At 48.6% G+C, this 144,179-nt stretch overlaps 3 protein-coding genes, 1 long non-coding RNA gene and 3 pseudogenes across 4 annotated transcripts; 3 read left to right on the top strand and 4 right to left on the bottom strand.

Moving 5' to 3' along the window:
- Positions 1 to 47,413: 47,413 nt before the first annotated feature.
- On the top strand, positions 47,414 to 49,683 carry LOC123117234 (uncharacterized). The gene is made up of 2 exons (XR_006457314.1): positions 47,414 to 48,091; positions 49,317 to 49,683. It is a non-coding gene; the product is annotated as an uncharacterized lncRNA (long non-coding RNA).
- Positions 49,684 to 53,101: 3,418 nt separating this feature from the next.
- On the bottom strand, positions 53,102 to 63,730 carry LOC123113734 (uncharacterized; annotated as a pseudogene).
- On the bottom strand, positions 57,208 to 60,303 carry LOC123113732 (L-type lectin-domain containing receptor kinase SIT2-like; annotated as a pseudogene).
- On the top strand, positions 60,395 to 62,470 carry LOC123113733 (L-type lectin-domain containing receptor kinase SIT2). The gene has a single exon (XM_044535042.1). It carries the CDS (start codon positions 60,395 to 60,397, stop codon positions 62,405 to 62,407), a length of 2,013 nt encoding a protein of 670 aa, XP_044390977.1. The 3' UTR covers positions 62,408 to 62,470.
- An 810-nt stretch (positions 63,731 to 64,540) lies between the features above and the next one.
- LOC123115132 (uncharacterized) lies at positions 64,541 to 67,214 on the bottom strand (annotated as a pseudogene).
- Positions 67,215 to 74,640: 7,426 nt separating this feature from the next.
- LOC123113730 (uncharacterized) lies at positions 74,641 to 86,830 on the top strand. The gene is made up of 15 exons (XM_044535039.1): positions 74,641 to 75,014; positions 76,124 to 76,218; positions 76,315 to 76,428; positions 76,540 to 76,644; positions 76,730 to 76,801; positions 84,405 to 84,517; positions 84,602 to 84,733; positions 84,824 to 84,892; positions 85,006 to 85,093; positions 85,217 to 85,288; positions 85,369 to 85,469; positions 85,555 to 85,672; positions 85,758 to 85,817; positions 86,292 to 86,402; positions 86,480 to 86,830. Exons 1-15 carry the CDS (start codon positions 74,825 to 74,827, stop codon positions 86,588 to 86,590), a joined length of 1,551 nt encoding a protein of 516 aa, XP_044390974.1. The 5' UTR covers positions 74,641 to 74,824; the 3' UTR covers positions 86,591 to 86,830.
- A 386-nt stretch (positions 86,831 to 87,216) lies between these two features.
- On the bottom strand, positions 87,217 to 90,315 carry LOC123113731 (succinate dehydrogenase assembly factor 2, mitochondrial). Its single transcript, XM_044535040.1, has 4 exons — positions 89,994 to 90,315; positions 89,759 to 89,885; positions 87,749 to 87,817; positions 87,217 to 87,666 (listed from the first exon to the last, which is right to left on the bottom strand). Exons 1-4 carry the CDS (start codon positions 90,179 to 90,181, stop codon positions 87,517 to 87,519), a joined length of 534 nt encoding a protein of 177 aa, XP_044390975.1. The 5' UTR covers positions 90,182 to 90,315; the 3' UTR covers positions 87,217 to 87,516.
- Positions 90,316 to 144,179: the final 53,864 nt, after the last annotated feature.

The raw sequence follows: 144,179 nt of genomic DNA, 5'->3' as shown, positions 1-144,179 counted from the left end.
ATCAACACTCCGGTAAAACATAGGCCACTCGAAAATGAATCAACACTTCGCCCATGAGCATAAACTGGTGCTCATTGCATTTCAATGGTTCAATATTGAAAAAAACATTTCAACATATGTTATAACCTGAACATTTCATTTGATTAAGAAGCATAACTAAATACCGTAGTTCTACTCTATTCAATACCGAGGAGTGGAGAACGAGGATGTGGACTTTTAGCTCACCAACTCGGGTGCAGAGGAAGTAGAGGTAGCTCGAATGACGACCACTCCAAGGAGACACGACTCTACAAAGCCTGCATATTCCACCGTGTAAAATTTTAATTAGATCATCAAATCTCATATAGCATTCTTTGATTGCAAAGTGATAATGACATAAATTCAACTAGTTCAACTAAGCACTTACTAAAAATAAACTAGTTTTATTAACTTTCTTACTAAAAATAAACTAGTTCTATAGTAAAATTTTAATTAGGTCATCAAATCTCATATACCTAAATTTTCTTACTAAAAATAAATTAGTTCTATTAATTCAACTAGTTCAACTAAGAACTTACTATAAATAAAAGTAACTAATTTCCTTACTAATTCAAATAGTTCTATTAAGCACTTCCTAAATAACTATTTCTATTAAACACTTACTAAAAACACTAAAAAGAAAAAAATAGTAAAACTAGAGAAGAGGAGGGGGAGGAGGACGGTGGGAGGAGGGGGAGGAAGAGGGAGGGGGTGGGAGGAGGGATGAGAGAGGAGGAGGGGGAGGAGGGCTGCTGGTAGAGGGCTTGGCCGGAGGAGGAGGGGCGGCCGAAGGAGGAGGGAGGGGCGCAGTAGGGAGGAGAGAGGAGGAGGAGGGAGGAGGGATGGAGGGACTACCTTAGTGGAGGAGGAGGAAGAGCGTCGGCGGCGAAGGGCGATGACGGTGGTCGTGGAACACCGGCGGCGGCAGATGACAAGGGGTGCAGGGAAGAGTGAGAGTGGAGAGGGAGAGTGGGGGCGGCCGGTTTGGGAAGATATGTGGTGTTTAGAAGTAGAGCGTGTTACCATAAAGTGCTACTGCTAAACTCCATAGAAGTAGCACTTTTAACTGGAGACGCGCTACTGCTATGCCTATAGCAGTAGCGCCTTCTGAAAAACGCGCTACTGCTAAGCTAAGGCTAAGCATGTAAAAATCAAAAATGCATTGGTCATCAATGATATTTTTGTGTAGAATCTAAATCGTCAACAGGAATCTTCCCCGGTTTAAGAATCAGCGAAGATTCCTATTGCAGCCACAGATCCTACACATAGAGTTCAATGAAGACCAAGTGGTTGTGATGGTTTGAGAAGTAACATATTTAAGGTGGTAAACACCTTGTTCGCGGAGCGAGGGGGGACTAAACTAAGTTGCAATGAGTGGACTACTTAGCAGCAGCGAGTGTGGGCGAAAAGCGATGCTGCTAAGTTCAATAGCAGTAGTGCGTTTATAAAACTGGTGCTACTACTAAACCTAGTGTGGCGGCAACCTCGTGGCAATATTAGTAGTAGAGCTGTTTTTTCCTAACGCGCTACTGCTACATTGGTATCAGTAGCGCGGTGTGAGTCCGCGCTCTACTACTAAGTAGCAGTAGCGCCTTATTTTAAGTCGTGCTGCTGGTAAGATTGCGTGTATAAGGTTTTCCCTAGTAGTGTTACTAGGGACATGGTATTTTTTTATGTATCCCCACATGTATTAGATCAATACAATTCTAGCATTAATAATAAACCTTTATCATGAATAAGGAAATAAAATAATAAAAACTTTATTATTGCCTCTAGGGCATATTTCCATTAGCCTCCCACTTGCACTAGAGTCAGTAATCTAGATTACATTGTAATGAATCTAACACCCATGGAGTCTTGGTGATGATCATGTTTTGCCCTTGGGAGAGGTTTAGTCAATGGGCCTGCTACATTCAGATATGTATGTATTTTGCAAATTTGTATGTCTCTATCCTTGACCTTTTCACCAATGGAGTTGATGTGTCTCTTGATGTGTTTAGTTCTCTTGTGAAACCTAGATTCCTTTGCTAAGGCAATTGCTCAAGTGCTGTCACAAAATATTTTCATTGGACCTGATGCAATGGGTATTACACGTAGATTGGATATGAACTCCTTAATCCAGACTCCTTCATGCGTTGCTTCAAAAGCAGCTATGTACTCTGATTCACACGCAGATCCCGTCACGACGCTCTGCTTGGAACTGCACCAACTGACAGCTCCACCATTCAATATAAATACGTATCTGGTTTGTGACTCCGGATCAGTATCGAAGCTAGCATTGATGTAACCATTTACGAGGAGATCTTCGTCACCTCCATAAACGAGAAACATATCCTTGGTCCTTTTTAGGTACTTTAGGATGCTCTTGACCATTATCCAGTGATCCACTCCTGGATTACTTTCGTACCTCCCTGCCAAACTTATGGCAAGGCACACATCAGTTCTGGTACACAGCATAGCATACATGATAGAACCTATGGTTGAGGCATAGCGAATGACTTTCATTTTCTCTGTATCTTCGGACGTGGTCGGGCTTTGAGTCCGACTCAATTGCACACCTTGCAACACAGGTAAGATTCATCTGGATTATTGCCTCTAGGGCATATTTCCTTCAGTCTCCCACTTGCACTAGAACCAATTATCTAGATTACACAGTAATGATTCTAACACCCATGGAGTCTTGGTGCTGATCATGTTTTGCTCGTGGAAGAGGCTTAGTCAATGGGTCTACAACATTCAGATCCATATGTATCTTCCAAATCTCTATGTATCCCTCCTTGACTTGATCGCGGATGGACTGAAGTGTCTCTTATTGTGTTTGCTTCTCTTGTGAAATCTGGATTCCTTCGCTAAGGCAATTGCTCCAGTGTTGTCACAAAAGAGTTTCATTGGACCCGATGCACTAGGTATTACACCTAGATCGGATATGAACTCCTTCATCTAGACTCCTTCATGTGCTGCTTTTGAAGCAGCTATGTACTCTGCTTCACACGTAGATCCCTCCATGACGCTCTGCATGGAACTGCACCAACTGACAGCTCCACCATTCAATATAAATACGTATCCGGCTTGTGACTTAGAGTCATCCAGATCAGTATCGAAGCTAGCATCGACGTAACAATTTACGACGAGCTCTTCGTCACCTCCATAAAAGAGAAACATATCCTCGGCCTTTTTAGGTACTTTAGGATGCTCTTGACCGTTGTCCAATGATCCACTCTTGGATTACTTTCATACCTCCCTGCCAAACTTATGGCAGGGCACACATCATGTCTAGTACACAACATAGCATACATGATAGAACCTATGGTTGAGGCATAGGGAATGTCTTTCATTTTCTCTGTATCTTTGAACGTGGTCGGGCTTTGAGTCTGACTCAATTTCACACTTTGCAACACAGGTAAGATCCCTTTCTTAGACTAGTCCATTTTGAACTTCTTCATAACTTTGTCAAGGTATGTGCTTTGTGAAAGTCCTATTAAACGTCTCAACCTATCCCTATAGATCTTGATGCCCAATATATAAGCAGCTTCACCGAGGTCTTTCATTGAAAAATTCTTATTCAAGTATCCTTTTATGCTATCCGGAAATTCTATATCGTTTCCAATCAACAATATGTCATCCACATATAATATCAGAAATGCTACAGAGCTCCCACTCGCTTTCTTGTAAATACATGCTTGACCATAAGTCTTTATAAAACCATATGCTTTGATCACATCATCAAAGCGTATATTCCAACTTCGAGATGCTTGCACCAGTCCATAGATGGATCGCTGGAGCTTGCACACTTTGTTAACACCTTTAGGATCGACAAAACCTTCTGGTTGCATCATATACAACTATTCTTTAAGATATCCATTAAGGAATGCAGTTTTGACGTCCATTTGCCAGATTTCATAATCGTATAATGCGGCAATTGCTAACATGATTTGGACAGACTTAAGCATCACAACGGGTGAGAAAGTCTCATCCTCCCTTTAAACTTGTCAAAAACCTTTAGCGACAAGTCAAGCTTTGTAGACAGTGACATTACCATTAGCGTTCGGCTTTTTCTTCATGTGTTGCTTCAAAAGCAGCTATGTACTCTGCTTCACACGTAGATCCCGCCATGATGCTCTGCCTGGAACTGCACCAACTGACAGCTCCACCATTCCATATAAATATGTATCCGGTTTGTGACTTAGAGTCATCCAGATCAGTATCGAAGCTAGCATCGATGTAACCATTTACGACGAGCTCTTCGTGACCTCCATAAATGAGAAACATATCATTGGTCCTTTTTAGGTACTTTAGGATGCTCTTGACCGTTATCCAGTGATCCACTTTTGGATTACTTTCGTACCTCTCTGGCAAACTTATGGCAAGGCACACATCAGGTCTGGTATACAGCATATCATACATGATAGAACCTATGGTTGAGGCATAAGGAATGGCTTTCATTTTCTCTATCTTCGGACGTGGTCAGGCTTTGAGTCTGACTCAATTTCACACCTTGCAACACAGGTAAGATCCCTTTGTTAGACTGGTCCATTTTGAACTTCTTCATAACTTTGTCAAGGTATGTGCTTTGTGAAAGTCCTATTAAACGTCTCGATATATCCCTATAGATCTTGATGCCCAATTTATAAGCAGCTTTACCGAGGTCTTTCATTGAAAAATTCGTATTCAAGTATCCTTTTATGCTATCCAGAAATTCTATATCGTTTCCAATCAACAATATGTCATCCACATATAATATCATAAATGCTACAGAGCTCCCACTCAGTTTCTTGTAAATACAGGCTTCAACATAAGTCTGTATAAAACCATATTCTTTGATCACATCATCAAAGCGTATATTCCAACCCTGAGATGCATAAACAAGTCCATAGATGGATCGCTGGAGCTTGCACACTTTGTTAGCACCTTTAGGATTGACAAAACCTTCTGGTTGCATCATATACAACTCTTCTTTAAGAAATCCATTAAGGAATGCGGTTTTAACCTGCATTTGCCATATTTCACAATATTATAATGCGGCAATTGCTAACATGATTTGGACAGACTTAAGCATCACTACGGGTGAGAAAGTCTCATCGCAACCCTTTGTACTTGTCAAAAACCTTTTACGACAAGTCGAGCTTTATAGACAGTTACATTACCATCAGCATTTGTCTTCTTCTTGAAGATCCATTTATTCTCAATGGCTTGCTGATCATCAGGAAAGTGCACCAAAGCCACACTTTGTTCTCATACATGGATCCTATCTCAGATTTCATGGCCTCAAGCCATTTATCGGAATCTGGGCTCATCATAGCTTCTTCATAGTTCGTAGATTCGCTGTGGTCTAATAACATGACTTCCAGGACAGGATTACTGTACCACTTTGGTACATAATGTGCTCTAGTCAACCTACGAGGTCCAATAGTAACTTGATCCGAAGTTTCATGATCATCATCATTAGCTTCCTCTCTAGTTGGTGTAGGCATCATAGCAATGGTTTTCTCTAATGTGCTACTTTCTAATTCGAGAGAAGGAACAATTACCTCATCAAGTTCTACTTTCCTCCCGCTCACTTATTTCGAGAGAAACTCCTTCTCTGGAAAGGACCCATTCTTGGCAACAAAGATCTTGCCTTCGGATCTGTGGTAGAAGATGTACCCAATAGTTTTCTTAGGTTATCTTATGAAGACGCACTTCTCCAATTTGGGTTCGAGCTTATCAAGTTGAAGCCTTTTGACGTAAGTGTCACATCCCCAAACTTCAAGAAACGACAGCTTAGGTTTTTTGCCAAACCATAGTTCATACCGTGTCATCTCAACGGATTTAGATGGTTCCCTATTTAACGTGAATGCAGCTGTCTCTAATGCATAACCCCAAAATGATAAAGGCAAATTGGTAAGAGACATCATAGATCGCACTATATCTAATAAAGTACGGTTACTACGTTTGGACACACCATTACGCTGTGGTGTTCCAGGTGGTGTGAGTTGTGAAAAAATTCCACATTGTCTTAAATGAAGGCTAAACTCGTGACTGAAATATTCACCTCCATGATCAGATCATAGAAATTTTATTTTCTTATTACGATGATTCACTACTTCCCTCTGAAATTCTTTGAAATTTTCAAATGTTTCAGATTTGTGTTTCATTAAGTAGATATACCCATATCTACTCAAACGCTCATCGAACTGCATACATCGGTATGTATTATTTCCAATATTTGATTAGCTCGCCTATTGTTCCGAAGAACGGAGTTTTAGTCATCTTGCCCATGAGGTATGGTTTGCAAGTATCAAATGATTCATAATAAAGTGATTCCAAAAGTCCATCCGCATGGAGTTTCTTCATGCGCTCTACACCAATATGACCTAAACTGCAGTGCCACTAGCATGTTGCACTCTCATTATCAACTTTGCATCTTTTGGCATCAATATTATGAATATGTGTATCACTACAATCGAGATTCAACAAGAACAGACCATTCATCAAAGGTGCATGACCATAAAAGATATTATTCATATAAATAGAACAACCATTATTCTCGGACTTAAATGAATAACCGTCTCACAATAAACAAGATCCAGATATAATGTTCATGCTCAACGCTGGCACCAAATAACAAATATTGAGGTCTAAAACTAATCCTAAAGGTAGATGTAGAGGTAGCGTGCCGACGGCGATCACATCGACCATGGAACCATTCCCTACGCGCGTCCTCACCTCGTCCTTATCCAATCTTCGTTTATTCCGCAGCTCCTGTTTTGAGTTACAAATATGAGCAACGGAACCAGTATCAAATACCCAGGCGCTACTACGAGCATTAGTAAGGTACACCTCAATAACATGTATATCAAATATATCTTTGTTCAGTTTGCCATCCTTCTTATCCACCAAGTATTTGGGGCAATTCCACTTCCAGTGACCATTCCATTTGCAGTTGAAGCACACAGTTTCAGGCTTGGGTCTAGCTTTAGGCTTCTTCACGGGAGCGGCAACTTGCTTGCCATTATTCTTGCAGTTCCCTTTCTTTCCCTTACCCTTTTTCTTGAAACTAGTGGTCTTGTTAACCATCAACACTTGATGATCCTTCTTGATTTCTACCTCCGCGGCCTTAAGCATTACGAAGAGTTTGGGAATCACTTTCTTCATCCCTTGCATATTATAGTTCATCACGAAGCCTTTATAGCTTGGTGGCAGTGACTGAAGAACTCTGTCAATAACACTCTCAACCGGAAGATCAATTCCCATCTGAGTCAAGTGGTTATGATACACAGACATTTTGAGTATGTGTTCACTGACAGAATTGTTCTTGTAAGGGCATATTTATCCCTAAGTGGTTTTGGTGATTGATGATAGTACTTTTGCGGACTAATCGTGTGCATTGAGCATTTCAGATATTTCATATCTAGGCACAAGATGATTCAGTAACCCTCAGAGCTTATCGAAGATGACTGTTCTCTATGGTTCTTTTTGGTGGTTTTGAGTCGTAGAAAGCCATACTATTAAGAGGGGGTCCGCTTCAGAAAGGTTAGGGTGGAATCAACACATACACATCTGTTCCTTTGCACCAGCTTTCCTTCGCATTGATGGAGCACCATTCGTTTATATTTTTCTCTGCAAAATGAAGGCTTCCAAATGCTAAAGTGTCTGTGGCGTGCGGTAGTACTGCTCAAGGGAGTTGTAGTATCGCAGGGTTTGCGGTAGTACTGCTCAAGGGTGCGGTAGTACCGCAGGGCACATCGGTAGTACCACTCCTGGTGAGCGGTAGTATCGCTGCCTCCAGCCCTGACGCTGACGCATGTGGAAGTAGGCGCAGATGTAATTTTTTACATACGCTCCTACGCGGTAGTACCGCTCCCTGTGAGCGGTAGTATCGTGCCTGATTTTTGCACAGCTCCGAACTCAGCGGAAGTTGTTGCGGAAGTAATTTATTTATTCCATGCATTTCCAGCCCCAAATGAGCCCTGCCTTACGATAGTACCGTAGGGGTGCGCGGTAGTACCGCTCCGGCGGTTCTACCGCTCGTTGCCCTATGAAACAGGCACTCGTCTGGTCACTACCGTGCAAGCGGTAGTACCGCACTACAGCGGTAGTATCATAACCCTTTGCGGTAGTACAGCGCTTGCGTGCGGTAGTACCGCACCACGCGGGCTGAATGAGGGGATAACAGTTGGATCTTTTCGCCCACTCTATAAAGGGGGTCTTCTTCCCCAAGAAGACCACATCTTCCCTCCCAAGCTCCATTGTTGCTCAAACCTCCATTTTTGCCTGATCTCTCTCCCTAGCCAATCAAACTTGTTGATTTTCTAGGGATTGGTTGAGAAGGCCCCGATCTACACTTCCACCAAAAGAAATTTGATTCCCCCCAATAATCCCTTGCGGATCTTGTTACTCTTGGGTGTTTGAGCACCCTAGATGGTGGAGGTCACCTCGAAGCCATATTACATTGTGGTGAAGCTTCGTGGTGTCATTGGGAGCCTCCAATTAAGTTGTGGAGATAGCTCCAACCTTGTTTGTAAAGGTTCGGCCACCGCCTTCAAGGGCACCAATAGTGGAATCACGGCATCTCGCATTGTATGAGGGCGTGAGGAGAATACGGTGGCCCTAGTGGCTTCTTGGGGAGCATTGTGCCTCCACACTACTCCAACGGAGATGTACTTCCTCTCAAAGGGAAGGAACTTCGGTAACACATCCTCGTCTCATCCAGCTCCACTCTTGGTTACCTCTTACCTTTACTTGTCCAAGCTTTCATTGTGTTGTATCCCGTGCTTGCTAGTGTGCTTGTTATTGTTGCATCATATAGGTTGCTCACCTAGTTGCACATCTAGACAACCTACTTTGATGCTAAGTTTACTTTGGTCAAGAAAAGCTAAAATTTGTTAGTTGCCTATTCACACCCCCTCTAGTCAAACATATCGATCCTTTCAGTTCTCCTCCATCTTGCAGCTATAGAACTTATTAGAGACTTCATATCTCTCAACCCAGGCATTAGCTTGAAATATCAACTTCAGCTCTTGGAACATCTCATATGCTCAGTGGTGTTCAAAATGTCTTTGAAGTCCCGGTTCTAAGTCGTAAAGGATGGCACACTGAACTATTGAGTAGTCAACAGATTGAGTCTACCAGACATTAAAACTAAACGATCATTATACTAAGGTAACGGATGGGTCTTGTCCATCACATCATTCTCCTAATGATGTGATCCCGTTATCAAATGACAACTCATGTCCATGGTTAGGAAACCTTAACCATCTTTGACCAGTGAGCTAGTCTAGTAGAGGCTCACTAGGGACATGTTGTTTGTTTATGTATTCACACATGTATCAAGGTTTCCTATCAATACAATTCTAGCATGAATAATAAACCTTTATCATGAATAAGGACATATAAAATAACAACTTTATTATTGCCTCTAGGGCATATTTCCTTCACTATGGAGGATCTGAAAGTGCTAGTTATCGACTAGAGGGGGGGTGAATAGGCGATTTTATGAAAGTCTTCAAAACACGGGGGCTTTGAAGACAGACAGTAGCAATGAACCTATTGATATGCAGCGGAAGGTAGACTACACTAGGGAAGCCATAGTCAAGTAAGCACTAAAGTGAAAGCACGAAGACTATCAGCAGCTAGGTAGTAAGGATCAGGATGGAAGATAGTATGAAGCCAAACAACAATAGTGTTCACACAGTGAAGACAATTAGATCATGCAGGGAGGCAATGACTTGACGAAGACAAACTATAAGTAAAGAGAGGTAAAGGATAGAACCAGTTGCTTGGAGAGGACAAGGATTTGTTGGACTAGTTCCAGTTGTTGTGAAAACTGTACGTCTGGTTAGGGAGGCTAAGATTCAACTCAGAAGACTGCGTCTTCACCTTATTCCCCTTGAGCTAAGGACACTTAGTCCTTGCCCAATCACTCTGATAAGTCTTCAAGGTAGACTTCCAAACCTTCACAGACTTTGTTCACCGGCAATCCACAATGACTCTTGGATGCTCAGAACGCGACGCCTAACCGGCTGGAGGATTCACAATCCTCAAGTGTAACAAGTCTTCAGATCACGCAGACAAAAATACTTCAGTGATGCCTAACACTCTTTGGCTCTGGGTGTTTTGGGCTTTGTCCGCGCAAGGATTTCTCTCTCAAATGCTTTGGAGGTGGGTTGCTCTCAAACACGGTGGGCTATTTATAGCCAGGAGGCAACCCGACCTGATTTGTCCAAAATGACCCTGGGTCACTAATGAACTGACACGTGTCCAATGGTCAGATTTCAAATACACGCGGCAGCTTGACTTGGGCTACAAGTAAAGTTGACTCATCCAGCTCTGGATAAGATTTGCTCTCATTGTCGTTGCTCAAAGACATAGGATTTGGTTGAGAATCACATCAATCACTCTGACTTTTTTCACGTGGACCCCACTTAACAGTACGGTGGTTCCTATGACTCAACAAATAAGAAAATGAAACTACGAAACAACTATCTCTTCACACTCCATAGTCTTCATGCGATGTCTTCTCATGTCATAGTCTTCAATGTGAATATCTTCACAAACCACCATTGTCTTCAATGTCTTCACACATTTTTATGGGTCATATCTGGTAGGTAAACCGAATCAATATGGGACTACTACCTGTGTTATCCTTCAATTCTCACAAACACATTAGTCCCTCAACCAAGTTTGTCGTCAATACTCCAAAACCAACTAGGGGTGGCACTAGATGCACTTACAATCTCCCCCTTTTTGGTGATTGATGACAAACTGGTTGAAGTTTTCAACGGGGATAAAAGTAGGTGAAAGTTTAAGGATTGAGGCATTGTCTTCATAAGTAGCAAAAGGCTCCCCCTAAAGATGTGCATATAAGTAGTTTGCTTTTGAATGCAAATGCACATGGCAGGTTTTACTTTGTGGAGATCCTCTTCAACTTATGAAGACAATTCATCATGCATATAAAGATATAACAAAGATAATGATATGCATAATGAAAAATGGACGTCTGCAGAATGACTTCATGCAGAATTTATCATCGCATCACAAAGTAGCAGATGACCATCGAGTTTAAGTGTTACAACTCAAAGAACCAAATGTATCAAAAGACGAGAGATGTAAATACTTGGCAAAAATAATGCAACCACCCATAAGGACCCGCTTGAAGACTATCAACTCATATGCTTCTCCCCCTTTTATCAGTAATGACCAAAAAGGTTTGAAGACATAGAGCATATACTCGTTCCCACAAGGAGCAAATGATGGAGCAGGGTCGATGTTGGAGTTTGGTGGTGCAGAAGGGCCTGATGTAGTGTCAAGATGGAGTGCGGCCATGGTCGGTGAAGTGGCGTCGTCTTCTTCATCAACGACGTTCGCAACAACAGTTGCAGCCGAAGATGAATACTTAGAATCTTCAATAGAGGGAGTGTGGCGCCAGCTTGCATTTTGTGGAGGCCTGGAATAAAACTTGAAGCCCTCAGTGAAGCCATCTTTGCGAAGATCGTCTTCAGGACATAGCAGTGTGAGGCTCTTCCAGGACCGCCGACAGGCTTCATGGGCAACAAATGAGTTCTTGGTGGCCAGGTTCCGAATGCGATCGAGATCCACCAAGAGACTCTGCATCTGATGCTTTAGCCAGTCGTGGTGCTTATCCTGCTTTTGATGTAAGGCCACAAGCAGCTCTCGGTCATTGATTACATGAGAACGCTTCCGAGGACTTTGGGCAATTGTACTAGAAGTGGCTTAGGTGTTGGCACGATGGGGCATACGCATATTGCCAGCCAGAGGATAAGCAGGAGTTGCAGCATTGGGGACATGAATTCCTTCTATTGGTTGCATGAAGCTTTGGTGATCAACATTATGAAGATATAGAGGCTTCTTGGCAGGCTCGGGGTAGATGGCTTCAATGGACAGATCAACCTCATGCAGAAAGACAAGATAGTTGTGTGCTAAGGGATGATAGTTCACAGAAGAATGGTGTTTGATCAGGCGGACCACCCATGGAGCATAAAACTTCAGGCTAAACAGATCAATCCCAGATGCAACAAGTTGTCTGATGAAGAAACCCTGGGAATTGAATCTGATGCCATTGACAATATAAAATACCAAAGTCTTCAAGGTTCCTTCAAGTTTGGCTTCGGAAGAATGTCCCTTGATTGGCCATAGAGTACGCCTCTGTATATGATAGACTATGCGTGCCAAGTACTCGAGGTCCTTGACGAAGAATTCCTTGGGATATTCATCATCTTGAGGCAATGGCTTCATAGTACTGAGCATCTGACTCATATTGGGTTCAGGCCTCTGAAAAATACTCTACAGTTCATTTCTGTGAAGCTGACAGCCAGGCTCATACAATTCACCTGGAGTAAGCAGGGAGGTAAGGTCGATGATGTCTTGAGCTTTGGTTTCATGGTGCACATCTCCTGTCATCCACTCAAGGATCCATGTCTTCGGATCTCTGTTGTAGCCATGAATGTGAAGAGTGGCATAGAACTGAAGTAGAAGCTCTTCATTCCAGTGCTCTTGTCAGTAACAAATTGCAGAAGACCAGCATCCCAAAAGCAGTCCAGCGCTTCTTCAAGACAGGTCATCCCAGCAACAGCTTCACAATCAAGACACATGTGAGGAAAGATTCGCTCTTGATTGTACAGGATACCGGAGTAGTAGCTGCGTTGTTGATGGCTCCAAAATCAATCGGAAGAGATCTTTGGCTTCGAGTATGGATTCTTGTCACTGCCAAAGAAGGTATTGTGTGCTCTGAAGCTGTTCACGCTGAAAGATCCTGGTGATGTAGCAGCACCTGGAAGCCTTGGCAGCCTCGGCTTTGGCTTCTGAACTTGTGGTCGCTGCTCCACATGATAGTCATATTGTGGTCCAGGAGCTGTGGGAGGAACCAAAATGGGCCATCTCACTGTGACAAGCTGGCAGCGATCGTAGGCCTGTTCAATTTTGTGAGGCCTGGGAAGTGGAACAGTGGCTTCGGCATTCACAATGGACCACATTAGCTTCAGGCTCCACATTGTCTTCGGTCATGACAACGTCATTAGCGACAGTAGCATTGTTTGTGGCAGCCTCAGTGTTTTCAACCTCCGTTCGTTGCAGAACAGGAGGGTCTGGCACAATCACATTCTCCTCGAGAATGACTTGGTCTATGGCAGGGGTGTGGCAACTCTTTCTTCTTCTCTTTCTCGATGATTTTCATCGGCTGATGCAGCCGGAATGTCTTTAGCAGCTTTAGCTTCAGACTTAAAGACATTCGCAGTAGGGGTGGCTTCAGGAAACACTTGACGTGCTACTGAGCTTTGTTGCACTTCCCCTTCCGGAATGCTCGACATGGTGACCTATGGCCTGGGGCCTTTGCGAAGCCTGTGATATGCGGGCGACGCCTTTGGTGATGGAGTGGTCTTCACCATGTAGTTGTCGTCGTCAAGTATCGGAGTGGTGACATAAGGTGGTGGAGTTCTGGGTGTCTCATTATCAATGGGGGTTTCTTGTTGTGAGTGCTCGGCCCATGAGTCATCTTGAGAGATTGGCGTCAATGGACGACCAATGCTGATTAGTTCACTGCTCATTGGAGAAGGCGGTGATACCGACTGGGGCTCGAGCTGAGGAAGGACTTCATCATCTTCACCATTGTCTACATGACCAATGTCTTCAGCTGTGATGGGGTCAACAGCTGGAACTTCTTCATCTTCATGAGCTTCTGTGGAAGAAGGCTTGTGAATTACAATACGTCGTTCTTGGTTGTTGGTGGCTGGAAGAGTGACAGAGATGGTTCAACAATGAGGGGCTGAGAGGCTGCAGCACGCTCTTTCTTTGAAGATTTTGTCTTCAACTTCTTCATTCATGGGGCCTCATCAGAATCATCCTTGTGCTTGCGCTTCTTGGCTTCGGCTTCAGCTGCCCTTGTCTTCTTCAGCTCTGAAGCTGTTGAGGTGACCTTAGGCTTCGAGCCTGTCATGCTGGCATGGAAGACAATCCGATGTGTGTCCTGCCTTGGTGCTTTAGTTTGTGTCACAACAGACTTCTTTTGTTTGGCAACCATCCAAGGATCGATGCCAAGGCGCCCAAGAGCTTTGCGCTTCTCAGCTTCATTGTGTGCTTGAACACATTTCTCGTGCAAAGTACTTCATGCTCCCTCATTTCGCTTCTTGTGAAACTCTTCCTTGAGGTCATGCAACATCTTCTTGAAGATTTGAACATCTGCCACGCTGAGCTTGGCCATGTTCTTCTTGAAGTGAGCCTTCTCATAATCAATTTTGTTCTTGAGCTCAACAATCTTCTGAGACAAGGCCAACTCATTAGCAATGGCTCCGTGGAATGTGACGCTGATGTCCACCGGAAGCTGAAGATCATCAATGCTAATTCTCTGGTCGTCGAACCACTCATCAATGAAGTTGTTAAGAATGTTAACATCAAAGAGGGGAAGATCGTTGAAGATTTCCGCCTCTTGCTTGCTCTTGATAAGCATCTTAAGGGCATCATCACCAAGATCTTCATCGCTGGACCGATCAATTGTGTCATCCTCATTCGCAGAACGACAGCAGGAGTCAGTTCATGCCTAGAAATCTTCTTGGGCTTCTTGGCTTTCATTGCCTTTTCAGCCTTCTTGGAGACACGAGACAAATCTTCAGACTGCAAACTGGATTTAGGAGGTGCAGTGGCCAAGGGCTTCACGGTCGAAGCTTCTGGTGCGGCAGAGGGCTTTGAAGCCTTTGTATTTTTATTCTTCTACGGCTTTGGTGGTGCTGGCGCTTCTTCAGAGTCAGCGTCATCAGCGGATTGATCCATAGTGGCCCGCTGAGCAGCAATGTGAGAGAGGAGGCCATCAAAGTTGTTGAAGGGGCCGATGAAATTTGGATTAGCATCGCGTGTGCCATCCGGCCTAGGATAAGATGGACCAGGGTTGAAGTTGATTCCAAGATTTTTCTTGTTCTTCACAGCTCACTCTTTTGCAAACTGATAGTTGCACTTGAAGAGATTGTTTTGGCGAGACCATAACATAGATGATGGGTCAGCATTCTCTGGCTTCGGTCCTTGGACCATGCATGGGTAGAAGCCTTGAGCAATGGCTTCAGACTTGGACTTGGGTTGCAGATTCTTGTATGGAATATCTCCCCATGGGCGCTTGATGGCGTTCTTTTCAGCATACTCTGCAGTGACGAATCTATACTTGAAACATTCTTCTGCCCATATCTTCGAATCCGTTGGATTTGGGTCTTGTGCTGGCCATAGCTTTCCTCAGGATCTGACTTGTACAGTTCATACAGATCAGGAGGTAAATCCTTAGCAGTATTTCCACGGTGCTGCCTGTCACCTTTTCTTGCAGATTTCTCAGTGGTCATTATATTCAGACTAAATGGCTTCAGAATTGTGGATGGCTTCTTTTTGCTAGTCAGATAAGAGCTGGCTTTAGGGGAGTGAATATGACGCTGTAAGAACTCTGCAAATGAATGCGGACTATGAGAACCAAGGAATTCTCCCACGGACATGTACCTGTGACAACATTAGACGTGTGAGGGATGGGGAAGAGGTCATATGCATTCTTAGAAGATTTTGAAGATAAATCAGTTTGAAGACATTGACCTCATAGTGCGAAGACATTCACTTATTTGAAGAGAGTTGGTTCCAGATTTGTACGAATCCATGAATAAGTACAAGTGAGGAATCTAACTAGTTATGAAGCATAAGTGAATATACTTGGCATGATATGAGATGCAGATGAAGACAGATCCAGATTTGGAAGTGAATAAACCACTTTTGGTTGAAGTGGATGGATTTGACGGATCAAAAAGGTAGTAAAATGTAAGTTTAATTTACCACTGACAAACTGCTAGACGAGGTATAGAGACATGCCGAGCAGTTCAATCTCCCACGCCCTAACTTGGTGGCGGAAGACACCTACGGCGGTGGTGGAGAGGACGAGGTCTGCGGCCGGTGTGAGGACAGCGTCGAAGAAGTTGCGGCAGCTAAGCGCTTCGTCTCCGGTGTCGACGCAAACTAGCGGAGGCGCTAGGGTTTGTGCAAGGTGGCAAGGTGGAAGAAGAGATAATGACTGCGGGGTGTGAGTATTTATAAGGAAAGGGACAGCATTGGTAATTACATAGGTGCCCCTGGCGTTTCACATCTGAAGGACACATGCCATGCATGCAACTTATTGGAAGTTGTTCCATGTTCCCACGCACGCCTGGTTCTTGGGTGGTCATTCCGGCTTCTCCGGTATTCAGGCAATAAGGATACAACATTAAAAATAGATTTAAATGTTTGTCTCTTTGTCTTCTGCTGACAAGGACTCAGAGAAGACAATCGACATGTTTCAATAGAATGCATATGATTCGGACAGATAGAATTTGAGGAAGAAGCAAAGGAGAGGTTAGGGTCCGATCACATTCACTTAGATCAATAAAGATTCAAGTATGAAGACATAGCTATAAGTGAATGTTGTAGAGGACAGAACACAAATATATACAGAACACAAATATATATATATATATAGTACAGAACACAAATATATATACATAACACAAGACAATGCTATATGTGAATACAGAACACAAATGTATATACCAACTCAACATTGCGAAGATAAACCTTGAAGTCAAATCAATGTTGAAGACAAACCAAATGCGAAGACTATGCAACCATGACGCCAAAAGAAACACTTCGATAAGAATTTGGTGGTGGTGTTACCCACCATATAGGAACTGTTAGACCCAGACAAGGCGCACAATTATCGTGGTGCTCCGAAGTCAAATTCCACGTTAATGTATTCACACTTAGAGTGTATGTCTTCATTGATTGAAGATATGCGTTACTTTGTGTGTTTCACATCTAAGTCATCAACATGCATAAGCATTAGGATGTGTGTCCAATTATAGGACTTTGAGGAATCTAAGATATTTAGCTCACACCGCAACTTGCAAAATCTTTTCTCATCTAAGGGCTTTGTGAAGATATCTGCCAATTGCTCTTCAGTGTTGACGTGAATGATATCAATATCTTCCTTCATGACATGATCTCTGAGAAAGTGATGATGGATCTGAATGTGCTTTATCTTCAAGTGTTGAACTGGGTTGTTGGTAATCTTGATGGCGCTTTCATTGTCGCAGTAGAGTGGCACATGCTTTAGATGGATACCATAGTTCTTGAGAGTTTGCTTCATCCATAGAAGCTAAGCGCAGCAAGATCAAACAGCAATGTATTCAGATTCAGCAGTGGAGAGAGATACACAGTTTTGCTTCTTTGAAGACCAACAGACAAGAGATCGTCCAAGAAAGTGACATGTGCCTGATGTGGTCTTGCGATCAACCTTGTCACCAGCATAATCAGCACCTGAGAATCCAACTAGATCAAACTCTGAGCCCTTTGGATACCATAATCCTAGTGTTGGGGTGTAACCCAAATATCGAAGAATTCGCTTCACAGCTAGGTGATGCGATTCCTTTGGTGCCGCTTGGAATCGGGCACACATGCAAACGCTAAGCATTATATCTGGCCTAGATGCACATAAATATAGTATAGAACCAATCATGGAGTGGTATACCTTTTGATCGAACTCTTTACCATTGTCGTCGGGGCCCAGATGACTTTTGGTTGGCATTGGCATCGTGTATCCTTTGCAGTCTTGCATTCCAAACTTCCTTAGGCAATCTTTGAGGTATTTTTCTTGTGATATGAAGATGTCGTTGCTCTGCTAACGGGTTTGAAGACCGAGGGAAAATTTCAGCTCACCCATCATGGACATCTGATATTGCTCTTGCATCATGTGCCCAAACTCATCACTGTATCTCTTGTCAGTGCAGCCGAAGATAATGTCATCCACATAGATTTGGCACACAAACAGTTCACCATTATATGTCTTCGTGAAGAGTGTAGGATCTAGAGAACCAGGTTTGAAGCCTCTACTCTTCAGGAAGTCTTTGAGTGTGTCATACCAAGCGCGAGGAGCTTCTTTGAGGCCATATAGTGCCTTGTTGAGCTTGTATACCATATCAGGATGTTTTGGATCTTCAAAGCCAGGTGGTTGTGCAACATACACTTCTTCTTCAATCTAGCCATTGAGAAAGGCACTCTTCACATCCATTTGGTATAGAAGAATGTTGTGATGGTTGGCATAGGCTAGTAGTATGCGAATGGCTTCAAGCCTAGCCATGGGAGCGAATGTTTCATCGAAGTCAATCCCTTCTACTTGAGTGTAACCTTGAGCAACTAGACGAGCCTTGTTTCTGACAACTTCACCATGCTCATCTTGTTTGTTGCGATAGATCCATTTGGTGCCTATGATATTGTGCTTATAAGGATCAGGACGCTTGACCAATTCCCATACATTGTTCAGCTTGAACTGTTGAAGCTCTTCTTGCATAGCTTCAATCCATTCAGGTTCCATTAAGGCTTCAGCAACTTTCTTGGGTTCAGATATAGAGACAAATGCAAAGTGCCCACAGAAATTTGCTAGCTGTGTTGCTCTAGAACGAGTGAGTGGACCAGGTGCATTGATGCTATCAATTATTTTCTAAATCTATACTTCATTTGCAACACGGGGATGAACTGGATGAAGATTTTGCCCTTGTAGATCATTGTCTTCAGCTTCAGCATTGACTTCAGGCTAAGCATTCTCTTTGGGTTGATTTGGTGCAATGATGATTTCTTCTTTAGCCTGAGCATCCGAAGGTATGATTTCTCCAGTATCCATCAGCTTGATAGATTCACTAGGTGGGACTTCATCTAGCACATTTGGCAGGTGCTCTCTTTGCGAGCCGTTAGTCTCATCGAACTACACATCCATAGTTTCAACCGCTTTATAGTGAAAGAGGTTGAAGACTCTATAGGAGTGTGAATCCTCTCCATATCCAAGCATAAAACCTTCATGTGCTTTTGATGCAAATTTTGAAGTGTGATGTGGATCCTTGATCCAGCACCTAGCACCAAATACCCTGAAGTAACCGACATTTGGCTTCTTACCAGTTAGTAGCTCATATGATGTCTTCTTTAGAAGCTTGTGTAGATAAACACGGTTGATGACATGGCATGCAGTTTCAATGGCTTCAGGCCAGAACTTCCTTGGAGTCTTATACTCATAAAGCATCGTCCGAACCATCTCAATGAGGGTTCTGTTCTTGTGCTCCATGATGCCATTCTACTGAGGTGTGTAAGGAGCTGAGAACTCATGAGTGATGCCCAATGTATCAAGATAAGTGTCGAGGCCGGTGTTCTTGAATTCTGTGCCGTTGTCACTTCTGATGTGCTTGATCTTGATGCCATAGTTCGTCATTGCACGATTGGCGAATCGTCTGAAGACATCCTGCACTTCATTCTTGTAGAGGATTATATGCACCCAAGTATATCTTGAGTAATCATCAACAATGACGAAGCCATAGAGACAAGTTGTGGTAGTAAGAGTAGAGTAGTGGGTAGTGCCGAATAAGTCCATGCGAAGTAGCTCAAAGGGACGTGATGTCGTCATGATTGTCTTCAAGGGATGCTTGGCCGTAGTCATCTTTCCAGCTTCGCAAGCACCACATAGATGATCCTTCTTGAACTTGACGCCCTCGATGCCCACGACATGCTTCTTCTACGCAAGAGTGTACAAGTTCCTCATGCCAGCATGTCCTAGCCTCCAATGCCAGAGCCAGCTGTCGGTGTACAAAAGTATGGGTACTTCTGTACCCCTTACTTGTGCACGGACGGTCGCAGCCACCCCTATAGCAAGGCTAGGCGAGGCAGAGGAAGACAGCAGAAGGCAAGACATGTACAGAAAATATCAAGACAGATGCCCAGAGTAGCGAGCAGCAAGAGGCAAGTCGGGCCATGCCCGGCAACAAGCCTTGCCGAGGCGACCTGCGCGGCCCCCAGTAAGCCCCTTGCCAGGGCAGCTTGCGAAGAGACCAGCAAGGCCACCACCCTTGGGCTTGAGAGCTCTGACACCATCGACAACATTAAAGACCAAGATTTGAAGAGCCCATGCCTGGTAGCATGCGGCTCCTCACAAAGATCGACGACCCACAAGTCCACATGGGATCAAATGATGAAGACCCCCGGCAAGACCCTTGCTAGGGAGGACTCCAAGGCCCCCAGCAAGCCTTACCGGGGACGATCGCTAGGCCGCAGCCAGGCTCGCGCTTGGTAGGGTTCCACCACCTCACCACCACTCCAACACAGTGATAAGCATGCCAGCGAAGCAGGCGCCTGTGTGGTGGCATGCAGATCTTCGTGGAAGCCTATCACTTTGCCAACACAGCAGCTGGTTGGCTCGCATGGTGCTGCATGCCTCATCGGCCTAGACGCGTGGCAAGGTGAGGGGAAGCGGCGAAGGATGGGATGGCCTCTGTTGCCATCCTTGATAAAGCGAGAGGACACATAGGCGTCAAATGCGCTTGTCGTACGCTGATCGAGCGATAAGCTCGTACCAATGTAGCTTGCCACCTCCTATGTGCTACTATAGCGACCCCTTTGTGTATAAAAGGAGGCCCGAGACGCACATAGAGAGGATTCGGGTTTTGAAGAAGGCACGCATTGTAGCTAGTTCAAAAGCTCAAGAACACTCATATAACTAGATAAAGCGGGACTAGGGTATTACGCATCTCCGCGGCCCGAACCTGGATAAAAACCTTCTGTGTGCTAACAACTCGACCTGCTCTTCATGCAACTAATCCCCCGCCGAACGTAGAAGGGATCCTAGTGACCCCATAGGTGATCGGTTTTCCTGACATCTTTGGCGCGCCAGGTAGGGGGTGGTTGGTTGTGGGAATCTGGTCAATTGGTTAGGACAGCAGCGCCTTCGTCGCAATGGCTCGAAAGAAGAAGGCGAGCGGCGGCGCCCACGGCCGCAATGATAATTTGCATAGCGACTGAAAAGCTAAGTTATTTCGACTTTGAGTAATTCTCCATTTTTCATGAGGTTATGCCCCTCGATGGTTTCGGTCCTTGTATGGAGAACCTGCACGCTAAAGGAACCCTGCCGCGATTGGCAACGCCCCTGTTCTGTTTTGAGTCCTCTCAACAGTTTGGGTGCTGGGCTATGCTAAAACGGTGGGGTGCCTTGCGGTAATCGACAACGCCCCTGTTCTGCCTCGAGTCCGCTCGACAGTCCAGGTGCTACGCCAACAGCGGCAGGGTAGCCCACTGGCGTCGATGCCTTCTACAGGTTGCTAAGGATCCATCCTTCTAGCACCTACGGTAAGGGGTGCATGTGCCGGCAGGCCTGTCCAAATAAGCGTAGGGTGCCAAAAATACAAGGATGGACTAGAACGGGAAGATAATATGCAGCTAGTTCAGAGTACAGCATATGTTATGTTACATCAAAAGTTGCCGCGATTCAAACTTAAGATGATCTGTCTTGGATACGGACTCGCAGCAACTACAAGAGATGAAGCAGTTAATCCCGGCGCTGACCCTCCAGCCTCGCGACTCCTCTGACATAGCTGATGATGGGCTCGATGCGCTCCTCGAGCGCCTGACGGTTGACGTCCACCGGCAAGCTGTCAAGTGCCTGGGCAAAGTCGACGCTGGGGTTCCAGTGCGCCACCTTGGTGAGCACCTTGATCAAGGCGTCCCGGAAAAGTTTTCGGGACTCCTCAGCCAGGTAGGCCGCCCTGGTGGCCTGGAGCAGCTTCAAGGCAGCAAGGACATGCTCAAAGAATTCAGACGACCTAGCGCTCATGGCCACTCTTGCCTCGTGGGAGAACCTAAAGTTTGGCATGCCCATGGCAGTCAACTATGTGGTAATCTACTCCACGGCATCCATAAGGTGGCTGGTCCAGAGTTTTTTGCTCTCCACAAGTTTGTTGTGGGAAGTGGCGGCAGTTCACAACAACAGCTGATTGCCCGTGAGGTCCTTGGCCAGGGTCTGCTCGCGAGCTTGGGATTCTGAGAGCATCTTCTCTTGGCTGCTCAACTTCAGCTTCGGATTCCCAATGGACTCATTGGCCACGGAGAGCAGTTTGGTTTTGTCAGATATGGTGGTCTGCATCTCCGCCGGGTCATAGAGAGCCTTCTCTCTGTCGTCCTTGAGCGTGGAGATCTCCTTGGTAAGCTCGTCCAGGCTCGCCTCCCGCTCTTCCACCTTGCCAGCCAGCTCAACCCTGGTGGCCTCTGCCGCTTCAGTGTGGTGGACGTCCTCCAGCTTGCCGGTGTGGTTGAGGGCCACAGTATCGAGTGCCTCCTGGTGCTTCTGCGACAGGTCTTGAGTCTACTGCGCAACGAGCCGCTCGATCTCCTCGTCCTTGGCGCGAAGCGTGGCGGCAAGCGCCATTTCGCGAGCGACCAAGTCCTCCTTCTGGACATTGAGTGAGATGTGGTGCTGCGTCTGGTCGGACTCGTCCTGGGCAGCCTTGGCCTATACCACCTACTGTGCCTTGTCAAAATCAGCCTGCTTGAAGAGGAGGTCCTGCTGGCGCTCGCTCAACTGGGCTTAGGAGGCCCTCAGATCCTCCCAAGCCTCGTCAAACCAGGTTTTCATTTGGGTGACACGCTCCTAGAAGTCCACCTCGGCCTTGTCCATGGCCGCCCTTCTGGAATCCACCTTCTCCTTGCGAGCCCGGTGGAGAGCCTGGAGCTTGTGGAAGTTGGCGCCTATAGCTTGAAGGAGTTGGTCCTCCTTGGAGACGCCACTGCTGATGCTTGGTTCGTCAACAACCTGGAGCCCGATAGCGGTGAGGATCTCCTCATCAAAGACCTCCCCCTCAATGGGTGTTCTGGTGCCTGCCTCTCTTGGGATGTTGACGAAGAGATCATCGCCAACCTTCAAATACCTGCTCGGGGCAGGGGCTGAGGAGGAGGAGGGTTGCTCATTGACCACCTCCTCCCTAGCAGGATCCTTGGCGGCCTCTCTAGTGGTGGCCTCACCGGCCTCCCCGGCAAGCCCCGTGGTGGACTCCTCTGCAGCAGCCTTGCCAGCCCCTCCTGCAGGCTCCTCAGCCACCTTCTCCCGAGCAGGATCCTTGCCGGCCTCCTCGGCAAGACCCGTCGAGGCCTCCTCTGCGGGCCCCTTGGCGGCCTCCTCAGCAGCAATGGTGGTGGCCTCGGCCTCGGCGTTCTGGCGGTCTCCATGATCACGGCGTCGACGTCCGCACGGTCCGCCAAGGGAGGATTTGAAGCTAAGGAAGGGAGAAAGGCAAGATCGAAATCAGAAAAGTTCAAAACAGAGAGAAGGGAAGAAGTCAAAACGGCAGATAGCAAGGAGCAAAAGGCGTGTACTTACCCACAGCAGGTGGGGAGGATGCGTCCCCCTCCTCGGTAACATCGGGCAGGATGACCATTGGTGCTTTCACGGCACCCCCGATAAACCAGCCAATCACACAAACAGAGATTGCTGGGTGTTCAAACAGGCCGGCAAGATAAATGCCGAGAACAAGGACAAGGGGCTGCACAACGATGATGACGAGGAGCCCCGGCGTCCGAACACTGGAGGACAGAAGAAATTTCCCCCCCAGGTTAAAAAGGTGAACATGATCTATGCCACTCACATCCCCAAATGGGAGCGAAAGCGTGCACTTAGGGACGTCTATGAGATGGAGCTCGTCACCCCAAAATTCAACCCATGGTCATCTTGCCCGATCACCTTTGATCGTAGGGACCATCCCACCAGCATCCGTCACGGCGGCTCAGCCGCATTGGTCCTTGACCCAATCATCGACGGATTCCACCTCACGTGAGTCCTCATGGACGGTAGTAGCAGCCTAAACCTGCTTTATCAGGACACAGTGTGCAAAATGGGCATCGATCCGTCACGGATCAAACCCACCAAAACCACCTTCAAAGGTGTAATTCCAGGGCTAGAGGCCCGCTGCACAGGCTCAATAACACTGGAAATGGTCTTCGGATCTCCGGATAACTTCCGAAGCGAGGAGTTTATCTTCGATATTGTCCCTTTCCGTAGTGGCTATCATCCACTACTTGGACGAACTACGTTCACTCGTTTCAATGCGGTACCGCACTATGCATACCTCAAGCTCAAGATGCCAGGACCTCGCGGGGTCATAACAGTCAATGGCAATACAGATCGCTCCCTCCGTACGGAAGAACATACTACGGCCCTCGCGGTAGAAGTACAAAGCAGCCTCCTCCGACAAACAGCCAATTCGGCAACGACATCCCCGGACACCGTCAAGCGAGTCCGGAGTATCCCGCAACAGGACCGTCAGGCACGCCAGGAGCTCGACTAGCAATCCGGCCTCCACGTCAGGGGAATACTCAGGTGGTCCTCTTCAATGATCATTATACCTATTCTTACATACCCGCATGTAGCCTTCCCTTGGATAGGATATGTCAAATAGTCCTATTTTTTCTGCTTAATGCATCAATTGTACACCTATGTTTTGACGTATTGTCCAAATAAATTGGAAGTAGTACATAGCGTCAGCTTCTTATTACTATCCTCATATTTTACGTTGAATATTTATTCAATATTGCATCCATACACTTTGGTACAGTCAGTTTGCCAGGGGCTTCTTATCGAGCCCCATAAAATGGCAAGAAAAGTCCGAACACTTTCAACAGTGCGGCACCCCGAACTTATAGCATTATATGCATCAACTTTGAATCATGTCTTGGGTCAATAGTTGGGTTAGCCCGGCTCCCTTGTTTTGGTACCTTACGTTCCGTTATATCGGCTAAGGTAGCGCAGGGAGAACTACTATGATTGTGTCTCGGTTCTTCCGGACGAGCACCTCAGTAGAGAAAGCCGAAAACTGACCATCATGATGCGGCGAGAGCTGGTCGCTGTTCGCGAGGTACTAAAATCCCTAAAGATTTTTTCCGCTTAAGGCGAGGAATCGGCCTTGCCCGATTTAGGCGTGTATAACGCCCCAGTTCGGCTTTCTGAATACTAGGGGCTTCGCCGAAATTTAAAATTATAGACTTCTATGGCCAAGTGAGAGTTATAAAGACGAATAGTTTGATTGCCTGGTTCGCTGCGCTAAACACCTCCATAAAGGACCGAGAATTTGGAAAAAGAGTGTTTAGGTTTTCCACGAACACCCCAGTACTAGTTACAAGGGGGCGGAAGCCGACGACTGACCTACTTTCAGATATTGATAAACGGCCGTAGAGAAGGTAATATTTTAAATCAAACAAAGCGTTATATAGCGCAATAAAACTCGTCCTCATATTACACAGATGACATGAGTACATTTACTCGAAAATAATGTTCTTAGGACATTCATTCGCCACAAGCCGAGCGCCTTTCATAATGCCATTGTAATACATCTCGGGATAGCGATGCTCCTTTCCCTTCGGGGGTCCATCCTTCACGAGCTTCTCAGCATCCAGTTTGCCCAATGCATCTTCGCGCGGTCAAAGGCCCGTCGTGCACCCTCAATACATACGGACTGCTTGATAACTTCTAGCCGTGGACAGGCAAGCACCATCCGCTTCACCAGGCCAAAGTAGCTGCCGGGCAGGGGCTCGCCGGGCCACATCCGGACTATGAGGTCCCTCATGGCCTGTTCGGCCGCATTGTGGAGTTCGACCAGCTGCTTCAGTTGGTCACTCAGAGGCATCGGGTGTTCAGCCCCAGTATATTGGGACCAGAACAGCTTCTCCGTAGAGCTCCCCTCTTCAGTGTGATAGAACTCCGCGGCATTTTGAAATGTTGCGTGGCAGATCTGCGAATGCCCCTGGAGAGCTCTGGATTCGTGTAAGTAAAAGAAATGACTCCTCCACATGCTAGCTTTGCATAAAGAATGCCTTACCCTCCGCTATCTTCTTGGCCGCCTGAATTTCCTGGAGGGCCTTTTGGGCTTCGGCCTTGGCGTCGTCCGCGCTCTAGAGGGCCTTTGCAAGCTCAGACGCTTGCGTCTTGTAGTCATGCTCCATGGAGTCGAACTTCTTGCCGAGCTCCTGGAGCTCCTGTTGTACCTCTCCCACCCGAGCATCTTGCTTCGCTCGCTCGGTGTGCTCCGTATCCGCCTTGGCTTCGGCCACGAACAGCGCTTCCTTCAGGGCCGCCACTTCGGTCGTGGTGCCTATCAAAAGCCATGATGCTCTTTATTAGCATCACCAACTTTTTATCCTCTATACGACATATGGACGGGGTTTCTCTTACCTTTGTTCGCCTCGAGCTGCTTCTTCATGAGGCCGAGCTCTTCTTTGGCCTGCCCCAGTTTGCACTTGATTCCGGCAACCTCGGCCGTGCGCGCAGCGGCGGTCAGCAGCAGTGCCTGCTTGATTCATACAGACAAATACTATTAGCTTCCTGCGGTTTTTTAGTTGACCCTTCGTTTGGCTTTTCTTTCCGAACACCAACCAGAGTATCAGGGCTACTGTCTATCGGGTGATATTTCCTCACACTTTCTTTACCTCAAAGCCTGTTAGCAGGCTGGTGCAGGCTTCGGTCAATCCGCTATTGGCGGACCGAACCTTCTCAATCACCATACCCATAAGTGTACGGTGTTCATCCTCGATGGAAGCGCCTCGAAGCACTTCCAACAAATTATCTGATGCCTCCGGCTGGGCGGAGGTCATCAGCACGACCGGCTCGCCCTCCTTCGTGAGGGACTGCTTACCGAAATCCGGAACCTTTGTAGGCTCCGGCGCAGTAACCGGCTAGGAGCCAGACTTGTTGTGGCTCCCGTCAGCATAATCCATGGGGTTCTCATCCCCCATGTGCCCGGCGCCCGAGATTTTCCCGTAGGGTGTCTCCGAAACCATCGCCTCCTGCTCTGGCATCCTCCGGGACAACACCTCGGTGTCATCCACAGGTTGTGGGGAGGTTGCCGTCGGGAGTGAATTCATCTCCGACTCGTTCAGAGACTCCTCCGAAGAGGACTCCTCGAGATCGGACCCGGCCGGACTGCATAAACATGTTCGGCATCATTACAAACCATGAGGTCAAAGTTGCACGGAAAATATTATGGAATGCGGATACTTATGACCTCGCCCGGGGCTTGCCCCTGGGTAGCCACTCCTCATCGCTGAAAGCGGCGGTAGTGGAGTAATCGAGAAGGGACGCCTTTCCCTTCTTCGGTGTCCCGGCCTCCCCAGACGGGGCGGCCTTCCTTTTCTTCTCCTCCCTAGAGCGGGGAGGAGGCATCTCTTCATGTTTTCCCCCGTCTTCGGGGGGGGGGGGATCTTCCTCATCGTCTTCGGACGATGATTCTATCACGGCCTTGCGCCGGAGACCTTTTCTGGTCCCCGCGGCCACCTTCTTGGCCCCTTCGGCCCCCTCAGTTGAGGTGGCCTTCCTCTTCCTCTCCTCCCCTTCATGGGAGGAGTCCGCCCCGTAATCTTCTGGTGAGGTGTCTGGTGCGGCCTCGCGCTGGAGACCCTTTCGGGTCCCTGCGGCCTTCTTTTCGGCCTTTTTCTCCAGCACCTTGTAAGGCGCCGGAACCAGCGTCTCCGCTAGGAGTGCGCTTACTGGGTTCTCAGGCAATGGAGCCGGATAGTTAATCCGCTCCGCCATCTCCACCCAATCCTGTTCGGTCAGCATAGTGACCTAAGAATCCTCCCACGAATGTACCAGGAAGGAAACATCTTGTAATAACCAGAGGACTTACCGGACTGGCGAGGCGGCTTGCGCTGAGCCCTCGTCCTCGAAAAGGGGAGGAGGAACTTCACCGGTTTTGAACAACACCTTCTAGATTTCTTTGTGCGTTGTGTCGAAGAGCTCTAGCACCATCTGGTGTTCGGCCGGGTCGAACTCCCACATATCAAATGCCCGTCATTGACATGGGAGAATCCGGCGAATGAGCATGACCTGGACCACATTGACAAGCTTCATCTTCTTGTCCCTCATACTTCTGATGCAGGTCTCGAGTCCGGTCAGCTCCATGGGTTCGCCCCAGGCCAGGCCCTTCTTCTCCCAGGAAGTGAGCCGCATGGGGATTCCGGATCTGAATTTGGGGTCCGCTACCCAGTTTGCGTCGCGTGGCTCGGTGATGTAGAACCACCCTGATTGCCACCCCTTTATGGTCTCCACAAAGGAGCCATCGAGCCATCTAACATTGGGCATTTTGCCCACCATGGCACCTCCGCACTCCGCCTGTTGGCCGCTCACGATCTTTGGCTTCACGCAGAAGATTTTCAACCACAGGCCGAAGTAAGGCTTACTGCAGAGGAAGGCCTTGCACACGACGATGAACACCGAGATGTTGAGGATGAAATTCGGGTCCAGATCATGAAAATCTAGCCCGTAGTAGTACATAAGCCCACGGACGAATGGGTTGAGTGCAAATCCTAGTCCGCGGATGAAATGGGGGAGAAATACTACTCTCTCCCGAGACTTCGGAGTGGGGGTAATATGTCCCTCTGTCGGAAGCCTATGCGTGATACTCTCGGCTAGGTATCCGGCCTCCCGAAGCTTGGTGATGTTCTCCTCTGTGATAGAGGAGGCCATCCACTTGCCTCCTGCTCCGGACATGATGCGATCCTACGGAGAAGGTGAGAACTTGGGCGCTTGAGCTCAAGGGTGCGAGAACGGAGGAGCAAAGGAGGAAGAAGGCGTGGGTGAAAACGGGAGATCTCTGTCCCTTTATAAAGGCGATGTAGAATGTGCGCCTCCCCGCTTGCCTCTCGAAATCTCTTATCTTCCTGAGCGCCTCGATTAATGGCGCTGGTTGGGTTACCCATACCCGTATTGATGGAGATCCCGCGATAAGGGGACACAGTCTCTGCTTTGACAAGACGTGCCAAAGAAACTGCCTCGCAATATGTGCAGAAGCAGGTTGTAAAAATGGTTCGAATAAGTTACCGATCCGTGGCGTGATGTCACACAACGAAGAATTGTCAGCAGATCAAATTCGTGGAGTATATTCTCTCTACGGTGGTATATAGAATTTATCTTGCAGAGCCGGACATGGTCCTTGTGTTCGGAATTAACTTTGGAGTATTCGGAGGTGGAACCCACCTCGCAATGCCGAAGACAATCTACGCGTCGGACTCATTGTCATTTAAGCCTAGTTCAGGGGCTACTGAGGGTGTCCTGGATAAGGGGGTATCCAGACAGCTGGACTATATACTTTGGCCGGACTGTTGGACTATGAAGATACAAGATAGAAGACTTCGTCCCGTGTCCGGATGGGACTCTCCTTGGCATGGAAGGCAAGCTTGGCGATTCGGATGTAGATCTCCTCCTCTGTAAACCGACTCTGTGTAACCCTAGCCCCCTCTGGTGTCTATATAAACCGGAGGGTTTAGTCCGTACAACAACAACAATCATACCATAGGCTAGCTTCTAGGGTTTAGCCTCTCTGATCTCGTGGTAGATCAACTCTTGTAATACTCATATCATCAAGATCAATCAAGCAGTAAGTAGGGTATTACCTCCATCGAGAGGGCCCGAAACTAGGTAAACATCGTGTCCCCAGTCTCCTGTTACCATTAGCCTTAGATGCACAGTTCGGGACCCCCTACCCAAGATCCGCCAGTTTTGACACCGACAACGGGGTCACCAGCACCTGTACCCGCCTCCACCTGCTCTGAGCGCAAGGGCTCGTCAGTAGGTGCCCTTGTCGGGGACGCCCCTCTGGTCGGCGTGGTTGATGGGGGCGCGTGTCGGGGGCAGCCCTTAGGGGCTCCTCCTGCTCATGTTCCCTTCCTGCAGTTCCGGCAAGATCACCAGTAAGAAGGCATGCTCCAACACCCGCCAACGAGAGATAAGTGACAAACTCACGTTGGGGGCTGCGCCGTGGGCTGGACTCCGGACTGGTGAAGATCACCCCCGGAGCACGAGGGGTGCTTGTCGGGGGCTCAGTACTCATCGAGGCCCGGGCCCTTTTCATCCTCTTGGCCAGCATCTCCGCGTCACTGCAAACAATGAAATCAGGTCAAGGTCAAGTGATTCAACCAAGGAATCAGGGAATGGATGGATGGAGCAGAGTGCATACTTGTCCTCCTCTTCTTCTGCCCTCATGTTCTTCCTCGGGCTGAACGACCCAAGGTCATATTTGGCCGCTAGGACGGAGCCCGTCGGGGAAGGAGATGGAGTCCTTATGCGCCCGGCCATAGGAGAAGCAGCGGGCGTGTCTGCTTGAGGGGGAGAAAGTAGCGCCGCGCCTGATCGAAGAGGAGGCAGCAGCTGCGGCCCTCTTCAATGATGCGGCCCTCTTCGCTGTTGCGTCCGCCTCCAACACATCCGCAATTGCGCGCCTTTTCTGGTGCATGGGCTCTTCTTGAGCCCCTTGCCGCTGTGTGGCCTTGCCGGGGTGAACTGGCTTGTTGGAGCCGGTCCATCGCAAGACACACCTCTTCTTCAGGTCCAAGGGCTCGTCCGCCCCGAACGCCTCCCCGTTCGGCTCTTCTGCCGCCTTCGCGGCAGGGGGAACCCCGGCACCAGCGCCATTGGTCTCCCCGACGGACTCCACCCACTTGGGAACCTTTGCTCCTCTTCGGCCTCCTCTGCCTCGTCCTCCACAGCACCACAGCTGCCGGCCTCCGTGACAAGGTCCACCTCCTTCGCCCTGGCAGTAATGTATGCCAGCTCTTGGTCGGTGGTGGGATGGATGAGCTCTGGCTCGTCGCGGACGCGGCCCTCTGACAAGTTGTCGAAGAACTGCTACACCACCTCCGCCTTTGGCTCGGCCTAGGTTGGATCCAGGCCATGAGCGTTGAAGGAAGATATCATGGCAATAATCTCGGTCTGGCGAGAGTTATTGCTCATTGGGTGCACCGCTGCTGGCAAGCTGAATGGGTGGCCGGTCTTGCCGGCCTTTGCGGCCTTGCCAACCCACTCAGTGTTGCCGTCCTCATCCATCTTGAGCTGAAAGAGCCTCTGGCAAACGGATGCATGCCGCACCACCGTAAAGTTGTGCTTCAAGCCAGAGCGAAGCCTCATGATATCCACTGCATTCCTAAAATCCCAAGCCGGCCTCCCCTTCTGATGCAAGGGAGCAATACAGAGACGGATGAAGTCGGCCCCGACCATCTCCAATGTGAGGCCGGTAGAGACAAGGCGGAGGATCCTGGTGGTAGCGATCGTGAGCTTCGCATCATTGGGTTCGAAATCGCTCCATTCATCCCTGCGGACCGGCGGACTCCGACAGACCTCGCAGAAATGTTGTGGCTCCTTCTCCACAATCCAGCACCACCAGCCCCGCCACTCATCCCACCGCTCCTTCTGGAAGCCTTTCATGTATGCACCCTTGCACAGAGGCCTCGGGATCCATGCAATGGAGCCAGAGATGGCGTCCCCTTGCTTAACCCGGGGGAAGAAATAGTGGCGGAAGAGCGCCGTACTGGGGAAGAATCCAACAAAGCCCTCGCAGAGATGGGCAAAAAGGGCCATGCACGCCACCGCATTCGGCTTGAAGTCCAGGAGATGGAAGCCGTAGGTGTGAATGATGTCATTGAAGAAATCTGAGAAAGGGGGGCAGAGGCCGCGGGAGAAATAGTCGACGAAGAAAGGATAAATCTTCGGGCCGGCCTTGGCGAAGGGAGTAGGAATGACCTTGGTGGTAGGATGCCCCGTCGTCTCCTGCCCCCACAAGCACGAGAACTGGTCCTTGAGCGTGAGCACGTCAATCGCTGGAGGGAGGAGGGCGTGCTCCTTCCGCATCTTGACCAACTCACTGTCCGACACTTCCTTCCCCGCGGCAGCCTTGGCCTCTTTCTTGCCCTTGCTAACCTTGGGTGCCATGGCGGCTATGGAGGAGCAAAGGATCAAGGGGCGATGAAGGCGCGGCGGCGGCAAGCAGAGGCACGGAGCTCTGGTTCAGATTTGGGGAAGAAAAGGGGAACAATGATTTCGAGATTGGGGAAAAGTAGAGAAGGTAAATGAGCAATGCCTCGGCGGTTTTTCCTTTTTATGGGGAAGGCACAGGGCATCTCTTTACCATTTATTGCGGAATAACGCATGTATGCCACACCCATCCCGCGCACGACCCCCACGTCACGTGCACGACGCAAGGTGTGGGGAAGCACAACTGCCAGAAAAATCATGGCGGTTCGCCTCTGTCACGCCCGCCTGCGCGCTGCTTTGGGCCTAGCCCAACTACGCCTTGCGCTTATGTCTGGCCCAGGCCCGGGGGCTCCTGTCGGTGTACAAAAGTATGGGTACTTCTGTACCCCTTACATCTGCACGGACGGTCGCAGCCACCCCTACAGCAAGGTTGGGCGAGGCAGAGGAAGATAGCAGAATGCAAGACAGGTACAAAGAATATCAAGACAGATGCCCAGAGTAGCGAGCAGCAAGAGGCAAGCCGGGCCACACCCTGCAACAAGCCTTGCCGAGGTGACCTGCACGGCCACCGAGAAGCCCGTTCCGGGGCAACTTGCGAAGAGACCAGCAAGGCCACCACCCTTGGGCTTGAGAGCTTTGACACCATCGACAACATTAAAGACCAAGATTTGAAGAGCACATGCCTGGTAGCATGCGTCTCCTCATAAAGATCGACGACCCACAAGTCCACGTGGGATCAAATGATGAAGACCCCCGGCAAGACCCTTTCCGGGGATGACTCCAAGGCCCCCATCAAGCCTTACCGGGGATGATTGCTGGGCTGCAGCCAGGCCCGTGCTTGGCAGGGTTTCGCCACGTCACCACCACTCCAACACAGCGATAAGCATGCTAGCAAAGCAGGCGCCTGCATGGTGGCATGCAGATCTTCATGGAAGCCTATCACTTTGCCAACACATCAGCTGGTTGGCCAGCATGGCGTTGCATGCCTCGTCGGCCCAGATGCGTGGCAAAGCGAGGGGAAGCGGCGAAGGACGAGATGGCCTCTATTGCCATCCCTGATAAAGCGACATGACACATAGGCATCATTAAATGCGCTTGTCCTACGTTGATCAAGCGATAAGCTCATACCACTGTAGCTTGCCACCTCCTGTGTGCCACTGTGGCGACCCCTTTGTGTATAAAAGGAGGACCGAGGCACACAGAGAGAGGATTCAGGATTCTGAACAAGGCATGCACTGTAGCTAGTTCAAAAGCTCAAGAACACTCATATAACCAGATAAAGCAGGACTAGGGTATTACGCATCTCCGCGGCCCGAACCTGGATAAAAACCTTCTGTGTGCCAACAACTCAACCTGCTCTTCAAGCAACTAATCCCCCGCCGAACGTAGAAGGGATCCTAGTGAACCCATAGGTGATCGGTTTCCCCGACACTAGCACTCTGAAGCTTTTTCTAGAAGACATACGACCAACTATGGTCCTGCTGATAAATCTACCATGTACAGATCATCTTTTTGATACCCTTCAAAGACTTGAGATTTGTCAGATTCCATAAGCACAAGGCAATGATATTTTCCAAATATCACAATCATGTTTAGATCACAAAGCATTGAGAGAGACGTTAAGTTGAAACCAAGGGATTCAACAAGCATCACTTTATCCATGTGCTGATCCTTTGAGATTGCAACTCTACCTAGACCCAATACCTTGCTTTTACCAGTGTCAGCAAATGTGATGTGACTTTTGTCAGACGGACGTAGGGTTGAATCCATCAGAAGACTTCGATCACCAGTCATGTGGTTAGTGCATTGTCACGCCCAATATGCGATACTATCCTAAAGAGACTCGAAGGTCCCACCAAGGATAGAACCGCATATTGAAACGCTTTTGCAAGGTGGATATCATTACATCAACATTACATAATAGATGGGGATACATACAAAAGGCATACAATGCCACACGAATACAACATCACAATACATAAGAACATCATCCGACTACGGACGAAACACAAACATTGTTTTCAATGGACATCCACCCTGCTAGCCCAGGCTACCGACCTGGAACCTATCCCCTGATCGAAGAAGAAGCAGAAGAAGAACTCCAATACAAGCAAACATCGCTCTCGCGTCATGAACATCGCGTAACCTATACCTGCAACTGTTGTTGTAGTAATCTATGAGCCACGAGGACTCAGCAATCCCATTACCATGGGTATCAAGACTAGCAAAGCTTAATGGGTAAGGAAGGGGTAAAGTGGTGAGGTTGCAGCAGCGACTAAGCATGATATGGTGGCTCACATACGCAAATAAGAGCAAGAAGAGAGCAAATGGAACGGTCGTGAAGCTAGCAATGATCAAGAAGTGATCCTGAACTCCTACTTATGTCAAACATAACCCAAAAACCGTATTCAGTTCTCGGACTCCGCCGAAAAGAGACCATCACGGCTACACACACGGTTGATGCGTTTTAATTCGGATCTGGTGTCAAGTTATCTACAACCGGACATTAACAAATTCCCATCTGCCTATAACCGCAGGCACGGCTTTCGAAAGATTATACCCTGCAGGGGTGTCCCAACTTAGCCCATGACAAGCTCTCGCGATCAACAAAGGATATACCTTCTCCCAGGAAGACCCGATCAGACTCGGAATCCCGGTATACAAGACATTTCGACAATGGTAAAACAGGACCAGCAAAGCCGCCCCATGCGCCGACAATCCCGATAGGAGCTGCACATATCTCGTTCTCAGGGCAACACCGGATAGGTCAGCCTACGAGTAAAACCAGCCCTCGAGTTGCCCCGAGGTGGCCCCGCAGTCTTCCCGGTTCGGACCAACACTTAGACAAGCATTGGCCCAGGGGGGCTAAAATAAAGATGACCCTCGGGTTGGCCGACCCAAGGGAAGGGTATAGGTGGTGGTGAGGCAAATGGTAAAACCAAGGTTGGGCCTTGCTGGAGGAGTTTTATTCAAAGTGAACTGTCAAGGGGGTCCCATAAATTACCCAACCGCATAAGGAACGCAAAATCCGGGAACATAACACCGGTATGACGGAAACTAGGGCGGCAAGAGTGGAACAAAACACCAGGCAAAAGGCCGAGTCTTCCACCCTTTACCAAGTATATAGATACATTAATTAAATAAGAGATATTGTGTTATCCCAACATAATCCTATCCACCATGGAGCAATCTTCAACTTCACCTGCAACTAGCAACGCTATAAGAGGGCTGAGCAAGCGGTAACATAGCCAATCAATGGTTTGCATAGGAAAGGTGTCAAAGGTTAGAGGTTCATGGCAATATGGGAGGCTTGAAGAGCAAATGATAGGTAGCGCAGCAAAGCGATAGAACGACGCAACTAGCATAGCAATGATAGTAGTGAGATCTAGGGTAGCGGTCATCTTGCCTGAAATCCCGCAAGGAAGGAGAACGAGTCCATGAAGAAGATGAAGCCATGAAGATGAACCAAGCGTAGACGAACGAATCCTCACGATCGCAAAGAAACAGGAACTATCGAAAAGAAGAACACAACATAGTAAACACACCACACATGAACAAGGCATGATGCACAACAAGCATGATGCAAGACAAGACTACATGAAGCTACTCATGGCAAGAGATGATGCAAACAAGAGCAACACATCAAGGCAAGTTTAAATGAGGCCAGGAACAACATATAACAATTCCGGTAAGTCCTCATATGCAAATTTAGAAGTTGATCCAGATCTGAATGAACCTTATGTTCAAGTTGTTAAACAGCAAGTTAAGATGCACCAAGATGATCTACACGAGATTCTAGTCAAGTTACATATAAAGTTCATTTAATTCGGAGCTACGGCCTAGAAGATATGAGCAAAACAAGTTAAACATGGCATTGATGCAAAATGCACACAAACTTCAAGAAAACACCTAAAAACATGGATGCAACATGATAATATGAAGCTACATGCAAATTCAAGCAAGTTTCATATAGAGCACACTCAAAACGGAGCAACGGTTCAACACACACACATGAAACAAGTTATAGCAACAATCTGTCCAAAATAGCAACTAGGCATATTGCAAGCATCAAAACAACATGCTACAGGACCTCAACAAGAAAACAAAAGGCATGGGCATGATGTACAGGTAAAGCATAACAAAACATGAACACTGAGCTATCTCCAGAAATCACTAGAACATGCTCAAACACACATGGCAAGATTGCAAATAATAATAGTTCAGACTTTGCAGAAATAACATCAGGTTGCGATGTTTAGAGCTATCAAACAACATGTTACAGGAACTTATCATGGAAAACAAAGGCATGGAATGAATCTACTAATTGGATAGAACAAAAGGCTCTTACTGACCATGAGCCAAAAAGGATCAGAAGATATGATGGCACCCATGTAAACATAGCAAGTTATATTACAGATTTAAACATGGCAGGAACAACGATAAGTAGGCATGTAGATGAGCTTGTGCAACTCACTACAGAGCAAAACATGGCATGGCAAGGCAACCAACAGCAAGATGACATGATTATGAAGCTAAGCATGGCAAGAGCAAGTTCATAGGGTGCATGGAACACTAGCAACAATCATGGCAACAACTGAACTTAATGTTAACAGGCTGACAGCAACATTATTTAGCAACTTTGGAGCAAGATTACAACAAGCTACAGCAAGCTATAAATGCAACCAGGGGCATGGATCGATAGAGCATAACATGTAGAACAAAACACCCTTAGTGAACTTCTCCAGATTATGCATAGAATGACTTGTAGCAGCAGGTTTACATAGCATCACGAAATAACAGATTCAGCCTAGCAAAACAGCAACAGCAAGTACACTACTTAACAAGCTCAATTCACTCACCACAAGTCATTGCATGACAAGATAAGCATAGCATCAGCAAGAAGACATGTTTATGAAACAAACCAAGGCAAGAACAAGTTCATAGCATGCAAGGATCAACTACAACAACCTTGGCAAAATTGAATAACATGTAAACAATCTGCCAGGAAACATTTTGTAGCGAAAGTAGAGCACGAAAATGACATGCTAGACTACTCCATAATTGCCACCAGGGGCATGAATGGATAGAGCATAACCATATGTTAAAAACACCCTTACTGAAGTAACTCAAAATATGCATGGATCTCTCTGTAGCATCATGTTTGCATGGCATCAAAATAACAGCAGAACAGGGACTAAAATCAGCAACATCACGAAGCCTAGTTTGCATGCTTGTGCTAGTCACCACATTGATCACAAAAATACATGGCATACACCACTGTAAAGATGGCATGACATAGTTCAAAACACATGTAGACATCAACCTCATAAGATGCACACATCAAACATGGCGAAAATGACAAATGAGCATGTTCTGTTAACAGACAGCGGACAACATCACCTAGCACTCTTGCAATGATGATTCAGGCATCAAGATGAGCTCAAATGAATATGATGCAATGGAATGAAATGAATTACTCGTTGATACGAACAATTTGAAACGGAGCAGTATGCATGGAGATGTGAAGCGATGAACATGGCATGATAATGTAAATAATTTCGGGACTTAGTGGAATTTCAACCTCCGAAACTGGACGCGGTCGTGCGGGACGAGGAGATCCGGGCGTGGCCGCGTTTGATTGGATGCATGGGTGGATCTGATCCACCCCGAGTGGATCCGGACGGAGAGAGCTTCGGCGAGCTCCGCGAGCTCCGGCGAGGGGGGTTCCAGCGACGGGGAAGCCGGTGGAGGGCGGCACGGCAGCGGGGCGATGGCCGGCGCGGTCCGGCAGGGAGGCGGAGGAGCAAGGGCGGCTCCGGCCGGGCCGGATCTGGCCGGAGGGGTCGGCTCCGAGGCGTGGAGGCGAGGAACCATGGCGGCGGCTGCGGACGAGGGCCGGGCGGCGGAGCGGGAAGGCGACGGCGAGAGAAGCGTGCGCGGGCGGCGCGGGAGCACGGTGGCGCACGGGCCCGGCTTCGGCGGAGGAGGCCGGGGTCGGCGACGGGTGGAGGCAGGCGGTGCTGGCGGACGACGGCCGGGGCGGCGCGGATGTGCGGCGGCGGCCAGGCGCGGACGGCCCGGGCGGCGCTGGGGCGCGGGGCGCTCGGGCCCGGTCGCGGCCCGGGGCGGGCCTCGGATGGGCCGAGCGGGCCCGGCGGCGGGGGAGGAGCTGGGGCGGCGGCGCAACACTTGGAGGCTCCAGATTGGCGCGGGGAGCGGCGGCGGACATGTCCGGCCGTCGCGGACGTGTCCAGCGCGGAGAGGGGAGGTGGATCTAGGGTTTCGGGGGGAAATTCGGGGGGAGGACCTATATATAGATTCTGGGAGATAGGAGAGTCCAAATGGAGAGCGGTTTTCGCCCACACGATCGTGATCGAACGACCGAGAGCATGGAAGAGACTTAGATGGGTTTTGGGCCACTTTGGAGGGGTGTTGGGATGAAAGACAAAAGGCGCTTTGCGGGCTACGCGGTTAACCGTTGGAGTACCAAACGACCTCCAAATGACACGAAACTTGACAGGCGGTCTACCGGTGGTGTACCAAGGCCACTTGGCAAGGCTCGGGCCATTCCAAGACAATTTAACACCCGCTCACAACGAGAGACAAAAGGGGGACGCCGGAGGGCATAGGAGTGCCGGATTGCAAAACGGACAACGAGGAAAATGCTCGGATGCATGAAACGAATACGTATGCAAAATGAGATGCACATGATGACATGATAAAATGCAACACGCAAGAAAATGACATGACAACAACGGCAAATAACTGGCGGATACCTGGCGCATCGAATCCGGGGCGTTACATGCATCCACTGTCCATAATCCATTCTGAAGCCTTTGGTGTCATACCCTACAGTACAGTTTGGGGGATAGGCTTCACCAAGGGTATTGTGAAGCATAAACATTTGATGCACAAAACGGCTTATGAAAGTTCAGATCTTGGTTGGGATAAATAGGATGATTGTCAAGGAATCCTGGGACGAAATACATAGTAAGACCATTTGGACATTTTATCTTGCGTCCCACAAGATGTTTAAGGTCCCCAGCATAAGCATCAGACTCTTTGATTTCCGTCTGGATACCATTCCCTGCAAAAGAGAGTTAATTTTTCTTAACCACCCACATCTTCAGGGGTGGCTTAGAAGCAATGAGTCTAAGTGCAGCATCTGAGAACTTCGGCTTTGGAGCCCTAGCAAATAGCCTTGCAGGAGGTGAATAATACTCATAATAATAAGCAAAAAAGTTCTTGGTCTTATGAACATAGCGGATTGACGAAACACGCTCATATTCATAAGTCTGAGTATGGTTTCCCTGCAAAACATTAGTGTTAGGGTGACTCTGGTGAGTCCTCTGTGTGTATGAAGCCTTTGGACCATATGAAGCCTTTGGTCTGGGATTTGTCTTCTTCCCAGGTGGTGTCATGATGACATTCACGGAAAGATTCTCAAGACAACTCTCGGGTACCCAGATCTTCTTAAAATGTGGTCCATTCCTGCAGTTAGTACCGATATACCTGGCAAACACTTCACAATTCTAATTCTTAAACAATTTATAGTTTTGTGGCACCCCGGCTCAGAGAAAACCGGAACGCCCCGTATTCCAGCCCAGGGATCGAGATGAAGTCTTCTGGAATATGGCACTGCTTAGCATAGAACAAACCGGCTCTTTATTACAATCTATTTGGGTACAAGGGTTACATCGGCACGGCGACACTACGCCTGCCACTATTACTCTATGCAAGTAGCAGACAACTCGAAGCAGCGGAATAACTCTAGCAACGGAACAACAACGACGGTAGTGAACTCCACTCTGAAGGGACTCTGACTGGAACGCTTATCCTAGCTTGCAAACACGGCATCCATGGCAAATAGGCAATCAAATCCGGCATGACTTGCAAACTGGCATGACACGCCAGGTCAGTACATTGAATGTACTTTCAAGCTCACAATAACCAGAAGCATTCAAGACAAACAACAACATGGCAATTATAGGTTAAGCGGAAATTAACATGATATCATCAGAATAACATGGCATGAACAACATGAACATGATACAACTAGCACAATATGAGCATGGCATGAACATATGAATCTGACGATACTAGCATGCAACATGATGACACTATATGCACCACTTATTCTGCTCGGGTTACCTCGGAACCAACACATGCATCACTTACCAACCTCGGACATCACACGATCATCTTAGGATTAAATCAAGCTTGGTATAAACAATACCGAAATAATCATTAAATGACCACAAGGAGCTTGATCTTTACCCACGATTCTCGCACAACATCACGAATATCCAACAACTCGATATCCTTGATACCACGGTGATCACTCACGGATCACAAACGGAACCATACTTGGTTCAACGGGTTACCTCGTAACCAAACGGTGATCATTCACGGATCACAAACGGAACCACTCTTGGTTCAACGGGTTACCTCGTAACCAAACGTTGATCATTCATGGATCACAAACGGAACCACTCTTGGTTCAACGGGTTACCTCGTAACCAAACAGTGATCATACACATTCTCATTGTCATTTCTCTTGAAGTGGTTGAAGAGATTGCGAAGAACACTAATCCTTGAATCTCTCTGGGTTGAGACGCCTTAGTTGACCTTGGAGAGACAGTCCCAGACTAGCTTCGCAATTTCCAGAGCACTCACACGACCATACTGTCCTTTGGTTAGATGACCACAGATGATGTTCTTGGCAGTCGAGTCCAGTTGAATGAACCTCTTGACATCAGTAGCAGTGACACCTTCACCAACCTTGGGAACGCCGTTCTTGACGACATATCAGAGGTCGACGTCAATGGCTTCAAGATGCATATGCATCTTATTCTTCCAGTAGGGGTAATAAACGTGCCATCGAAGATAGGCCACGCAGCGGAGACTTTGATTATCCCTGCAGTCGACATAGCTAAAACTCCAGGTGGTTAAACCGGATCACACAGAACAAGGGAGCACCTTGCTCTGATACCAATTGAAAGTGCTAGTTATCGACTAGTGGGGGGTGAATAGGCGATTTTTATGGAAGTCTTGAAAACACGGGGCTTTGAAGACAAACATTAGCAATGAACCTATTGATATGCAGCGGAAGGTAGACTACACTAGGCAAGCCATAGTCAAGTAAGCAATGAAGTGAAAGCACGAAGACTATCAGCAGCTAGGTAGTAAGGATCGGGATGGAAGATAGTATGAAGCAAAAAAACAATAGTGTTCACACAGTGAAGACAATCAGATCATGCAGGGAGGCAATGACTTTACGAAGACAAACTGTAAGTAAAGAGAGGTAAAGGATAGAACCAGTTGCTTGGAGAGGACAAGGATTTGTTGGACCAGTTCCAGTTGCTGTGACAATTATACTTCTGGTTAGTGTCGGTGTTCTGGGAACGGGGGTACCCAGACTTGCCTGCCTGCGGCGTGGCTCAAAGGGTGGCCCACTACGGCCCATCTTCATCGACACAAGCTCAAGACCCTCGCGAGGGGCCAAGCCTCGCGGGGCGGACGACAGGAAGCTTCCTCAGGCACAGCCTCGTCAGGCTGGCTCGCGAGGAGGCGGAGAGATCAAGGCGGGGTACCTCACGAGGTGCCTGTGACGCAAGCCATGACGACCGAAGCCAGGCGGGCGCCAGGCGGGCGCCGGCCTGCGCAGAGTCCTTGTTTCCTCTTTGGTGCAAAGGGGGCAAGCGCATGCAAGGGTATCAAGCAAAGGCAACCATTTCGGTGCAACAAGACCAAGACCAGCAGAACGGCGGGATGGAGGTCATTGTGGAGCCCAAGCCGGCGTCATCGTCAGAGTCTTTGGCAGGCGAGGACCAACTTTAGTCAGGATAAGTGTACTAGATGTTCCCCTTTAAAATGGCCAATTGTTGGCGCCCTTCCCACTCGATATTTGGGAAGAGGACCACGGCCTCGCTCTATAAATAGGGCTAGCCACCGTAGCATAGTGGCATCGGATCCTAATCTGGAAGAGATCGATCGAGCCTTAGCCAGAACCACCAACACAAGAGCTCCTCCCCTCGCGAGGCAGTTCCTCCATTGTATTGTTCATCATCAGCCCCTGAGGCAATCCACCACACCACAAACTAGAGTAGGGTATTAGACCACAATGGTGGCCCGAACTAGTATAAACCTTGTGTTCCTTGTGTTGTTCTTCGTGTAGTTTAGATCCTTTGCGAGGCGACGAGACGCAAGTAGGTAGGAGGTGAGATCTCCGCGCGCACCCCAGAGTTCGAACCTAAAGGGTCTGCCAGAACACGAAATTCGACAGTTAGGGAGGCCGAGATTCAACTCAGAAGGCCATGTCTTCATCTTATTCCCCTTGAGCTAAGGACACTTAGTCCTCGCCCAATCACATTGGTAAGTCTTCAAGGTAGACTTCCAAACCTTCACAGACTTTGTTCACCAGCAATCCACAATGACTCTTGGATGCTCAGAACGCGACGCCTAACCGGTTGGAGGATTCACAAACCTCAAGTGTAACAAGCCTTCAGATCACGCGGACAGAAAGACTTCAGTGATGCCTAACACTCTTTGGCTCTGGGTGTTTTGGGCTTTGTCCTTGCAAGGATTTCTCTCTCAAATGCTTCGGAGGTGGGTTGCTCTCAAATGAGAAAAGTCGTGCACTAACTCTGAGCAGCCACCAATTTATGGTGTAGGGGGTGGGCTATTTATAGCCAGGAGGCAACCCGGCCTGATTTGTCTAAAATTACCCTGGGTCACTAAGGAACTGACATGTGTCCAACGGTCAGATTTCAAACACATGCGGTAGCTTGACTTGGACTACAAGTAAAGCTGACTCATCCAGCTCTGGATAAGATTTGCTCTCATTGTCTTTGCTCGGAGACATAGGATTTGGTTGAGCATCACATCAGTCACTCTGACTTTGTTCACTTGGACCCCACTTAACAGTATGGTGGTTCCTATGACTCAATAAAGAAGAAAAGGAAACTATGAAACAACTATGTCTTCGCACTCCATAGTCTTCATGTGATGTCTTCTCATGTCATAGTCTTCAATGTGAATATCTTCACAGACCACCATTGTCTTCAATTTCTTCACACATTTTTAGGGGTCATCTCTGGTAGGTAAACCGAATCAATATGGGACTACTACCTGTGTTAGAAAAAAAATCTAAACCTAGAGTTGCCTGATCCTAATTGACAGGAAAATACAGTACTAGATGTTTTAATTTATAGGTACGGGTGGTCTAACTTATGATTAAGAAGCATATTCTATGATTGTCTGATTTTGTACTAACCCTACAAGGGTTAAATTTCAAAATTTGTAATCGAAAGTTCTTCACGGGGGCATGGACATTTATCAGTTTGTGCAATCATACAGTTAGAATAGAGTTGATTTATCTTTATATGATTTGTATCCTATGATTTGATGCAATATTTAGCAAGTGCGCATGTTATTTACATGAGGTTTTGCTATTATAATCCTATATAGGGTATAGGCCAAGGAAAATTTTCTTCTCTTCACAAGTCAGGGGCAAGCCAATAATCTTGGTTATGTATTTGACTTCAGTCTATAGAGGAACAAAACTTGCATATTTTCTTTGTGATTTACTTGAAATGTATTCAAAATTCTTATACCATGATGTGCTCTAATTCTTGGTAGATTGTTCTCACACGAACAGTAATAATAGAACAATTGTTCATCTAAAGCTTCATAATTTTGCAGCTTGGAGTGGTAAGAGACGATGCAGCTGAAGGCACACTTCGGTACTCTTTTATTTAGTTTTTCCTTTTTCCTTGTGTCCATGAGATCGTTACCAGCATTTGTTCCCAAACATGTATTACCAATTAAGTACCAATTTTTTCAGTCCACCCATTTTCCCTCCACGGGATCTGATTTTTTTTTACATTGGTGACAAAGGGAGATGTTGACCTCCTTTACAATGAAGGCATGGTGCTGAGGAGATCATCTGTTGTTTTTCGGGATTTGATTAAGTTCAGATGTTTAAACAATAATTATTACTTCCAAATAAAATTGAAATATATATATATATATATATATATATATATATATATATATATATATATATATATATATATGTGTGTGTGTGTGTGTGTGTGTTCAAGTACCCATTCTAAAGGTCAGTGTACAACACTTACATTTATATCAGACCTTTGTAGATTTTCCTTTTACCCATTGGTTTGTAGTTAGTACCAAGTATTATAGTCCCTTAATAAGGCGTAGGAGGGAAGTCGTAGGATATCGGACCAATAGGTTAAGTAAAAAATTCTTAAAGCCTAGGATGGATTTTTTTTTTTTTGGAGGCTATTAGTGCACGTTCCGCTGTAAGAACTAGAACTTCCTTTGTTTGTTTGTTTTTTTGAAATAGTGTGTCCAGTATTTGTGATTTTAGATCATGGCAATCAATCAGTCATGGATAAGATGTCTTAGTAAGTTGGTTTGTATTTCATATGGTAGTGAGGGACGCTCTTCTGCTCCAATCAATCAGTGATAGATCAAATACTTGCCATAAAGAATGCAGTATAATTAGAACAATCTTTATTAATTTTATCCCTTGCTCGATTATATTTCTTATATAATTCATTTTTTACTTTGGTTGACGAGAATGATTTCTTGTGTTTTTGTTAGATGAGATCTCAAGAACTCTTCAATCTGAAATCATCTTCTTCCATTCCAGCCGACATGAAGGGAAAAACTCCCTGGTGATCCCAACATCAAGAGTTACTCATAATCTATTGGCGAGTTTGGATGCAGTCTTCACAAGAATCGACAGAGTGCTCAATGTATCCGTGGGGAAAACTGCAATACCATGGGGTTGTGCATGTGGAATAGGAGCCAGAAAAATATATGGAGCAAAAAGTGTGGGTGGAATAGGACGATGAGTGGGAAATAAGCGGCATATGATGGAGACGAAAATAGTTGTGTACAGGAGAGGGAAAGTTGATTCTATAAACGATGAAGTCTTTGGTATTTTCATATTAGCAATAAATAACATCTAAATGTTGCTTGAAGCTGCTCACACAATACCTTTGAAAGCTGGTATATTTCAATAGTTTATTTTCTTAGAATTATTATCTAATTACTGTGAAGATAATGTATATATGTGCCAACAACTGAAGTTGTGGTTCATTATGGCCACATTACAATGAGTGTCGAATGTGGGGAATATAAAAAGTACCTAACTTGATGAAGATCCGCAACCTGAGGTAAATGGTTCGGGAAACACATGGCTGCAATACATAGTTATGTAACCGAAAAATTGACTTATGTGGAGAGAGCGCTTCATGGTCGCTCCCGCGGGCGGCCGGGAGCGAACCCTAGCCTCCAGCAGCGCAGCACCCACCTCCCCCGCCTCCCCTCGCCGCCGCCGGACGGCGTCGCCGGGCAAAGCCCGTGCGGCTCGGCGGCGGGGGAAGGGGGGGGGCTTTCCTCCTTCCGGTCGGAGCGGCACGGCGCGGGTCGTCCTCTTCGACGGGAGCTCGGCCGGCGGCGATGCTAGCTCGAGGCGGCGCGGCGAGGTAGCGCAGGGGCGGGTCGGGCGCGCTTCGGGGCCGGCTGGCGCGGTTCTACGTGCGACGGCTTGCCGCAGGCGTTGGCGTGGGCGCACGGAGCGGAGGGCGCGGATCTGAGCGAGCCACGGAGAGGGGGCATGGGGCTGCGTGGGCACCGCGGCGAGGTCGGGTCATGCGTGTGTGGCGGCTCGGGCGGCCATTTGTGGTCGAGCGCTGCTCTGCTGCTTGGGTGTTCTGCTCCACGGCCTCGGGTTCTTGGGTACTCTGCTCCGCGGCGTGAGGGGCTCGAGAGGAGCTGGGACGAGGTGCTGCTGCACGGGAAGGTGCTGCACAAGGGGTTTGGCGGCGTGGATCTGTCGCCGGGAGGTTGCGTGATGGCGCGGTGAGGGGCTGCTGCTCAGGCGGAATGGTGGAGCGGCTTCGCTGTGAGATGCAGGAGCAACAACTTTGGATCTGCTCGGATTCAGGTGGAGCCGGTGGACGTCGACCATGGGGATTGTGTGTTGTGCAGTGCTCCGGATTTGCTCGGATTCGGAGGTGTGGAGGAGCTCCGGGCGAAAGTCCAGCACTGACCTTGGGTCGGTGCCGGCAACAGTGGCGCCATGGTCATGATGTCGTTCCCCTTCTTAAAGGTGTTGCCGTGGAGCTCCATTACACGACTCTCCGGGAGAAATCCCTAGCTTCGGATGGTCGAAGCAGGCGATGACGACGGCTACGTCGTTTCCTTCTTTGAGGCATCGCCTTGGAGAGTCAGCATGTTGCAGTTTGCACGGATCTCTTCGTCGTCGAGGACAGTGGATGTCGGGGCGGCGGCTCCGGGTGATTTCTGATGGTGCGTCGAGATGGTGATCTCGGGAACAATGTGAGTGGCGGCTCTATGAGGTGGGGCTCTATCTCGACATTGGTTGGGTGGCATCCTTGTCCCGCTTGGGCGGTAGGGGTGTCGGCTCGGTCGATGCGCCCTAGAGGGGGCGGTCTGACTTTATGTCGGGGCGGCGGCCCCAGAAGTGGTGCGACGTTCGTGGTCTGCGAGCGGTTGCCCTGAGCAGCGTGGGCTGCGGGCAGCTGGGTTGTGCGGCGTTGCTGTTCGAGGGGAGTGGTGGTATGTCGGGGCGGCGGCCCCGGAAGGCGGTGCCGGTTGATTGTGCTGGGCGCGACGGAGCGGTGGATGTCGGGGCGGCGGTCCCGAGAGAATCTCTGGGTGACCAGACTTCTGTGGCAACGATGATGGTGGGAGCGATGTCGGCGATGCGACAATGGTTGCGATAGTCGACTCTTCTTCGGCGTGTCCACGGTTTTGCCTTGGTTTGCTTGTTGCTGTGGAGTCGAAGCTGCGGCGGGGGGGGGGGGGGGGCCTGTGGTGTACGATGACTGGCTGCAGGTGGCCCGTTCGGCGATCTTTCGTGGCGCCAGCCGTGCCTGGTTTAGTTCTTCTGAGTTCTCCGTCAGAGTCGGAGCTGCGTTGTCTGGCCGTAGGTCGACTTGTCGTCGATTAGGGTGGGCTTTGCCCTGTGTGTTTCAGTCTATGGAGTGGGCTTGGTCTTTGTTGTTCCGGTTTTTGTCCGGTTTTCTGTAATTAACTAGGCAATTCTCTTCTGCTTAATTAATAGATGAGGCAATCTTTACCTCCATTTCGGAAAAAAAATACATAATGAACATCCAGGATAAGGACGTTACTATTTCTAATTTTGTCTTTCATTTTCACGGGAATAATTAACAATATTTTTATCACGTTTGCATTACCTTTATTGCTTGTAGTTACCACACAAACATCATCACTTCAAAAATAGCAGCCTAGACTGGCCACGCACAGACATTCAGCTAGTAAACATAGTCAATCAGGAGGAAAAATGTACGCTTTCTTAGAATATAGTATATACTATACTGCACTACCAATGATGTACCAAACCAAATACGTATGGGTGTAGGCTGATATTGTGGCTTTGGTACTAGACTAGAATCTCTATCTCTACCTTTTTATTTGTTTTTTGATGCGAAAACAAAGCATTTCATTAATTGGTGGACACGACAGAATAGCCGGCCACAGTGGCACCTACATCTACTACCACTATAAAAGGAAGAGAAAGGCATATCCAAACAATCACACCCATCCATCATCAATATCTAATGGTCAATAATTCTTCTGTGTTTAACGCTGCAATCACGCGTTAAGCTAAATCCATCGATCGCTAATCTGACCCGCCGTTCAAAAAAAAACCCGCACACGACCGCACAGCCTCTCCCCTCCTCCCTGCAGTACCCCTCTCACCTCCTCCTCCCCGCACGTCCCCCCCCCCCCCCCCGATCTCGCTCGCCCCATCCTCCTCCTCCCGTGCCATTCGCCTCCCCGTCGTTCTCGCAGCCTTGCGCCGCCGTTAGTCGCAGGAGCCACCCCGCCGCGCCCGGAGCCGCCTCCCATAGCCGCCGCCGGTCCGCGCCCGGAGCCGCCTCCCGCAGCCGCCACCGGTCGCCGCGGCCGTCGCCCCGGGAGCCTCCCCGCCGGCCTTTTGCCGCCTACCGCGGCCGCGCCCTTCGTCGCCGGTGGCCGCGCACATTCTGCTGACTCCAAGACAAGGAGCCGGTGCATCGACGCCAATGCGGGATCTGTCCGCCCTCCTCGCTCGCCGTTGACGCCGCCATAGGCGGAGGTGCCGCTGCTCCACGGGATCCAGCAAGGTCGTCTTCCATCACGACAGCCCATCACGGGTGCAGGTGACTGGGGCGTGGTAGTCGTCCCCATCGTCTCTACTGTCCCCATGCCAAGCGGTGGTCCTTCCCGGTGGCCCTTGCTCCTTCGCCAGCGCGCCTCCGCGCCGGGCCGCCGCCTCTGCTCCTCCGCCAGAGCCCTGCCGCGCCCGGTCGCAGCCTCGCGCGCCTCCGTGCCGGCCCTCCACGCCTCTCCGCGCACGCCGCAGACGGCCCTCCTCACCTCCCACGACACGCCCGAGGAGCTCAACTGACGACGACACCCATCTCCTTTCAGGTAAATCATGTTCCGATCTTTATATTCTGTTATTATATGCTTGTACTGATTTCTTAACTTCCCCGTGGTTTTACCTTAATCCACTTGCATCTTGAGGGTCCTAAAAACAAACACTGCATACTGTTTTATCATATCAACGATGTTCAGATGCATTTTCAAGGTCCTCTGATTTTCACAATAAAAAACAACTTCTGCTGAACATAAACATCATGACAAAGGTCCTTTTTTTCTTGCATTTTTTTCTAGGTCCTTTGATTGGTCTATTCTGCGTCAAAGGTCCCGTTCATCTCGGGCAAATTGGGTTGCAGCCTCAATTGTACATGTGCTTCAATCTATTTTCATGTTGTTTTCTTGGGCCTTAGTGTTTTGCTTCTTGGGTGTTTGACGAACACTTCGCAAATTAAGCTCCTCTTAACAATTTCATAGGTGTCGGTTGGCCTGTAGCTCGTGTGGTCGGAGGTGCTCGTGTGGGCGGAGGTGCTCGTGCGGGATGAAACTTTGGACGATCTATGTTCATGTCATTACTGTTTATAAATATCTTCTGTTGTTCTAGATGATAGTCTTGACTTTTCCGGTGTTCATGGCGGTAACTAAGGTATATCTATGTTGTAGTCGACAAGGAGGCCTACCTATGATGCCCGTGCAGTTGAAAATGTTTGCAAGGCAGCCTATGATGTCTGATTGGAGGCCTACTTATGATGTCAGATTGTTGTACACGGAAATTTTGCGGGATAGTTTGCAAATTGGGAGTTTATGTTTTTCTTAGTTAGCTTTTAAGATTGTTGTAGTTAAAACATGAGATGGAAGCCTCATATTGAATACTTAGCTATGTTAAAAATTTATAGTGGTGGCTATCTTCTACATCAGCATGTGTTCAAATAGTCTATTTTGTATGTTTGTTCACAGAAGTTGATTATCCTAGCATACAACTACCCTCCGGTCGTGAAGCCTTAGATTGAATACAAAGCTATGTTGCCAATGATCTCATAACCTTGCCTGTCACATTGCACCTATGATATGAGGAGTACGACAAATTTTACAAATAGAACATATATAATTTGTGGTAGCAGAATTACATTTAGTACTGAATATTTGATTAATAATCCTTACTCCGTATGGAGCAAAGTCTACAACCTTTATAACTAAAGCAGTTTAACTTTGATACTAGGCAGTGGGTATGCTAAGCTTTGCCACTTTCTGAAGTGTGTTGAAATAGGAGTTCTAGTTCTTGATTTTTCAGGAAACTGAAGAAGAGCGTTTGAGGAAAGAGGAGAAGTGGGAGGCACAGGAAGATAAGAAGGGGAGAAGGGAGGGGGAAACGAGAAGTTGCTCAAGAAGAATACTAGAAACGCCTTACCAGTAGGCTTTCGTTGCAATGTTTTCATGGATTATTGGATGAGTCTTCCTCTTGATTGTTTTTTTAGGTAAGTTCATGATCACATTGAAAATATGTGATGGATACATGGAGTTTTGTGGATGACCTGATTTATTGGGCCTTTTTGAGATTTTTGTTTGGAATTAATATTCAGCACAACCATTGCCAAAGTATATTGATCAACAGATCAGCTTCTAAATCATTCATCATTTTTCAATGCTTTGTGTGATGGGTTCAGTAAGATGATGACATCCGATTAATATCTTGCTGTTCGGGAGGTTTTGACTATATGAAAAATATTGTTTTCTTGCCAGTGAAGATTAGCATGTTTGTACGCCTACCCTATAGTAAATTGCCGTATTCAGATCAATTGTTGGATTATCAGGGTCATGAACTGCTAAAAGATAGTGATGATCCCTTGAGTCTATTATAAGTGCCATTTTAGTTAGATGTCCTTTTTATCGATTTGTTTATGATAATAATTGAGAAATAAGAAGCATTGTGGCATATCAAATATTACCATACATGGAAAATACCCTTTGGAATATGGTGGTAATTACACCTGGTTTTGTATTTTATTTTAAAAAATCAGAAAAATTTAAAATGTTCCAAAACATTTTCCCAACAAACTTGATTTGTCGTTTCTGTCGTACAAAAATATTCTGTGACAAAATTTTAGCAAATATTCTCTGACAATAGCATGAACAGTATGGTGTATATAGCGACAAATTTGTTTTTTTACGTCCACAACAACATGAAAGTCATTTCTTGGGGAAAGATTTTATATGGGTGCAACATGAAAAACATTATTATTGGAGATATATCATGTATGAAGGAAAAACTATGTAAATATCAACCCGTATTTTGATAATTATTTGATGACAAGTGAGACGTGCGTTGCACGTGCAAGCTTACTAGTTCAAGATAGTTAGACAGACACACAGTATGGCTAAAACATTGCATAGTGTTGTCACTCCAGATGAACACTTATGTCGAGATGAACACTCCAAAAATCTTTCGGTTACCACCGCTATGACGGAGCCGTAGGAGGTCAGTGCAGTATAGTCAGCAATCATCCTCACCTGCCCCGACCGGATCTGGATCACCACCGTCAGCCGTGGACCATAGCGACGTCGACCGATCAGGCGATCACTGTGCGTGTGAAAGTCCAGCACCTCGCCGCCGCAATCCACCTTCCAGTAGAGAGCCAGACACGTGCCAAACTATTTTCCTTTTATTTTTGCCTCATATACAAGATTTTTTTTACATTTGCTGTAATTTTATGACCATGGCAAATTTGTGTAGTTTCTCTTTTGCAAAATCATGGCATTTTTTGTGTACATGAATTTGGGTTCAGCCTATATCCTTGTTGTCGGCATTAGTTTAGTTAATGTTTTGACATGTAAACTTAGATTTTTTATATTTTTTTTGCCATGATAACTTTAGTTATGTTTCCGTTGCAAAACTTAACATGTGTTTTGATACAACAACTTATGGCCTGTTTCGTCATGGAAACTCAAATATACTCTTGCCGTGCAATTTAAGATGGTTTTTGTACCAAGGCAAAGTAAGATGTGTTTGCACGACAAGTTTGGAGTTTTTTGACACGCCATCTAATACTTGCCATGGTAACTTTAAAATGTGTATCCATGGCAAGTTTAGATGTTTTTATGGTGTGTTTTAACATGAAACTAAAATATATTTTTGCCCATGGCGATTTAAGATGTGTTGCCACGATAAGTTTGGAGTTTTTCACAACGCCATTTAAACACTTGCCGTGGTGACTTTAATATGTGTTGTCATGGCAAGTTGAAACATTTTTTCCCATACGCCAATTAAAAGGCCATGGCATTTTTAACATTTTTCCCATGGCAAATTTACTTTTCTAACTATGGCAAATTTATTTCTATGAGCATGGCATTTTTTTGTTTGAACCATGGCAAAAAAATAATTAAGCATGGCAACTTTATTGTTTGCACCATGCCGGATTTCTTTTTCGACCATGGCTACTTTTTTTTGTTTGGACCATGGTTTTTTCTACATTTTTTTGGTGTTTAGACCATGGCAAAATTATATTATGGACCATGAACATTTTATTTCTAGATCAGTTTTAACATGCTCCCTCTTACCCTCTCTTTTCACATGAGATGTAAGAGTATATAATAGATCCGAGCCATTGATCTAACTAATTAATGGTCTGATTAACTCTTACCTTTTTACCTCACATGTAAAAAGAGGGGGTAAGAGGGAGCATGTTAAAATTTGTTTATTTCTATGACCATTGCATTTTTATTTTTTTAAACCATGGCAAATTCATACTTCATAACATGGCAAAATAATTATGAACCATGGCAACTTTATTGTTTGCACCATGGCAGATTTCTTTTTCAACAATGGCAATTAATTTCTTTTTGTTGGACCTTGGCTACTTTGTTTGTATTTTAGACCATGGAAAAATTATATTATGGACCATGGCAAATTTATTTCTATGACCATGTCATTTTTATTTATTTGAACCATGGCAAATTCATACTTCATAACATGGCAAAAAAAAATTATAAGTGTAAAACTTTTGTTAGCTAAGATTTCCGTGACATATAGAACATTTTCCATCAAATATTGCCATGGCCCATGGCAAAAACTTTAAATCTGCATGTTTCTCATTTAATACCCTCGCAATTTTTCTATTGTGTGTTGTTTTTCTATTTCTTACCATAGCAAATTTATTTTATATTCCACGAAAAATTCATCCAGTATACCATGATCACAAACATGCAGATTTTTGTGATTTTTTAATCGTGTCATGGCACTTTTGTCCCTGTTTTTACTTTTTGTTGGTTGTGTGTAAGAAAAATGCAAGTAAATTTGTGTATAAAAGATGGCAAAGTTAAGAAAATTTGATCTAGCGGTATGGCAATGCTCAGAGATCTTTCTGTTCTATCCTATATGTCCATATTTTGAATTTTTTTCATAATATCATGGCAAAAATTTCATGCTCAATTTTTCATGAAGTGTGTTTCAACATCATGGCAAATCATGAAATTTTCTGTGATACGACTTTTATTTTTCATGATAATTTTTTTGTCGTGTAGTATGGGTTTCCTAGATTATTTTCAGGGAGTGTTTTCTTGGTCCAGTGCATTTTTAGGCATTTTTGTTTTTCTCTATTTATTGACAGAGGCAGGAGCAGTTTTTGGGCTACAACATTGCAGTTCTTGTTTTTTAAGCCTCCTTTTCAGAAGAAAAGAAAACACGAATCCTACTCGGAGCTCGAGGGATTGGGTGACGAACACTGATCCTACTCGGAGCTCGAAGGATTGGGTTGTTGACGCTTGATCGAAAGCTGATCACTCTGTTTTTCCTTTTCTTTCCGAAAGGATCCATCCGCTCTGTTATCTTTCAAAATTGCCCGTGCAGGGTTGTCTTGTATGCTTTGGCCCTTCGGTTTCGCTTAGGATACGAGCACTGAGAAACAAAATTCAGAAAAGGGCAACTGGAACTCTCTCTCTCTCTCTCTTTTCTTTTTCAGTGTTCACGAGATTCTACATTTTGTTGCAGGAACGAAGAAATTCTTCAATGTGTACGTTGGTAAGAAAAAGTCTCTAAATTGACCTTTTAAAATATAAACGGGTACTTCCATTCCAAGGAGAAGCCTCCGCCAAATTTAAGTTTCTGAGCAGATTGGACAGACAAACAGACCATTACACGAGAGCACGGGACTCACTGGGCGAACTTAAATAAAGCCAAAATGACAACTACCAGAACTAAACAACAGCAAATCGACTGGATTATCGATCACTTCCAGAAAATTTCGCTGGTGATGGTACATTCTTTGACGAGATTGTAATCAGCAACGGTAGACAAGTCTTTAAGATATCTGCTACCGTAGACCAATTCATGACGATACCCTGCAGGAATGGACGCCTTGTCCTTGATCTTGCTCTTAACAGTGGCAATGGTGTCGGATCTTGTGACCTCCAGGGTTATGGTCTTGCCCCAGGGGATCTCTGCAAATATCTGCATCTTCTGTAGAAGGGACTGTTTCTCCAGCTTGTCAATGAACACTTCGGTCAGTGCATTCTTCGAAGTAAGCGCGGCTCGCAGCAGCGCAACAGCCTGCAAGAACAACGAAAATCATTGGCAAAAAAACAAAAAAACCAACAAAAGGGAATTTAATCAATTCACAAGCTAGATTACCTCCTGCTTGCCGACAGTAATGTCCATCTCCATTACCATGTCCTTGTACCTCCCAGACCAATACTTCATCATGGACGTGGCAGTGGCCTGATAAATAAGTAGATCATCGCCAATGACATACCTCTGTTCCTTGACAATCTCAGGATGGAAGCAATACGGTGCTAGCTCTGGCATCGTGTCCTTCCGACACCGGCAGTCAAGCGATCAGCACCGACCAGACATGATGTTGCTCAAAATGTTAAACGGCACAATGCTTGGATCCAGTAACATCACACTGGGGAGGCCACCTGTGAAGCACCCAGCACTGGCGAGATCTGCAACGCTGCCATAGAGATTGCTGAAGCACCTGCCAAGATGGCAAGTGCGAGCTCCTGTGTGCTTGATCACACAGCTGATAGGGTAGGTTAAGAAACCCAGGAGCAGGTCAACGAACTCGCTGTTACATTCAGCGTACACGACCTCCTTTTCACAGGTGTCGTAGAAAACCTTGATCTTGGTTTGTGGTGAAGAACCTGCAGAATCTTGATTGGACGGTAGAACTTTCTGACTGATGCTCTGTTCCTTCATAGTACTGCCATGAGCAGCCTTGGTATCAGATTCATTTGATAGAAATGCGTCAGTGAGTATGGTATCTGAAGAAAGGAAGGCCTTCAACATGCATAAAACCTAAATCGTAACCAAGTCCATATGTTAGACAAAAGAAGGGATACTACTCCGATGGCAATAGTAATTAAATCTATCGTCTATTCGTCTTACGGTAGACCAGCCGACGGTCACTTCGAGCTCCTCAAAGCCATGGCCGATCCCATCAGAACCAAACGCCCGAGGAAGCAACTGTATGCTTCTGGTAGATGCCGGCTTGATTGTCATGTCATCACTGATCACAAACCATCGTGTGCCACGCACAAACGTCTCTTTTCTGACCACTTGCTCGTGGTCGTAGACATGCAAGACTCTAGCCATAACTAAGCAACACTTGCAGGCCGCGATAGGAGCTTTGTTGCAGTACTTGCTAGCTGACTTACAGTCCCTGGCAATGAGATTTTGTCAAGCAAATCAAGACGAATAACTGAACTCACAGTTGGATCATTTTTTTGATGAAAAATCAGACTTATAGATCATATATTTACTCTCTCCGGTTCTTTTTAGTTTGCATATAAGTTCTGTCTAGGTATCTGTACTTTAACCAAACTTATAGAAAAAATATCAATATTCACAATACTAGATTCATTATGAAATGTAATTTTATAGTATATTTATTTGCTATTGTAGATGTTGATAATTTTTCAATATAAATCTGGTCAAACTTTGCAAAGTTGACTTGACACAAATCTAATATGCAAGTAAAAAGAACCGGAGAGAGTACTTACTGAAACTCGTCGGTGTGAGCAGGCGTGAGAAGCTTGCCATGGCAGGCCTCGACCTTGAGCAGACCGCTGTTCCTGAGGAGGTCGACGCTGTTGCAGAGGTTGGAGAGGCACCCCGGAGATGGTGCGCAGGACTGGAGGGCGGAGAGAGGCAGCGTGAGGAAGGAGAGGAGGACGTCGACGAAGTCGGAGCCGGCTTCGGCGAACAGCAGGCGGTTCCTCGACCTGTCCACGGCGATCTTGATCTCGATGTCGGCCATAGTTGAGGTGGAGGGAGTCCAAGGGGCCAGGCTACGTACTACGGGATGCTGGTGACCGCTTGCGGATTGGTATTTAAGCACGCACGCACGCATGGGGAACTGCGCAAGCGATTAAAGTGTGACGCCTTGGGAGCTTTGCAGAGCAGCCATGAGTAATCAAGAGTTGTCGTGGAGTCCGATGAGGCCAAGCTCAAACTGAAATTCACCCTTATTGCCACACTTTTCAGTCTAGCGTGCTAACCTTCTCTCTCGGCGCGGTCGCGGCGTTTGGACGTCGTCTCGTCTCCGAAATTTCATTACAAAATTCTTGTCTTGGATTTGTCTAAACACAGATGTATCAAATCACGTTTAATTATTAGATACATCCGTATCTAGACAAATCTAAGACAAGAATTTTGGGACGGAGGGAGTACTTTTTTGAACCGACTAGGAACAAGTCGCCTGAAAAACAATTGGGCAAAAAAATATCGACTTGCGCCAATTTTATTATGTCTCTTTTTTCTTATAATCAAAATCAACTTGCACTAATTTGGGTAAGTTGGTCTTTTTTAGAGGAGCACTCCGCAATTTGCAACTGCAAAACAATAGCCCACCAGATGCTTGAGCTTGGTCTGAGGCATAATAAAAATTGACCCGGAACTTAGTAGATACAAGACGATAACGAATATAAATGACAAAAATGAAAATAAAGAAAAACAAAAAAAAGTTTATTAAGAAATAATGAATTTAGAATTTAGATGTATAATACTTGTGTGTGTATACATTTCACTCATTCTACATGCCGAAAATACCCATGTAGAAAAAATGACTACAAAGTAAAAAAGAAAAGCAAAAGCAAAAACGCATAAAAAACAATATGTAACGGGCTTCAAGCCCTTGAAGCCCAATAGTAAAATCAACTTCCCCTAAAGAAGGGCAAGTCAAAAATTCACCCTAAGGAACAATTGACTTACCCAAAAAAAGGGCAAGTAAAAATGAGCATAAGAAGCCATATAACAACACAAGGAAAAAACTAGCATGAATTTATTAGTCCTTCTCGTATTTGGGTCAAGTTTTGACTATAAATTACCCCTCCAAAAAAGTTTTGACTATAAATTTAAGTAATAATACATGTGTTTTATATATATAAAGCAATACTATTAGAAAGTTCTTTCGAATAAGAATCTAACAATATATTTTTTGGGACATATAACTTATATTTTGATAGCTAAATATAGTCAAAATTTGATCCAAGATATAAGAGCATCTACAAACGGACCCCCTACCCGCCTCAAACGTCCAGACGGGCTGCCCGGTAAGTGTCCGGACAAAAGAAGCCACCAAATCAGGCGGCACATTTCCAGCCCAAACGCCCGGACTAAGTGACACTCCCAATATCTGGGGTGGATATGAGGACGCTCCAGCACGCTCGAACGCACCCGCCACGTAGGATCTGTCAAGGCGGACCCATCCCAAATCCTCTATTGTGTTCTAACCCTTGAATCTATAAATTTCTTGTGGTAAGCCTCCTAGTCAATGTTAAAAAGAAATTGATAATTTCCTGATTAAACATCATTTGGATATGACCATGCAAAAACAATAGAAGGTAATGCTACTGCCATTAGATATTTGCAAGTAAATCTTGAAAATACTGCTAATGATGTTTTACTGATCCCCGTTATAATCCTTGAAACAATCAAGAAGCAAAGCGTGACGTAGGCCTTTTGCCCATTAGAAGGGGTCTAAACCTGGATATCTCTGTGGTCTCACAAGTCCTTGACAAAGTCCACTCTTGTTGCCTTGTCGGACAATGTGATACACCATCGACAGTAGCCGAAGAAAGGCGAGCAGAGAGCTCAAGGAGGAGCCCTTGGACTGTTGGATGCCCTGGATGAATTTGGCATCGGTGTTGGAAGGCGACGACCTAAGAGCTGGAAAGAGCAAAATAATCATTTCCAGCTTCATGGGGCATAAGTGGGCAATTAGTAAGATTAACTGGTTGTGGTTTCACGATGTTATGAAAATAAAGGGTCGGATGCTTGCATTTTTAATGGGATTGCCAAATGTTTTTCTTGTCCCTTAGATGACATTTTCTTTAAGAAAAGGACAATGTGAACCATTCATTTCAACAACTACTTTTAAATGTCGGGTACATATAAATAATATAAACAGAATGTGATGCCATAAGATTATTACAAAGTCATGAATCACACAAAAGATGCTCGCTAACTGCATTAGCAATGCATAATTTGCAGAAAACACATACGCCAAGGGATGTTTCATATAACAAAGCCGCCGTTCGAGATTCATATAACAAAGCAGTGCATCTGCAGAGTTTACATGCATAACTTGCAGAGCTTCATTGCATATACACCAGTCACCAGACCAGACCATATGTCACACTGACTAACATCATCGTCCTCCCGAGAGGCCCGAGATCGTGCCGATGCTCGTGCTCTCGAGCTGCGGGTATGGCATGGATCCTGCTTTGCCTTGCATCCAAGGCGGCATGCTGAAGCCCAAATGTGTTGGTGCCAACTCCGGCAGTGGCACGTCATTATCAAGGTACTGGAGCACCTTTCGCATGCTGGGCCTTGAAGCAGGGAAAGGATGCAAGCATAGGAGACCTAGTTTTAACACAAGACAGACCTCATCTTTGACTGTGCCGCAGTCGCCTTGTAACCTCTTGTCCGCCGTCTCCATGAGCGACCCATTGTGCCAATGTTGAAGAACCCAGTTGACCAGCATGAGCCGGTTGCCTTGCGCGTCTTGCTTGATGGGCCTTTGCGCGCAAACAACTTCGAGAAGGAATGCGCCGAAGGCAAAGACGTCTGTAAGAGGGGACGCTGTACCAGTTTGTGTCAGCTCAGGTGCTAGGTACCCCACCGTTCCAACCACATGTGTTGTCTGCGGGTTCGTACCGTGGTCATATAATCTTGCGAGACCGAAGTCGCCTAGCCGTGCATTCATCTCACTGTCCAGGAGCACATTGCTCGCCTTGATGTCCCGATGGACGACAACTTTCTCCCACTTCTCGTGCAAGTAGAGCAAGCCACATGCAACACCTTTGATGATCGCATCTGGTCCCAGCCCAAAGTGGGTCGCTTGCCCTCTTCATCACAGTACAGATACCTATCAAGGCTGCTATTTGGCATGTAGTCATACACCAACAGGAGTTCATGGTTTCTTCGACAATAGCCGAGTAGCTGCACGAGGTTACGGTGCCGAAGGCGGCCAATGCTTACAACTTCGGAGACGAACTCCTTCATGCCCTGCCTCAGTTCATGGGACAACTTCTTTACGGCAACATCTAGTTTGGATGTCGGGAGAACTCCTTTGTACACCTTCCCGAACCCTCCTGTACCAAGCAGGTGCTTGTTCTTGAACCCCTCTGTTGCAAGGAACAGATCTTTATAGGAGAACCGATGTGGTCCGAACTCGGCTTCCCAATCCTCGCGCAGCTCGGTGTACCTTAGTCGCCTCCGTATGATCAGAACGATGGCAGTTCCCATAGCAAGCACCAGTGCTGCAGTAGCTATTGGAAGGACGATCTTCAAGACTCTGGACTGGGTATTCTTCAGAACAAGTTGAGGTAGCTTTGGCAATCTGGCGGTGTCAATGACCGGAGCGGGGCCATCCATGCTGAGACTCCACCCAAGCACGATGTATTGTGTGCTGATCGGGCCAGTCGAAGACGAGAAACCAACATAAGCTGGATCCACAAGTACTTGTGATAGATCATAGGTGGCCGAGACCAATGGTTTGGCTGGTTTGACCACTACTCTCAGTGGAGCAATGGTCACACTAATCTGTGTGGCCCCTTCATCATAGTCCACCCATACCTGCATAGCTTCACCGCTATTTAGGCTCAAGTTGCTGAAGATGCCCATATCATCATAGAAGCCAGCAGGGCGCGATTGCACGGAGCGGACACTGTTGATGTCGATACCGACTTGATTGTCGTTGATGTCCTTCAGCTCAGTGTTTTGGAAGGTGTCGATCTCGACTGCAAATATATGGTTGCTGGAGTTACCATTGTTCTTGTCATTGAGGAGGCCCAGGAACTGGTTTGCAAGCACATTGGAGAAATGGTTCCTCGGGGAGATGAAGAAGGCCATTCCGTCAACACTTGTCTCATGATAGACAGAGCTGATGCCGAACACGAAAGACGCAGAGAAGGATCGCACTCTACCATTGGACGACTTGCGGAAACGCAGGGGGGTTGGGTGGAATTCATGGCCGTAGAGGTTAACCGTGCCGTTGGTCACCTTGAGGAGTCCGTCTGCTGTGACCACGGCGGCGCCGTCCAGGATGAGGTTTGTCCCAGTGAAGCCGGAGTAGACAAATTGATCTTCGACTCCCCTGCTACATAGGGGTGCAAGGCCCAAGCTAAGGAAGAGGAGGGCATGTAGAAGGAATGACACACCTTTCATCTCTGGCTTGTCCGCAGCAAAATCAGCAGAGGAGATGCAAGAAAAGGTGCTCGGTAGACCTCCAAGCGGTGGATAAATTTGGCTTCAAATTAGTGGCTAACTGGCAGCGTATTATCTACTCGCCATCTAGGGTGAGGTTTGTGGATATGCCTGCCGAAGACTTGTCAACGACTTCTTCTGAAGTAGCAGGTCACATTCAGTGTGTCATTCCAAATAACTTCTAGTTTGAACAGTCAAGTTCCCTCCAACTCAGGTAATGGCTACTGGGCATAAATCTTCTGGTCCCGGTAGACAAGTATCTTCATAATACCAAGGGCCACATAATTTCGTCTAAAATTATTTTCCATACATCAGCCATTATGCTGCTTTTGCAACGTCCGGGCATTGTTGCTCCGTGCATCACCATCTAATTTGACTGACGCTCATTCTGGGTCAAGAGATTGGACAATTGGGTGCACAATTGAAGAGGGCGTGCCCGTCATGTAGGCGCCCATCAACAAATGTCGTTTCTGTTGTCACTATCGTTGAATGGCACTCATGCCTAGACTAAGATAACATGCTTGTGGGAAGATAGGACTGGCATGACTTGCAGGGCGTTTGTAACAGGCTGCCTAATAACTCCATTGCAAACTAGGAGCTTCCCAGTACATCTTCGCTGCGCGCTGCTCATCGATAACCACCGCCTTTCCACCATGAAGCCTCTGCCCTGGCTCGTACTGCTCCTCTTCCTTGGCCTTAACCAACAAATAGTTGTTACTGGTACTGGTGACCAGTTCATCTACTCTGGCTTCACCGACACCAATCTGGTTCTCGACGGTGCGGCCATGGTCACGGCACATGGCGTGCTGGACCTAACCAATGGCTCTGTCAGGCTCAAAGGCCACGCGATCCACCCAGCTCCATTACGCTTCCACAAGTTCTCCTCCAATAGCAGCACTCTGCAATCCTTCTCCGTTTCCTTTGTGTTTGGCATCATCTCCCCACACCCAAGCAATGGCTTCACCTTCTTCATCTCACCAAGCAAGAACTTCTCAGGCGCCCTCCCGACGCAGTACATGGGCCTCCTTAGCGACCAGAACAACGGCATGGCAACGAATCACATCTTTGCGATTGAGCTCGACACAATCCAAAACAGTGAGTTCCAGGACATGAACGACAACCACGTCGGCGTCGACATCAACAGTCTTCACTCTGTTCAGTCAGACTCCGCTGGCTTCTATGATGATAAGCATGGTACGTTTAACAACTTGACCCTTGTTAGTGGTGATCCTATGCAAGTTTGGGTGGACTACGACCAAGAGGCCACACAGATCAATGTGACCATGGCCCCGCTAAACCTTGCCAAACCAGCCAGGGTCCTAATATCGACCAAGCACGACCTATCAACAGTCCTCACAGAATCAGCATATGCTGGATTCTCGTCAGCAGCAGGCAAGGCCAACGCGAGACATTATGTTCTCGGGTGGAGCTTTGCCGTGGATAGTCCGGCCCCAGCAATTGATATCGCCAGGCTGCCCAAGATGCCTCGTCTTGGTGGCTCCAAAGACCTGTCCAAGTTTCTAGAGATAATTCTGCCAATAGCAGCGGCGGCAGCAGGAGCGCTAATCCTCGTGGTTTTTCTGCTCGTAAGAAGGCATCTGAGGTATGCAGAGCTGAGAGAAGATTGGGAGGTGGAGTTTGGGCCACATCGCTTCTCATACAAAGATTTATTTCTTGCCACCCAAGGATTCAAGGACAAGTACCTGTTAGGAAGTGGAGGATTTGGAAGGGTATACAAAGGATTGCTTCCGGTGTCTGCAACGGAAATAGCCGTGAAGAGAGTGTGGCATGATTCGAATCAAGGGATGAAGGAATTCATAACAGAAGTTGTTAGCATTGGCCGCCTCCAACACCGCAATCTTGTGCCCTTAACAGGCTACTGCCGGCGAAACAGTGAACTCCTTCTAGTGTATGAATTCATGTTAAATGGAAGCCTTGACAGGTACTTGTTCAGTGAAGAGGGCAAGCCCACCTTGAGCTGGGCTCAAAGGTTTGGGATAATCAAAGATATCGCATCAGCCTTATGCTACCTCCATGAGGAGTGCGAAAAGGTTGTCATCCATCGAGACATCAAAGCAAGCAACGTGCTCCTCGACGATGAGATGAATGGGCGATTAGGTGACTTTGGACTGGCAAGACTGTATGATCATGGTGTCGACCCACAGACGACTCACCTGGTTGGCACCATAGGGTACTTAGCCCCAGAGCTAGCAAGCACAGGGAAGGCAAGCCCTCTCACCGATGTATTTTCTTTCGGCGTGTTCTTTCTCGAGGTCACATGTGGGCAAAGGCCTATTAGGCCAAACGAAGAAGAGAACCAGATCATGTTGGTCGACTGGGTGCTCCAGCATTGGCAAAAAGGATCACCTAGTGATACAGTAGATGGCAGGCTGCATGGCAACTATGTGGATCAAGAGGCATGTTTGGTGCTGAAATTAGGATTGATATGCTCTCACCCGTCCATGGACGCAAGGCCCAGCATGCGTCAAGTTATGCAATATCTTAATGGTGACATGCCACTCCCGGAGCTAATGATACCAGCTCACATGAGCTTCCAGACTCTGGCCTTGATGCAGAACGAAGGGTTCGATCCCTATGTCAGGTCCTCGTATCCTTCATCGATGGTTAGCTATGGGTCAGTACTTTCCTTCTCAGGAGAAAGATGATATGCACATACTGTCTATTGTCTTTTTCATATCAGCGCTTATTTAATTTTGGTTTGACATGTATATTGGGTATCCTGATATATGATTAGGGAGTGGACTGATCAGACTGTGAGTGCAATGCATTAAGAATCTGAATAATGAATATGGAAGTTGATCTTTATTTTCCACAGGGCCAGCCCACTTACCCGTCATGGTTATTTCCCTCTAGAGAATGAGATAGAACTAGGTCCGCAACCTGGCCGGGGTCTGCATTGTCACTTGATATGCACACAAAGGACTGTGGGGTTCATGAACAAATAAACGACCAGGGCATGCTTATGTGCCCACAATGTTGTAGAAAAATAAGCATTCACTCTCTCCTATTAGTATAAACAATGTAAGACAAAAGATGCTACTATTCTCTGAAGAAGGGGGAGTTCTTTCACAAGGTTTCTCCATCCATTATATCTCAGATTGACTACTACAATCATCTGTATGACTGAACCAAAATTTATCACAGTAATATGGCGAGAGATAATATGTAAGTCTCTAATTAGATTTTTCTTCATCCACCTGTATTTTCAAGATTATTAGTAATGATATTAGGCCTCAAAATCATGCTGTTTTCCGTAGGGATCCACCCAGGTGATCCCTCAGGAATTTTTCTTCCACGTATCTAATCAACTGCAATATTTGGAATCAAACAAGCGAGGAACTAACTTCAGTTAAGAAGATTTAACATGGTTGGGAGGCCCATCTCACCAGTGTTTGGCTCCTACAGTAATCCCCATACTAAAAAAAACATATATCGCCATAACTACGCAGATTTAAGTACAACACAACACAATTCCAACAAATGATTTGAATTTCAGTTTAGTTTCGGCACATTCAAACGCACAGGAAACAGCAGATTGCCCTTTGGCCCCAATCCCAGACCAGCAAAAGACCTATGAGCTATTTCACCGATCCAAGAGCACCCAGGAAATCCTAATCCCGTAACTGAGCTACTAACTTCGATACCGCCGAAAACATCGCCAGTATAGCGTTTACTCGGATTCAAGAACAACTGGAGGAAATTAACGAGAGGATCATAGCCGACTCACACTGGAAAACACACGAAAAAATAGGATAGGTACGATTCCGATCCCGCTATCTCCTCTCGGTTGGTCTTACCAAGAGAGGAAATCGTCACGGAGATTGACCTGACGCCTTCCCCACGGCGAGGACCAGCGGCGGCGGCGGCGGAGAAACGCGCCGGCGATGGAGCTTGCTAGGAAATGCAGCGGTTAGTTTGGGGGGTTGCTCGTGCTTCAAGATTCGTGCGGTGCTACCCTGAGATCTCACTGTCCAGAGGGGTATGGGCTTGACGGCCTGTTTGGTTAGTTTTTTTTGTTTTGAGACAAGCCTGTTTGGTTAGTGGCCTCGGCTTCTTGCCCGCTTCAGTTTTACAGGCGCCCATGCGCCCCGCGAACTGGGCCGGCCCAGGTACCATGTACCCCTCGGTCGCAGTGCATCTGGCCTCGTTCACTTCGATCGCTGTTGACCGGTCCACCTTTGACTGGTCAACCATTGACTTTAAAAAAAAGAAAAAAATCCGAAAAAAGAAAAAAATCGTGCATTTAAAATGTTCTTTCAAAGAAAGTTCACAAACTTCAAAAATAGTTCACCGACTAAAAAAACGTTCATCAATTTTGAAACAAAAAACATAGATAAGAAATAATTTCACGTTGATCTATTCTAATGTGCTCAAAATAATTTCATCTGTTTGACTGGTCCATCATTTTGTTTCAGTGTGCATAAGATGGTAGTATTATGTTGCAGCAACGAAGAAATGCTACATTGGTAAAAAAAATCTTCGCGTTGATTCTATTCTAATGTGCTCAAAATAATTTCATCTGTTTTGTCCGTCTCCATCGTCCCTTCAAAGGAGAAACCTCCGCAAAAGTTTTCATAATTCAGACTACACCTGAGTCCCCGACAAGTTTCTGACCAGACTGGACAGATAGACCATTAATTACAGGGTAGCATAGGACCACCATTAGGTCAAGTTAAACAAAGCCAAAACAACTACCAACAGAACTGAACAACAGCAAAACGATTGCACGACCAAGCTTCGTCACAACCGGTTGTAGTGCTCAAGTTGACAGTGATCAATCACTTGTTGAAAAATTCGCTGGTGATGGTACATGCGCTGCCAAGATTGTAATCGGCAACCGTGCGCGAGTCTTTTAAGATATCTGCTACCGTAGACCAATTCATGACGAAAACCCTCAGGAATAGACGCCTTCTCCTTGATCCTGCCCTTGACGGTCGCAATGGTGTCGGACCTCGCAACCTCCACGGTTATTATCTGCCCCCGGGGGATCCTGGCAAAGATTCGCATATTCTGCATGGTGGACGACTGTGCCTCCACCCTACCGATGAACACTTCGGTCAGTGCATTCTTCGAAGTTAGCACGGCTCGCAGCAGTGCAACAGCCTGCAAGAATAACGGAAATCATTGGCAAAACCCCCAAACAAACTTCATTTACCCATTATTAGTTACTCCCCCATTCCATTTCAGTGTTAGATAAGTACATCCGTTTGCGCGACAAAATAATATGAAACGGAGGGAATATGTGCTAATTTGCAACCTAGATTACCTCCTGCTTCCCTACGGTAATGTCCGTCTGCAGTACCATAGCCTTGTTCCTCCCGGACCAATACTTCATCACAGACATGGCAGTTGCCTGATGTATAAGCAGATCATCGCCTACGATGTACTTTCGGTCCTCGACAATCTCAGGGTGGAAGCAATAGCGTGCTAGCTCTGGCATCGTGTCCTTCCGACACCGACAGTCAAGAGGTCGGCACCGATCGGACAAGATGCTCAAAATGTCAAACGGCATAATGCTTGGATCCAGTAACATCACACTAGGGAGGCCACCTGTGAAGCACCCAGCATTGGCGAGATCGGCAACGCTACTATAGAGATTTTCGAAGCACCTGCCAAGATGGCAAGTGCCAGCTCCTGTGTTCTTGATCACGCAGCTCACACGGTAAATCAAGAACGGAAATGTTAACGCTCACACGTATGGGCGTTGACCATCTCGTCCACACGCATCCATCACCATCCAGTACTATATGCACGAATCTTGACACAATGTGGCTGATTTTCTGTGCCATGTAGGACAAGGCGTGTGTGTGATGTGTGACATAGTTCGTGCACACATTCGTTTTACCACACGGAGAGGCCGGTGTGTGGGCGTTTAGCAGTTCACCCACACACCAATTTTCAGTCACACACAAGGGCTGGTGTGTGGGCGTTTGTCATCTCGCCCACACGTCCGCCTCCTCTCCCAAACCCAAGCTGCCAGTTGCCATGCGTTTTGCAGTGTACATCACAACTGCCTTAGTATGATTGCAAGCAGATGACAACTCTCTCTTTTTTACCCGAACATGTCAGTTGCCATATGTTTTGCATGGTACATGGCAAACTGCCCTAGCGTGCACGTAAGCAGATGGCAATTCTTTTTTTTTACATGGCAACTGCTCTAACGTGCTTGTGAGCACATAGCAACTCTCTCTTTTACCCGAACATGTTTTGTTGGCATGCCATTTTTTCAGTGCTACATGGCAACTGCCTAGTGTTAGTAGGTGGCAACTCTTAAAGTTTTGAAATCATGGCAACTGCAGTAGACCAGACCACACATGGTAACAGCTGTAGTTGTCCAAAAAATGGCAATCTGGAACTTTGACCTGAGATGGCAACTGCCTAGTGTTAGTAGGTGGCAACTCCTAAAGTTTTGAAATCATGGCAACTGCAGTAGACCAGACCACACATGGCAACAGTTGTAGTTGTCCAAAAAATGACAATCTAAAACTTTGACCTGAGATGGCAACTGCAGTTGAGCAGACATGGCAACTGTAGTTGTCCGACATGGCAACCGTAGTTCAGCGACATGGCAACTGCACTTAAACGAACATAGACGAGGGTCCGGCCCATGGCAACTGCGTGCGCGCTATAAAGTGTCACGTGGGGCGTGCGGGACCACGAGGTACGAGGCCTGACATACCGGACGTGTGGGCGTTATCTATTTCACCCACACGCACGCGTATAAGAGAGACCGGGAGAGGAAAAAAGACGTGTGGGCGCTAGTTGTTTTGCCCACACACAAGCGTGTGGGCTGGTCTTCTTAGGCACCACACAGAACATGTGGGCAGATCCCTTAACGCCCACACGTATGGCAGTTATCGGGACCCATCAAGAAACCCATGAGCAGGTCCACGAACTCACGGTTGCATTCAGCATACATCACCTTCTTTTTATAGGTGTCATAGAAAATCTTGATCTTGCTTTCTGGGAAAGAACCTGCGGAATCTTGATCAGATGGTGGAAGTTTCCGATTGATGCTCGGTTTCGCAGTAGCATGAGCAGCCTTGCCATCAGGTTCATTTGTTAGGAATGCATCACTGAGCACAGTATCTGATGAAAGGAAGGCCTTCAGCATGGATGAAACCTAAATCAAAATTAAGCCCAGATATTAGAAAAAAAATGGGGATTCTACTCCGATGGTAACAATTTCGAATATACTAGCAGTACTATACTGATGAAAATCGATCGTCTTACACTGAGCCAGCTGACGGTCACTTCGAGCTCCTCAAAGCCATGGGCGATTCCGTTAGAACCGAACGCCTGAGGCAGCGACTGTATGACTCTGGTAGATGCTGGCTTGATTGTCATGTCATCACTGATCACAAACCGTCCTGTGCCACGTAGAAACGTCTTTTTTCTGACCACTTGCTCGTGGTCGTAGACATGCAACACTCTGGCCATAACTAGGCAACACTTGCAAGACCCGTTAGGAGCTTTGTTGCAGTACTTGCTAGCTGACTTACAGTCCCTGACAATGAGATTTAATTTAATTGATGGGTAAATCAACCCCCCCCCCGGCGTCGTCTCCTCCGAGGCGACTCAGGGGCCAACCCTAGCCGCCACACTTTAGCCCCCCCCCCCCCCCCCCCCCCTCTCCCCCTCCCCCTCCTCCGCCGCCGCCAGAGGAGCTCCTCGGTGAGCCCGCGCGGCTCTGATGAAGGTGGCGGCGGGGATCTCGGCGGCTTCACCCTGTGTGGAGGGCCTTGGCTTCCGGGGCGGCGGCCCCGGACGGCGGCGCGCGACGTGGCCTGTGCGGCGGGTGGCGTCGGCGGGTGCAGGTGGGACACCTCCCTGGCCGTGAGGGCGGCGCGGAGGCGGCGGGCGACGGCTGCTGCGCCGACTCCTCGCCAGTCGTTTGCGCCCTGGAGAAGTGGCGTCTTCAACCTCGATCCACTCCGATTCGCGCGGATCTCAGCCTCTGGCGGCTCTGGTCGCTGGATCCCGTCGTCGGATGCGCGGATCTGGTGCTTGGGGGCGGATCCGGGGGAAACCCCTGGCCGGCGCGGCGGACACACCGAAGGTGACACCTTTGTGCATCGTTTACCTTGTTGGAGGCTTCGATGGGACTCCTCTTCCTCCCACCCCGTCCAAGAGCTCAGGTGAAAGCCTCAGGTCCCCTTTTTCTGGCGACAACGGCATTTTGGTGGCGTGTTCCTTCCTGAGGGTGTCGTCCGGGGATGGCTCGAGTGGTGGTGGAGATGGGTGTGGTTCGAGGGCGGCAAATGATGGCCTGATTTCATCAACGACATCCTTCTCTGGTCCAGATGCTATGATCCTGTGATGGTTCCTTATCTTTAGGTGTCCACCGCCCGCGACGGTACCCGTCGGACGCTACGGTTCTAGTTGTATTAGTGATGCTATATTAGTGATAATATTCGACGATGTACGGACACCAAGAGATGATGTACTTTTGCTTATAATTGAATGCATACTGATTTGAATGCTACTTTATTTTATGATTTGATTTTGCTTATTTTATGATTTGGTTTTGCTTATTGAATGCTCATATTGGAAAAGTTCTCCTTTATTCCCATGTGCTAGACAATTTGGTGTAATAATGCACTCGGGAATGAAAGGAGGAGCTACGTACCATCACCGATAGTCAACCTGTGATTAATAGTAATGATCTAGTTTAATATTTGAATTATGAACATAGGCCGGAAATGACGTACTCGGACGACGAAAATCGTCCGGGGGAGTGTGACTGGTGCCACGACGACCGAGGTATGTGCGACAGGTTCATTGAGCTGGACGAAGATCGGCGCTTCAGCATTAAGCTTGAGAAGACCTTCGATGTTCATATGGTATGCAACAACGACAATAGTTTTTTTCGTAATTAAGCATGACTTCAACTATTTTAACGTGTATTTTTCATCTTTTCCAATTCGACTAGCTTATCCCATGTTGTGCAAGACGCTATGTCTTGGAGAGGATGGGTTTTGAAGACCATGAAAGTATGGAAACCAAAAAAATTCTCCTAAGGACCCATCATGGTGTGGATTTTCAAGTAAAGTTGTACAATGCTGAGAGTGTAACCCATTTTGGTTGCAAAAATTGGGAAGCACTTTGCAAGATGTATGGTTTTGATGAGGGTATGCTTGTCACTATGGATCTTGGTGATCCTACAATCGAGCAAGACAGACCTTCGATTTGGGTCCTTGTGGATACACCTCCAATTCGTCCCCCATGTGAGCTTAACATAGTTAATTATTAAGTAATTTATATTGTTTATTTCAAAATAGTTGACATCTTATTTCCATTGACAGCTTATTTTCATTCTTCAAAGAATGTGCGGAAGATGGTAGACAAAACCCACTACATCGATGGCTCCGAATTAACTTATAGGGAGAAAAATCATCTGATCGCATTTTATACTGATCTTGAGAATTACAATGTCTACAATCAAACTCCTCAACATTATGGTCAATACGTGCCACTAGTGCACGTGTTGAACTACGGTAACTACCATGGAGATGCCCTGGTAAGATTTTTTACTATTACGACATATGTGTATCTTTTTGCACACTTCTAAAACTAGTACATCATTGCTAACTACGAAGTTATTACTATGTTTTTCAACAGATAATCCCGAATGATTGTGTGCCTCATCTGATGTATACGCACGGTAACCTTCATGTTTTGAACATACAACCAGGTCTTCCTACGAATCTGAACTGTCCATACCGGGTTTCTAAGAAGTGGAGACATGACAATCAAAGAATGGAAAAAATGTATGAACAATCGTAAGGAGCTTCTTGAAAGCAAAAGGCAGCGAAGCGTAAGAATTGGAGACAGGATGATCTCCATTCTTCATAATGGAGAGTCAAGGTCTATATTATTTTATGCTATTTTACCTTAAGGGTGTTTAGGTCCTACCTGATACTGATGATCATGTGATAAGAATAATTATGTAGGGTTGGGTTCGATGACTATGAGGATGATGATCGTATGACTTATTATTAATAACGAGTAGAAGTTGTATGATGATGCATGATTAGTAGGACTTGTTATTATATATGATGATGTATGATGCGAGCATGCATAAGTTATTATATCAGCGGGTGAAATGAATATAGCAGCAGCGTTGGTAAACCAAGGACGAAGATATAAGAGAGGACACTTCTCTCTATTAGCTAGCTAATAACAACCTAAAAATAACCCCCAAAACCCCTAAAGCAGCCACTTTTTCTTTAAAAAAAAGAAAAACATCGCCTTTTGATCCCGGTTGGTGCCACCAACCGGGACCAAAGGCCCCCCTGCCTGGGCTCAGCGCACCGGCCACGTGGAGGACCATCTGTCCCGGTTCGTGTTAGAACCGGGACTAAAGGGGGAAGGCATTAGTATCCTTTAGTCCCGGTTCACTAAAGTCCTTTACGAACCGGGACAAATGCCCTGTTTTCTACTAGTGTAAGTTGGTCTTACACATCTTTCACTAATAGAGTGGGACAAACTTTTCACACCCCTCTGTCATGCATGAATGGGCCACATGGACATCTGGGGGCAAATAATTCCAACATGTCCAACCATCTATTTGTTGCTTTTTGATCTGTGTGAATATGGGAATTGCATGGATGAACTCGGGTACATATGAACCCACTTTAAAAAACACATTTCTAAATGCTAAAAGAAATCTAAAAAAGGTTGCATGGGTACGTCTTTATGTTCTATGTGCGTGCAGAAAGTTTCGCGGAAAAATAACATTTTCTGTGGCCTGTGCCAAAAAGACAAAAAATTATGTCGTGAAACGCTATTTAAAAGCACGGATATTTGTATTTTTTGCGGAGGCAAACGAAAAAAGATATTTTTCTTTCACAAAACTTTGTGCCACACACACATTTGCGAACATGTATGCATAATTTTTTGACATATGAAAACATGCTTGAAATGTATTTTTTAAAAGTGGGTGCAGATGCCCCGGCGTTTAGGACGTGCCCACTTGTGTGAATGCCTCTTCCTTTTATCTCAAATGAAACAACATATAAACTTTAAAGTTTGCATGTCAACAAAACATTAGAACTATTAAGCACAGAAAAACTTTTGAATTTTTATTTACACATAAATACTATAAAACATATTTCTTAACAAAAAAATCATTTTGTATATATATTCCGGAACAAACAAACAAAAACTCTTTTCACACATTGCGGTTCCATTGTTTTGTTGATCTACAAAGTCTAGAGTCGATATGTTTTTTTCATTTAAGAGAAACTTCCATGTAAGTAAGTTAATATTTGAGTAGCACACATCTCAAAGCAGTATTGGACATATCTCAGATAAGGGGTGCAGTGCGCATGTGTTCAGAAAAACTTGTCTCATTTAAGAGCATAAGAATAATAGCAATTTTTCCTACGTTGGTTGTTTGGTTTGTAGGATTTAATCTTATATGATATTTTTAAAGAAATTCATTGTACTACGTTTTATAGGAAATTTTCATCCAAAAAACAGGAAAACGATTTGCTATAACGGATAGAGAAGGTAATATGTGGTGGGTGACCTCACTGACTTGTTTTGGTGATGAACTCGTTGAACCAACCTTCTTCGAAGAAGCCTCCCGGAGCGAGCACCACCGGCATCAACGGGTTGTCCTAGTATATACCGCTTCCACAGACCATGTCAGTACGGTCACGCCTTTGGCATACTCATCTTTTTTTGGCATACTCATCTTTGGCATACTACTCGGATGCGATCGAGGCTAAGATGTCTTTGTCACCGACCTCATTTCCTGCATGTTTTCAAGAAAATCTATCATCTACTGGAAATTACATCTCGGTTCAGGGTACTAAGAGAAATGAAGCAAGACACTAGAAGAACATACGTAGCTCCCACCCATAGACTCATAGCTTTTTTGGCAGTGTAACGGATGATTCATGTTGCATTGGTCATTCCCAGGCCCCTCCCATAGACCCATCCGCCAAAGGGCCACAACCACAGAGGGCAGTGTGGTCACCCACCACATACTATCCGGGGGGGAGGGGGGGAGGGGGGGGCATTGCCCCCAGCCCTTGAAAGAAGTGTGAAGTTAATTATTTTAGTCTTTGATGGGATTTTAATGTTCGTTATATGAACTGTCCATTGGATGGTGAAAAATGGATGATTTATATTAATTGGGAGCATCCTGAGATTTCTCTTCATGCATGGTTTTGGTTTTGAACTTGTAGTGCCACGCTCACGCCTTTGGCATACTCATCTTTTTTTTGGCATACTCATCTTTGGCGTAGTACTCGGATGCGATCGAGGCTAAGATGTCTTTGTCACCGGCCTCATTTCCTGCATGTTTTCAAGAAAATCTATCATCTACTGGAAATTACATCTCAGTTCAGGGTACTCAGAGAAATGAAGCAGACACTAGAGGAACATGCGTAGCTCCCACCCATAGATTCATAGCTTTTTTGGCAGTGTAACGGATGATTCATGTTGCATTGGTCATTCCCAGGCCCCTCCCATAGACCCATCCGCCAAAGGGCCACAACCACAGAGGGCATTTAGCTCGAACACAATCTTGGCACTACAAGTTCAAAACCAAAACCATGCATGAAGAGAAATCTCAGGATGCCCCCAATTAATATAAATCATCCATTTTTCACCATCCAATGGACAGTTCATATAACGAACATTAAGATCCCATCAAAGACTAAAAAAATCAACTTCACACTTCTTTCGAGGGACGGGGGCAATGCCCCCCTCCCTCCCGGATAGTATGTGGTGGGTGACCACACTGCCCATATCTGGACTGTTTTTGACGATGAACCCATCGAACCAGCCTTCTTTGAATTAGCCTCCTTGAGCGAGCACCAGCGGCTTCGATGAGCTGTCGCCTGGTATATATGTTTTCCACAGCATGGTCACGGTACCAGTCAACGACGATCGAGGCTCCAGTGCATTTGCCACCGACCTTATTTCCTACGCATTTTCAAGAAAGTTTGTCATCTCTAACTGAAATTCCATCTTGGGTTAGAGTACCAAGAGAAATGGACTAGACACTAGGAGAACATACCGAGCTCCCACCCATAGATTTCGTAGCCCTTTTTGGCGGTGTAACGGATGAGCCATGTTGCATTGGTCATTCTCAGTCCCCTCCCATAAACTCGTCCGCCAGAGGGCCACAACCACTGAGAGCGTTCAACTCGAACACAATCTTGATGATGCAAGTTCAGAACCAAAACCATTCTTGAAAGAGATCTTAGGGTGTTCCCAATCAATATAACCGCCCATTTTGCACCATCTAATCACAGTTCATATAACCAATATTAAGATCCCATTCAAGACCTTCAAAAAAGTTAACTTCACACTTCTTTCCAGGGCAAGGGCAATGCACCCCCCCCATACACATAGCACCACCACTGTTTTTCTTGGCTCCGCCCTCCTTCCATCCGAAAGTGACTGCTTCATAGCATGCGAATTGTGGTGGCGGGCTACATGGTTGCTGCTTGCCGGGGCTCAAAAAGGTTCGCACGACTATCCAACAACCGGATACCAAAGAAAAAGGTAATGATATGGTTTCTTTGAACGAAAGAGGGACGGTGTCATCTCGTCTCGTTGACCAGCAATCTCTACTCTGGTGTGGCCAACAAATATTAATGTGCCAACTACTTGGTGTGTGACAAAACTCATGTGGCTTCAAATTCAATAGACCAACCTCTCATGTCTTCAAATATCAATGTACCATCTACTTGGTGTGACCAACCTTTTGTAGCTTCATGATATGCCATATCTACCTGGAATGGTAAAAAAATTGTAAGCCTAAATGTACTTGGCATATGTACAACCTTTGTAGCATCAAGATGTATGAAATTGACTCGGTATGGTCAACAACTTGTAGCTTCTAGATAAATCTAGTTTACTTGGTATGGGGAGACTATAATTGTAGATCCAATATCAAAAGACAAAGGCTAGGGCTCACAAATATTTCCTATTTGATCTCCTGAGTAATATAGAATTATTGCTTAATTGACTGGGTGACTACGAGAGCAGTTGTACCTCCAACATACCAGGGATCGAACCCAAGGTTTGACGTCATGTGCATCCATTCAAACAGATTATTCTTGTAGTAGGAGACAACATTGCTGTTAACAGCGAGGCGGACAAGGTGACTCCTTGCTCCTAAGCTCGATGGATCTACTCTTCACTAGGTGCTATGTTAGTGAGTAAGTGTGCTTAGCTAATTTATACTTTTTGTTTCTTAATAAGTTAATAAAAATAGTAACGTTCTTGAGGAGATGATCATGAATTCGATTTGCATTCTTTCCAAGGATGAGAGCGCAAATTGTGAAGTTCTCCAGATGGCCCCAATAGACCATTCATGTTTGTGCCGCGAGTCGGAAAAGGCTCTCTCTTTCTCTAATGTCCTCGACGTCTCTGACCCTCTCACAACATATCTCAATCTCAATCCAATCAAAATCTTCCGACATTGAACCACTAGAATAAAGTTGCCCCATTGCAACGCACATGTATTTAAGCTACTAAGACTAGTAGCCGGCGATTGTTGTTCGTATTGAATTTGTTAATTCGCAGAATAATAAGCGTTTGTATATGTAATAACTTACGTGTGGTCAGTGGTGTGTTTGTGTATAAAGGTTGTTTATGTTGTGAGTAGTTTGACAGACCCTAATGTCGTGAATTCATCTCCGGGCAGGTCACCGGCTATGAAAGTGGTCACATGAGTGTGGGGAATTCATGTGAGGTGGGCATGATGATATATGAATGAAGGAGACGACGAGGTGGAAAATAGTCTAAAAATAGTTTGGAACGGCACTCCTGAAAACGAAAGTATAACGTTGTCGAGGGTCATGAATTCAATTTGCGTTCTATTGAAGGATGAGAGCACAAATTGTGAGGTTCTCGGGGTGGCCCTCCCAACAGACCGTTCGTGCTCGTGCCACGGTCGGAGAAGGCCCTCCCTTTCTCGAACGCCCTCGACGTCGCTGATCGCTTTGTTCCTTCTTGCCGCGCCCCGACGCCATTCCTTGCCTCGATCCCAAGCTTCGAACAATCCCGGTCGGCGCTGCTGCTATATAGCGTCGCTCATGTCGACCGCGCCAAAGGTGGAGGCGCTGGGGAGGCAGCCGGACGTGCCCGGGACGGCGGCGGCGGCGGCGGAGGCGATGGCCAAGGAGAAGAAGGACGGGGTGGTGAAGGAGGTGATACGGCTCGAGAGGGAGTCCGTCATCCCCATCCTCAAGCCCAAACTCGTCATGAAGCTCTCCTACCTCATCGGTATCGCCTCCCCCGCCCCGTTGATCCATCCGTCTCCGCTTTTTTCATTTCGGTTTCATTTCGTTTGATCGTCCGTTGGGCCTAGAGGCGTCGCATTTCTTGAAAACTGGGAGACCAGTCAGGTGTTTCTCTGAATGAATGTCTTGTGCAGTTCTAATTAATTGGGATGCACGGCTGGGCAATCCCTGACAGTTAGGGTTGAGAGTGCATGGTGGCTGGTTCACCAATTCAATCTCACGCATTCATTAGTTTATTATTATTAGACAGGAAGTACTTACCAATGGATCAGATATCAGATCTTTCCATTATTTTCTGCATCAGCTAATATGGGGTATCTGTGTGTGCACTGCAACATTTCAGTTAATTAGTCAATAAGTGTTTGCTAGTACATGGAAAAATTTAGACATCCAATGTATAATTCCTGATAGTTTAGAAGTGGGACTGTTTTATGTGCTTCCTACTTTTTCTTCGATAAAACCCAAAAGGTTGGCCTCTCTTTTTCTTTTTACTGTTCTCAGGAGTTTTGACTGTTTTCAGGTTTTATATGTCAGTTGGTCATATAAGCTTTTGACTGAACCAGGATATATTGTGGTTCTGTAATCTCTTTTGCAATCTAATATGACCTACTGAGTGCCACTTACAAAATCATTCGCGCAGATCTCTATCTCGAACGTTCTTGAATTGAATTGCATTTCAGTTACCGGGCGTAGAGGCCATAAACATTACCCTAAAATTGAAAGATTGGATTCTTAAAACAGTTCTACATTCCATTACCATAGAAAGGTTGGCCTCTCTTTTTCTTTTTACTGTTCTCAGGAGTTTTGACTGTTTTCAGGTTTTATATGTCAGTTGGTCATATAAGCTTTTGACTGAACCAGGATGTATTGTGGTTCTGTAATCTCTTTTGCAATCTAATATGACCTACTGAGTGCCACTTACAAAATCATTCGCGCAGATCTCTGTCTCGTACGTTCATGAGTCGAATTGCATTTCAGTTACCGGCCGGACGTAGAGGCCATAAACATTACCCTAAAACTGAAAGAAGGATTCTTAAAACAGTTCTACATTCCAGTAACTCGCGCATGTGCCTGATTTATTTTCCTCTTCAGAGCAAGATAAAGACCGTGCCGAGTTTATGAAGCTATGTAGGAGGGTGGAGTACACTATACGTGCTTGGTATCTCCTGCAATTTGAGGATCTAATGGTAGGCATGTTCAACTATTACCTTCTTTTATCATTCCATAACTGTCTCCGAGTTGGTAAAGTCTCTTGCAGCTGAATATTTTGTTCTGTGGTTCAGCAACTATACGCCCTATTCGATCCTGTTTCTGGTGAGAAGAGTTTGGAGCAGCAGAGCCTGACACGTGATGAAACTGAAACTCTTGAACTCAATTTCTTAACGTACCTTTTTCAGGTTGGATCACAACCCGTACCTTCCGATCCTAAATAAATGTGATTTGCCACATTTTATCTAGCCAATAACCAAAACTCCCACTGTTCCATGTATTTTTTTGGTCTTAAGTAGATAATGGACAAGAGCAACTTCAAGTTGTTGTCTGATGAAGAGAATGAAGTAGCTCATTCTGGTCAGTATCTTCTGAACCTACCGATCAAGGTTGACGAATCGAAGGTCAGAAGCTACTTTTATAATAGTCCCAAATCAGGATCAGAACGATTGCGCCTATCGATATTGACTGATTCATGAACAATTACAGGTCGACAAAACGTTGTTGAGCAGGTACTTTAAAGAGCACCCACATGATAACCTACCAGCATTTGCTGATAAGGTAACTTTACTGGGCACGTGCTGTATATTTACTTTCAAGAAAAAACCAACCATTTTATTCTGGTGGTTTGCCGAAAAAGGCTTTCGCCCCGCTTTATATATAAAGCAAATGCCCAAGCCAACATCCAACAAGGTTCAAGAACACACACGCACACACACGAAAGTTCCAGACAGATAAGTACGATAGGGTTAATGCTGAGGGCACAGCTCAACAAGCCCTAAAAGAGAAACAAAAAGGCACACACGCCGGGAGAGACATGGAGTCTAGTCTGGCTCCGAAGGTGGCGGGGGGAGCGGGGGCGCCAGGCGGAAGGCCATCGAACGAAGATCGTCGAGGAGGGTGCTGATGGCGTCCCGGTCCTGTGGGCGGCTAAGCGGCCGCCAGAGCTGCAAGTAACCACACAATTTAAAGATGGAGTCAGTAGCACGCCGAAGAGGCACCTTCTGGATGACTAGCTTATTGCGGACAGTCCATAGCGTCCAGGCAAGGATCCCCACGCAAAGCCATCTAATATGCCTGTAGCGAGGGGGAGATGCCTGAATTTCCGCGAGCAGGTCAGGGACGTTGGTGTTGCGCCACTGGCCCCCAACCGTTTCGCGGAAACAGGACCAAAGGAACTGTGCCGTGTAGCACGAGAAGAAGATGTGGTTGGTATCGTCTACCGTGCCACACATGGGGCACATCCCATCCCCAGGTCCATGGCGTTTAAGGACCTCCACGCCGGACGGGAGGCGGCCGCGGATCCATTGCCACAGGAAGATCCTGATCTTCAGGGGCAGGCGGATGTCCCAAATCAAACTGAAGGGCTCGGGGGCCGTCGATGGAGCGATAGCCGCGTATAGGGATCTTGTGGAGAAGCGGCCGGAGGTTTCCAGTCGCCAGGAGATGGCGTCCGGAGAGTCGGTAACGTCCATCGATAGGAGGGCGATGTCCTGAAGTAGGGTATCCCAAGCCGCAATCTCAAGGGGGCCGAAGGGGCAGTGGAAAGTGAGGCGCCCTAAGTCAATAAGGGCCGCCTCGACAGAGACCCGAGGGTTAACAACAATGTCGAAGAGGACTGGAAATCGGGCAGCTAGGGGGGTGTCTCCCAGCCATCTATCAAGCCAGAACAGGGTCGAGGACCCAGTACCCACCGAGATGGAAGTGCCAATGCGCAAAACAGGCAGCAGCTGGACGACGGCTTGCCAAAACTGGGAGCCGCCAGAGCGCTGACAAACTGCGAGAGGTTGTCCACGCAGGTACTTGTTCTGGATTATCGTGAGCCAGAGACCCCCATCTCCATTGGCAATGCGCCAGAGCCAACGTGTCAGGAGGGCAATGTTCATGCGCCGGGAGGACAAAATCCCAAGACCGCCCTGGTCCTTGGGTTTGCATATATCTGGCCATCTGACCATGTGATACTTCTGCTTATCCCCTTCGCCGGCCCAGTAGAATCTGGATTGGTATTTGGCAATCTCTTGGTGCAGGGTTTCATGGAGGCTATAGAAGCTCATTAGAAACCAAAGGAGGCTAGCAAGCGAAGAGTTGATAAGGATCACGCGGGCCGCCTTAGATAGCCAGCGCACTTTCCAAGGCTCAACGCGGTGTTGCATACGGGTCACCATGGGGCGAAGATCAGCCACGGTGAGGCACGAATCGCTAATGGGGATCCCCAGATAGGTCGTGGGGAAAGAACCCAGCCGACAGTTTAGTCGGTTAGCGATGGCCTGTGCTTCCTCCAAGGGGAACCCAAGGACCATCACTTCACTCTTATCGAAGTTAATGGTTAGGCCTGACATTTGTTGGAAGCACAGGAGGAGGAACTTCAGGTTAGTAATATCTAGTGCGGATCCCTCAACCATTATAATGGTATCATCCACATATTGTAGGAGGGAGACCCCTCCCCCTCCTACTAGGTGGGGAACTAAGCCGTGAATATGGCCAGCAGCCTTAGCCCTATCCAAGATGGATGCCAGGGCATCGACCACCATGTTGAACAAGAACGGTGAGAAGGGGTCACCCTGACGTACCCCACAGAGGGTGGGAAAGTAGGGTCCAATGTCCCCGTTGATGTTTACCGCGGTACGGCCACAGGAGACAAGCTGCATGACGCGGGTCACCCAACGATCGTCGAAGCCCTTGCGAAGCAGAACATCACGCAGGAATGGCCAGTGGACCGTGTCATAGGCCTTATGAAAGTCTAGCTTCAGAAAGACCGCGCGATGGCGTTTTACTCGGACCTCGTGTAGGACCTCGTGGAAAACTAACACGCCATCGAGAATGAATCGGCCTTGTATGAAGGCGGATTGATTCGGATGGGTGATTGTGTCAGCTAGAAGGGTCACCCTATTGGCGTACCCTTTGGCCAAGATCCGAAAGATCACGTTAATCACTGTGATTGGACGGAACTGGCGAATATCCGAGGCGCCCGGGACCTTGGGGATGAGGGTCACGATCCCATAATTGAGACGTCCAAGGTCCATTGAGCCCGTATAGAATTCTTCGAACAGAGCCATGACCTCCGGCTTGACGGTATCCCAGAACGTTTTAAAGAACGTCACGGGCAAACCATCCGGACCCGGGGCCGAGGAGGGGTTCATCCCCTTAATGGCAGCGAGGACCTCGGCCTCATCGAAGGGGGCCACTAATGCCGCGTTGGCCTCAGCCGAGACCAATTGCGCACCCGACCAAATGTCGGGGGCCAGACTAGCCCCACCCCGCGGGGTGGGGGTAAATAGGGCTTTATAGAAGCCGTCTACATGGGTACGGATGGCCGAGGGGAGAACGATAGGATTGTCGCCATCCCATAGGTAGTGGATGGAGTTACGACGACGCCGGCCGTTCGCCACCGCCTGAAAGTAGGCGGTGTTGGCATCTCCCCGAAGGACCCACCTCTGGGTGCCCCGAAGACGCCAGTAGGCTTCCTCGTCGGTGTAAATGGTGGATAGCTGGTCCTCCAGGTCGTAACGCAGCATCCACTCATCCGGGGAGATCCCGGTCGAGTCGGCGCGGGCGTCTAGGGCTTGGATAGCCAACAGGAGGGCCTTATTGCGCTCTCTAAGATCCCGGCCAAGGTTTGCCCCCCAGCCCTTCATGAATTGGCGGGCAAGCTTGGCGCAGAAATGCCACGAGTCGATGGCGGACATGGATCGATGGGGAGCAGAGCGGGCAAAATTCCAGCGGGCGACAACAGCCTCCCGGAAGCCGGTCTGATTGAGCCAGAAGGGTTCGAACCGGAATCGCGGCGCGGTGGGGGGCCGCTCGTCCGCGGTGGAGAGGAGGAGGGGGACATGGTCGGACCCGATCCGGGTGACAGCCCGGAGCGAAGCCAGGGGGCAGCGTAATTCCCATTCCGGGGAAACTAGGACACGGTCCAGCACGTATTGTGTCGGGACAATCTGTCGGTTCGTCCAGGTGAACCTGGCACCCGTCCGATCAAGTTCGTTGAGCCCCAGCTCCGCGATCCAATCGTTGAATAGTTGCATCCGAGGAAGGTTGATCCGGTCATTATTCTTCTCATCCGGGGATCGGATGAGATTAAAGTCTCCGCCCACTAGGACTGGGAGGAGGGAGTTGGAGATCTTCAGCCGCAACTCTGTTAGGAAGGCCGGGGAGCGGCGGTGGTCAGCCGGACCATAGACAATAATGACCTCCCATTTGAAATTTAGGGCGCGCTCGTAGATCTCCATACTAACGAAGAATTTGCCCCGGTCCATGCCACCCACCTCAAAGGTGGTATCCTTTACCCCTAAGAGGATGCCGCCAGAGTGGCCTGAGGTCCCGCTAGAAGGGAGCCAGTGCCAAGCGAAGAGGTGGGAGCTAAGGCGCTCAAGCTCCTAAAGGGCGAACTCGGTGCGCAAGGTTTCCTGGATGGCGATGATGTCAATGCGTTCGTCACGAATGTACTCTATGAGTTGGCGGCGACGGCCATCATGGCCGAAGCCGCGGATGTTCCAGAACAGGGCCCGCATCTAAGCCCCCATCGGGGGGCTGCTTGACCCCAGCACACGGGAAGCGCTTTGGGCGCGGAGGGCTGCAGTGCGCGAACGGGTGCATCCACGGACCAATCCGTCGGCCACCGGAGGGGCCAGGCCCGCGAGGGGGATGGGCGTCCCTTCGGGGGGCCGAAGCAGGCGGGCTCGGGTCTCGGCAAGCTTGCCGTCTAGGATCTCCTGGGCCCTAATGGCCGCGATCTGTTCTAAGGGGGGACCAACTTCCCCCCTAAAAACTATGGCCGAGTCATTGGCCACCTTAGCGAGGTGGCCAAGAGGAGCAGCCTCAAGAGCGGAGAATGAACAACCGGAGGAACTGAGAAGGTCGGAGTCCGCACCTGACTCGAGGTTCTGGACCGCCGCGCGGAGCTCCACGCGATCGGCGATGGACGGCGCCGGAGAGTCGGCCGGCCGTGCCGCCTCGAGGCGGGCGCTGCGGCGGGAGGACGTCACCGGCGTCGAGGTGGAGCGGGTCCGCCTGGCGTACGCCACCGTCGGAGGGGGGTGCGCGGAGGCCGGCGAGGAGACGTCCACAGCCACCGAGGCGGACGGGGAGGTCGGCGAGGGGAGGAGGCCGACGGAGGCCACCGACGGGGCGAGCGGGTCGGCGAGCTCCCGGTTGGCTCCGGCCGCGACCCCCGCGGGAGGAGGGGGCGAGGTAGGTGCAACGGGGACCTCGCATCCGCCTCCAGCAGTGGGGGCCGGGGAGGTCGGGGAGGTCAGGCCGGCGGGGGACGGAGGGTCCGGCCCCGGCGGCGAGTAGTGACGAGCGGCGATGGTGTAGGGGGAGCGAGGCGACGATGGAGGGGCAACGAGAAGCCCCACACTGGAGATGTCACTGGCCGACTCCAACGGAGACAGAGAGGGCCTGGCCGTTGGGGTGTCCAAGCGGAGGGCCACCACGAGGTCCGCGGCCGACACTCGAGTGCGCCCCGCCCCGGAGCCACCACGACCCGCTGGTGGGTTGGATAGCTCGCGGTAGGGGGAGCGGGAGTGCTCCGAGCCGTCCTCATCCTCTCCTGGGTCGTCGAGGCGGAAGTGGCGTGAGCGTCGGCGGTGGGAGTCGTCGGCATCAGCTGGGCCACCCCCCAGGCGGCTATCATCCGAGAAGCAGGGGCGGCCGACGTGGTTCGGGTGCTCGGGGCAAATCTTGAGGTCGAAGCCGTCGTCGTTGAAGAAGACACGGATCGTGACGTGGAGCTTGGAGGAGTCCAGGCATTTCACCTTGACCCGGACCTCCTCCTCCTTGCGTAAGGAGAGCTCGTCGACCACCACCACCTTGCCAAGAATCTTTGACATGCTGCGGATGACTCGCTCAGACCGGGCCACATCTGGCAGGCCGGAGATGAGGAGCCACGCAGTGTCCAGGACAGCGACGGCCTTGGGATCCCAACGCGGCTCAGAAATGTTCACCACAATGTCGTTGAGGGCCAGGGTGATGTTGTTGCTGCGGGTACAGAATCCCATACTCATGGCGTCGGGGAAGATCACCGAGAAGGCGCTGGAGGCGGTGGGGGTCACCTGCCAGTCCCACGTGCATCTGCACAAGTGGTTGAGCTCAGCCTCAAGCAGCACCGGGGTGGCGACGGCCTCGCCCACGACCGTCACGATCGCCATCAGCGAGGGGGAGGGAGGGGGGATCTCTGGCACCTCGATGTGGAAGAAGGCCATGTCCTCGATGCCGTGGCCATACATCATGATCTCCTCCGTCACCGGGCGATCCGGACAGAGAATCGCTGGATGCCCGGAATCCTTGCACAGGTAGCACGTCGGGGGATTGGGGCAAGCCACCTGAAAGTGGCCGGTCAGGCCACAGTTGAAGCACGGGGGGCGTCGGGAGGGCCATTGGAGCCCGGAAGGGGAGCTGCGGCGGCGGTGGATGCGGCAGCCTGAGGGCACGGGGGGGGGGGCTTCTTCTTCTTCTTGGGTCCCTGGCGCCCCCGGTTGCCATTACCGCCGTTAGACGGCGGGAACGCAGCCTAGGTGTGGGGCGGTTGGTAGCGCCGGGTGGTCTGCGAGTTGTTGGAGTTGGCGACGAGCAGGGAACGGGGCGGGGAGCGGGACCGGTCCCGGCGATGTGTCGGCGACGGGGACCGCCGACGCGAGGCCGACCGTGTCTCCCCGGCCGGCGACCGCCCACGATCCCGGGACTCCGCCCTAGGGGAGGAGCGGCGGGCCGGGGACCGCGAGCGACGGTCGCCGCGGACCGGCGAGCGGTGCGAGGGGCGGGGGGAGGGGCGGCGAGACTCGCGCGTCGGGGAGCGCCGAGCCGGCCGGGAGGCGAGCTGCTGCCTCAGATCGTCTTCGCGGCATTGGCCATCGGGGGAGGGACGGGGAGGGTCGCGGCGGTCATCCGCCCGACGCTTGGGGCGCCCCGCTTCATCCCCCCATTCCCGAGTCATGGGTGGTGAGGGGGGGAAGCGGGCGGGAGGAGGACGGCGGGGCCGGCGAGGAGGGGTCGGGACGGGACGGCAGAGACCGGGGCGAGGCAGGGGGCTGGCGGCGCGGGAGGGGGGAGGAGTGGGGGGCGTGGGAACCCTACGGGCGGCCAAATGGAACGCCTGAATGGGCCCTCGGTCGCCAGGGGGCGAGCTTGGGCCAGGCGGGATAGATCCAGCCGGCCTAGCCGGTCCACCCCAGCCGCCGAGGCCGGTTTCCCATGGGCCGAACCCGCACCCACCATCCTGAGGGGGGGGGCTGCAACCAGGCCCGTGGGCCGGCCCAGGATCACAGCGGCCCGGTACGACCGTCCCGGGGTGACCAAGCGGAGCGCTAGGGTTTCCCCGAGCACCGCCACGGTGGCCGCCGGCGGGGGCGAACGGGGGCGGCGAGGGGAAGGCGGGGCGGAGGGGCGGCCATGAGGTTGGGGCCCGGTAGACCTACGGGAGGGGAAGAAGGGCCGGAAGGGGGTCCGACGAGGGAGGACCGGCGCGAGCTCGGGCGGGGATGTCGGAGTCGGACCGGCCGAGGCAGAGGAGGGCGGAGCAGAGGAGGGCACGGCCATGATCGGGGGTTTCCAGGAGGCTAGAGTCGGGCCCCGGTCAGCGCGGCCGGCAACACCCCAGCTGCCAGCGCGACGCCGCCGGGGGGGCAACCCCGACCCAAAGGCTGCGCCTTGCATCCCCCGTGCAGGGGAGGTGGCAGGAGGAAGACGACGGCGCCGTCCCGACCCACGGGCGACCGAACTCCCACCCCTGGGAGTAAGGCCGCCGGCGAGGTCAGGTGGCGGCCGCGGCGGGGCCTTGGGGGGAACCCGATCCCGGCACACGACAGGGCGGCCAGCGGCAACGTCGGCCCACAGTAGCCGCGGAGAGCCAGAGGAAGGGGCCGGCGAGGGGACGGGGGAGGCGGACGCCGGCGGGGGGGGGGGGGGGGGGCTCGAGGGCGGGGACGGGGGAGGGGGCGGCGGCCGGGCTGCCGCAGCGCCCGCTTCGCCAGTCGCCAGAGCCATCTCTCCGCCCAAAACCTCTTCCTCCCTTGCTTCCCTTCATTCTGGTGGTTTCGTTAGCTTCTGTTTAATATCCATACCTCACCGACATGTAAAAGTTTGTTTTGATGTTAAAAAGCATTTCCCCGGTTCTTTATAACCATTCTTGTATAGGAGTGCTGATCTCATCAACCATACATTGTAGTATATTGTCTTCCGGCGAGGCATTGGAATCGACCAAACTACCGATTATTTCTTTATGGAGAAAGTTGATGTGATCATATCTCGAGCCTGGAGATTCTTGCTAAGAGTCACAATGTATGATAGCTTGATCCAGAATCAGCATGTTTTTTCCTTCTAAGCTGGACTTATCATTTAATATGACAATTCTATTTCAAATAGGATTGAGAAATTGTTCTCTAGGAAGCGGCATCTGAAGCCAAAGAAAGACACAAAGAAGACTGACGAAGTCAATGACGAAGGGCCAGCAGACCTCTTTGTTGAGCGCATACGCCTTGAAAAAATGGAGCTGAGGTAGTAGATTAGGACTCTCCTTGACAGTAAAAAATTTAGACTAAAGTTGAACTCTCGCTATCAATTGAGTGTTTCTCCTTCTTACGGCAGCATAAGGAATCTGCTAAGAAAGATGACAATTCAGGAGCCTACATTCGAAAGGATAATCGTGGTATATAGGTAATTCCCTCTGAACATCCTTCCCTTATATGCTTAAAAATGAAGCAATATCTTATCTTCAGTGTTGACATATTGATGCAATTGCTTATTGTGCTGTGACCGTAATATCACAGGAGGGCTAGCAAAGAAACTAAGAAAGACCGAGGAATATTTGTAAAGCATTTCAAGAATATTCCAATGGCTGACATGGAGTTAGTTCTGGTAATATGATTTACCATATAAGCCATTCATATGTGTTTGTGTGTTCTTCACATACTATTTATTTTGGTAGGTTCTAGTTATTTCCTCTCTGACATATCTGGCCCCATTATATATATGTTGTAGCCAGAGAAGAAGAACCCTAGTCTAACACCAATGGATTGGGTCTTGTTCCTTATTTCCGCGGTGCTTGGTTTGGTATGTCTCTGGTGCTTTAGATACCAAACATTCTACTGAGTTTCTCTTTGATGACCATATCAATTGCCTTTTCTTTTCAGGTCACTCTAGTAGGTTCTCTAGAAATGCCAAAGGCTGATATATGGGTTGTGACGGCCATAGTTTCTGCTTTGGTTGGATACTGTGCGAAGATCTACTTCACGTAACAGATTTAAACTTACTTCTTATTTTACCAATGTGGTGAATTTCTGGGCTGATATGTGATAAATTTGTCTTCTGTCAAATAGATTTCAGGCAAACATGGTGACTTACCAAAATTTAATCACAAAATCGATGTATGACAAGCAGCTTGACAGTGGGAAAGGAACACTTCTACACTTATGTGACGATGTGATCCAGCAAGAAGTATTAATCGATCCCCGAGCACATCTCTTTGTTGTGTGTTACATGTCTTGTATGCGGTGCTGACATATCACAAACTCCTCGACAGGTTAAAGAGGTCATTGTTTCTTATTACATTCTGATGGAGCAAGGAAAATCAACTATACAGGTAAGTGTGTCTACATGATGCTAATTCCTATGTCATACTTATTTCATTCATATACAGTTTTCCCTAGTTTCCTCCTTTGACACCAATGTTCTTGAGAATCTTCTGATGTGCTCAGTGGATATTATCCTGATGCAGCCTAATTTTCCTATAGATGCATCTCGGTTTCATCTGATTTAAACTTGCAGAAACTAAGTTACCTGAATACTCAGTTAGTCAGCATCACTTATTTTTCATTGTGTACATTCTTGTTTTCATCAATATGGGAGAGAAGAACAGCCTCGCACACAAGCTACTGAATGTCTCACATCTGATTAAAATGCACATGTTTACAGTACAGGTGTTCTTATCAAGGAAAATATTCCCTTGTAGGACCATGCTATACGGTTTTTCCTTGATTGTATCATATATGGAGATTTTGCACAAAGATGACATGCTATTTGTGCTCTTGACATATGAATTAGCTGATCTTTGCAGGACCTCGATTCACGTTGCGAACAGCTCATCAAGGAAGAGTTTGGCGTGGAGTGCAATTTCGACGTCGTTGATGCTGTGAAGAAACTAGAAAAGCTTGGAATTGTGTCCCGGGTAAGATTGCCAAAAGCTACTCTATGGAAACTTCAAAGTTCGAAGTTCCTGATTCTTTCAATAAACTTCTCTACCAGGACTCGATCGGGAGGATCATGTGCGTTCCGCTGAAGCGCGCAAATGAGATCATAGGAACTACGACCGAGGAAATGGTGATGCGTGCCCAGCAAGCACCGGCTGGTCCGTAGGCTCTGCGTCTCTGTGGAGTGGCAGAGACAGTGACATCTTCTCCAAGAATTTCGCACATTCCGTGAATCCAGAGAGACAGTTTCTCTTGAAGTAATTTCCTCATGTACCAAAAATAATCTGAAAGTTGCATCATCTTATTCTTTCATTTGATCTTTATTCTTTTGCAATATATGAGTGATCGCTATGAGATTTCATTTTGTTTTTCTGTATAAGAGTTGAATAAACGATCTGTACATGAAGATCTGAAGTATTTGTATTGCAATGCTTGATGTATGATGTATCTATTCTACATTAGTTAACTTTGGCATAATATATGATCGAAGGATCAAAGATGTCAAGAGGATGGAGGGGGTGTAGGCGACTAAAATTTTAATATATGAGCATACAAGCAAACAATCCAGGAGTATTTTTTTTAGCAAATTTAGGGATGCAGATAAATTAAGTTCTGTAAATATACAACTAGGGTTCGACACCTTGTAATATACGAGCATACAAGAAAGCAATAGATACTCTGCAACCTTTGCTCTTGGGACTAATCTGATTTCAAACTTAACGGTCACATTAATCTCTTAATTGCTCATCATCAATACCAAAATCTACTTAGGGGCCTAAAAAGTACCTTCGGTGATATTAAATAACACATACATCACAGTTACTGAATTTAGTGAAAATGCGCCAGTGATTTGTGCATACATAGTTAACTCCGATCTGGAACAAGGAGATACATTTGGCTGCACATTACCACTACAGTCAGACACGTTTCCCTCAACGGGAACAAGTGAAACCTTATTACTAGCACAAATCAAATGACAATACAAATCATAGCGCATCACTAACCATGACTTGCTTTATTTACACAAGCATCATACACACCGAGGATAACAAGCTGAGTTTTAAGACTGCGATAATGGTTTCAAGCACCTTATCACTGGTTTCCATACTTGGGTCCATCCAGACCCCTCTTGTCCTTGTCATCCCACCCTCTCACCCAAGGCTGGCCAGGCGCTGACCGGGTCTCTGGGGAAGAGTGCTTGCTCAGGTTATCCGTGACCTTCGACTTAATGGCAGCAAATACCTATTTGGGCACAATTCGTTTAGTATAGAAGCAATGAAAATATTAGAGGGGCAGAAGAATAGTTATTTGTGGTATGACATACAGGATTAGAGTTTACAGTCTCTGGCGGTTGCTCTTGACCAGTAAGCCATTTCCACAAGTCTGGGTTCTCCTGAAGAATCAAACGGTCGTAGATTAGACACTGCAATCTGCACAAACAATATACAAGAAGCGAAGTGATCCCTTAATGACCATGAGAGTTGGCAACCGGAGGTTGAATGTCATTGGGTCATGGCAGTTACTTTCCAAGTGTATAGATACTAAAAACATCTCTTCCGGTTTTGATGCTACTGACTGTCAATGTTTTTTCCAAGCGAAGGGCTGTCATAATGTATAGAAGTAGCACCAAAGACCAACTGGTAAGAAACTTAATCTACACAATAGAGAGTTCCCAAAAAAAGAGCTGGGAAGGTTTACTGTCCCACATCTAGGGGAATATCTTACAGTGCTACAAACTGTAATTGCACCAAGATTCTAATGTCAACACTAGCGGTGATCACCAAATAACTAAAGGGAATATGAACAAGACAATACAAAAACTTGGCCTCGAAAAAATACCTTGATTCTACCATACCAAACTAGATATTTTGAGTAGCATGCTCAGTTCACTTTGAGCTGACGATTCAACATAAGTGATGGACAAGTCTAACACCGCCGGGTTATGCAGAGGTTTACTTGGGTTCATGAATTATTAAAGCAGCAGGCAGCAAAGGACTGCCATAATGTATAGAAGTAGCACTAAAGATCAACTGGTAACAAACATAATCTACACACTAGAGAGTTCTGAAAGAAAATTATATATGAGCTGGGAAGGAAAAATTACTGTACCATCTGGAAGAATATCTTACGGTGCTACAAACTACTCCCTCCGTTCCTAAATAATTGTCTTTCTAGAGATTTCAACAAGTGACTACATACGGAGGAAAATGAGTGAATCTACACTCTAAAACATGTCTACATACATCCGTATGTTGTAGTCCATTTGAGATGGCTAGAAAGACAATTATTTGGGAACGGAGGGAGTAGAATTGTAGCCAAGATTCTAATGTCAACTCTAACTGTGATCACCAAATATCTAAAGGGGGTATGAACAATACCATGCAAAAAATTGGTCTATAAAATAAAACTTGATGGGGGGTGAAATTGGTACTTCCTCCACCCCAACTTGGTCTCACTTTTTGTGATTTAACTTTGACCATCAATTAGACCAATAATATATGAGTAATGTGCCATACAAATTATATCACTGGAAAAAAATTCTAGTACAAATTTAACGGTAGTATTTTTGTGGCACATAATCGATGTTTCATTGGTCAAAGTTGAACACTGAAATGTGTGGGCGCCATGTGTGAATTAGGACAGAGGGACTATCTGATTATGTTGATCATCAAGAAACTAATTCGTGCAGACACAGACAGGGCAGATACCGCACCAAACTAGATATTTTGTGTAGCAGCTAGCAACACTCTGTTCACGTTCAGCTGGTGATTCTACATACTGTTATCATAAGAGATGGGCAAATCTAACACGACTAGGTTATGCAATGGTTTACAACAAAATCAGATAGGTAGCACTATAGAGGAACAACATTGTTAACACGCATGTGCTTTCGAGGAAGACTGGCTGGAACATAGGTAAGATCTCTGACACTAAACCCTGAACATGAGATGTGACATAAGTGTTTGTCTAGTCAATTCTTGCGAAGCCACTAATCTGATACTTGCAGCATGCCCCCACATAACACTGATTATTCCCATTAACAAATTTTAACCAGCACATTACAGATAAACCGGCGGGGGGTGGTTCGGGACCAATTTAACTGGGTCAAGCGTAACAGAAACAGGCTGAAGTCATAAATCCAGGACAAAGAAACAGTATGTTCTTAGCATTGCACTGCACTGGATAGAGATTATTCAGAAACCAAGGATATCCCTGCTAGCTGCATTTTTTAGTCTGAAGTATGTCACAGATACCATCGTAAGACAGAAAAGCAATGAGATGACGAGGTAGATGAGTAAAGAGGGGAGGGATAGGGCAGGGCGGGGTAGCTCACGAGGTCGAGGATCTGAAGCAGGGAGCGGATGTTGGCCTCGTCCATGGAGCGGACGTGCTGCTCCACCCAGGTCCCGAGCACCAGGTCCAGCTCCAGGAAGCCCCTCTGCTTGCTCCTGTACATCAGACTGCACGCACGCACGCGGGTATACGAGGACGTACGCGGCCTCCCAGTCAGCAAACGTACTTGGCGGCCCAGAGGCTGAAGACTCGAAGGAGCGATTTGGGAAACGCACCTGTTGACGAGGCGGCGGCGGCTCTCGTCGTTGGAGAGGTCGATGGCGGTGCCGGCGGTGTTCTGCTGGGTGGAGGCGGTGACGGAGAGGAGACGGCTGGAGGCCGCGGGGAGGAGGGCGCGCGAGGAAGCTGGAGAGGGGAGGGCGCGGCGGAGCTGGAGCGCCCGGCGGAGGAGCGTAGCCGCCATGGCAACCGCGGGGGAGGGGGAGGAAGGGAGGGGATCGCGAAGCGGGGAGGGAGCGGCGTGGCTGGCTGGTGGGCCGTGTCGCCTCTTCACAAGTCGGGCTCTCGGTTGGTGACTTTTGGGTTCGTGATGGTGCGCGGTGCGGCGTGGCGGCGTTCTGGGCCAGACGACGACAAAGCCAGGCGGTGCGGTGCGGCGCGGCAACGGGGCCACGTCGACACCGATACGATTCCAGCGCCGTGGGCGGAGCCGCGTGCGCAGGGGCCGCAACGAGGTCATCGCTCACGGACTGCATGCACAACAGTCTGCCCCATTTTACACAAAAAAAAAAACTGTCTGCCCCATTTCAAACCGGCGTTGAATAAAATTCATGCGAATCTGACAATGTTTGTTAAATTTTGAAATATATTGCCCTCGAAAGGATGAGATTTAATGAAGTTCATCAGGCGAAATTTAACTAAAATATGAGGTATCGGACGGTGACCTCATACGTGTGGCAGCCCTGGCCGGCGTCACCTCTGTCATTGTCATCGTCGTCGTCCTTCCAATGACCGAAGGGCTCGTACGGGGTCACGACAGTCCTGATCCGCCGCCGCCTGGAGCTCGCGGCGCAGCCGATTGGCTGCCCCCGCCGCCTAGCACAAGCGCTCAGCACAATAGTGACGACGGTCGTCCATGAAAGCCGCTCCGGCACGCCCGACCCTGCCCTTTGGCGAGAACATGGCCGGCATGCTTGGACTCTACCATTACTTTTTTGAAGAGCTGGTCATTGATCTAGCACCGACATTGGGCGAATGTCAGTGCGTCGTCCAACACGTGTCCTTGGCCCAAGCCAACATAAGGTTGGGGTCCGCAAGGACCCAGTCCCGGCGTGCCTGCTCGACGGCCGCCTTGTCGGCCCATCATGCTGCGCGAGGAGTGGCCGCCCTCGCCACCACGTCCAAGATAGTGGAGGAGGCGCCCCCGCGTGCTGGCGATCGGGTCGGGCGCCTCCTCCATCTTCACAGGCCCACTGGCTCCCGGACCAACGAGGTGGCGATGACGGCACCGGCTCCTGCCGCATCGAAATCTACGCGGCGGGCCGGCTGCAAGAACGGCCCGCCCGTGCTACGTTGGGGCAACGAGGGCTCATCCTTCATGCAGTGTGTTCAATTTGGATGTCGTGGAAGCGTTGTGCCGGTGACGAGGGTGGATCCTGGTTGACGTGGACGTTGTGCGTCGGCGAGGGAGGCGCCAGACCATGGTCGTGGCGAGACTGCTCGATCAAGAGCAGCATCTGGCCGGGACGAATACGTCCCTGTGTGCGGCCTCGGCGAGGAGGGGCGACTGCTGCAACTCCTCGTTGTTCGAGGAGAGCACAACCTCCTCCATCACCGTGGCCGCCGACGGAGTGGTTGATGCTGATGGGCCCAGAGGGGCAGAGAGCATTGGTGGCGCCATGATCCGGACGACCTCGTGGACCCCCGTGGGCACTAAGAACCACCAGGAGCCGTCGTCGGACTTTCCCATCAATGCGTAGCGGAGTGCGGCGGAGAGGAGATGTAGGAGCGCATGAACGAGAGGATGGTATGTCAGGTTTGCCGGCACGGTCGTCCTACTTAAATAGCCGGATTGGTCGGCGCCACTTTTCTCCGCATTCGCATTGAAGCGGTGAAGCGGCATCAGTCAGCCGTCCGGTCACGTCGGCAAGACCGTTGTCGTCCATTTATGCCCGCTCTGGAACGGCGGACCGACATGAATGTCCAGAGACATTTCTGGAGAGGGATGCGCGACGAGGGTTTTGTGTGGGTCTGGGATGTTGGGCGGCTACATGGTAGAGTTATGGACGGCCACAAACCTCCTTCTTATGGACATTTACAGGTGTTTTGATGTACACCGTTGGAGAGGCTCTTAGATTGGCTGACGCGACGTGAGGTGACCTAGGGTCATGCGGGCCATATGGTCTGCGACCCCATGTATCAGTCAATCCCAGTTGATGGGACCGCATCATCTCGAGCGGCCATTTTTCAGTCAAAGGTTTTATTCATGACACATGAGGATCGCAGGAGATGTGAATATAATTATGAAGGAATGGAGCAATACATATTTCAACCAAAGACACCATATATCCTCGGAGGCTTGCTTTACAAATCTATAGACAGACTCATTGACTTCAGACATGTGCCAAAACAAAAACTATCAAAGCCCTTATTCAAATATTCCCTCCGTTTCAAAATAGATGACTCAACTTTATACTAGGTTTAATATAAAATTAGGTCATCTATTTTGAAACGGATGGAGTATGTGATTTCGTGGCGAATGGTCGCGCCATGTCTGCTCTCATAGCTAGCAGAATTCCATGGATTAACCAACACTTGGGGGTCGTTTTCTACGTTGATGCGACGGTATCCACCGTTAGCAGCCAACTTGATGCCATCACGAGTAGGCAATTTGGCAATGCTTCCATAGTACGTGGACTCGGTCTCGTCCACTCCACGGTCTCGTCGGCCTTCCCATCTAAATTTGTGCTCACAAGTGGACTCGGGCATCGTGGCGAGCTCGTGACCCATTTTGGTGGATGTGAAGCAGCGCCGCGCCGATTCTGCTTGTTGTCCCCGGCGAGGGCCCTGATCCCGGCAACCGCGGATGCGCACCGGGCGGTTGTGCCGCCGACGCCGGCGCGCGGGGACTCGACGACCTCGAGGGGGGCTTGGAGCCTGGACAGGAGATCTGCTTGACACCGCGGGACCGGTTGACGACGCGCCAGTTCTGGATGACGCGACAGATGGTGTGGTTGGGGATGAGGTCGCCGCGTCGGAGTGGGGCGTGGGTGAAGGGGCGCACAACGACGGCCATTATTCCCCGCAGCTGTCGCCAAAGGAGGCATGGCGGGTGAGCGTGCCTGCGGTTGCTCGTCTCTTGTGTGGCGGATGGGTTGGGAGTTTGTGGGGCCAGAGGAGCAGGGGCGGGTCCAGGATTTGAAGTTTGTGTATTCGAATTTCAAACGCTATATTTTTTAGTGTAAAGCTTTGTTTTTTGCTATGTATCTATACCGCCATAATTCACGTGGAAAATTGCAAAATTTGTTTTCTTTAAATATTATTAGTATTTTGCAAATTCTCATGTATAAACAATTCATAATTCACTACAAAAAGTTCCTAATTAAAATTTATACTGAAATAAAAGGCCAACTACTACTAGCCAAGTTAACTTACTGATGTAAGAGCATCTCCAACAGGCGCCCAACACGCGGCGCGCTAAAATCTGGTTTGCGGCGCGCCCATCACCAGGTTTGGCGCGGCGCGCAGCGCTGACTCCAGCAGCTGTGCTAAAATGCAGCGCACACGAGCAGCCGGCGCATCAAATTTGTTGCATTTTGCCACAACATATCCACAAAACAAAGACATGGCATATATAATTTAATAAATCACAAACATCATTCAACCAAGTTTAAAATGAACACTTAAATTTATTACAACTCAAACAAATAGTATTTTTCATGAAATACAACATTCAACATACAACATCAAACACACAAATCATGATGCTCTTTGGAGATCCTTCTTGAGTTCATTACGCGCTGCCGGACGTCGAATGACATGATAGGAGGCAAGAAAATGGGCCACCCTTTCAGCCCTCCGTCGCACTCGCATGGGATGTCCCAAGAGGTCATAGTGAGAGTAGTCTACATCTTGGCCACGCTCATTCTCGATGATCATGTTGTACATGATCACACAAGCGTGCATTATGTATCAAAGCATCTTTTGATCCCAAAATCTAGTCGATCCTCTCACAATAGCAAATTAGGCTTGCAAAATCCCAAAAGCTCTCTCCACATCTTTTCTAGCCGCCGCCTGAGCATTGTGGAAATCAAGATATTTCTTACCTTCTGGTTTTTTCAACGGCTTCACAAATGTTTGCCACTTTGGGTAGATGCCATTTGCAAGATAGTAGCCATGGTTGTATGTACGACCATTAGCTACAAACTGCACCGGTGGCAGTTCATCATTTGCAATATTACTCATCATTGGTGATCGGTTAACAACGTTGATGTCATTCAAAGATCCATACATTCCAAAAAAGCATGCCAAATCCAAGTCTCTTGATTGGCTACCGCTTCAAGGATTACAGTGGAACCCTTTTTTTGTCCGTGGAATTGGCCATGCCATGCCTTTGGACAATTCTTCCAACTCCAATGCATGCAATCTATTGAGCCAAGCATACATGGGAACCGCGAGCTTTGTTCATCTCCAATAGCCTTGCGACGTCTTCAGCATTGGGAGTTCTCAAGTACTTCGGGCCAAACACTTGCACAATTTCGACTGCGAAGCGCTTTGACACACGTGATGCCTTGGCTCTCACCCATGGCCAAGTGATCATCAACTAGATCAGCGGAGATACCTTATGCCAACGTACGAAAAAGCGGTTGTCACCTTCTGAAAGGTGCTATGCCCGAGCTCTCCGCGACATTCCTCCTCTGCTGAAAAACCCGGTCATGACTCGCTAGTTTCTCTGCAATGCGCCTGAACAACTCGGTGCTCATCCTAAACCGGCGATGAAAGTACGACTCGGGGTATGTGGGATTCTCCACAAAATAGTGCCTCATCAATCTATTGTGGGCATCAATCCTATCCCTTCAAATTTTCTGCCAACCCATAACCGAACACCGTGCTTCGGTTTTTTATTGATGTGCATAGCTAGGATCATTCTGTTGGGGAACGTAGCAGAAATTCAAAAAATTTCTACGCATCACTAAGATCAATCTATGCAGTAATCTAGCAACGAGGGGAAGGAGAGTGCATCTACATACCCTTGTAGATCGCTAAGCGGAAGCGTTCAAGTGAACGGGGTTGATGGAGTCGTACTCATCGTGATCCAAATCACTGAAGATCCTAGTGCCGAACGGACGACACCTCCGTGTTCAACACACGTGCAGCCCGGTGACGTCTCCCATGCCTTGATCCAGCAAGGAGAGAGGGAGAGGTTGGGAAGACTCCGTCCAGCAGCAGCACAACGGCATGGTGGTGATGGAGGAGCGTGGTATTCAGTAGGGCTTCGCCAAGCACTGTGAAAGACGAGGAGGAAGAGAGGTAGGGCTGCGCCGGGGAGAGGTGAAAACTCATGTGTTGGCAGCCCCAAAGACCTCAACTATATATAGGGGAGAGGGAGGGGGCTGCGCCCCCTCTAGGGTTCCCACCCCAAGGGGTGCGGCAGCCCCAAAACCCATCTAGGGTGGCGGCCAAAGCGGGGAGAGGGGGAAACTTGCCCCCCAAGTAAGGTGGAGGCGCCCCCTCCCCAAACCCTAGGCGCCTTGGGCCCTGGTGGGGGGGGGGGCGCACCAGCCCACCTGGGGCTGGTCCCCTCCCACACTTGGCCCATGCTGACCTCTGGGGCCAGTGGCCCCACCTGGTGGACCCCTGGGACCCTCCCGGTGGTCCCGGTACGTTACCGATAGCACCCGAAACTTTCCCGGTGACCAAAACAGGACTTCCCATATACAAATCTTTACCTCCGGATCATTCAGGAACTCCTCGTGACATTCGGGATCTCATCCGGGACTCCGAACAACATTCGGTAACCATGTATATATATTCCCTATAACCCTAGCGTCATCGAACCTTAAGTGTGTAGACCCTACGGGTTCGGGAGACACGTAGACATGTCTGAGACAACTCTCCAGCCAATAACCAACAGTGGGATCTGGATACCCATGTTGGCTCCCACATGTTCCACGATGATCTCATCGGATGAACCACGATATATGTCGAGGATTCAATCAATCCCGTATTCAATTCCCTTTGTCTAGCAGTATGGTACTTGCCCGAGATTCGATCGTCGGTATCCCAATACCTTGTTCAATCTCGTTACCGGCAAGTCTCTTTAATCGTTCCGTAACACATCATCCCGTGATCAACCCCTTGGTAACATTGTGCACATTATGATGATGTCCTACCGAGTGGGCCCAGAGATACCTCTCCGTCACACGGAGTGACAAATCCCAGTCTCGATTCGTGCCAACCCAACAGACACTTTCGGAGATACCCGTAGTGCACCTTTATAGCCACCCAGTTACGTTGTGACGTTTGGTACACCCAAAGCATTCCTACGGTATCCGGGAGTTGCACAATCTCATGGTCTAAGGAAATGATACTTGACATTAGAAAAGCTTTAGCATACGAACTACACGATCTTTGTGCTAGGCTTAGGATTGGGCCTTGTCCATCACATCATTCTCCTAATTATGTGATCCCGTTATCAACGACAACCAATGTCCATGGCCAGGAAACGTAACCATCTATTGATCAACAAGCTAGTCAACTAGAGGCTTACTAGGGACATGGAGTTGTCTATGTACCCACACATGTATCTGAGTTTCCTATCAATACAATTATAGCATGGATAATAAACGATTATCATGAACAAGGAAATATAATAATAATAACTAATTTATTATTGCTTCTAGGGCATATTTCCAACAGTCTCCCACTTGCACTAGAGTCAATAATCTAGTTCACATCGCCATGTGATTAACACTCACAGGTCACATCGCCATGTGACCAACATCCAAAGAGTTTACTAGTGTCACTAAACTAGTTCACATCATCATGTGATTAAGACTCAATGAGTTCTGGGGTTTGATCATGTTTTGCTTGTGAGAGAGGTTTTAATCAACGGGTCTGCAACATTCAGATCCGTATGTACTTCGCAAATCTCTAGGTCATATTGTAAATGCTGCTTCCATGCTCCACTTGGAGCTATTCCAAATGGTCGCTCCACTATACGTATCCGGTTTGCTACTCAGAGTCATTCGGATAGGTGTTAAAGCTTTCATCGACGCAACTCTTTACGTCGAACTCTTTATCACCTCCATAACCGAGAAACATATCCTTATTCCTCTAAGGATAATTTTGACCGCTATCTGGTGATCCACTCCTTGATCACCTTTGTACCCTCTTGCCAGGTATGTAGCAAGGCACACAACAGGTGCGGTACACAGCATAGCATACTATAGAGCCTACGTCTAAAGCATAGGGGACGACCATCGTCCTTTCTCTCTTTTCTCCTGCCGTGGTCGAGCTTTAAGTCTTAACTTCATACCTTACATCTCAGGCAAGAACTCCTTCTTTGACTAATCCATCTTGAACACCTTCAATATCATGTCAAGGTATATGCTCATTTGAAAGTACCATTAAGCGTTTTTGATCTATCCCTATAGATCTTGATGCTCAATGTTCAAGTAGCTTAATCCAGGTTTTCACTTGAAAAACACTTTTCAAGTAACCCTATATGCTTTCCAGAAACTCTACATCATTTCTGATCAACAATATGTCAACAACATATACTCATCAGAAATTCTATAGTGCTCCCACTCACTCCTTTGGAAATACAAGTTTCTCGTAAACTTTATATAAACCCAAAATCTTTGATCATCTTATCAAAGTGTATATTCCAACTCCGAGATGCTTACTCCAGTCCATGGAAGGATCGCTGGAGCTAGCATACCTTTTAGCATCCTTGGGATCGAAAAAACCTTTCTGATTGTATCACATACAACCTTTCCTTACGAAAACTGGTAAGGAAACTCGTTTTGACATCCATCTGCCAGATTTCATAAATGTAGCTAATGCTAACATGATTCCGACGGACTTAAGCATCGCTACGGATGAGAAAATCTCATCGTAGTCAACTCCTTGAACTTGTGAAGAACTCTTCGCCACAAGTCGAGCTTCATAGACAGTGACATTACCGTCCACGTCCGTCTTCTTCTTAAAGATCCATTTATCTCAATGGCTTGCCGATCATCGGGCAAGTCCACCAAAGTCCATGCTTTGTTCTGATACATGGATCCTATCTCGGATTTCATGGCTTCTAACCATTTGTCGAAATATGGGCCCACCATTGCTTCTCCATAGCTCGTAGATTCATTGTTGTCTAGCAATATGACCTTCAAAACAGGATTACTTTACCACTCTGAAGTAGTACGCATCCTTGTCACCCTACGAGGTACGGTGGTGACTTGATCCAAAACTTCATGATCACTATCATAAGCTTCTACTTCAATTGGTGTAGGCGCCACAGGAACAACTTCCTGTGCCCTGCTACACACACTAGTTGAAGTGACGGTTCAATAACCTCATCAAGTCTCCACCATCCTCCCACTCAATTCTTTCGAGAGAAACTTTTCCTCGAGAAAGGAACCGATTCAAGAAACAATCCTATTGCTTTCGGATCTGAATTAGGAGGTATACCCAACTATTTTGGGTGTCCTATGAAGATGCATTTTATCCTCTTTGGGTTCGAGCTTATCAACCCGAAACTTTTCACATAAGCGTCGCAGCCCCAAACTTTTAAGAAACGACAACTTAGGTTTCTCCAAACCATAGTTCAAACGGTGTCGTCTCAACGGAATTGCGTGGTGCCCTATTAAAGTGAGTGCGGTTGTCTCTAATGCCTAACCCATGAACGACAGTGGTAATTTGATAAGAGACATCATGGTACACACCATATCCAATAGGGTGTAACCATGATGTTCGGACACACCATCACACTATGGTGTTCCAGGCGATATTAATTGTGAAACAATTTCCACAATGTCTTAATTGAGTGCCAAAGCTCGTAACTCAGATACTCATCTCTATGATCATATCATAGACATTTTATCCTCTTGTCACGATGATCTTAAACTTCACTCTGAAATGACTTGAACCATTCAATTATTCAGACTGGTGTTTCATTAAGTAAATATACTCAGTATCTACTCAAATCATCCGTGAAGTAAGAACATAACGATATCCACTGCGTGCCTCAGCACTCATTGGACTGCACACATCAAAATGTGTTACTTCCAACAAGTTGCTTTCTTGTTCCATCTTACTGAAAACGAGGCTTTTCAGTCATCTTGCCCATGTGGTATGATTTGCATGTCTCAAGTGATTCAAAAATCAAGTGGGTCCAAACGATCCATCTGCATGGACTTTCTTCATGCGTACATACCAATAGACATGGTTCGCATGTCTCAAACCTTTTCAAAAACGAGTGAGTCCAAAGATCCATCAACATGGAGCTTCTTCATGCGTTTTATACCAATATGACTTACATGGCAGTGCCACAAGTAGGTGGTACTATCATTACTATCTTATATCTTTTGGCATGAACATGTGTATCACTACGATCGAGATTCAATAAACCATTCATTTTAGGTGCATGACCATTGAAGATATTATTCAAATAAACAGAGTAACCATTATTCTCCTTAAATGAATAACCGTATTGTGATAGACATAATCCAATCATGTCTATGCTCAATGCAAACACCAAATAACAATTATTTAGGTTTAACACCAATCTCGATGGTAGAGGGAGCGTGCGATGCTTGATCACATCAACCTTGGAAGCACTTCCAACACATATCGTCAGCTCACCTTTAGCTAGTCTCCGTTTATTCCGTAGCTTTTATTTCGAGTTACTAACACTTAGCAACTGAACCGGTATCTAATACCCTGGTGCTACTAGGAGTACTAGTAAAGTACACATTAACATAATGTATATCCAATATACTTCTATCGACCTCGCCAGCCTTCTCATCTACCAAGTATCTAGGGTAATTCTGCTCCAGTGGCTGTTCCCCTTATTACAGAGGCACTTAGTCTCGGGTTTGGGTTCAACCTTGGGTTTCTTCACTGGAGCAGCAGCTTTGCCGTTTCATGAAGTATCCCTTCTTGCCCTTGCCCTTCTTGAAACTAGTGGTTTCACCAACCATCAACAATTGATGCTCCTTCTTGATTTCTACTTTCTCGGTGTCAAACATCGCGAATATTTCAAGGATCATCATATCTATCCCTGATATGTTATAGTTCATCACCAAGCTCTAGCAGCTTGGTGGCAATGACTTTAGAGAAACATCACTATCTCATTTGGAAGATTAACTCCCACTCGATTCAAGTAATTGTGGTACTCAGACAATCTGAGCACAAGCTCAACGATTGAGCTTTTCTCCCTTAGTTTGTAGGCTAAGAGACTCATCGGAGGTCTTATACCTCTTGACATGGGCACGAGCCTGAAATCCAAATTTCAGCCCTCGAAACATTTCATATGTTTCGCGACGTTTCGAAATCGTCTTCGGTGCCTCAATTCTAAACCGTTAAACATTACTGAACTATTACGTAGTCATCAAAACGTGCATGTCAGATGTTCGCAACATCCACAGACGACGTTCGAGGTTCAGCACACTGAGCGATGCATTAAGGACATAAGCCTTCTACGAAGCAACGAGGACAATCCTCAGTCTACGGACCTAGTCCGCATAATCGCTACTATCAACTTTCAACTAAATTTTCTCTAGGAACATATCTAAACAGTAGAACTAAAGCGCGAGCTTATGACATAATTTGCAAAGATCTTTTGACTATGTTCAGGATAATTAAGTTCATCTTATGAACTACCACTCAGATAGACATCCCTCTAGTCATCTAAGTGATTACATGATCCGAGTCAACTAGGCCGTGTCCGATCATCACGTGAGACGGACTAGTCATCATCGGTGAACATCTTCATGTGGATCGTATCTACCATACAACTCATGCTCGACCTTTCGGTCTCTTGTGTTCCGAGGCCATGTCTGTACATGCTAGGCTCGTCAAGTCAACCTAAGTGTTTCACGTGTGTAAATCTGGCTTACACCCGTTGTATGTGAACGTTAGAATCTATCACACCCGATCATCACGTGGTGCTTCGAAACAATGAACTTTTGCAATGGGGCACAGTTAGAGTGAACACTTTCTTGAAATTTTAATGAGGGATCGTCTTATTTAGTATCGTCGTTCTAAGCAAATAAGATGCATAAACATGATAAACATCACATGCAATCAAAAAGTGACATGATATGGCCAATATCATTTTGCTCCTTTTGATCTCCATCTTTGGGGCTCCATGATCATCATTGTCATCGGCATGACACCATGATCTCCATCATCATGATCTCCATCATCGTGTCTCCATGAAGTTGTCTCGCCAACTATTACTTCTACTACTATGGCTAACGGTTTAGCAATAAAGTAAAGTAATTACATGGCGTTGTTCATTGACACGCAGGTCATACAATAAATTAAGACAACTCCTATGGCTCCTGCCGGTTGTCATACTCATCGACATGCAAGTCGTGATTCCTATTACAAGAACATGATCAATCACATACATCACATATCATTCATCACATTCTTTTTGTCCATATCACATCACATAGCATACCCTGCAAAAACAAGTTAGACGTCCTCCAATTGTTGTTTGCATTTTTTACGTGGCTGCTATGGGTTTCTAGCAAGAACGTTTCTTATCTACGCAAAACCACAACGTGATATGTCAATTCCTATTTACCCTTCATAAGGACCCTTTTCATCGAATCCGATCCGACTAAAGTGGGAGAGACTGGCACCTGCTAGCCACCTTATGCAACAAGTGCATGTCAGTCGGTGGAACCTGTCTCACGTAAGTGTACGTGTATGGTCGGTGTCGGTGTCAAAACCGGCGGATCTCGGGTAGGGGGTCCCGAACTGTGCGTCTAGGCGGATGGTAACAGGAGACAAGGGACACGATGTTTTACCCAGGTTCGGGCCCTCTCGATGGAGGTAAAACCCTACGTCCCACTTGATTAATATTGATGATATGGGTAGTACAAGAGTGGATCTACCATGAGATCAAGGAGGCTAAACCCTAGAAGCTAGCCTATGGTGTGATTGTTGTTTGTCCTATGGACTAAAACCCTCCGGTTTATATAGACATCGGAGAGGGCTAGGGTTACACAGAGTCGGTTACAATGGTAGGAGATCTACATATCCGTATTGCCAAGCTTGCCTTCCACACCAAGGAAAGTCCCATCCGGACATGGGACGAAGTCTTCAATCTTGTATCTTCATAGTCTTGGAGTCCGGCCGATGATGATAGTTCGGCTATCCGGACACCCCCTAGTCCAGGACTCCCTCAGTAGCCCCCAAACCAGGCTTCAATGACGACGAGTCCGACGCGTATATTGTCTTCGGCTTTGCAAGGCGGGTTCTCCTTCAAATTCCATGTGCTTGCCAAATAGTGTCCGGCTTCCTTATAAATGTTGCGCTCCTTGGCTTCCACGTCCAATAATGGCCCTCTTCCACATGTCGTATGAATGCAAAAAGCCAGGGTATTTTTACGTTTCACCCCCTAGCCGCGCGAATAAGCCTCCTATAAGAGAGGCGAGGATCTAGATCTGAATCACACATCCTCCTTCCACAAGTACTCATCGAAGCGCCTCTGACAAAAATCCGTTCCATCATGGACAGTCGACGCGGCTCCTCCTCTCGCGCTCCCAGCCCTCAGCCAGGAGATTGGAGGAGATGTTCAGTCCCACATAGCGAGCTAGTGACGCTCCAAGCAGAGGGATATCTTCCCCCAGCCTTCATGGTTCCGGTTCGAGCCGGACTGGCCACCTACAAGGGTGGAAAGCAGGCGGAGAGCGTCCCCAATCCCTCCAAAGGAGAGCGAGTATGCTTTGTCCCTTATCTAATAAGGGGACTCGGATTTCCCGTACAACCGTTTCTCCGGGGACTCCTGGAGTTCTATGGACTCCAGCTTCACCACCTTACACCTGCCTTCATTTTGCACATCGCGGGCTTTGTAGCCCTTTGCGAGCTGTTCTTGGGCATCGAGGCCCACTTTGCGCTGTGGAAGAGATTGTTTTGCCTCGTACCCCGTTCTCATGAGGGGTCGATATATCAAGTGGGCGGAGCCAAAATATGGCGCATCGCCGGGACCGGATATCTATCCAGAACCCTGAAGAAGGCGTCCGAAGACTGGCCTTCGGAATGGTTTTATATGGAAGACGCCCCACTGCTGGACCCAGTTCGGATCGGCCTCCCGGAGTTCAACGACGCTCCTCTGAAGAAACGCCTGAGCTGGCACCCGCGGAGCCCTCAACGGGAGAATGACAGGGGCGTCCAATATCTGATGGTCCAGATAAGGTTACTGGCCCATTCCGGATTGACCATGATTGGAGTCATGGCAACGTGCATCATGCGAGGGGTGCAGCCGCTCCAATATAGGGGCCACCCCATGTGGGATTTCAACGGGGAGGATGACGCCACCCGTCATGGCCGCAAGGGGCCGGGATCGGTTGACGATCTCGTGAAGATCCTGTCTGGCTTGTACAAGGGGGAGAAAGAGGACTTCCTCCGTGCGAGTCCATTGAATGGATTCTCCATGAATAACCCTCGGAGCTGGGTAAGCGGACGTTTATCTATCCGATCCATATTCCCGAAGTTAAGTGTCTCACTTTGTGATTTTGACGCAGGAGCTGCGCCGGGACGTAGAGGGCATACGCAGCCTGACTCCATAGCCCGAGTGAGGGAGTCCTGGACTAGGGGGTGTCCGGATAGCCGAACTATCATCATCAGCCGGACTCCAAGACTATGAAGATACAAGATTGAAGACTTCGTCCCGTGTCCGTATGGGACTTTCCTTGGCGTGGAAGGCAAGCTTGGCGATACGGATATGTAGATCTCCTACCATTGTAACCGACTCTGTGTAACCCTAGCCCTCTCCGGTGTCTATATAAACTGGATGGCTTTAGTCCGTAGGACGAACAACAATCATACCATAGGCTAGCTTCTAGGGTTTAGCCTCCTTGATCTCGTGGTAGATCTACTCTTGTAACACACATCATCAATATTAATCAAGCAGGACATAGGGTTTTACCTCCATCAAGAGGGCCCGAACCTGGGTAAACATCGTGTCCCTTGTCTCCTGTTACCATCCGCCTAGACGCACAGTTCGGGACCCCCTACCCGAGATCCGCCGGTTTTGACACCGACGTTGGTACTTTCATTGAGAGTTCCTCTGTGCCGTCGCAATCAGGAAGGATGCCTTTTCCCGTCTTTAAAGACGGCATCGTCGTCAATGGAGCTTTGGTCGTCGGCCAAACTATCCGGCTAGGTGGTTTTCTTATGACCGCCTGTTCGGCCACCGCTTCGACGATGACCTCTCACGTCATCAAAAGCGATCTTCACGTCAGCTCGGAATTTGCCGAGCAGCTAGATCCGATGGAGCTCTCCTCCGTAAACGAGCTCTTGGATCGCATCGCCGCCCTGGGAGTTGCTACAGACTACGATCATATTGGGCTTAAAACTGATCTGAGAGAAATTAACTCTCCCCAGGCTACCCACCACGTTGTTGTGGTAGAGGAACAATGCGGCGACTCTTCTTCTATGTTAAAAACCAGCTATGTCCGGATTCCCGATCCCTCCATGCCGGATTCCCGCGGAGGGACGGACGTCAATCAAATACTGAACCTAAAGTCAGGCATGGGACCAGGTTCGTTGGAAAACATCCAACAAACCAAGCTTCCAAATTCGGAAACTTCTTGGCCTTTGAGCCTCGGATCGGGCAGGGTTCCGAACTTAATTCCACCCGCCCACCCAAACATAAGCGATCTATCTCAAATACGGCAAGAGCCCGATAAAACAGTACATCATTACTGGGCCAGATTCCTCCTGGTTATGAACAGGATAAAGGACTGCCGTGAAGAAAGCGCGATTTCAATTTTCTGCAACAATTGCACTGACAAGGGAATCATAAACGCCATAAGTCGCCACGAAGTTACACGCTTCGCCGACCTAGCTACCATTGTACAAAAATATTGTGCGATGGAGAGTGCCTGGAAAACCGAAACCAGGTTTTGGGACAATCCGGCCCTGAATACAACCTCAGTCCGAAATAAAAGGGTGCACATACTCAAGCACTTGGATTAAAAACCAAAAAGCAAAACCCCCCTAAAGGGCATGGAACCGTACTGGAGGGATGGCTCAATGGACCCTGCAAAATCCACAATACGGAGGGCGCCACTCCAACACATAGCCTTCGAGCATGTTGCATACTACGGCAGGTGTCCAAAAGTGGCGAAGGCTTTCTAGCCCCGGGCAACCATCCCAGCAGTACCAGTACGGTATTAAAAGTCTTCGAGACTTTCGCATCAAATAACATGCGGAAGCGAACAATCCGCAGCCTCACCGAGGTCTACCAAGTAGCAACAACAAATCCATGGAGCGACACGGCTATCACCTTCAATGCCAGCGATGAACCTAAATTCCGAACAGCTCGAGCACCAGCCGCATTGGTCCTCAGTCCGATAGTGGACGGCTTTCGTCTTACCAAGGTACTCATGGATGGCGGCAGCAGATTAAACCTCATCTACGAGGAAACCCTTCAAAAAATGGAAATTGACTGGAGTCGCATCGAGCGAAGCAGCACAACCTTCAGGGGAATAATCCCTAGTCGAGAAGTACGTTGCACAGGAAAAATCACACTAGACGTAGTGTTCGGCTCGCTGGACAACTATAGTCCGAAGAGGTCACGTTCCAAGTGGCCCCATTCGGCAGCGGATATCACGCCTTGTTAGGGCGAGAGGCACTCACAATCTTCCAAGCTATACCCCATTACGGGTACATGAAGCTCAAAATGCTCGGGCCGAATGGAATAATCACTCTCGTCAGTGATCCAGATATAGCACTCCGCGCTGAAAATAAGACAGCCGCACTGGCCCTAGAGGCATTATCCGAAGCCCTAGCGGTAGAAGAACTCACTGCACTGCGCTGCACGGTGGATAGGGACGATGTGATACTCGATAAGAGGTCTAAGTTCACCTCTTTTAAACCAGCAGACGAAATAGTCAAATTCCAGGTCCATCCAACGAACCCCACAAAGACGGCCTCCATTGGGGCACAATTAAATCCTAATGTAGAAGCCGCACTACAAGAATTCCTTCGGGAAAATTGGGACATTTTCGCCTGGCACCCTTCAGACATGCCAGGAATCCCACGCAGGCTGGCACAGCACAACCTAAACATCCTAAAAGGATTTAAGCCAGTCAAACAGGCTCTTCGGTGATTTTCCGAACCCAAAAGACAGGCAATGGGAGAAGAGCTAGCCAAGCTCTTAGAAGCCGGATTCATCAGAGATATAAAACATCCGGACTGGCTAGCCAACCTGGTAATGGTACCCAAAAAGGACAAATCCTGGCGCCTTTGTGTCGATTTCAAAGACCTTAACAAGGCCTATCCAAAGGACCCTTTCCCTCTCCCTCGCATCGACCAAATCATCGATGCTACCGCAGGGCACGATTCATTGTGCTTCCTCAACACATACTCCGGATACCATCAAATCAAGATGGCGGAAAAAGACCAGGCCGCAACGGCATTCATTACTCCATACGGACCATTCTGCTTCAACACAATGCCCTTCGGACTCAAAAACGCCGGCGCAACATATCAGCGCATGATTCAGACATGTCTGGCTACCCAGATAGGCAAGACGGTAGAGGCATACGTAGACGATGTGGTCGTCAAGACCAAACACGTCGAAACTCTAGTAGACGACTTGAGGGTGAAATTCGACAACCTCTGAGCATATGACATTAAGCTCAACCCGGAAAAATGTGTTTTCGGCGTACCAGCCGGAAAGCTCTTGGGCTTCATTGTATCCGGTAGAGGAATTGAAGCAAACCCAGCCAAGATCCGAGCTCTGTCACAATTGGATATCTCAAAAGACCTCAAGCAAATACAAAAACTAACTGGATGCATGGCGGCTCTAAGCCGCTTCATCTCCCGTTTGGGAGAAAAGGCACTGCCCCTCTATCGCCTCCTCCGGCGCACCGAACACTTCGAATGGACGGATGCTGCCGCGGCCAGACTCGAAGAAATTAAGACCGTATTGGCAACAAATCTGGTCCTGGCCGCGCCCAACCTAGGCGAACCCATGTTATTATACATCGCGGCAACACGTCAAGTTGTCAGCGCCGCACTCGTCGTCGAACGAGAAACAGAAGGGCACAAATTCCCTCTTCAAAAACCAGTGTACTACGTATCCACTGTCTTAACTCCATGCAAGTCCCGTTACCCACATTTTCAAAAGATACCGTATGCGGTGTTCATGGCATCCCGAAAGCTGCGACACTACTTTCAAGAGTGTTCCATAACGGTGGCCTCTGAAGTACCTCTCAATGATATTACAAACAATCGCGACGCGACGGGCAGGATTGCAAAATGGGCCATTGAGCTCTTACCATTTGACATAACCTACAAACCACGGCGAGCTATAAAATCGCAAGTTTTGGCTGACTTCATCGCTGAATGGACCGAAGCCGAACTCCCTAAAGAGTACGGCGCATACTCCAATTGGATCATGCATTTCGACGGCTCCAAAATGTTGGCTGGCTTGGGGGCTGGCGTCGTCTTGGCGTCCCCAACCGGAGACACAGTCCAATACGTGCTTCAAATAATGTACACGGACTCCAACAATGCAGCCGAATATGAGGCCCTTCTACATGGCCTCCGGATGGCAATCTCCATGGGTATTCAACGCCTAGAGGTGCGCGGGGATTCAAACCTCGCAATATCCCAAGTAAATGGAGACTTTGACGCCAAGGATCCAAAAATGGCAGCCTACTATAATGCCGTCCTAAAAATGTCAGCCCGGTTCGAAGGACTCGAATTCCACCATGTAGCCCGGGATAATAACCAGGCAGCAGACGTGTTGGCACGCATCGGCGCAAAACGCGACACCGTCCCTCCAAACATCTTCCTGGAGCAGCTCTTTAAGCCATCCGTATTATGGGAAGAGGAGTCCGGAAATAACAATCCGGAACCAACTGCATCGCCTAACACAGAACATTCTGACACAATCGGTGGCTCAGCCAATGAAATAACAGATTCAGCCCACGAAATATTGGCAGTAATTGCCCCGTGGACGGAACCATTCCTAGCCTACTTAATCAGGCAGGAACTTCCCGAAGACCAAAATGAGGCCCGCTGCATAGTTCGGCGATCTAAAGCCTACAAGGTCCATGAGGGAGAACTTTATAAGAAAAGCACAACCGGAATCCTTCAAAGGTGTATCTCCGAAGAGGAAGGGCAAAATCTCCTGGCTGAAATTCACGCCGGACTCGGCGGGCACCACGCCGCCGCCCGGGCCCTTGTAGGCAAGGCCTTCCGTACAGGATTTTATTGGCCGACTGGCCGGGCAGATGCTCAGGGCTTAGTCCAACGATGCGTCGGTTGCCAGCTCTTTGCTAATCAGAGCCACATGCCACCCACCGCCCTCAAAACTATACCCATCACTTGGCCGTTTGCGGTCTGGGGGCTTGACATGGTTGGACCCCTTAAAGGGGGAACCCACAAGCACAAATACTTATTGGTCATGGTGGACAAATTCACCAAATGGATAGAGGCCAAGCCGGTTAAAACGGTAGAATCCGGACCTGTGATAGACTTCATATCCGGGGTAGTACACTGCTTTGGCGTCCCCCACAGCATCATCACTGATAATGGCACAAATTTCACGGCCAACGAGGTTAAACTCTAGTGCAAAAACATGGGCATCAAGCTTGACTACGCTTCAGTCTACCACCCTCAAACTAACGGTCAAGTGGAACGGGCAAATGGTCTAATCATGAGCGGCATCAAACCTAGGTTAGTGCGATCCCTCACGGAATCTAACACGCACTGGGTAGAGGAGCTCGACTCCGTACTTTGGTGCTGCGGACCACGCCAAACCGCACAACCGGATTCACACCATTTTTTATGGTATACGACGCTGAGGCAGTTTTGCCCTGCGATATAATTCACGACTCACCTCGCATGCGCATGTACGAGGAAAGGGAAGCCGAGTTGGATCGGCAGGACAGTTTGGACGCTTTGGAGGAGGAGCGCAACGTGGCAAAATCCCGTTCCACATTCTATCAACAGCAGGCTCGAAGATATCAAAGCAGAGAAGTACGGGCCAAAACTTACAATGTTGGCGAGCTAGTTCTACGCCTGCCGGACAAGAAAAAGGACAAACTTAACCCCAAATGGGAAGGTCACTTCATCATCGACCAAGTCCTTACCGGCGGTGCATACCGTCTACGCAACGCATCTGACAACCGACTCGAGCCAAACCCATGGAACGCAGCCCATCTCCGAAGATTTTACGCCTAGCGCCGGACTTAGGGTTCGTCTCCTTCCTCTGTCCACCTTTCATTTTTTTGCTGTCTTTGTTTTCCCTCCTTTTCCTTCCTCTTTCATTACAAACCCCTTGAGGGCTAATCTGCGCTTTGTTTGCACTTACTCGATGTGCTACTCGCACTCGTTATACCTGGGGGCTTCTTTAACAGAAGCTTATTTCTATGGGCTTCATGCCCAACACATGTGTCATACTTCCGCATGTACCTTTTGATCACCATTATATGCATCAATATGACTTAAGTTTTGGCCAAGCCGGGTTGCCTGGCTCCTGTGCTTACCCCTACGTTCCCGATTGTTCGGCTAGGAGGTAAAGGGAGCACCTCTGCGATTGTTACTGCCGGGTCAGCCGGATGTGTACCTCAGACTGGGTGAAGCCGAAGGCTAGCATTCTTAAGGGAATATTCGGTCGGTGACCTGAAAGATGATTTATTACTTACTTATTTATCTGCCCCCAGATGCTTTTTTGCTATTTTCGCAGTCTGGACATGCACTTTAGGGCATGCCTCCCAGGGAAAGGAACCCTTAATGGAACTATTCTCCCTGGAAGATGTTTCTTACTAACCATGTAATATAACATAGCTAGCTGGGCACTTGTCTGATAAAGCAATTATGACCCCTACGCCTTGTCTCCATGCACGCCCCGGTTCTTTTATAACCGTAAGGGTATTCGGACACACTCCGGACTGTTGGGTCCCGAGCTTGAAGCGAAAAGGTCCGCAAAGACAAACGATCTACAATTCGTCTAGAAGGCATTCTATATGTCATTTTAAAATTACATCGTCAAGCTGACTGATTGTACTCCTCTTCAATCCCATCTAACAGGCTATCTAATTTACAGTCCTGTTGGGAATATTTCGCGGCCAACTCTACTTGGCCGTACATCAAGCTCACAGGGATCTCCTTCCCATCAGGCCCCACAGGTCCGACCTCGGCCATGTGGTTTGGGTCAGCCTTTGGGTACCGCGTCTTCACCATGGCCCAGGCCTCCTTGGCGCCTTGACGGCAGGCTGATATCTTCCACAGACGGAGACGTCGCCGTACTCCCTGAAGCTTCTCAGCAAGCCCTCCAAGGCCCTCAGGTAAGGAGATGGAAGGCCATAAGGCCTGAACGACGCCGCTTATCGCCCGCCGAACACGTTCGTGTAGTTGCAGCAGCTCGGGAAGAGGATCTCCCGTGGAACCAGGCATCTCCTCAGCCGGATGACCCGTGAGCACACCTACAGACACATTTCTGTCAATCGACTTCCTCGCCGAACTCTTCTTTTCAAAAGAGTATGCTCAAGCACTTACTATAAATGCCGCGACGAAGCCGCCGATTCTCCTTTACGGAGTTAGACAGCTGGACCCGAACATCTTTTAGTTCTTCGCCCAGCTGGGTGTTGGCATCTTGGAGTTTGTTCCTCTTCTGCTGCACCCTCATAAGCACCCTCTCGCTGGCCTTCAACTGGCGCAGCAGCTGTTGCTTGTCCGGATCTAGTCCGGCACCCTCTGCAATATTATTGTCAGACTATACACACACGCCGCACTTCATAAACTACTTCTCTTTTCAAAATATGAATTACCAGAGGGGGTCTCCGTGGCCCCCCCCGGCAGCGGTTAGTGCGGCCTCAAGTTGGGCCTTGCATTCTTGAAGCTCCTGGGACAGGTGGGTATTCTTCTCGGTAAGATCCTGCATTACAAATGATCCTTAAATTAGTTAGTTTAACTATTTTATGTCTCGAGGGATACTGGCATATATAACTATTAAAATTCCTCACCCGTATGTCTTTTACATACTGCTCCGTGGCTCTGGTTAAACCATCTTGAGCAGCACAGAGGTGCGCGTCTCCCGCATTAAAGGCATTCAACGCCTCTGGGGAAAACATGCGTCATGAAGAACTGTCCGACGGCGCCTGTGATTCATGGCGCTCTCCACCTCAGACCTGGTGGCGGACAACCTGTCGGCATCCTCCGTTGGAGGAGCATCCGGCTCACGCCTTGCGCTTGCCTCCCCCTCCGGACCAGGCGTTCGAGCCTGGCTGGCGGAGGCTTGGTTGGCACCCTCTCCGGACTCAGTCCGGCGAGCGCTCTTTCTCCTGGAAGAATCATGAGCATTAATATACCTCCCAGGAGTCTTTCCCTTAAAAGACAATGGTGCACCATACCTTTGCGGCGGCGTTTCGATTCGCGCCACACTCCTCTTTTGCCTGCTAGGCCGCACTGACCTAGTTTGGTTAGTCGTCGTGGGCTCGGCTTCACGCTGTAAAGGCACCTCCTGCGAAGCACCATTGGTACACGATGGTCAGGAATAAGCATTAAAAAAGTAACGGTGTCAGGACTTCGGTCGTACTCACCTGGGAAGCCGGACATAAACCGGGGTAGTCAGCCGTAATGACGACTAAAGCATTGTCTATGCTGAGCTGGTGGAACACCCCGTCAATAAAATCCACCTTAATGTCCGGATCCTCTTCGGAGGCCGGATCAAGGGATCTTCCCGGATCCCCAGGTTGTGGAGTTGGGCTTTCTATGCCCTCCACATCCCGGCGTAGTTCCTGCGTCGAAATCATAAAGTAAGACACTTATCTTTGAAAGCACATATCAGATATATAAGCGTCCGCTTACCCAACTCTGAGGGTTATTCATGGATAATCCATTTAATGGATTCGTGCGGAGGAAGTCTTCCTTCTCCCCCTTGTACAAGCCGGACAGGATCTTCACCAGATCGGCGGCCGACCCCGGCCCCGTGCGGCCATGACGGGTGGCGTCATTCTCCCCGTTGAAATCCCACATGGGGTGCCCCTATATTGGAGCGGCTGCACCCCTCGCATAATGCATGTGGCCATGACTCCAATCATGGTTAATCCGGAATGGGCTAGTAACCGTATCCGGCCCATCAGATAGTGGACGCTCCTGTCATCTTCCTGTTGAGGGCTCCGTGGGCGCCAACTCAGGTGTTTCTTGAGAGGAGCGTTGCTAAACTCCGGGAGGCCGATCCGGACTGGATCCGGCAGCGGGGCGTCTTCCATATAGAACCACTCCGAAGGCCAGTCTTCGGACGCCTTCTTCGGGGTTCCGGATAGATATCCGGTCCCGGCGATGCGCCATATTTCGGCTCCGCCCACTTGATATATCGACCCCTTGTAAGAACGGGGTACGAGGCAAAACAGCCTCTTCCACAACGCAAAATGGGGCTCGATGCCCAAGAATAGCTTGCAAAGAGCTACAAAGCCCGCGATGTGAAAAATGGAGGCGGGCGTGAGGTGGTGAAGTTGGAGTCCATAAAACTCCAAGAGCCCCCGGAGAAACGGATGTATAGGAAATCCGAGTCCCCTTATTAAGTAGGGGACGAAGCATACCTGCTCTCCTTTGGAGGGATTGGGGATGCTCTCCGCCTGCTTCCCACCCTTGTAGGTGGCCAGTCCGGCTCAAACCGGAACCATAAAGGCCGGGGGAAGGTATCCCTCTGCTTGGAGCGTCACTAACTCGCTATGCAGGACTGAGCATCTCCTCCAATCTCCTGGCTGAGGACTGGGAGCGCGAGAAGAGGTGCCGTGTCGACTGTCCATGTTGGAATGGGTTTTTTGTCAGATGCGCCTTGATGAGTACTTGCGGAAGGAGGATGTTGTGATTTGGATCTGGATCCTCGCCTCTCTTATAGGCAGGTTATTCGTGCAGCTAGGGGGTAAAACGTAAGAATACCCTGGCTTTTCACATTCGTACGACACGTGGAAGAAGGCCATTATTGGACGTAGAAGCCAAGGAGCGCAACATTTATAAAGCAACCAGACACTATCCGACAAACACATGAAACATGAAGGAGAACCCGCCTTGCAAACGCCGAAGACAACATACACGCCGGACTCGTTGTCATTGAAGCCTGGTTCGGGGGTTACTGAGGGAGTCCTGGACTAGGGGGTGTTCGGATAGCCGAACTATCATCATCGGCCGGACTCCAAGACTATGAAGATACAAGATTGAAGACTTCGTCCCATGTCCGGATGGGACTTTCCTTGGCGTGGAGGGCAAGCTTGGCGATACGGATATGTAGATCTCCTACCATTGTAACCGACTCTGTGTAACCTAGCCCTCTCTGGTGTCTATATAAACTGGATGGCTTTAGTCCATAGGACGAACAACAATCATACCATAGGCTAGCTTCTAGGGTTTAGCCTCCTTGATCTCATGGTAGATCTACTCTTGTAACACACATCATCAATATTAATCAAGCAGGACGTAGGGTTTTACCTCCATCAAGAGGGCCCGAACCTGGGTAACACATCGTGTCCCTTATCTCCTGTTACCATCCGCCTAGACGCACAGTTCGGGAGCCCCTACCCGAGATCCGCCGGTTTTGACACCAACACCGAGGATCCGGGACGATCCCTTGATCCGGCCTCCAAAGAGGATCCGGACATAAAGGTGGAGCTGATCGATGGGGTGTTCCACCAACTTAGCATGGACAATGCTTTGGTCGCCATTACGGTCGACTACCCCGGTTTAACTCCGCCTTCCCAGGTAACTATGACCGGAGTCCTGACATCATTGTTTATCCATGCTCATTTCTGACCACCATATACCAACGGTGCTCCGCAGGAGGCGCCTTTAAGGCGGGAAGCCGAACCCGCGGCGGCTGACCAACAAGGGTCAGTTCGGCCCAGCAGGCGGAAGAGGAGTGCAGCGCGAATCGAAACGTCGCTGCAACGGTACGGCGCACCACCGTTTTTTAGGAGAAGATTCCTAGGAGGTATATTAATGCTCATGATTTTTCCAGGAGAAAGAGCGCTCGCCGGACAGTGTCCGGAGAGGTTTCCAATCAAGCCCCCGCCAGCCATGCTCCAACGCCTGGTCCGGAGGGGGAGGCGAGCACAAGGCATAAGCGGGATGCTCCTCCAACGGAGGATGCCGACAGGCTGTCCGCCACCAGGTCTGAGGTGGAGAGCGCCATGAATCACAGGCGCCGCCAACAGTTCTTCGTGACGCGTGTTTCTCCCCGGAGGCACTGAATGCCTTTAATGCGGGAGACGCGCACCTCCGTGCCACTCAAGATGGTCTAACCAGAGCCACGGAGCAGTATGTGAAAGACATATGGGTGAGGAATTTTAATAGTTATATATGCCAGTAGCCCCCGAGACTTAAAATAGTTAGAATAACTGATTTAAGGATCATTTGTTATGCAGGATCTTACGAAGAAGAATACCCACCTGTCCCAGGAGCTTCAAGAGTGCAAGGCCCAACTTGAGGCCGCACTAGCCGCTGCGGGGGGAGCCACAGAGACCCCCTCTGGTAATGCATACTTCGAAAAGATAAGCCTTTTATGAAGTGCGGCGTATGTATAAGTCTGACAATAATATTGCAGATGGTGCCAGACTAGATCCGGACAAGCAACATTTACTACGCCAGCTGAAGGCCGGCGAGAAGGTGCTTATGAGGGTGCAGCAGGAGAGGAACAAACTCCAAGATGCCAACACCCAGCTGGGCGAAGAACTAAAAGATGTTCGGGTCCAGCTGTCTGACTCTGTGAAGGAGAATCGGCGGCTTCGTCGCGGCATTTACAGTAAGTGCTTGAGCAAACTCTTTTGAAAAGAAGAGTTTGGTGAGGAAGTCGATTGACAAAAATGTGTCTGTAGGTGTGCTCACAGGTCGTCCTGCGGAGGAAATGCCCGGTTCAATGGGTGACCTACTTCCCGAGCTGCTGCAACTGCACGAAAGTGTTCGGCAGGCGATGAGCAGCGTCGCCCGGGCCTTATGGCCGTCCGTCTCCCTACCCGAGGGTCTTGGAGGGCTTGCGGAGAAGCTTCAGGGAGCACGACAGTGCTTCCGTTTGTGGAAGATATCGGCCTGCCGTCAAGGCGCCAGGGAGGCCTGGGCCATGGTGAAGACGCGGTACACGAAGGCTGATCCGGACCACATGGCCGAGGTCGGACCTGTGGGGCCTGATGGGAAGGAAATCCCTGTGAGCTTAATGTACGGCCAAGTAGAGTTGGCCGCTAAGTATTCCCAATGGGACTGTAAACTAGACAGTCTGTTAGACGGGATTGAAGAGGAGTACAATCAGTCAAGTTGACGATGTAATTTAAAATGACATGTAAAATGCCTTCTAGCCGGATTGTAGATCGTTCATCTTTGCGGACCTGTTCGCTTTAACCTCTGGACCCAACAGTCCGGAGTGTGTCTGAATACCCTCACGGTTATGTAAAAACCGGGGCATGCATGGAGACCAGGCGTAGGGGTCATTAGTGATTTATCAGACAAGTGCCCAACTAGTTATGTTATATTACATGGTTAGTAAGAAACATCTTCCAGGGAGAATAGTTCCGTTAGGGGTTCCTTTCCCTGGGAGGCATGCCCTAAAGTGCATGTCCGAACTGCGAAAATAGCAGAAAAAAACGTCTGGGGGCAGATAAATAGGTAAGTAAGAAATCATCTTTCAAGTCACCAACCGAATATTCCCTTAAGAACTCTAGCTTTCGGCTTCACCCAGTCTGAGGTACACATCCGGCTGACCCGACAGTAACAATCGCAGAGGTGCTCCCTTTACCTCCTAGCCGAACAATCGGGAACGTAGGGGTAAGCACAGGAGCCAGGCAACCCAGCTTGGCCAAAACTTAAGTCATATCGATGCATATAATGGTGAATAAAAGGGTACATGCGGAAGTGTGACACATGTTTTGGGCATGAAGCCCTTATAAATAAGCTTCTGTTAAAGAAGCCCCAGGTATAATGAGTGCGAGCCGCACGTCAAGTGTGTGCGCACAATGCGCCGATCAGCTCTCAAAGGCTTTACGAAAAAAGGAGGAAGAGAGAGAAAAACAAAAGACGGCTAAAGTATAAAATGTGGATGGAGGAAGGAGACGAACTCTAAGTCCGGCGCTAGGCGTAGAATCTTCGGAGACGGGCTACGTTCCATGGGTTCGGCTCGAGTCGGTTGTCCGATGTGTTTCGTAGATGGTATGCTCCGCCGGTCAGGACTTGGTCGATGATGAAGGGACCTTCCCATTTGGGCTTGAGTTTGTCCTTTTTCTTGTCCGGCAGGCGTATAACTAATTCGCCAACATTGTAAGTTTTGGACGGTACTTCTCGGCTTTGATATCTTCGAGCCTGCTGTTGATAGAATGCAGAACGAGCTTTTGCCATGTCGCGCTCCTCTTCTAAGGCGTCCAAACTGTCCTGCCGATCCAGCTCGGCTTCTCTTTCTTCGTACATGCGCACGCGAGGTGAGTCATGAATTATATCGCAGGGCAAAACTGCCTCTGCGCCGTACACCATAAAAAATGGTGTGAATCCGGTAGTGCGGTTTGGCGTGGTCCGCAGCCCCCAGAGTACGGAGTCGAGCTCCTCTACCCAGTGCGTGTTGGATTCCGTGAGGGAGCGCACAAGCCTGGGTTTGATGCCGCTCATGATTAGACCATTTGCTCATTCGACTTGACCGTTAGTTTGAGGGTGATAGACTGAAGTGTACTCGAGCTTGATGCCCATAGTTTTGCACCAGAGTTTAACCTCGTCGGCCGTGAAGTTCGTGCCGTTATCAGTGATGATGCTATGGGGGACGCCATAACGGTGTACCGCCCCAGATATGAAGTCTATCACAGGTCCGGATTCGGCTGTTTTAACCGGCTTGGCCTCTATCCATTTGGTGAATTTGTCCACCATGACCAATAGGTATTTTTGCTTGTGGGTTCCCCCTTTAAGGGGGCCAACCATGTCAAGCCCCCAGACCGCGAACGGCCAGGTGATGGGTATGGTTTTGAGGGCGGTGGGTGGCATGTGGCTTTGATTAGCAAAGAGCTGGCAACCGACGCATCGTTGGACTAAGTCCTGAGCATCTGCCCGGGCCGTCGGCCAATAAAATCCTGTACGGAAGGCCTTGCCTACAAGGGCCCGGGCTGCGGCGTGGTACCCGCCGAGTCCGGCGTGAATTTCAGCCAGAAGATTTCGCCCTTCCTCTTTGGAGATGCACCTTTGAAGGACTCCGGTTGTGCTTTTCTTATAAAGCTCTCCCTCATGGACCTTGTAGGCCTTAGATCGCCATACTATGCAGCGGGCCTCGTTTTGGTCTTCGGGGAGTTCCTGCCTAATTAAGTAGGCTGGAAATGGTTCTGTCCACGGGGCAATGACTGCCATTATTTCGTGGGCTGAAGGTGTTATTTCATTGGCTAAGCCACCGATTGTGTCAGAATGTTCGATGTTGGGAGGTGCGGTTGGCTCCGGGTTGTTGTTTCCGGACTCCTCTTCCCACAATACGGATGGCTTAAAGATCCGCTCCAGGAAGATGTTTGGAGGGACGACGTCGCGTTTTGCACCGATGCGTGCCAACACGTCGGCCGCCTGGTTATTATCCCGGGCTACATGGTGGAATTTGAGTCCTTCAAACCGAGCTGACATTTTTAGGACGGCATTACGGTATGCTGCCATTTTCGGATCCTTGGCGTCAAAGTCTCCATTTACTTGGGATATTGCGAGGTTTGAATTCCCACGGACCTCTAGGCGTTGAATGCCCATGGAGATTGCCATTCAGAGACCGTGTAGAAGGGCCTCATATTCGGCTGCATTGTTGGAGTCTGTGTACATTATCTGATGTACGTATTGGACTGTGTCTCCGGTTGGGGATGTCAAGATGACGCCGCCCCCAAGCCGGCCAACATTTTGGAGCCGTCGAAGTGCATGATCCAATTGGAGTATGCGTTGTACTCTTTAGGGAGTTCGGCTTCGGTCCATTCAGCGATGAAGTCGGCCAAAACTTGTGACTTTATAGCTCGCCGTGGTTTGTAGGTTATTTCGAATGGTAAGAGCTCAATGGCCCATTTTGCAATCCTGCCCGTTGCATCGCGGTTGTTTATGATGTCGTTGAGAGGTACTTCGGAGGCTACTGTTATCGAACACTCTTGAAAGTAGTGTCGCAGCTTCCGGGATGCCATGAACACCGCGTACGCTATCTTTTGATAATGTGGATACCGGGACTTGCATGGAGTTAAGACAGTGGATACGTAGTACACTGGTTTTTGAAGAGGGAATTTGTGTCCTTCTGTTTCTCGTTCGACGATGAGCACCGCGCTTACAACCTGATGTGTTTCCGCGATGTATAATAACATTGGTTCACCCAAGTTGGGCGCGGCCAGGACCGGATTTGTTGCCAATATGGCCTTTATTTCTTCGAATCCGGCCGTGGCAGCATCCGTCCATTCGAAGTGTTCGGTGCGCCGGAGGAGGCGATAAAGGGGCAATGCCTTTTCTCCTAAGCGGGAGATGAAGCGGCTTAGAGCCGCCACGCATCCAGTCAGTTTTTGTATTTGTTTGAGGTCTTTTGGGATATCCAACTGTGACAGAGCTCGGATCTTGGCTGGGTTTGCTTCAATTCCTCTATCGGATACAACGAAGCCCAAGAGCTTTCCGGCTGGTACGCCGAACACACATTTTTCCGGGTTGAGTTTAATATCATATGCTCGAAGGTTGTCAAATGTGAGCCTCAAATCGTCTACTAGAGTTTCGACGTGTTTGGTCTTGACGACCACATCGTCTACGTATGCCTCCACTGTTTTGCCGATCTGGGTGGCCAGACATGTCTGAATCATGCGCTGATATGTTGCGCCGACATTTTTGAGCCCGAAGGGCATTGTGTTGAAGCAGAATGGTCCGTATGGAGTAATGAATGCCGTTGCGGCTTGGTCTGTCTCCGCCATCTTGATTTGATGGTAGCCGGAGTATGCGTCGAGGAAGCACAATGAATCGTGCCCTGCGGTAGCATCGATGATTTGATCGATGCGGGGAAGGGGGAAAGGATCTATCGGTGTCAAAACCAGCGGATCTCGGGTAGGGAGTCCCGAACTGTGCGTCTAGGCAGATGGTAACAAGAGACAAGGGACACGATGTTTTACCCAGGTTCGGGCCCTCTTGATGGAGGTAAAACCCTATGTCCTGCTTGATTGATATTGATGATGTGGGTATTACAAGAGTAGATCTACCATGAGATCAAGGAGGCTAAACCCTAGAAGCTAGCCTATGGTATGATTGTTGTTATGTCCTACGGACTAAAACCATCCGGTTTATATAGACACCGGATAGGGCTAGGGTTACACAGAGTCGGTTACAATGGTAGGAGATCTACATATCCGTATCGCCAAGCTTGCCTTCCACGCCAAGGAAAGTCCCATCCGGACACGGGATGAAGTCTTCAGTCTTGTATCTTCATAGTCTTGGAGTCCGGCCGATGTTGATAGTTTGGCTATTCGGACACCCCCTAATCCGGGACTCCCTCAGTAGCCCCCGAACCAGGCTTAAATGACGACGAGTCCGGCACGTATATTGTCTTCGGCGTTGCAAGGCGGGTTCTCCTTCAAATTCCATGTGCCTGCCTAATAGTGTCCGGCTTCCTTATAAATGTTGCGCTCCTTGGCTTCCACGTCCAATAATGGCCATCTTCCACGTGTCGTATGAATGCGAAAAGCTAGGGTATTTTTGTGTTTTACCCCCTAGTAGCGCGAATGAGCTGCCTATAAGAGAGGCGAGGATCTAGATCCAACTCACACCATCCTCCTTCCGCAAGTACTCATCAAAGCGCCTCTGACAAAAATCCATTCCATCATGGATAGTCGATGCGGCTCCTCCTCTCGCGCCCCCAGCCCTCAGCCAGGAGATTGGAGGAGATGTTCAGTTCCGCATAGCGAGCTAGTGGCGCTCCAAGCAGAGGGATATCTTCCCCTGGCCTTCATGGTTCCGGTTCGAGCCGGACTGGCCACCTACAAGGGTGGAAAGCAGGCGGAGAGCGTCCCCAATCCCTCCAGGGGAGAGCGGGTATGCTTCATCCCTTATCTAACAAGGGGACTCGGATTTCCCATACATCCGTTTCTCCGGGGGCTCCTGGAGTTCTATGGACTCCAGCTTCACCCCATTACACCTGCCTCTATTTTGCACATCGCGGGCTTTGTAGCTCTTTGTGAGCTGTTCCTCGGCATCGAGCCCCATTTTGCGCTGTGGAAGAGATTGTTTTGCCTCGTACCCCGCTCTCACGAGGGGTCGATATATCAAGTGGGTGGAGCCGAAATATGGCGCATCCTCGGGACCGGATATCTATCCGGAACCCCGAAGAAGGCGTCCGAAGACTGGCCTTCGGAATGGTTTTATATGGAAGACGCCCCACTGCCGGATCCAGTTCGGATCGGATTCCCGGAGTTCAGCAACGCTCCCTTGAAGAAACGCCTGAGTTGGCGCCCGCGAGCCCTCAACGGGAAGATGATGGGAGCATCCAATATCTGATGGGCCGGATAAGGTTACTGGCCCACTCCGGATTGACCATGATTGGAGTTATGGCCACGTGCATTATGCGAGGGGTGCAGCCGCTCCAATATAGGGGCCACCCCATGTGGGATTTCAATGGGGAGGATGACGCCACCCGTCATGGCCGCAAGGGGCCGGGATCGGCCGCCGATCTGGTGAAGATCCTGTCTGGTTTGTACAAGGGGGAGAAGGAGGACTTCCTCCGCACGAGTCCATTGAATGGACTCTCCATGAATAACCCTCGGAGCTGGGTAAGCGGGCGTTTATCTATCCGATCCATATTCCCAAAGTCAAGTGTCTCACTTTGTGATTTGACGCAGGAGCTGCGCCGGGACGTGGAGGGCATACAAAGCCCGACTCCACAGCCTGAGGATCCGGGACGATCCCTTGATCCGGCCTCCGAAGAGGATCCGGACATAAAGGTGGAGCTGATTGACGGGGTGTTCCACCAACTTAGCATGGACAATGCTCTAGTCGCCATTACGGCTGACTACCCCAGTTTATCTCCGGCTTCCCAGGTGACTACGACCGGAGTCCTGACACCATTACTTAGTCCATGCTTATTTCTGACCACCGTGTACCAACGGTGCTTCGCAGGAGGAGCCTTTAAGGCGGGAAGCCGAACCCACGGCGGCTGACCAACAAGGGTCAGTTCGGCCCAGCAGGCGGAAGAGGAGTGCGGCGCAAATCGAAATGTCACTGCAACGGTACGGCGCACTGCCGTTTTTAAGGGAAAGATCCCTAGGAGGTATATTAACGCTCATGATTTTTCCAGGAGAAAGAGCGCTCGCCGGACATTGTCCGGAGAGGTTGCCAATCAAGCCTCCGCCAGCCATGCTCCAACGCGTGGTTCGGAAGGGGAGGCGAACACAAGGCATGAGCCGGATGCTCCTCCAACGGAGGATGCTGACAGGCTGTCCGCCACCAGGGCTGAGGTGGAGAGCGCCATGAATCACAGGCGCCACCGGACGGTTCTTCGTGACGCGTGTTTCTCTCCGGAGGCACTGAATGCCTCTAATGCGGGAGACGCGCACCTCCGTGCCGCTCGAGATGGTCTAACCAGAGCCACGGAGCAGTATGTGAAAGACATACGGGTGAGGAATTTTAATAGTTATATATGTCAGTAGCCCCCGAGACTTAAAATAGTTAGAATAACTGATTTAAGGATCATTTGTTTATGTAGGATCTTACGAAGAAGAATACCTGTCTGTCCCAGGAGCTTCAAGAGTGCAAGGCCCAACTTGAGGCCGCACTAGCCGCCGCATGGGGAGCCACAGAGACCCCCTCTGATAATGCATACTTCAAAAAGATAAGTAGTTTATGAAGTGCGGCGTGTGCGTAAGTGTCAGGACCCCGATCCTAAGTCACACTGATCTAGCATGTAACACATCATATCACTTTGCGGCCTCACGCACGGTATTCCCACGGGTGCCATCTTACCTGGCCCGGGACCGTTTGCGCCTTTTGGCTCACGTATATGATAGTGCCGCTAGCATCCATATGACAAAGAACCCGGGCTGACATGGCTAGTCGTGAACCCAAAGTGGCACTAACTTATAGGGACAGGCATACATGACCCAACAACGAACGTGTCGGTCATCAGCGAGTGAATCCAGGCTGTAGCACTGGGCTAGCAGGACTCCGGTGAACCGGGCTGTAGCGGGCTAACAGGACTCCGGAATTCATCGCATGACATTTCCCCGAGGGGACAGAGACAGGAACAAAGAAGGACACATGCCAGCCAGCCTAAGTGTTCCGGAGCAGTAGCAAGCTACCATGGCTCAGTGGAAACACTAGGAGACATTTCCCGGTAAGAGAGGCTACTAAGGATAAACAACTAGATAGTCAGATACACATACCAAGCATTTCAATAACATACACACAATACGCTCGATATGTGCAAATACAACATGGCATCACAACATGACTCTACAACTCAAGTATTTTATTCAGTAGGCTCCGAGGAGCGAGATATTACAAACATGGGTCTCATGACCCAACACTCAGAGCATACAAGTCAAAGCACAAGCGGAAGCTTAACATGTCTGAGTACAGACATCTACAAAAGAAAAAGGCTGAGAAGCCTGACTGTCTATCAGATCCTGCCGAGGGCACAAGATCGTAGCTGAGGTAACAAGCTAAACGTCGAAGTCCACGCGGTACTACTAGCGAGACTGAAGTCTCTCTGCAAAAACATAAATTAAGCAACGTGAGTACAAATGTACCCAGCAAGACTTACATCAGATCTAACTACATATGCATCATTATCAACAAGGGGATGGTGGGGTTTAACTGCAGCAAGCCAGCTTTGACTCGGTGGCTATCGTGAACTACGACTGCAAGTAACTCTTTTGAGGTGGCGCACACGAGTCCACATATACACCATATCAATACACCACTATGGATCCGCTCCCGTCTCCCTACGAGAACGCCATCCATAGCACTCACGCTTATCTTGCGTATTTTAGAGTATCCACTTTCACTTGTCTATGAACTGTACAGGCAACCCAAAAGTCCTTTACCGCGGACACGGCTATACGAATAGATCATATTAACCCTGCAGGGGTGTACTTCTTCACACACGCTCTCACCACTTACCGCGTTTACATGACATGTACTCGGCAACCTTCAAGCGGAAGCCCTGCGAGGGTGTCGGCCACGACCTGACTAACCACACAAGTCTCTCGTCCAGGTTTATCGCCTATTCGGGTTCCATCCGCAAGGAGATCCGGCCGGGGTGTCGCTCACGGCCCCAAACGATGTGTGCAGGGTTCCCAAGCCAACCATCCGGGTGCTACTTGGTACACCGGGCCACTGTGCCTAGTCTGTCCCAAGCCCACCTGTACCGGGTGCCACTTGGTAGACTACTAACACTACCTACAAACACCAGAAACTAGTTGCAACTCCTGGACAGAGATCATGTTGATTAATAAGTCGAGAGAGTCAATTAAGGATCCCAATGTGTGGTAGTAGCTGTTCATGGATCACAAACACAGAACTCAGTTCCTGAGGACGGCTGCAATGAGACAACCCACCATGTACTCCTACATGGCCTCTCACCGCTACCTTTACCAAATTGTGTTCACACACTTAGCTCACACACAGTAGGACATGTTCACACACCTCCAATTCATCCCCGATGAATCAGACCTGACACAACTCTAAGCAATAGCAGGCATGACAACAAGCATGAATGAGTAGGCACATCAGGGCTCAAACAACTCCTACTCATGCTAGTGGGTTTCATCTATTTACTGTGGCAATGACAGGTCATGCAAAGGATAAAGGGGTTCAGCTACCGCAACAAATAACAGATGAATCGGTGTTGTCCTAATGCAGTAAAAGAGAGCAGGGGCGAGAGAGTGGGATTTTATCGGAATGAACAAGGGGTTTTTGCTTGCCTGGCACTTCTGAAGATAGTATAGTTCTTCATCGGTGTCATCAAACTCATCGTCGGAACAACGTCTACTGAGGGGGGGACCAACACCGGCAACAGAGAAAGAACACAATCAATGCAATGCAACAATATGATGCATGCTCATGACATGGCAATATGATGTGGTTTGAGCTAATGCAACTAGTATCAGGTTAAATGAAGTTGGTTTGAACCCTAAGTTCAAATCCAAACTCCATATGTGAAATTCAAATGTCATTTATATGATTTGTACTAAACAGCAGCCATAAGTTGTTCTAACATGCATGAAAATGGTACAGATGGATAGATTGGATTTTTCTGATAATTTTTCATATATAATTTATCTCATTTGGAGTTACGGTTGAATTTATATGAATTTTTAGAAGTTTTTGATATTTTCTGAAATAAATATATCATTTTAGATTTATTTAAAATCCAGAAACAATTACTGCATCAGCATGATGACTGCATGATGTTAGCGCGTCAACAACGCCAATCCAGGTCAAACCTGACGGCTGGGACCCACACGTCAGTGTCTTAGGGCTGGTTTGGGTGGATGGCAAGTGGGCCCGGTCAACGCTGACTAGGCCAAGGTCAGAGCTGACCCATGGGGTCCACGGCATTAGCACTAATCTAACAGAAAAACTAAACTAACCTAATTAGGCTCGGGGGCCCACATGGCAGTGGCTCAAGGGGATGTTTAGAGTGGTCATTAGCGGCTAATGAGACTGCCACGTCAGCGTCACCGGAGTTCTGCCGGCGGCGACCAAAACGCGGCGGAGGCACACTGGAGGGGCTCGGGTTTCGCCTACGGTGCACCATTCGGTGCGCCCTTTGGCCCTGCGGAGAGCTGGCGCGATGGCGCGTCGGATGGTGGTGGTCTCCGGGCCTGGGGTGGCTGGAGTCGACGGCGGCGAGCTCGGTTGCGGCCGCCGGAGTTCGGCTTAGCACGGGTGAGGCGCTGCGCTTGGCTGACGAGCGAGCTAAGCGGCGAGGCGGATTCGTGGGAGCTCTAGGAGCACACTGGTGCCACTGGACCGAGCGGAGGTTCTCAGGAGCGAGGACCTCATCGGCCATGGCGGACGGCGGCACTCGGGACTCACGGGGCGGTGGCTAGCGCACATATTAGGGCACGGGGAGTGAGGGGGAAGACGGAGGAGCTCACTCTGGGTCGGAAGAGAAGCTCAGCGGGCTCGGGGAAGGTTCTGCGACGGAGAATTGACGGCGGCGATCTCCGGCACCGAAGATGAAGACGACGATGCTCCGGTCGACTGGGGCCTCCTCTGGTCGCGTGCGTCGGGTGTTTAGCTCCATAGGGTCGGGGCGGAGCTGAGGGATGCGGAGAGGGAGCGAGGGGGTGGCTGTGGCCGTGGTGGTGCTCGTCGGTGACGTCGGCTGCGCTCGGGCGCGTGCGGGGAGAGAGCAGAGGAGGGGGATGAGCGAAGAAGAGTGAGGGAGAGAGGCAGGGAGGTGCGTGGCACCACCAGAGAAAGCCAGGGCGTCGAGGGGGAGCGGCAAGCAGGAGGTGGCCGGGGCGCGTGTGCGCGCACGGCGGCCACACGCCCTCCTGCCCACTGGTAGGAGGTGGAAGACGACATGGAGGAGCCCCTGGTGGGCTGGGCTGGTTTTGACCGGTTGGGCTGCTACAGTGCCAGGCCAGGTGGGCTTTGCTAGGTAAGTGCCAGGTAAGTTCTCTCTCTTTCTCTTTATTTCTGTTTTCTATTTTGTTATTTTGTTCTGGGCTTTATTAAAAATGCCAGGGCATTTCCAAAAATCATGAAACTAATCATGGATACTGTTTAGAATATAAGCAACAGTAAACATTTTAGTTTATGATTATTTGAGTATTTAAAATATTTAATAGCATTTAAATACCCAAATTCAAATAGAGTATGATTTAATTCAGTGACCCAATGTTGTCCTAGAAAAATGCGAACCAATTTTGCCAGAGGTTCTAACCCAGGACAAAAATGATGGACATTTTAGAAGGGCATTTCAGGTTCATTGAAAAAGATTTTAGTAAACCCTAGTTGTATTTCAGGGGGGTGCTAGGGGTTCTGTCATCCCCATTTCAACTTTATGTGAAAAGTAAACATGATGCAACACATGACTAGCTAGCTCAGAGCAAACCAGAAGCTAGGGATGTGACAGTAGGTCTGACAATTAAATTGCATAGGGTGCCGGACTGGAACCGGACAAGCAACATCTACTACGCCAGCTGAAGGCCGGCGAGAAGGTGCTTATGAGGGTGCAGAAGGAGAGGAACAAACTCCAAGATGCCAACACCCAGCTGGGCGAAGAACTAAAAGATGTTCGGGTCCAGCTGTCTGACTCCGTAAAGGAGAATCGGCGGCTTCATCGCGGCATTTACAGTAAGTGCTTGAACAAACTCTTTTGAAAAGAAGAGTTCGGCGAGGAAGTCGATTGACAGAAATGTGTCTGTAGGTGTGCTCATGGGTCGTCCGGCGGAGGAAATGCCTGCTTCCACGGGTGACCTTCTTCCCGAGCTGCTGCAACTGCACGAATGTATTCGGCTGGCGATGAGCGGCGGCGTCCAGGCCTTATGGCCGTCCGTCTCCCTACCTGAGGGTCTTGGAGGGCTTGCTGACAAGCTTCAGGGAGTACGGCAGCGCTTCCGTCTGTGGAAGATATCGGCCTACCGTCAAGGCGCCAGAGAGGCCTGGGCCATGGTGAAGACACGGTACACAAAGGCTGATCCAAACCACATGGCCGAGGTCGGACCTGTGGGGCCCGATGGGAAGGAGATCCCTGTGAGCTTAATGTACGACCAAGTAGAGTTGGCCGCGAAATATTCCCAATGGGACTGTAAACTAGAAGCCTGTTAGATGGGATTGAAGAGGAGTTCAATCAGTCGATTTGACGATGTAATTTTAAAATGACATGTAAAATGCCTTCTAGCCGGATTGTAGATCGTTTGTCTTGGCGGACCTTTTCGCTTCAACCTCGGGACCCAACAGTCCGGAGTGTGTCCGAATACCCTAACGGTTATAAAAACCGGGGCATGCATGGAGACCAGGCGTAGGGGTCATTAGTGCTTTATCAGACAAGTGCCCAACTAGTTATGTTATATTACATGGTTAGTAAGAAACATCTTCCAGGGAGAATAGTTTCGTTAGGGGTTTCTTTCCCTGGGAGGCATGCCCTAAGGTGCATGTCCGTACTGCAAAGAGAGCAGAAAAAGCATCTGGGGGCAGATAAAGAAATAAGTAATAAATCATCTTTCAAGTCACCGACCGAATATTCCCTTAAGAACGCTAGCTTTCGGCTTCACCCAGTCTGAGGTACACATCCGGCTGACCCGGCAGTAACAATCGCAGAGGTGCTCCATTTACCTCCTAGCCGAAAAATCGGGAACGTAGGGGTAAGCACAAGAGCCAGGCAACCCAGCTTGGCCAAAACTTAAGTCATATCGATGCATATGGTGGTGAATAAAAGGTACATGTGGAAGTATGACACATATGTTGGGCATGAAGCCCGTATAAATAAGCTTCTGTTAAAGAAGCCCCTAGGTATAATGAGTGCGAGTAGCACATCAAGTGTGTGCGAACAATGCGCAGATCATCCCGTCAAAGGCTTTTACTAAAAAAGGGGGAAGAAGGAGGGGAACAAGAGACAGTGAAAATATAAAAGGTGGACGGAGGAGGGAGACGAACTCTGAGTCCGGCGCTAGGCGTAGAATCTTCGGAGACGGGCTGCGTTCCATGGGTTCGGCTTGAGTCGGTTGTCAGATGCGTTACGTAGATGGTATGCTCCGCCGGTCAGGACTTGGTTGATGATGAAGGGACCTTCCCATTTGGGCTTAAGTTTGTCCTTTTTCTTGTCCGGCAGGCGTAGAACAAGTTCGCCAACATTGTAAGTTTTGGACCGTACTTCTCTGCTTTGATATCTTCGAGCCTGCTGCTGATAGAATGCGGAACGAGCTTTTGCCACGTCCCGCTCCTCCTCTAAGGCGTCCAAACTGTCCTGCCGATCCAACTCGGCTTCTCTTTCTTCGTACATGCGCACCCGAGGTGAGTCAGGAATTATATCGCTGGGCAAAACTGCCTCTGCGCCGTACACCATAAAAATGGTGTGAATCCGGTAGTGCGGTTCGGCGTGGTCCGCAGCCCCCAGAGTACGGAGTCGAGCTCCTCTACCCAGTGCGTGTTAGATTCCGTGAGGGACCGCACTAATCTGGGTTTGATGCCGCTCATGATTAGACCATTTGCTCGTTCGACTTGATCGTTAGTTTGGGGGTGATAGACTGAAGCGTAGTCGAGCCTGATGCCCATGTTTTTGCACCCGAGTTTAACCTCGTCGGCCGTGAAATTCATGCCGTTATCAGTGATGATGCTGTGGGGGACACCATAACGGTGTACTACCCCGGATATGAAGTCTATCATGGGTCCGGATTCGGCCGTTTTAACTGGCTTGGCCTCTATCCATTTGGTGAATTTATCCACCATGACCAATAGGTATTTTTGCTTATGGGTTCCCCCTTTAAGGGGTCCAACCATGACAAGCCCCTAGACCGCGAACGGCCAGGTGATGGGTATAGTTTTGAGGGCGGTGGGTGGCATGTGGCTTTGATTAGCAAAGAGCTGGCAACCGACGCATCGTTGGACTAAGTCCTGAGCATCTGCCCGGGCAGTCAGCCAATAAAATCTTGTACGGAAGGCCTTGCCTACAAGGGCCCAGGCTACGGCGTGGTGCCCGCCGAGTCCGGCATGAATTTCAGCCAGGAGATTTCTCCCTTCCTCTTCGGAGATGCACCTTTGAAGGACTCCGGTTGTGCTTTTCTTATAAAGTTCTCCCTCATGGACCTTGTAGGCTTTAGATCGCCGAACTATGCAGCGGGCCTCATTTTGGTCTTCGGGGAGTTCCTGCCTAGTTAAGTAGGCTAGGAATGGTTCCGTCCACGGGGCGATTACTGCCATTATTTCGTGGGTTGAGGGTGTTATTTCATTGGCTGAGCCACCGACTGTGTCAGAATGTTCCGTGTTGGGTGGCGCGGTTGGTTTCGGGTTGCTATTTCCGGACTCCTCTTCCCATAGTACGGATGGCTTAAAGAGCCGCTCTAGGAAGATGTTTGGGGGGACGGCGTCGCGTTTTGCGCCGATGCGTGCCAATACGTCGGCTGCCTGGTTATTATCCCGGGCTACATGGTGGAATTCGAGTCCTTCGAACCGAGCTGACATTTTTAAGACGGCATTACGATAGGCTGCCATTTTCGGATCGTTGGTGTCAAAGTCTCCATTTACTTGGGATATTGTGAGGTTTGAATCCCCGCGCACCTCTAGGCGTTGAATACCCATGGAGATTGCCATCCGGAGACCATGTAGAAGGGCCTCGTATTCAGCTGCATTGTTGGAGTCCGTGTACATTATCTGAAGTACGTATTGGACTGTGTCTCCGGTTGGGGACGTCAGTACGACGCCAGCCCCCAAGCCGGCCAACATTTTGGAGCCGTCGAAATGCATGATCCAATTGGAGTATGCGCCGTACTCTTTAGGGAGTTCGGCTTCGGTCCATTCACGATGAAGTCAGCCAAAACTTGCGACTTTATAGCTCGCCTTGGTTTATAGTTTATGTCAAATGGTAAGAGCTCAATGGCCCATTTTGCAATCCTGCCCGTCGCGTCGCGGTTGTTTATAATGTCGTTGAGAGGTACTTCGGAGGCCACTGTTATCGAGCACTCTTGAAAGTAGTGTCGCAGCTTCCAGGATGCCATGAACACCGCGTACGCTATCTTTTGATAATGTGGATACCGGGACTTGCATGGGGTTAAGACAGTGGATACGTAGTACACTGGTTTTTGAAGAGGGAATTTGTGTTCTTCTGTTTCTCGTTCGACGACGAGCGCTGCGCTGACAACTTGATGTGTTGCCGCGATATATAATAACATTGGTTCGCCTAGGTTGGGCGCGGCCAGGACCAGATTTGTTGCTAATATGGCCTTTATTTCTTCGAGTCCGGCCGTGGCAGCATCCGTCCACTCGAAGTGTTCGGTGCGCCTGAGGAGGCGGTAGAGAGGCAATGCCTTTTCGCCCAAACGGGAGATGAAGCGGCTTAGAGCCGCCACACATCTAGTCAGTTTTTGTATTTGTTTGAGGTCTTTTGGGATATCCAGTTGTGACAGAGCTCGGATCTTGGCTGGGTTTGCTTCAATTCCTCTACCGGATACAATGAAACCCAAGAGCTTTCTGGTTGTTACGCCGAAAACGCATTTTTCCGGGTTGAGCTTAATGTCATATGCTCGAAGGTTGTCGAATGTGAGCCTCAAATTGTCTACTAAAGTTTCGACGTGTTTGGTCTTAACGACCACATCGTCTACGTATGCCTCCACTGTTTTGTCGATCTGGGTAGCCAGACGTGTCTGAATCATGCGCTGATATGTTGCGCCAGCGTTTTTAAGTCCGAAGGGCATTGTGTTGAAGCAGAATGGTCCGTATGGAGTAATGAATGCCGTTGCGGCCTGGTCTGTTATCACCATCTTGATTTGATGGTATCCGGAGTATGCGTCGAGGAAACACAATGAATCGTGCCCCGCGGTAGCATCGATGATTTGGTCGATGCGGGGGAGGGGGAAAGGATCCTTTGGACAGGCCTTATTAAGGTCTTTAAAATCCACACAAAGGTGCCAGGATTTGTCCTTTTTTGGTACCATTACCAGGTTCGCTAGCCAGTCCGGATGTTTTATATCTCTGATGAATCCGGCTTCTAATAGTTTGGCTAGCTCCTCTCCCATTGCCTGTCTTTTTGGTTCGGAAAATCGTCGAAGAGCCTGTTTGACTGGCTTGAATGCTTTTAGGATGTTTAGGCTGTGCTCTGCCAGCCTGCGTGGGATTCCTGGCATATCTGAAGGGTGCCAGGCAAAAATGTCCCAATTTTCCCGAAGGAATTCTCGTAGTGCGGCTTCTACATCAGGGTTTAATTGTGCCCCAATGGAGGCCGTCTTTGTGGGGTCCGTTGGATGGACCTGGAATTTGACTATTTCGTCTACTGGTTTAAAAGAGGTGGACGATCTCTTATCGAGTATCACATCGTCCCTATTCACCGTGGAGCGTAGTGCAGTGAGTTCTTCTGCCGCTAGGGCTTCGGATAGTGCCTCTAGGGCTAGTGCGGCTGTCTTATTTTCAGCGCGGAGTGCTATGTCCGGATCACTGACCAGAGTGATGATTCCATTGGGCCCGGGCATTTTGAGCTTCATGTACCCGTAATGGGGTATGGCTTGGAAAATTGTGAATGCCTCTCGCCCTAATAGAGCGTGATATCATTTGCTGAATGGGGCCACTTGGAACGTGACTTCCTCGGACCTGTAGTTGTCCGGCGAGCCGAACACCACATCCAGTGTGATTTTTCCTGTGCAGCGTACTTCCCGACTAGGGATTATTCCCTAAAGGTTGTGCTGCTTCGCTCAATGCGGCTCCAGTCTATTTCCATTTTTTGGAGGGTTTTCTCGTAGATGAGGTTTAATCCGCTGCCGCCATCCATGAGTACCTTGGTAAGACGAAAGCCGTCCACTATTGGACTGAGGACCAATGCGGCTGGTGCTCGGGCTGTTCGGAATTTAGGTTCGTCGCTGGCATTGAAGGTGATAGCCATGTCGCTCCATGGATTTGTTGTTGCTACTTGGTAGACTTCGGCGAGGCTGCGGATTGTTCGTTTCCGCACATTATTTGATGCGAAAGTCTCGAAGACTATTAATACCGTACTGGTACTGTTGGGCTGGTTCTCCGGGGCTAAAAGCCCTTCGCCTCTTTTGGCCACTTGTCGTAGTATCCAACATTCTCGAAGGCTATGTGTTGGAGTGGCGCCCTCTGTGTTATGGATTTTGCAGAGTCCGCTGAGCCATCCCTCCAATACGGTTCCGTACCCTTTAGGGGTTTTTTGCTTTTTGGTTTTTGACCCAGGTGCTTGAGCATGGTGCACCCTTTTATTCTGGACTAGGGTTGTGTTCAGGGCCGGACTGTCCCAAAATCTAGTTTCAGTTTTCCAGGCACTCTCCATCGCATAGTATTTTCATACTATGGTCGCTAGGTCGGCGAAGCGCGTGACCTCACGACGACTTATGGCGTTCATGATTCCCTTGTCCGCGCAATTGTTGCAGAAAATAAAGATTGCGCTTTCCTCATGGCAGTCCTTTATCCTGTCCATAACCAGAAGGAATCTGACCCAGTAATGATGTACTATTTCATTGGGCTCTTGCCGTATTTGAGATAGATCGCTTGTGTTTGGGTGGGCGGGTGGAACTAAATTCGGAACCCTGCCCAATCTGAGGCTCAAAGGCCGAGGAGTTTCTGGATTTGGAAGCTTGGATTGCTGGAGGTCGTCCAACGAATCTAGTCTGCTATCTGACTTTAGGTTCAGTACTTGATTGACGTCCGTCCCTCCGCGGGAATCCGGCATGGAGGGATCGGGAATCCGGACATAGCTGGTTTTTAACATAGAAGAAGAGTCGCCACGTTGTTCTTCTACCACAACAACATGGTGGGTAGCCTGGGGAGAATTAATTTCTCTCAGATCGGTTTTAAGCCCAATCTGATCGTAGTCTGTAGCGACTCCCAGGGTGGCGATGCGATCCAAGAGCTCGTTTACGGAAGAGAGCTCCATCGGATCTAGCTGCTCGGCGAATTCCGAGTTGATGCGAAGATCGCTTTTGATGACCCGAGAGGTCATCGTCGAAGCGGTGGCCGAACAGGCGGTCATAAGAAAACCACCTAGCCGGATAGCCTGACCGGCGGCCAAAGCTCCTTTGGCAATGGTACCGTCTTTAAAGACGGGAAGAGGCATCCTTCCTGATTGAGACGACACAGAGGAACTCTCAATGAAAGCACCAATGTCGGTGTCAAAACCGGCGGATCTCGGGTAGGGGGTCCCGAACTATGCGTCTAGGCGGATGGTAACAGGAGACAAGGGACACGATGTTTTACCCAGGTTCAGGCCCTCTTGATGGAGGTAAAACTCTACGTCCTGCTTGATTGATATTGATGATGTGGGTATTACAAGAGTAGATCTACCATGAGATCAAGGAGGCTAAACCCTAGAAACTAGCCCATGGTATGATTGTTGTTATGTCCTACGGACTAAAACCATCCGGTTTATATAGACATTGGAGAGGGCTAGGGTTACACAGAGTCGGTTACAATGGTAGGATATCTACATATCCGTATCACCAAGCTTGCCTTCCATGCCAAGGAAAGTCCCATCCAGACACGGGACAAAGTCTTCAATCTTGTATCTTCATAGTCTTGGAGTCCGGCCGATGATGATAGTTTGGCTATCCGGACACCCCCTAATCCGGGACTCCCTTAGGATCCTTTGGACAAGCCTTGTTAAGGTCTTTAAAATCGACACACAGGCGCCAGGATTTGTCCTTTTTTGGTAACATTACCAGGTTTGCTAGCCAGTCCGGATGTTTTATGTCTCTGATGAATCCGCCTTCTAATAGTTTGGCTAGCTCCTCTCCCATTGCCTGTCTTTTGGGTTTGGAAAATCGCCGAAGAGCCTGTTTGACTGGCTTGAATCCTTTTAGGATGTTTAGGCTGTGTTCTGCCAACCTGCGTGGGATTCCTGGCATATCTGAAGGGTGCCAGGCAAAGATGTCACAATTTTCCCGAAGGAATTATCGTAGTGCGGCGTCTACATCAGGGTTTAGTTGTGCCCCAATGGAGGCCGTCTTTGTGGGGTCCGTTGGATGGACTTGGAATTTGACTATTTCGTCCGCTGGCTTAAAAGAGGTGGACTTGGATCTCTTATCGAGTATCACATCGTCCCTGTTCACCGTGGAGCGCAGCGCAGTGAGTTCCTCTGCCGCTAGGGCTTCGGATAGTGCCTCCAGGGCTAGTGCGGCTGTCTTATTCTCGGCACGGAGTGCTATGTCCGGATCGCTAGCAAGAGTGATGATTCCATTGGGCCCGGGAATTTTAAGCTTCATGTACCCATAATGGGGTATAGCTTGAAAAATTGTGAATGCCTCTCGCCCTAATAAAGCGTGATATCCGCTGCTGAACGGGGCCACTTGGAATGTGACCTCCTCGGACCTGTAATTGTCCGGCGAGCCGAACACCACATCCAGTGTAATTTTTCCTGTGCAGCGTGCTTCCCGACTAGGGATTATTCCTCTAAAGGTTGTGCTGCTTCGCTCGATGGAGCTCCACTCTATTTCCATTTTTCGAAGGGTTTCTTCATAGATGAGGTTTAATCCGCTGCCACCATCCATGAGTACCTTAGTAAGGAGAAAGCCGTCCACTATTGGACTGAGGACCAACGCGGCTGGTGCTCGGGCTGTTCGGAATTTAGGTTCGTCACTAGCATTGAAGGTAATAGCCGTGTCACTCCATGGGTTTATTGTTGCTACTTGGTAGACTTCGGCAAGGCTACGGAGTGTTCGTTTCCGCATATTATTTGATGCGAAAGTCTCGAAGACTGTTAATACCGTACTGGCATCCTTAGGCTGATGCTCTAGAGCTAGAATCTCTTCCGCCACTTTTGGCCACCTGCCGTAGTATCCAACATGCTCTAAGGCTATGAGTTGGAGTGGCGCCCTCTGTGCTATGAATTTTGCAGGGTCCATTGAGCCATCCCTCTAGTACGGTTCCATTCCCTATAAAGGGTTTTTGCTTTTTGGTATTTAACCCGGGTGCCTCACGATGATGCACCCTTTTATTTCGGACTGGGGTTGTATTCAGGGCCAGATTATCCCAAAAATTGATTTCGTTTTTCCAGGCGCTTTCCATCTCACAGTACTTTCGTACTATGGACACCAAGTCAGCGAAGCACGTAATTTCACGACGACTTACAGCGTTGAGGATTCCCTTGTCCGTGCAATTGTTGCAGAAAATTAAGATTGCGCTTTCCTCATGGCAGTCCTTTATCCTGTTCATAACCACGAGGAATCTGGTCCAGTAATGATGTACTATTTCATCGGGCTCTTGCCGTATTTGAGATATATCGCTTGTGTTTGGGTGGGCGGGTGGAATTAAATTTGGAACCCCGCCCAATCTGAGGCTCAAGGGCCAAGGAGTTTCCGGATTCGGAAGCTTGGATTGCTGGATGTTGTCCAACGAATCTGGTCCGCTGCCTGACTTTAGGTTCAGTGTTCGACTGATGTTCGTCCCTCCATGGGAATCTGGCAAGGAGGGATCAGGAATCTGGACATAACTGGTCTTTAATATAGAAGAAGAGTCGCCGCGCTGTTCCTCTACCACGGCAACATGGTGGGTAGCCTGGGGAGAGTTGATCTCTCTCAGATCGGTTTTAAGCCCAATCTGATCATAGTCAGTAGCGACTCCCAGGGCGGCGATGCGATCCAAGAGCTCGTTTATGGTGGAAAGCTCCATCGGATCTAGCTGCTCGGAGAGTTCCGAGTTGACGTGAAGATCGCTTTTGATGACCCGAGAGGTCATTGTCGGAGCGGCGGCCGAACAGGCGGTCATAAGAAAACCACCTAGCCGGATAGTTTGGCCGGTGGCCAAAGCTCCTTTGGCAACGGTACCGTCTTTAAAGACGGGAAGAGGCATCATTCCTGATTGCGACGGCACAGAGGAACTCTCAATGAAAGCACAATGTCGGTGTCAAAACCGGCGGATCTCGGGTAGGGGGTCCCGAACTGTGCGTCTAGGCGGATGGTAACAGGAGACAAGGGACATGATGTTTTACCCAGGTTCGGGCCTTCTCGATGGAGGTAAAACCCTACGTCATGCTTGATTAATATTGATGATATGGGTAGTACAAGAGTGGATCTACCACGAGATCAAGGAGGCTAAACCCTAGAAGCTATCCTATGGTATTATTGTTGTTCGTCCTATGGACTAAAACCCTCCGGTTTATATAGACACCGGAGAGGGCTAGGGTTACACAGAGTCGGTTACAATGGTAGGAGATATACATATCCGTATTGCCAAGCTTGCCTTCCACGCCAAGGAAAGTCCCATCCGGACACGGGACGAAGTCTTCAATCTTGTATCTTCATAGTCTTGGAGTCCGGCCGATGATGATAGTTCGGCTATTCGGACACCCCCTAGTCCAGGACTCCCTCAGTGGGCATTACCAGTAACCCCCTGTCTTAATGTACTTTAAACCCTGCATAACTGAGGGCTGGAGAGGGCTGGCGAACTCTATATAAGCCACCCCCCTCCTCAGTGTAAAGGGTTCACACCCCTGTAACTCATATGCATATAATCCAGTCTACCGCCTCCGGGCTCCGAGACATAGGGTTGTTACTTCCTCCGAGAAGGGCCTGAACTCGTAAATTCCTTGCGTATACAACTACTCCATAGCTAGGATCTTGCCTCTCCATACCTACCCCCTTTCTACTGTCAGACTTAGAACCACGACAGTTGGCGCCCACTGTGGGGCCGGTGTCTTAGCGACTTATTGGAGAAGTTGCAATTTTTTCCGATCTCCTTCATCATGGTTTCAGGCGGAGTTTTGGTCGAGGGCCGCGAGATCCGTCTCGGCGCGCTCACGTTCATCGCCGATGACTCTACTTGGCTTCAGGAGGCTCCACTCAACATCGACGCGCTCCCGGTCCGTGGAGCGACACACTTTCGCGCGTGTGTCTGCGGCGTCCTCCTGCGGCAACCGTCGACCCAGTATCGGTCGATCGTTGTGTCATCCTCCCTCCCTGCTTCCCACCAGCGCAAGCGCTCCGGTCGGTCGAGGCTTCAGCGGTGGGTGAGGCACGCGGTGGCCCGCCAGTCGGCCATCCCCCAAGTCGCGGCAATCGAGCCCGACGAATCTCTCTACGGCCTGTTCGACCTGTCGACTGGCTCCGGAGGGACATCCGAGTGCGACAACAGTGATCCAGCGATGGAGGTCCTGATGGTCAATGGACCGTGCAGTCCTCTCGGCTTCCCCCGCGCCGATGGAGGCAACGGTGGAGGCGACCCAGCGCATGTCCATGAAGAGTATCAACCCGAGCCACTCATTCCGCTGCAAAGGGAAGATCTTCGCCGCCGGAACATGGATGCATTGCATACTCCTATCGTTGGAGAAACCCCCGAGGCTCGCGCCTTAGAGGATGCACGTTTGGCCAACCTGGCTGAGCGCACTCACTGGAGAACCTCCAGCGAGCACTTGACGAGCGTGCACGGCAACGAGTTCCGGACTCCAGTTGACGTCAGCTCTTTCCACCATCGACTCAGGTATATCGAACTCCGATTCAGAATTTAGCAGTTGCAGCCCGTATAGCAGAGTCAATTCAGCCTTCCCAGTCAGAGGCTGGCAGAGGCTTGATGCAGATCAGAGATTTGCTCCGGGCCGCAGGAGATCAAAATTCAGCCGTATCACAGTCGCGGAACAGGATTCACAGCAGATCCGTCGCTGCGAATTCAGTCCAGTCGGCCCATAGCCCTAGATCGCCCCCGAGGTGTGAGGGACATGGAGTTCAGCGTGAGCAGTATGATGACCGATTCGATTGCGATGATCGGCGTCGAGTGCCCACTCCACCCCCAAGAGGTGGGTCATACGCCCCTCGACAGCAAGATGACAGACGCCAGCACAGTGTTGGGCGAAGGGTTCCAGTCGACCCCAGAGAACCAGGCTTTGATGCGAGATCCATCATCGTTCAAGGTTTGGTCGATCGGAAGAGCTCACCGAGAAGGCCATGACAGAGATGTGCCCACCAGCAGTAGAGTTCACGTCTCAGGACCAGAGTGTTTTAGCAAAGCCATCAGGGCCGCGGTGATTCCTCCCAATTTCAGGTTGGCGACTGGAGTCAGTAAGTTCACCGGCGAGTCCAAGCCTGATACTTGGCTTGAAGACTACCGAGTGGCTGTTCAGATTGGCGGCGGCAATGATGAGGTAGCCATGAAACACTTGCCTCTTATGTTGGAGGGCTCGACCAGAGCATGGCTGAATCAGTTGGCGCCTAGCAGTATTTACACTTGGGAAGATCTTGCCCGAGTGTTTGTCAGAACATTTGAAGGAACTTGCAAGCGACCAACAGGGTTGACAGAGCTGCAAGTTTGTGTGCAAAAGTCGAATGAGACTCTGAGAGATTACATCCAGAGGTAGATCACGTTGCACCATATGGTGGAGAATGTATCTGATCACCAGGCAGTTTGTGCCTTCAAAGAAGGCGTTAAGAACAGAGTGTTAAGTTTGAAATTCGGTCGGACTAGAGACATGACCCTAAGTCGGATGATGGAGATTGCCACCAAGTATGCCAATGGTGAAGAAGAAGACCGACTCCGGAGTGGCAAGTACAAGACAACCGCTCATGAAACTGGGGGAGGGAACTCCAGTCGAAAACAGAAGCGGAAAGCCGAGCCAGCTGCTCCTGGAGAAGCCTTGGCCGTGACTCAAGGAAAGTTTAAAGGGTAGCCCAAAGCTCCTTGGAACCCTAAGAAGGTGAAAGACAAGGAGGGAAATGACGTGATGGATTTGCCCTGCCACATCCACACGAAGAAAGATGAGGAGGGTAACTTCATTTACCCGAAGCATACCACTCGACAGTGTCGACTCTTGATACAGCAATTCCAAGGGAAACAGCCCAAGGACAAAGAAAAGGAGTCGGACAAAATTGAGGACAAGGGAGATAGTGATGAGGAATATCCCCAGGTGAATTCCACTCTGGTGATTTTTGCTGAAGTTGAGAGCAAAAGTCGATTGAAAGTTATCAACCAAGGAGTGAATATGGTTGCTCCGGAGACTCCCAATTATCTAAAATGGTCTCAGACTGCCATCACCTTCGACTAGTCCGATCACCCGACACACATAGCCACCCCTGGGAGGAAAGCTCTGGTGGTCGACCCAGTCGTTGAAGGCACTCGACTGACTAAAGTGTTGATGGATGGTGGCAGTAGCTTGAATATATTGTACGCAGAGACACTGAAAGGGATGGGCATTCCGATGTCCAGACTCAGTACCAGCAACATGAGTTTCTATGGAGTCGTTCCTGGCAAGAAGGCTGTGTCACTTGGCCAGATAGCTCTTGATATGGTTTTCGGAGATTCCAAACATTTCCGCAAGGAAAACTTGACATTCGAGGTTGTGGATTTCTAGAGTGCCTATCACGCTATTTTGGGCAGGCCAGCTTACGCACGTTTTATGGCTCGACCATGTTACGTGTACCTCAAATTGAAGATGCCCGGCCCCAAAGGTGTGATCACTATTACTGGTAATCGCAAGAAGGCGGAAAAGTGCTTTCAGAAAGGCTCAAAGATTGCCGATGCTCAGATGGTAGCAGAAGAGTGGCAGGAACACCAGAAAATGCAGACCCGAGTGATTTGTTGCGAGCTAAGAAGCCTGCTACAGAGTCAGTGTTTCAATCGTCCGGTGAGACAAAGCCAGTTCACATCTACCCGACCGACCCCAACGCTGCTCCGACTAATATCTCCACAACACTCGACCCCAAATAGGAAGAAGCGCTCATCCAGTTCCTCCGTGAGAACTGGGACATCTTTGCATGGAAACCTTCTAACATGCCAGGTGTGCCCAGGGGGCTGGCTGAGCACCGTCTGCGAGTCAACTCAAAGGCGAAACCTGTCAAGGAACATCTGCGGCAGTCCGCCGTCCAGAAAAGGAAAGCCATTGGCGAAGAAGTGGCTCGGCTCTTAGCAGCAGAGTTTATCCGAGAGATTTACCACTCCGAGTGGCTTGCCAATGTTGTCATGGTCCCCAAGAAGGACAAGTCACTTCGCATGTGCATTGACTTTAAACATATCAGTCGGGCCTACCCGAAAGATCATTTTCCTCTCCCTCGCATCGACCAAATAGTCGACTCGACTGCGGGATGTGAGCGACTGTCTTTCTTAGACGCCTATTCCGGGTACCATCAGATCCGTCTGTATGGACCTGATGAGATCAAAACAGCTTTCGTCACCCCATTCGGGTGCTTCTGTTATGTCACCATGCCATTCGGCCTCAAAAATGCCGGAGCCACGTTCATGAGGATGATTCAGAAGTGTTTGCTCACTCAAATCAGTCGGAATGTGGAAGCGTACATGGATGATATTGTGGTCAAGTCACGCAAAGGTTCCGACCTGCTGACTGACCTTGCTGAAACATTTGCCAACCTCAGGAGGTATGATATCAAGCTTAATCCATCAAAGTGCACATTCGGAGTTCCTGGCGGAAAATAACTCGGTTTTCTCATTTCCGAACGAGGAATCGACGCAAATACAGAGAAAGTGGGCACTATACTCCGAATGAAAAGACCTGTGCGTGTGCACGATGTTCAGAAGCTTACTGGTTGCTTGGCCGCTTTAAGTCGATTCATCTCTCATCTCGGTGAAAAGGCATTGCCTCTTTACCAAATGATGAAGAAGTCAGACAAGTTCGAGTGAACTCCTGAAGCTGATGCATCATTTGCAGAGCTAAAAGCCCTGCTTTCCACCCAGCCAGTGCTTGCTGCCCCGATCAGCAAAGAGCCTTTGTTGCTTTACATTGCAGCCACAGGACAAGTTGTCAGTACTGTACTTACGGTCGAGCGGGAAGAAGAAGGAAAAGCCTTTAAAGTTCAGCGCCCAGTATATTATATTTCTGAAGTTCTCACCCCGTCAAAGCAAAGATACCCTCATTAGCAGAAGCTTGTATACGGGATCTATATGACCACGAAGAAAGTTGCACACTACTTCTCTGACCATACCATCACAGTCGTCAGCGACGCCCCATTGTTAGAGATTCTGCACAACAGAGATGCAACTGGTCGAGTGGCAAAATGGGTGATTGAACTCCTTCCCCTGGATATCTGATTTGAGGCAAAGAAAGCTATCAAGTCCCAAGCAATAGCAGATTTCCTCGCCGAGTGGACCGAACAGCAACTGCCGACTCAAGTTCACTCGGAGCACTGGACCATGTTCTTTGATGGCTCTAAGATGCTGAATGGTTCTGGTGCTGGGGTAGTGTTGGTTTCCCCCCGAGGAGACATGCTCAGATATGTACTCCATATTCACTTTGATTCCTCCAACAATGAAGCAGAATACGAAGCACTTTTGTATGGGTTGCGTATGGCCATTTCATTCGGCGTCCGTCGCCTCATGGTCTACGGCGACTCAGATTTGGTGGTTAACCAAGTGATGAAGGAGTGGGACGTCAGAAGCCCAGCTATGACTGGTTACTGCAATGCAGTAAGAAAGCTGGAAAAGAAATTCGAGGGGTTAGAGCTTCATCATATACCCCGACTGAAGAATCAAGCAACCGATGATTTGGCAAAGATAGGTTCCAAGAGAGAAGCCATTCCCAGTGGTGTGTTTTTGGAACATATCCACGCGCTGTCAGTTAAAGAGGACCCTTTCACCGAAGAAGCCCCGCAGCCAAAAAGTACCACGGATCCGACTGAAGTCGAGGTCCCAGCCGTGGTCGACCTGATCATGGAAGTTTTGGTTATCACTCCCGACTGGACAATGCCTTACATCGCATATATCCTAAGGAAAGAGCTCCCAGAGAATGAAGAAGAGGCCCGACAGATCGTCCGTCGATCCAAGGCCTTTACTGTCATGAAGGGAGAGTTGTACAGAGAAAGCGCGACTGGAGCCAGTCAGAAATGCATAACGCCGGAAGAGGGTCGGATAATTCTCAACGACATCCACTCGGGGATCTATGGCCATCATGCGTCCTCTTGGACTATTGTGGCTAAAGCATACCGAGCGGGTTTTTACTGGCCCAGGGCAAATGAAATGGAGAAAGAGATAGTCGACAAGTGTGAAGGATGTCAGTTCTACTCCAATATGTCGCACAAGCCCGCGTCATCCTTGAAGACCATTCCAATCGCCTGGCCCTTTGCTATTTGGGGGTTAGATATGGTTGGGCCACTGAGAACTGGCAGGAGCGGCTTCACCCATGTACTGGTGGCAGTCGACAAATTCACCAAGTGGATCGAAGCCAAGCCTATCAAAAATCTTGATGCCGGCACTGCCATCAGCTTCATCAAAGAATTGATATTCAGATATGGAGTTCCGCATAGCATCATCACCGATAATGGGTCAAACTTTGATTCCGACCAATTCAAATCCTTTTGCGCTTCTCAAGGCACATGAGTCGACTACGCTTCAGTCGCCCACCCCCAGTCGAATGGACAAGCAGAAAGAGCCAACGGCCTAATTCTCAAAGGACTGAAACCTCGTTTGATGCGTGACCTCAAACACGCAGCAGGTGCATGGGTCGACGAACTTCCATCAATTCCTTGGGAATTGAGTACTAATCCAAATCGGTCGACTGGGAGAACTCCATTCTTTCTGGTCTATGGAGCTGAAGCGGTTCTGCCGAGTGATCTGCTTCACAATGCACCACGAGTCGAGCTCTACTCTGAAGTTGAAGCAGAGCAAGCCCGGCAGGACGCAGTCGACCTTCTGGAAGAAGAAAGAGAGATGGCCATGATCCGATCGACCATCTATCAGCAAGACTTGCGTCGATTCTATGCCAGAAATGTGAAGAGTCGGGCCTTCCAAGAAGGAGACTTGGTCCTCCGAGTGGACCAACAGAAGCCGCACAAACTTGCCCCTACTTGGGAAGGTCCTTTCATCATCACCAAAGTCCTCCACAATGGAGCATACCGTCTTTACAATGTCGGTCGCCAGGTTGACGAGCCACGAGCTTGGAATGCGTACCTTCTCCGCCCCTTTTACACTTAAAGTATTCACTCGGACGAGTTGTAATAAAAGTACTTCTGTAGTTTATTTATCAAAGACAAGAGTGTCATAATTTTCCCAGTGATTGTTGTTACTTTTGTTTACATAAGAAATCCCCCAATGGGTGGCTTAGCTGCGAATCCGTTTCGCCTAAGTTTGTAAAAAAAATCCTTGCCGAGTGGTGAGCCAGCCTCCCACTCGGGGGCTTAGCTGCGAATCCGTCTTGCCTAAGTGTTTAAAAATCCTACCGAGTGGTGAGCCAGCCTCCCACTCGGAGGCTTAGTTGCAGTCCAGTACTCGCCTAAGTGTTGAAAAATCCTACCGAGTGGAGAGCAATCCTCCCACTCGGAGGCTTAGCTACAGTCCAAGTACTCTCCTAAGTGTTTAAAATCCTACCGAGTGGTGAGCCAGCCTCCCACTCGGAGGCTTAGCTGCAGTCCAAGTACTCGCCTAAGTGTTTAAAATCCTACCGAGTAGTGAGCCAGCCTCCCACTCGGAGGCTTAGCAGCAGTCCAAGTACTCGCCTAAGTGTTTAAAATCCTCCGAGTGGTGATCCAGCCTCCCACTCAGAGGCTTAGCTGTAGTCCAAGTGCTCGCCTAAGTATCAAATACAACGTGCGCTCTACAAGGATGACGAGGTGCAGGTCGACTGGCACCTTCTCCTTCCAAGCTATGCCACAAATACAATGTGCACTCTGCAAGGATGACAAGGTGCAGGTCGACTGCCACCTTCTCCTTTGGAGCTACACCACAAATATAAAAATCCTACCGAGTGGAGAGCAAACCTCGCACTCGGGGGCTTAGCTGCAGTCCAGTACTCGCCTAAGTGTTTAAAAATCCTACCGAGTGGAGAGCAAACCTCCCACTCGGGGGCTTAGCTGCAGCCCAGCGCTCGCCTAAGTATCTGAAAATCCTACCGAGTGGAGAGTAAACCTCCCACTTGGGGGCTTAGCTACAGCCCAGCGCTCGCCTAAGTATCTGAAAATCCTACCGAGTGGAGAACAAACCTCCCACTCGGGGGCTTAGCTGCAGGCCAGTGCTCACCTAAGTATCTGAAAATCCTACCAAGTGGAGAGCAAACCTCCCACTCGGGGGCTTAGCTGCAGCCCAGTGCTCGCCTAAGTATCTGAAAACCCTACCGAGTGGAGAGCAAACCTCCCACTCGGGGGCCTTAGCTGCAGCCCAGAGCTCGGCTAAGTATGAAATCCATTTCGACTCACAAGGACGACGAGGTGCAAGTCAACCGCTACCCTCACCTTCCGAGCTACGCCACAAATACAATGTGCGCTCCGCAAGGATGACAAGGTGCAGGTCGACTGATATCTTCTCCTTCTGAGCTTCGCCACAAATACAATGTGCGCTATGTCCCGACCCGCAAGGATGCAGGTCGACTGCAATCTGTACTCCAACCTGCAAGAGTACGTCACCAGCACTAAAATATATTCCAAGTGTAGAGTAATGTTCACTCAAAAGCAGATGCAAACATATTCAACGGCAAACCCAAGTTCAGATAGAATCCCACAGATCCAGAAGTGCTCAGGCATTGAGCCTGTTAAAGTTTATCGGTTACAAATACCACTCGGCATTCCGAGGCAAATTTAAGGCATCAAGCATAGAAGTTTTTTACTCTTCCTGTGGAGGACTGGAAGGCGCGACAAACTCGTCCAGGTCGATTCCATCTGCAATCCGAGTGGCAGCAGCAATGAAGGTCTCCATGAAAGATCGGAAGTCATGCTTCTTGGTATTGTCCACCTTGAGAG

Source organism: Triticum aestivum, chromosome 5B (genome assembly GCF_018294505.1).
Source record: "Triticum aestivum cultivar Chinese Spring chromosome 5B, IWGSC CS RefSeq v2.1, whole genome shotgun sequence".
Classification (NCBI taxonomy): domain Eukaryota; kingdom Viridiplantae; phylum Streptophyta; class Magnoliopsida; order Poales; family Poaceae; genus Triticum; species Triticum aestivum.
Note: the sequence above shows the minus strand (reverse complement) of the source record. Positions and strands in the feature narration are given on the sequence as shown.

Excerpts from the sequence above, each read along its gene's own strand:
- LOC123113730 (XM_044535039.1), top strand. The coding sequence starts at position 74,825 with ATGTCGACCGCGCCAAAGGTGGAGGCGCTGGGGAGGCAGCCGGACGTG. Across the intron at positions 75,015-76,123 it reads GAAGCTCTCCTACCTCATCG|AGCAAGATAAAGACCGTGCC; the intron begins GTATCGCCTCCC and ends TTTCCTCTTCAG. Across the intron at positions 76,429-76,539 it reads TCTTAACGTACCTTTTTCAG|ATAATGGACAAGAGCAACTT; the intron begins GTTGGATCACAA and ends GGTCTTAAGTAG.
- LOC123113731 (XM_044535040.1), bottom strand. The coding sequence starts at position 90,181 with ATGGCGGCTACGCTCCTCCGCCGGGCGCTCCAGCTCCGCCGCGCCCTC. Across the intron at positions 89,886-89,993 it reads CGCCGCCGCCTCGTCAACAG|TCTGATGTACAGGAGCAAGC; the intron begins GTGCGTTTCCCA and ends GCGTGCGTGCAG. Across the intron at positions 87,818-89,758 it reads TGCTTCAGATCCTCGACCTC|GAGAACCCAGACTTGTGGAA; the intron begins GTGAGCTACCCC and ends TTGATTCTTCAG.
- LOC123113733 (XM_044535042.1), top strand. The coding sequence starts at position 60,395 with ATGAAGCCTCTGCCCTGGCTCGTACTGCTCCTCTTCCTTGGCCTTAAC.